This window comes from Carassius gibelio, chromosome A17, assembly GCF_023724105.1.
Source record: "Carassius gibelio isolate Cgi1373 ecotype wild population from Czech Republic chromosome A17, carGib1.2-hapl.c, whole genome shotgun sequence".
Classification (NCBI taxonomy): domain Eukaryota; kingdom Metazoa; phylum Chordata; class Actinopteri; order Cypriniformes; family Cyprinidae; genus Carassius; species Carassius gibelio.
Window position 1 is genome coordinate 26436344 of NC_068387.1, and position 128954 is coordinate 26565297.

Below are 128954 nucleotides of genomic sequence, written 5' to 3' on the forward strand. Positions count from 1 at the left end.
AGATGAGGAGAGGAGAGGAGAGGAAAGATGAGGAGAGGAGAGAGAGGAGAGGAAAGATGAGGAGAGGAGAGGAAAGATGAGGAGAGGAGAGGAGAGGAGAGAGAGGATAGGAGAGAGAGGAGAGGAAAGATGAGGAGAGGAGAGGAGAGGAGAGGAGAGGAGAGGAGAGGAGAGGAGAGGAGAGGAGAGGAGAGGAGAGGAGAGGAGAGAGAGGAGAGGAGAGGAGAGAGAGGAGAGGAAAGATGAGGAGAGGAGAGAGAGGAGAGGAAAGATGAGGAGAGGAGAGAGAGGAGGGAGAGGAGCGGAGAGAGAGGAGGGAGAGGACTGGAGAGAGAGGAGGGAGAGGACTGGAGAGAGAGGAGAGAGAGGAGGGAGAGGAGACGAGAGGAGAGGAGACGAGATGAGATGAGAGGAGACGAGAGGAGATGAGTAGAGGAGAGAGAGGAGAAGAGCGGAGAGAGAGGAGGGAGAGGAGGTGAGGAGAGGAGAGGAGAGGAGAGAGAGAGGAGAGAGAGGAGAGGAGGAGAGGAGAGGAGAGGAGAGAGAGGAGAGGCAGTAAAGACATTTATAATGTTACAAAAGATTTCTATTACAAATAAATGCTGTTACTTTGAACTTTCTGTTCATCAAAGAATCCTGAATGTATCAAGTCAAATGCATCAAATGTATCAAAATATTTTGCAGCACAACTGTTTTTAACATTGATAATAATCAGAAATATTTCTTGAGCACCAAATCAGCATTTTAGAATGATTTCTGAAGATCATGTGACTCTGATCAAAATGTAGCTTTGATCACAGAAATAAACACATTTTTAAAAGATATTCACATAGAAAACAACTGCTTTAAATTATAATAATATTTTACTATTTTTACTGTATTTTTGATCAAATAAATGCAGACTTGGTAAACAGAAGACACTTTTTTTATTAAAGGCATCGGTGGTGTAAACATAAATATACAGTTAGTGTGAAACTAAATGACTCATAATGTATTGTGATAATTTTAGTAATAGCCCTAGATGTGCTAATTGTAACATGTATAAACATCACTGAAATAAACCAGTGCACACTGATTATAGGAAACTGTGTAGAAGTCGGTCAATGAAACTGGCGCTTTCCATCTGTGATCCAACACGATCCATGACAGTGTCGCCTGAAGCTAAAATCAGCCAATTAGTGTTCAGCAGGTTCTTTTTTTTGCGATATGTGTAAATAATAATAACAAAAACAATACAAATCCCTTTCCATTATGGCAAATTAGATGTGCACTATTTTGACATTAAAAACTCAAGACTGCATTGAAAACTGAGCGGCACACCCACATACACAGACATACACATCTACTGCCACAGATACACCCAGACTAGACCACCAGTGACGCCCGGTGCTCTCTAATCATATGAGCAACCCGTCTTTACATGCGACTCCACACACCAAACTTCTTAAACATACAACTGTGCTTCTGAGTCATTGTATTAAAGCGGAGTGTATAAGTGCGGTGTTTGTGCCCCAGTCTTGAATGATTCCTCAAACCATGTGTGTTGTTGAGAAGAGTGTGATCAGATGCACCATTTCAACCTGCTGAAATCATCCCAAACAACATTTAAACAACATGGCAATTTGCTATAAATCAGATCAAAATACAAAAGCAAAAAAGCTTACTAGTGGCATATCAACTCCTGGCAACCACTCACAACCCTCTAGCATCATCCTAACAACCACAAAGCAACAGCCAAGGCAACCACTCTCAATACTCCATCATCATAGCAACTCCCTGGCAACCACTCACAACACTTTAGCATCATCCTATCAACCACAAAGCAACAGCCAAGGCAACCACTCTTAATATTCCATCATCATAGCAGCACCCTGGCAACCACTCACTCACAACACTTTGACATCATAGCAACACCCAGACAACCACTAACAACACTCTAGCATCATAGCAACACCTTGGCAACCACTCACAACACTCTAGAATCATAGCAACACCCAGACAACCACTTATAAAACTCTAGCATCCTAGCAACACCCAGACAACCACTCACAACAGTCTAGAATCATAGCAACACCTTGGCAACCACTCACAACGCTCTAGAATAATAGCAACACCTTGGCAGCCGCTTAAAACACTCTAGCATCAAAGCAACACCTTTGCAACTACTCACAACACTCTAGTAACATAGCAACACCCAGACAACCACTAACAACACTCTAGCATTATAGCAACACCCTGGCAACCACTTACAACACTCTAGCATACTAGCAACACCCTGGCAACCACTTACAACACTCTAGCATACTAGCAACACCCTGGCAACCACTTACAACACTCTAGCATCAAAGCAACAACCTGGCAACCACTCACAACACGCTACAATAGTAGCAACAACTTGGCAATCACTTACAACACTCCAGCGTCCTAGCAACACCCAGACAACCACTCAACACAGTCTATAATCATGGCAACACCCAGACAACCACTTATAAAACTCTAGCATCCTAGAAATGCCCAGACAACCACTCACAACACTCTAAAATCATAGCAACACCCAGACAACCACTCACAACACTCTAGAATCATAGCAACACCCAGACAACCACTCACAACAGTCTAGAATATAGCAACACCCAGACAACCACTTATAAAACTCTAGCATCCTAGCAACACCCAGACAACCACTCACAACACTCTAGAATCATAGCAACACCCAGACAACCACTCACAACACTCTAGAATCATAGCAACACCCAGACAACCACTCACAACACTCTAGAATCATAGCAACACCCAGACAACCACTTATAACACTCTAGTATCATAGCAACACCCAGACAACCACTCACAACACTCTAGAATCATAGCAACACCCAGACAACCACTCACAACACTCTAAAATCATAGCAACACCCAGACAACCACTCACAACACTCTAGAATCATAGCAACCCCCAGACAACCACTTATAACACTCTAGTATCATAGCAACACCCAGATAACCACTCACAACACTCTAGAATCATAGCAACACCCAGACAACCACTCACAACACTCTAGAATCATAGCAACACCCAGACAACCACTCACAACACTCTAGAATCATAGCAACACCCAGACAACCACTTATAACACTCTGGTATCATAGCAACACCCAGACAACCACTAACAACACTCTAGCATCATAGCAACACCCAGACAACCACTCACAACACTCTAGAATCATAGCAACACCCAGACAACCACTTATAACACTCTAGTATCATAGCAACACCCAGACAACCACTAACAACACTCTAGCATCATAGCAACACCCTGGCAACCACTTATAACATTCTATAATTATAGCATCACCCAGACAAACACTTATAACACTCTAGAATCATAGCAACACCCAGACAAACACTTACAACACTCTAGCATCATAGCAACACCCAGACAACCACTCACAACACTCTAGAATCATAGCAACACCCAGACAACCACTAACAACACTCTAGCATCATAGCAACACCCTGGCAACCACTTATAACACTCTAGCATCATAGCAACACCCAGACAAACACTTATAACACACTAGAATCATAGCAACACCCAGACAAACACTTATAACACTCTAGAATCATAGCAACACCCAGACAGACACTTACAACACTCTAGCATCATAGCAACACCCAGACAACCACTCACAACACTCTAGAATCATAGCAACACCCAGACAACCACTAACAACACTCTAGCATCATAGCAACACCCTGGCAACCACTTATAACACTCTAGCATCATAGCAACACCCAGACAAACACTTATAACACACTAGAATCATAGCAACACCCAGACAAACACTTATAACACTCTAGAATCATAGCAACACCCAGACAACCACTCACAACACTCTAAAATCATAGCAACACCCAGACAACCACTCACAACACTCTAGAATCATAGCAACCCCCAGACAACCACTTATAACACTCTAGTATCATAGCAACACCCAGATAACCACTCACAACACTCTAGAATCATAGCAACACCCAGACAACCACTCACAACACTCTAGAATCATAGCAACACCCAGACAACCACTCACAACACTCTAGAATCATAGCAACACCCAGACAACCACTTATAACACTCTAGTATCATAGCAACACCCAGACAACCACTAACAACACTCTAGCATCATAGCAACACCCAGACAACCACTCACAACACTCTAGAATCATAGCAACACCCAGACAACCACTTATAACACTCTAGTATCATAGCAACACCCAGACAACCACTAACAACACTCTAGCATCATAGCAACACCCTGGCAACCACTTATAACATTCTAGAATCATAGCATCACCCAGACAAACACTTATAACACTCTAGCATCATAGCAACACCCAGACAACCACTCACAACACTCTAGAATCATAGCAACACCCAGACAACCACTAACAACACTCTAGCATCATAGCAACACCCTGGCAACCACTTATAACACTCTAGCATCATAGCAACACCCAGACAAACACTTATAACACACTAGAATCATAGCAACACCCAGACAAACACTTATAACACTCTAGAATCATAGCAACACCCAGACAACCACTCACAACACTCTAGAATCATAGCAACACCCAGACAACCACTAACAACACTCTAGCATCATAGCAACACCCTGGCAACCACTTATAACACTCTAGCATCATAGCAACACCCAGACAAACACTTATAACACACTAGAATCATAGCAACACCCAGACAAACACTTATAACACTCTAGAATCATAGCAACACCCAGACAAACACTTACAACACTCTAGCATCATAGCAACACCCAGACAACCACTCACAACACTCTAGAATCATAGCAACACCCAGACAACCACTAACAACACTCTAGCATCATAGCAACACCCTGGCAACCACTTATAACACTCTAGCATCATAGCAACACCCAGACAAACACTTATAACACACTAGAATCATAGCAACACCCAGACAAACACTTATAACACTCTAGAATCATAGCAACACCCAGACAACCACTCACAACACTCTAGAATCATAGCAACACCCTGGCAACCACTTATAACACTCTAGCATCATAGCAACACCCAGACAAACACTTATAACACACTAGAATCATAGCAACACCCAGACAAACACTTATAACACTCTAGAATCATAGCAACACCCAGACAAACACTTACAACACTCTAGCATCATAGCAACACCCAGACAACCACTCACAACACTCTAGAATCATAGCAACACCCAGACAACCACTAACAACACTCTAGCATCATAGCAACACCCTGGCAACCACTTATAACACTCTAGCATCATAGCAACACCCAGACAAACACTTATAACACACTAGAATCATAGCAACACCCAGACAAACACTTACAACACTCTAGAATCATAGCAACACCCAGACAAACACTTATAACACTCTAGAATCATAGCAACACCCAGACAAACACTTACAACACTCTAGCATCATAGCAACACCCAGACAACCACTCACAACACTCTACAATCATAGCAACACCCAGACAACCACTAACAACACTCTAGCATCATAGCAACACCCTGGCAACCACTTATAACACTCTAGCATCATAGCAACACCCTGGCAACCACTTATAACACTCTAGCATCATAGCAACACCCAGACAACCACTCACAACACTCTAGAATCATAGCATCACCCAGACAAACACTTACAACACTCTAGCATCATAGCAACACCCTGGCAACCACTTACAACACTCTGTTGATACACAGAGAGCTCTGACAGACAAAACAGACCTACAGAATGTCTGAAAACACTAAAGAGATTTGTACTTACAAACCCTGTGGCTGTAGAACCCCATATTTGATTTTAAGCTGAACTTAAACAGAGATGTGGACCAAAAAAAGTGTCACAAAAGAAAAGTTTTCAGCAAACACACATGAACACATCAAAGCAGAATCAGGAGGCTGATGATGTTTTAATGAAGGAAACGAAAGCACCAGGTCACTCTCAGATCTAGAGTGTGACCTTCTTCTGGTACAGGGATTGTGAGGTCGATGCCGTTTATGGTGCGTTTCCGTAGCTGGAGAACTGAATGCAGACTATAACAAACTTTGAATCTTCTTTTAACCCGGATGAAATCCCTCGGCTGCTGCTGTTAAACTATATTTATAGACATGCACAACGACCTGGATTCATAGAGGAACCATCACTGAGATAAAAACTCAGAAATCTCTCATTATATTCAAACAATACACCCAAGATACTACTGGTGGAACAGAAATGCATCTTCTCTGTCCTAATGAGTCCTAAAGCCTCTCTAATAGCATTTACATCTATGCACTCGGTTCATGCATTCTCTGAGAATCAAACCTATGGACGCAATGCATTTTAGAAATAGTTAATCAAAAACTGAATATTCAGCTAATTATGGACTATTTGGGGTGTTTTTATGGTGCCTCTTTGTCCTATTTGGATTGTGACAGCTCCTGGACACGGTATTATTTTTAAGCGCATTAAAAAAGCAGCGAGAACATCTAAATATCTCCTTTTGTTTAAGGGGCGAGTAACTGATAAGAGTATAATTTCAGGAAAAATAGGGTGAACTTTAAATATTTACCAATCCAATCAAGCTTAATTAAACTGTGGAGTGTAGACATGAACCAGTGCTTTAACAAAAATGATCTTGATGGATTCAATGGGTTTGGAAGTGAAGTGAAGTGAAGTGACATTCAGCCAAGGATGGTGACCCATACTCAGAATTTGTGCTCTGCATTTAACCCATCCGAAATGCACACACACAGAGCAGTGAACACACACACACACACTGTGAGCACACACCCGCAGCAGTGTTCATCAGTTATGCTGCGGCGCCCGGGGAGCAGTTGGGGGTTCGATGCCTTGCTCAAGGGCACCTAAGTCGTGGTATTGAAGGTGGAGAGAGAGCTGTTCATGCACTCCCCCCACCCACAATTCCTGCCGGCCCGAGACTCGAACTCACAACCCTTCGATTGGGAGTCCAACCCTCTAACCATTAGGCCACGACTTCCCAATTGGTACAGCTATTGTAAAAATACTTCACGTTAAGAACAACGTTTTAATTTCTACGCAGCTGTCTTGACAACAACTTACAAAAAAGTTGCCATTCTGTCTCAAAATCCCTTGAAACGCCACAAAAGTGCTTCTTCCTCCATATTTTTAGTCCGGTTTCAGAGTACAAATATCTAAACAATCTTAAATCAAGCATCTAATAATGCAAAATGTTTGTATTTATTTTTTTATGCTTAAAGGAATAGTTCACAAAAAATGTGCTCACCCTCAGATAATCCAAGAAGTGAGTTTGAGTTTGTTTCTTCATCAGGTTTGTAGAAATGTAGCACAGCATCAGTGTCTCAGCAATGGATGCTCTGCAGTGAATGGGTGCCGTCAGAATGAGAGTCCAAACAGATGATAAAAACATCAGAATAATCCACAGCATGATATCCCAGCCATGATAAAAGCTAAAACAAAACTGTTTTGCACTTTTTAAACACTGCTGGATCTGTGCAGATTTCTCTCCTGATTCAGACCGGAACACTTTTTCACTGGAGGAAATGTTATTATGGATTATAGATTATGCATTTGGTTAAAAACTCTTAATATGCTGGATTTGTTTCATCTTTTGTCCTCTCCAGATGTTCACTGATGGACTGGAGTGCTGTGGATTATGGTGATGTTTTTTCAGATGTTTGGACCTGCCAGTTTGGTCAGAAAAATCAACTTAATTCAAAGAGAAAACAAACCGATTTGTCGTATAAACTTACTTCATGTTACTCAGAGAACAAGGTCTCTTAAGTATCTCACCTTAAGTCAATGCATCTTGATTTAAGAATGTTTAGATGTCTGCACTGTAAAACAAGACAGAAACACTGAAGAACCGCACTTTGGTATGTTCATGAGACTAGAAGAGCTCAAATCGCACATTCTTCCAGCATCTCGAGCTGGACGGAAGCTGTCAGATTCCACACCGTCATATTAAACTCAGAGTGTGTGTTGTCTCTGGACAGCGGGCATCGAGACGGGTCAGATGCATTAAACAAGCCGTCTGTGTGATGGCAGACGGAGGCAAAGGTGAGCTGACAGTGACGTGACATCTTCACCCGTCCACCAGAAGCCTTTTACTCGGGCCGAGAGGGACAGACGCCGTCCAATCAAAACACACAGACAGTCCCATTTGAGTGTGTGTGTGTGTACAAGGATTTCAGACTGAAACGATACCAAATAAATCTGGAAATACATTAAATATATATATATATTTACATTTTACACAACCATTCAAAATTCGGGGTCGGGGGGAGTCTTTAATGTTTTTTTAAAGAACACTCTTTTGCTCACTTAGGCTACATTTACGTGTTTAAAAACACAGGAAAAACTGTTAAATATTTTAAATATTATTATGATTTAAAAACAGCAATTTCTGTGTGAATCTGTGTTAAAGTGTATTTTATTTCTGTGATGCTCCGCTGTATTTTCAGCATCATTCCTCCAGTCTTCAGTGTCACATGATCTTCAGAAATCAGAATAATATGATAATTTTTGAGACACATTGTGGCTTCTCTTCTCATGCTTTCAAAAAAAAAAAAAAACCCTACAAAACTTCAACATGAAAGAAACACCTTTAAATACCAAAATAACAGAGCATTAAACAATAGCACACACCTCCCCTTTTAGCAATCCTGTGCAAAACCACACATTCATTCGCAACATTTATTCTCCTTACACAGTCTGACGCAAAGCATGCTGGGAATTAGAAATCTGTTGCAACTCAGTGACATTTTGAGTTCAGATAACTCATTTCATTTAATTAGTTTAAACAGTTCGGTTTTACAGTGAAAAGTCAAAGAGCCAAAACACACTTCCCGTCCCTGCAGACCCTCCATTCACATTTTTCAGTATCAGCCGCTGAGATCTAAATAACGGTCCTTCCCCTTCACCACCTCCTCTCTGTTTCCTGTTCTGGTTAACCAGACGGCCGTCTGACTTGACAGTGAGTGGATCTTCTGCTAAAACCATCACACATGCCACCGTTTGTGTCTCTGAACAGAAGATCTGGTTAGCAGGGTGGATGTGGTACCAGATCATTCAACATGCATGCACAGAAATGTTGCTAAAAGCACCTCATATACTAAAAATGGAGACGGATCTGATATTGATTGTAAGAAAGGCGGGGTTTATGCAAATTAAGTGACTGGAGAAATCTGGCATATGTCACTAGAGAGAAGTATGTCAATAATAAAAATAATTTTCAAAATGTTAAAATATCCATAAATTGTTCACAATATGCATCAGAAAAGTGTTTAACTAGAAGACTCATTTTATATATATATATATATATATATATATATATATATATATATATATATATATATATATATATATATATATATATATATATATTAATTATGAAAGATTTGGAATATTTCAATCTCAAAAAGTTTTAAATGTAAAAAATTTTATTTTAATTATAAAAAATAACAAATTGAAAATTAATTAAAAGTACTTGCAAAGTCTATTAACATGCATTAAAAAAATATATTATATTCATATAATTTCCAACAGTTCAATAAATGAAGCAGCAAATCAACTTTTTAGACATTTTTTAAAATAGTTATATATTTAGAATATTTAAATAAATAAAAAAACCTGTATTCATTTTTTACAATTATTAAAAATAAATTAAAAGTAAAAAGGTACAATTTTAAACATGTACGAGTCATTCACAATAAGACTAAAAACTAAATATATTGATTTTTCATTTAATACCGATTTTATGCATTTCTAAAGGTCAATGAACGAACAAGCTAAATCATCATCTACATAATAATCTCAGTGCGGACGTTTCTATGAGACAAAATCAAAGCGAACAGTGCAAGAGAGATTGAAACCGATCATGTAAATCACTCTCATGCATTTGTGGCAGTTTCCATCACAATACACCTCCCTGAATAACTTTATCTGTGACATGTAGCTGATCACCACAGAAAGTACATTCACACACACACACACAAACACACACACACACACACAAACCTCAGCACTGACAGAAAGAGTCACACTGTTTGATCACCTCCCAATCTAGAGCAGTCATTTAAAGGGGAAACGCTCTACAATACATTACTAAAATGCAATAAATTGAAATTAAATGCACTGTGAACCTGAACAATTATATGTATACTTACATAACAAATGCTTTTAAATTATATGTGACCCTGGAGCACAGTCTTAAATAGGGGTGATCCGATTTATCGGCTACCGATACCGATAATTGCTTTGGGATGATTGATCGACGGTCTCTAAAAAGGCAGATCTCAAGCTGATGACGCAGTGCCTGCAGTGAAAGGTTTGGCATGACGTGCAGCAGAACAGTGTTTCACAGTCAAGGGGTGATCCGATATATCGGCTACCGATTACAGTCGGCCGATAATTGTCTCTAAAAAGGCCGATCTCAAGCTGAGATGTTTGGCATGACCTGTAGTGTCACAGTCTTTTTGGCTAGGTTTAAAGGGAAAGAGTACTTTCAGATGCAATAAGATGGCACTCGTGGAGGAAGAAAAACAAAGTTCTTTATTAACGGCAGGATTACTTAGAAATATTTCAAAAAAAGGAAAGGCAGTAGAGCTGATAATATCGGTCAATGGTAAGTTTGTGATAATGTAAGAAAAGTAGTTTAAATGTTTTGCCACTTGCTTGAGAAAATTAATATATAAATCTAGAAGTAAATGCAAAAGTGAAAGTATTGAATAATGTGTTTAAACATGTCTATTAAAGATTGTACTGTACTGTGTAAAATTAACAGCAATGATGAAAAAGTTTTTTTTAGAGACAATGTTTGAATTTGAATTCAAAAAAATGCATAAATGTTATATGTTATATATATGTTATAAGTGTTTGTTTCTTTGTGGTAAACAGCCAAGGATCAGTAAGAGTCAGTAAGACGGGGAATTCCCCCATTTTCAAAAATGAAATTCAGGCCCTGAATACATTTCTAAAAATCCTGATTGGAGTATCAATGTATATAGCTATAAATGATAAAAAGAAGCCTTTAAAAAAAATCGGTATCGGTGATCGATATCGGCAGATACTTCTTTCTGTGATCAGCCTCAAAAATCCTTGTGTCAATTTTTTTGAAATTGAGATTTATACATCTTCTGAAAGCTGAATAAATCATCTCTCCATTGATGTGTGGTTTGTTCGGAGGACAATATTTGTCTGAGATACAACTATTTGAAAATCTGGAATCTAAAGGAGCAAAAAAATCTAAATATTGAGAAAATCATCTTTAAAGTTATTCAAATTAAGTTCTTAGCAATGCATATTAATAATAAAAAAATAAGTTTTGATATATTTACAGTAGATCGTTTACTAAATATCTTCATGGAACATGATCTTTACTTAAAATCCTAATGATTTTTTGCATAAAAGAAAAATCTATAATTTTGACTAATAGAATGTGTTTTTTGGATATTGCTACAAATATACCCCCATAGACTAAAAAAAAAATAAAATTTATTTTATAATAAAAAATAAAAATAAAATAAATAAACACACTGTATATATAAATAGCTTATTTTCACAGTCAACTATAATAACACTGCAATTTAATTTGGAATAATTTATATAATTACTACTATATTAATAATTTTAGTAGCATTTTATCCATATATTAATTATTATAAATGTATAGTTAATTAATGAATTTACTATTATAATTTTCACATTTAGTAATACATTATTAAAATGCAATAAAGCTAATGAATACACTGTTAACTAACATGCACAATTATACTTTTACTAACATTACTAAATGCTTTAATCTATTGCTCATCGTCAGTTCATGTTAGCGCATGCATTTACTGATCTTAACAACACATTTTGTCTTTTGGATAACATCACTTATGAATCATTTTCAGTAACACAGAGAGTAAACCGGGTGGATTTCTGATCATGTGGACTTTAAAGGATTGTGTAGGTGTTTAGAAACATAGACTCAAAATGTCCCAAAGCTTTGTGGGAAAGTCCAGATTCAGGCGATCAAACGACTGTTGATTCGTCATGAACTCTTGATGTGTTAGTGACTTGTTTACAAGGGCTTCTGCCGTCTGTGTGTGAAAACAGCCTGAAGGGAAAGTGTTTGAGCTACTGTGAGCCGCTCTGTTCTCGCTCTGCCTCCAGGCGATCAAAGCTAATGTTCGGCACGCTATCAGAGCCGATCGATACGTGCTTAAGAGTGAACGCACCTCGCTTGTGGAGCCATCCCTCCTTCACGATCACCACATCGCTCGTCATGTTCTCCAGCAGCAGACCGTCAGTCTCTCCAGATCCGCCGAATCCTTCGCTCCGGCCAGCGTAAAGCCTCTTCACCTGCGGGACGGTGTGTTTAAAAACAACTTAGACTCGTGCTGTTCATCACAACTAAACACTTAAAGGGACAGTTCACTCAAAATGACAACTTAAATCACCTCCATGTTGCTCCAAACCTGAAGGAGTTTCTGGTCCCCATTGACTTCCTTACTCTGGAAGTCAAAGAGGACTAAAAACTCTTTGGTCGGCAACATTCTTCAAAATATCTTCTTTCAAAGAAGCAGAAGAAACAAACTAATAAAGGTTTGGAACAACTATTTTTGGGTGGACTGTTCCTTTAAAGGCTTTGGGGAACTAATAAACACAGAAACACTTTCTAGACAATAATAATTCTACTTGATTATGTTTATAAAACTCCGGCTCTATTAGTTGATCATCTAAAAAATCTAATTTTTTAAAAAGTACATTGAAGGTATGATGAAATCAATGTGTAGAAACTCAAAAGACTGATATTTATAATAAGAATTTAAACTTTTTTTTTACTTTTCAATACTTTTAATCATCAAGGATGCATTAAATTGATGAAAAGTGACCGTAAAGACATTTCTAATGTTACAGAAGATTTCCATTCCACATAAACGCCGTTCTTTTCAACTTTCTTTTCATCTGTGAATCCCGAAAAACAATGTATCACAGTTTCCAAATCAGAATATTTTCATGATTTCTGAAGATCATGTGACACTGAAGACTTCAGGAACGATGCTGAAAATACAGCTTTGAGCACAGGAATAAATTAGACTTTAACAGATATTCACATAGAAAACTTGTTTTAAATTGTAATAAATATTACTGTATTTTTGATCTAATAAATGCAGCCTTGATGAGCAGAGGAGACGTCTTTCTTAAACATTAACAAATCAAACTTCTGAAAGACAGAGTATACGCATTTCGTTGTTAAGTGCTTTGTATCTGCAAATACTAATAAACTGTCTTATAAAAATAAAGCGTTAAGTGATTCAACTCTTGAAATCAGTGTGACAAAACTTCACAAAAGGTGCTATAACCTGACAAACAACTAAATGTGTAACAGTCTTCAGAATTCAGACTGCACTGATCCTTTTTATAAAACCTCACTGACACACTTTCGATTCGCTCCGAGTCAATCAGCAAATCAAATTATTACAATTCACTCTCCACAACAACTGCTTCTGCATGACAGACGTTCAGCGCAGAGATAATGTGACAAAGTATCACGCTCCGTGCAGAAGCCACCACTTCCTGTGCTAAAGGAAGACGACTTTAAAAGTTGGCACCATCGTAAATAAACACAAACGTGTTGACCACCGACTGCTTGCTTTACAGAAACTCTTTTATTTACAATAAGTGAAGTTCAGACGGAGTTAGTAAGTGACTGGGTGCCGCCTACATAGACAGCTTCCTACTAGCACCGTCATACATTTAGAAAGAAAAAATGAAAGAATAAATAGGTGCGCTATAATTGAAAAAGCTAGGAAATAATTGAGAAGAACATGAAAAAGTATTTTCTACTCCTAAAGTCTTCGAAAAGTGCAGTGTACACTAACAAAAACGATTTACTTTGAAACGCTTTTTGACTTAAGTTTCGGAAATTATAATTAAATATGAAATTATTTAATATTTATAACTTATTTCTATTTTTTTTTATTTATAACTGATAATATATGATATATCAAAATATTTAGGGCACACAATTAGTGGATAAAATACTTTTTACAATTTAAGCCGTCACATAATTGTAGAATTAAATCGTAATGTTTGGTTCGTGTGTTACTTGATATCGTGAAAAATAGGCAGCAAAATAAAAATAAGAAACTAAATTTGAATTTATTTATTTATTACAGTCAAAAACAAAATACAGATATATGGCAAACACACAATTATTGAAAAAAAGAATTTTTATATATATATGTGTGTGTAAATTGTATACAAAATGTACGTTTTTTATTATTTTACGTTTTTAACTATTAAAATATTCAATTATTGAAAAATAAATATAGTATGTCAAAAATGTAACACAAAATGTTTTTTTTAAGAATTACTTTTGGTAAACTATGTTTTATAGTTTAAATAGTTGTCATGTTTTTAATCGCATCATTTAAAATACTTTTACAATTTAAACAGTTGCATCATTTTATTATTACATTTTTTAAATAAAAATAAGCGATGCACGGGATACAAAATTAAAGACAGAAGCGAGTATGTTTTGGCTCTGAGCAGCAAACCCGGACCTGTTTTCTCAACATGAGCCGAGTGCTTTTACTGCGACAGCACACACACACACACACACACACACACACTGAGCGAGAGGATGGCATACAGCCAGATCCAGCAGTCTGAATGAACCCAATACCCCGCTCAGGGTCACATGATCTGTGGGGCCTGGAGCCCTTCGCTCGTCGTCCCTCCCTGATTAAAATCATTCACGATTCTGCTACCGTCTGTAAACTCCGGCTCCATTCAATGCAAACGAGAGACACGCGTTCAGGCGCACACATGAGGAAGATATGTGTGGATAAACAGACTCATATTAAACACCTCTGCTTCTGTTCTCCAAGCCCACGCTCAATCTACTACACTAGACTCTACACTGTGAAGTTTCCAGAAGTGTGATCTCTCCAATCAGACTCAAACAAGCAGGCAAGGCCAGACATATGACTGTGTCCAAGCCAGTTTCAGCATATTCTCCACATTCTGCATGTTCCTGGTGGCACATCTGCATCAGCGAGACCCCAAGGAACTCAAATAGTCTCGCAGAAGAATGTAAAACATTCCCTTAGCATCTTCCAGCAGTTCATCCCTCATCCGCCCACAGGTCACATGACGAGGAGTTTAACATGCTCTGTTATAAATGCTCACACTTTACTGATTCTAATAACCTTTGGATCTTGAGATGCATTTTTTTAATTTTTATATATCTATATGCCTATTGAATTATATATTGTCCTTGTTTTTATCCAAGTACACCAGAAATGTAGGCCTATATATACAAAAGTGTATAATAATATAAACTTGCATTTATTAAATATATATGTTTTTATTTTTTTTGACTATTTAAATATTTAAAAAAAAAATTTAATCTCTAATACATCTTTAAATATATCTTTCTGTTTGTTTTATCTTTACATCAACAAGTTATGATGAAAACTTGCATTATGTAAATATATGTTACAATTAATTTGCATGTACTATTTATATATTATAAACATTATACAATTCTATGTATAATGATTTAATATATGTATTTGTTATATTACATAAAAAAATCTACAAAAACGTTCTGCACATTATTATTATTATTATGTACTATTTGAAGCAGAAGGATGAACTTTATGAAGTTGTGTCACATGCTTTCCTAAAGATTACATGACTTCACTATTCCTCTAAAATGTGAGTAGGTGTGTGTGTGTGTGTGTGTGTGTGTGTGTGTGTGTGTGTGTAAACTCTGGTAGTGTACACCCAACCCAGTGCTCCACATAACCTACAATCAAAAACAATCAAGAATCAAAGACCAGACAAGCCTGAAGTAAACAAGATCCATCATGATTAGATGAAATCACAGCACTGAAGCACAGATCAGCTGAAGCAGCGCTTGTGTGAGTGTGTATCCTCTCATTATACTGTCAGCATCTTCAGCTCCAGTCATCTGACATCTCACAGATAGACTCTAACATTAGAATTCATCTATCCAGTATTCCATTTCCATATTCATCCAATGCTCTAAACAATATGGTAGTACTATGGTAATATGTGTTTAGACATAAACACAAGCACCTCAGATTACAGTGTGATAAAATATGAACAGAGAGATAGAGACAGTCTGTTAGGCACATGTCGTCTGTAAACACAGCAGGACTGTCACGTACACACACAGAACGGGCAGAGAATAGCGACAGAAACACTGACACATTCGAATATTGCAACATTTAAAAATTGTAACATTGTGGCTTTGGGCCTGCGCGTGCGCGCGCTTAAGATGACACAAAGTAACAACTGAAGATGAATAAAGAGCCGAATAAAGACACTCCAGCGCTTCCTAAACTAGAGATGACCGCTTTAAACGGCAGATAAACTAGTGCCTTCATTCACCCCGAGTGGAGCGCTTTCATTTGACAGTTAATGGCTTTTATTTTAGGCCTCTGAAAGAAATAACTGCATCCTTTTGAGCTTCAATAGCTGACATCAAACTGAATGGAGAGAGACTTTACCGAGATGGGTTTCACTGAGGGCTCCGGCGCATTGCTGTGGAGGAGCTCGCTGCTTCGGGTGCTACTTTAATCCCGCGGAAAACAGGTAAAAGTGTTTTGATGAGCACGAGCGTGTCCTCGCCTCTCCTCCACTGCACTCCCCACAGAGAGAGACTCCAGCCCGCGGAGAGAGTCCGGAGAGAGAGTCACGCTGGGTCCTAGAGCCCGCCAGCCAGAACTTTACTACACTACTATACTGACACTACACTATACTACACTACACTATACTGACACTACACTAAACTACACTGTACTACACTTTATTGACACTACACTACACTACACTTTACTGACACTACACTATACTACACTATACTATACTGACACTACACTACACTTTACTGACACTACACTACACTACACTATACTATACTGACACTACACTGTACTGACATTACACTACACTACAGTGACACTACACTACACTGACACTACACTACACTACACTACACTACACTACACTATACTGACATTACACTACACTACAGTGACACTACACTACACTATACTAACACTACACTACAGTGACACTACACTACACTATACTGACACTACACTACACTACACAACACTACACTGACACTATACTGACACTACACTATACTGATACTACACTACACTATACTGACACTACACTACACTACACTGACACTACACTACACTATACTGACACTACACTACACTACACTGACACTATACTGACACTACACTATACTATACTGACACTACTCTATACTGAAACTACACTACACTACAGTGACACTACACTACACTATACTGACACTACACTATACTATACTGACACTACACTATACTGACACTACACTGACACTAGACTACACTACAGTGACACTACACTACACTATACTGACACTACACTACACTACAGTGACACTACACTACACTACAGTGACATTACACTACACTATACTGACACTACACTACACTAAACTATACTGACAATACACTACACTACAGTGACACCACACTACACTATACTGACACTACACTACACTTCACTGACACTACACTATGCTACACTATACTATACTGACCCTACTCTATACTGACACTACACTACACTATACTGACACTACACTACACTACAGTGACACTACAGTACACTATACTGACACTACACTACAATACACTACAGTGACACTACACTACAGTGACACTACACTATACTGACACTACACTACACTACACTGACACTATACTACACTACACTACACTATAGTGACACTACACTACACTACACTATACTGACACTACACTACACTACAGTGACACTACGCTACACTAGGGCTGTCACTTTTGTGAAAAAATTTTTCCATGTCTAAAAAAAATGATGTTTCCTTTTTCAATGTCAAATAACGGACGAACGTAAAGAGAGCGCTGGAAACGGACAAGTCAGCAATATTTCTTATTTATGGGCATGAAGTTTCGTGCAGAATAGCAAACAGCAACAGGGAGTGCAACATTCCCAAAAAAATATATATGCAGAGGGGAAGGCTGCCATAACAAAAGAAAAACATCACTTCAGGCTTCAACCCGGCTGCATTTATGATTTAGGCATTTCAAAAACCTCAAAGATTATTTTAAATAATGATTCAATCCATTTCAAACAACTGTTCAAAAAATGTAACTTTAAATGGACTTGAGAACATGCCATGTGTGTGTGTTTTTTATTGAACGTAACCGACATTTAGGCTAAGCAGCACTAGGCAGGCAAAATGCGCAAAAAGGCTAGGGCCATTACAAATTTATTGGACAGGAAAACAAGTCGATCAACATTTTCGGGGTCCAGAGCAGATTGTTTTTTATTCGCTATATGTCCAGCTGTTGAGAAAACGCGCTCCGACCGCACTGATGTCCCAGGGACACTCGGGTACAGCTGCACAAGGTGGGGGTATTACTGCCAATGTTCCATCACAAAAGCCGGTCGCTGTCAGCTTGTTACGGTCCTTATCATAACTCAGAATCTCTTGTAACTAGATGCACGAATGACGCGAATTCGCGTCTGCGTAAACGCGTCTTTACATTGACTTAACATTGAAATAATTCGCGCCAGATGCTCTTTTTGCGTTTGGTGTGTACGCAGCACAAGAGGTCACTGGGTCTTATAAGCGTGTAAAATTGCTGGTATTTTCTGTCTAGCTTTCGCAACGCATACTGCACTTTCGGAATTCTTTTTTTCTGCTTGTTTGTGAGTTTTGTTACATCTATATTTTTTAATTGTTTAATTATTTAAAAATTAATACTGTACATATTTGGTTAAAATCGATTCCCTATTTTCATTTTCGAAACTTTTTTTGGATGGTCCGATCGATTGTGCAATCAATTTTCGAACTAAAACTGACAGCCCTACACTACACTACACCACACCACACCACACTACAATACACTATACTGAAACTACACTACACTACACTATACTGACACTACACTACACTATATTGACACTACACTACACTACACTATACTGACACTACACTACAGTGATACAACACTACACTATACTGACACTACACTACACTACAGTGACACTACACTACACTACACTACAGTGACACTACACTACACTATACTGACACTACACTACACTACAGTGACACTACACTACACTATACTGACACTACACTACAGTGACACTATACTACACTATACTGACACTACACTATACTGACACTACACTATATTATACTGACACTACACTACAGTGATACAACACTATACTGACACTACACTACACTATAGTGACACTACACTACACTATACTGACACTACACTATACTGACACTACACTACAGTGACACTATACTACACTATACTGACACTACACTATACTGACACTACACTATATTATACTGACACTACACTACACTACAGTGATACAACACTACACTATACTGACACTACACTACACTACCACTACACTACACTATACTGACACTACACTATACTACACTATACTATACTGACACTACACTACAGTGATACTATACTACACTATACTGACACTACACTATACTGACACTACACTATATTATACTGACACTACACTACACTACACTACAGTGATACAACACTACACTATACTGACACTACACTACACTGACACTACACTACACTATACTGACACTACACTACACTACAGTGACACTACACTACACTATACTGACACTACACTACACTACAGTGACACTACACTATACTGACACTATACTACACTATACTATACTGACACTATACTATACTGACACTACACTACAGTGACACTACACTACACTACACTATACTGACACTACACTACACTACAGTGACACTACACTACACTATACTGACACTACACTACAGTGACACTACATTTACATGCTTGTTTGTTCCATAATTTATTTATTATTTCACAAATATAAGATCTCTCTCTCTCTCTCTTTGTGTGTATTATATAAAATATACTTTTATAAAGACATTATAAAGAAAAAATCTGTAAAAAAATAATATAGACAGTTAGATTATACATTAAAAAATGCTTTCGTAATGCTATTTGTTGTTTTTATAGTTTATATTTTTGTTTTATAATATATATCTTTTTCTTACATTACTTGTTTTTTAATTATATATATATATATATATATATATATATATATATATATATACACACACACACACACACACACACGCATGTATGTACCAGTATATAGCAGTATTTAAAAATAAATGTATATTACTACAGTATTTTTCTTTTTTTATGTCTTGATAAATGTATTTTTTTAAATTTACAAATAGGTTATTTTTATTTATTTATATTCATCACTTAGCAGCTTATTTTAATACTATTTAGATTATTTATACATTATACATTTATACACACACACACACACACACACACACACACACACACACACACACACACACACACACACACACACACACACACACACATATATATATATATATATATATATATATATATATATATATATTTATATTTAAAGTATATTTTCTTTATTTATATATACTTTTAGTAGTCCCTACTAAAATAATTGTTTAAAAAAATAACAATTAACAAAAATAACAAAAAAACTGTATTAAGTGAAAAAAATAATTTCTCACAGAATTCAGTTTGCCTTGGTCTTCATTCATTGCCCATCACCTCACACAGCACCATTTACTATATTTATTCACAGACTGGTTAGTAATATATGCATTAAAATGTGAGATTATCATGATAATTCTGATTCCATCTTGCTCTACAAACTCAGCCGTGAAGAGCCAAGACACCAGCTCTTCCTCTAATTCCCCATTAAATGCTCTGCTTTAGACAAACAAAAGGCCATTCAATATATTATCTTCTGCCACTCTGTTTTTAAGGCTCCAGTGCCTTATATTTTTACGCCACCAAGACTGCATATTTTTTGTTGTGTTTATACAATCTCCATCTGTTAAATTATGAGAAGACATGTTTACTTTCACATGGATCACTGCTCTCATTAATATCGATCTGAAAATGTCACGTTTATTCACAAATTGATTTCTTATAGTCAGAGACAAACTGTAATTTTTTATAATTAATTTGTATTATATATATATATATATATATATATATATATATATATAAATCATTTATTCTTAATTATTTGAACATTTAATGTATACAAAATTGCTTACTGTATTATAAAGATAATATGTGCACATAGGTTATTGAATTTATTTTAAATATCAATAATATTATATTTTCCTATTTATTTTTTATATTTTTATTTTGTAAATTATTTATATATTTAATTTCTATGGAAGTTGTTACAAAGTGTTTCTGGAGTTAAACTATAATTGTTAAAAAAATTTGTTATTTTATTAATTGATTGTTTTATTTTTTATTTTTTTAAATATATTTTTATTAGATGTGATTTTATTTTTCACAGAGGAAAGAAAGTGATGACAGAAGTTTCATATTTAGATGATCAGTTCAGCTGATCTCAGTCTGGAGTTTGTTTTTGATGGGAATTTCTCAGTGAAAATCTGAAGCTGGTTGTGTGTGTGTGTGTGTGTGTGTGTGTGTGTGTGTGAATGACATGGACAGGCCGGCCAGAGGACAGCAGAGGAATGTGATGCTTTTGTCTGTCCGGGGAAAGAGAGGCTCAGGCTGGAATGCCATTGATGAGAACAGACAGATAAAAATGAGCCTCCAGGAAGTTTCCTCTCGCTCTCTCTCTCTGTGAGAAGCTCTTGCCGTCATTCTGAGCCGCTCTCAGATGCTCCGGTCCCATGAAGCACAACCACTGCATTGTGTATCCCGTAAACATGCACCGTCCACTAACTACAGCCTCCCTCCCTCTCCGGACGAGTGAATGAAACACATTCCTGCTTCCAGCAACAGAGCTGCATTTACATCCCACTCGGAGAAAAATCCTTGTGTCACTGCTGATGTCAGTCAAAACAACCTTTACTCCGTTTACTGTTGATTCAGAAAACACTTTCAATAACAAAATCATTTCAACAGTTTGGAGAAATTTAGCATTGCATCACCTGCTCACCAATAGATGCTCTGCAGTGAATGGGTGCCGTCAGAATGAGAGTCCAATAAGAGTTTGTCAGATGTTAACGGATGGACTGGAGTGCTGTGGATTAATTGTGATGTTTTTATCATCTGTTTGGACTCTTATTCTGACGGCACCCATTCACTGCAGACATGCAATTTCAGCTAAATCTGTTTATATGACCCATTTTTGGTTTCCTAAGTGAACCAGTTTATCTCTTAGTGTGAATAACCTTAAAGAACCTTTCATGCAATCCAAAAAAAAACAAAAACAGTTTATTATACATCAAATTGTTAGTTAAACGTCCTTCTCCAGTGTTAAAAGGCAGCCCATATTAACTAGTAGAAGAGAAATCCAAACCTCAGAGCACTGTAAGAACAGACCTGCTTAACCAGTCCTTCAGAGAAGCTTCAGATGTTCCTTTCAAAGCGTTGGACAGCTGGAGTTTGGGCAGAAGGTGACCTGAACAGTTGAGCAGCTGCAGCTTCTGCTCACGTCTGCACTGCGCCTAAAGGATCAACAACAGTAGAAGAGCCGTCCCAAAATAGCCCTCTGTGTTCTTCTGGTGCTTCTCCTCGCAAGATGTGTCATCTGCAGTTCTTTTGTGTGAAAATCACTGCATGATCTGGTTTGTTTCAGTCACATTCACATTTACCCATTCAGCAGGTGCTATGAATTTAGTTAACTGAAGGCTTAAAAGTTATAAAGCGGGATGGAGATAAACAAGGGGTGGGATTTTTTTTGCATTTGCATTTGCTCAAAAGTTTTCATTGCAAGCTATGATTAATCGAATGTGAATTTGGCAATGGATCAGTGTTTCGTGTCTCTTTTGACACAGGAACAAAACCTGATGTTCTCCAGTGAGATTTGAGACCATCCAAAGAGCTTCTTGAGCTTTTGTGGAAGAAAGAGAAATCTGACTGTCTATACAAAGAGGCACATGAAGAGAAATGTACAAATAAAAATAAAAATTATATTATTATTATTATGAATTATTATAATTATTTTAAATTATTTTTATTATTATCTTAAATGGTTTTATTTTTTTCCATGATCCTAAATATTTAAGTTTAAATATGTTTTAATATTTAATATTTATTTTAATTATTTTATTAATCATTATTTTAATATATTTTTTTTTATATATTCATTGATTACATTTGATTAGTCACATTGGAATTTGAACATTTTAAAAAAGAAAAGTCTTCATTAATTTAAAAAAATATATTATTTTATATTATATTTATATTATTTTTTTATTATTTAGATTTTTTTTATTTATTATTATTGTAAAATGAGTTTTAGTGACTTTGTTTATTGTTTATTTATTTCAGAATCCAATTTTTCTTTTGGTTCATTTCCAAGTGTCTTATTCTGATGTTTTTATTGATTTTCATTATTGTATTTCCAAGTGTAAATAAAAAAGTGACAATGATGACTTAAATTTAATTAGTCACATAAGAATTTAAAAGAATTGGAAGTATTTTTTATTTTTCAATTATCAAAAATGATAATTTTTTTTTTTTTTTTTACATTTTTTATACATTTTTACAAAAATGTAATGTTATATAAAATATATATATATTTTTTTAATTATTTAAAATCAGAAAACAAAACATTTTGCTTTATTTCCAAGTTTATTTTTCAAATATTTGGTTTTCAGTGTTGTGTTTCCAGATAAATAAATAACTTGGTCTTAGACGTTGTAAACCATGCATTTAATGTAGTTCAGATGAAAGCACGCCCACCCTCCACGAGGAACAGAGTAACTTTAGGGTGAAAATAGTAAGACTGTAGTGCGAGTCAGTGCCAAGACATTCCAGCTCAGAGCAGGATTAGCTTCGATTAGATCCCAGCAAACGCTCTGCTAGCACACAACACATCAGCGCTCTCAACAAAGACCACAGGAGGAGGGATAGCACCTCAAAGAGCCTCTAATTATACACTTACATGTACTGAAAGAGAGGAATGCATTTAGGCTGGACGGTTTGAGAGGATTGTCATAATTTGCAATCTTAAAAAATAACTTTAACATCTAGAGCCCTCTCCAAAAACTCTTCATTTTCTAGAGAAGAGTCTTATAGTGACACTCTTTAGTTTAAGTTCCTCTTCACCTCACTTTTTGTTTGCAAATGCATCTTGTTTTCAGCTTTTCGTCTAACCAATACACAAATTAAATGTCATATTTAAAACCGTATTCAAAAAAACATGACTAAATGATTTAAACACAACCTCACAATATAAAATGCATTTATAATTTTTAAATTAACCCATAAACATCAGTGAATATAAAACTTAATATATTGTATATTGAGACATTCAGATATTGTAACTTGTGAATAAACCCCAAAACACAAAAAGACAATAAATACAATAATATTAAATGATAGATTAGAGATATTTTTAACACACAGGAACAATATATAAAATGCATGCATAATTTAGAAACCAAGAAAAATATTGTAAGCTTGTAATTAAACCCACCCAAAATAAAAATACAATTTAATAGATTTGTAAACATGCCTCAAGATATAAAATGTATTAAAATAAAATTAAGGCAGATACTGCAAACCCCAAAACATTAAAAAAAGAAATAAGACATTAAATAGATTAAGTTTTATTTTGACATGTACGCATTTAACAGATGATTTTATTCAAAGCAACAAAGACAAAAAAAAAATCTCAATATAACAAAAATGATTGGTCTTTTATTAATGCAGAACAAGTAACACTGTCTTTTAAGTGAACACTGCTACTTACTGCCCCGGTGTGAGTTTGTCCTGAAGTACAGTACACTGGTGTTATCGCGAGACTGGACCATTAACAGCCTGCTTGACACACACACACACACACGCAGCGCAGATCTTCACGCGCACCGGACTCTGAGGAGCGGAAACACAGACTCAACATCTGGACACACACACACACACACACACACCATGAGAGCACGCGGGTCCATCTGAGGACACAGCGGTGAGTGCGCGCTTTGATGCGGACCTGAATGTGACACAATGTATCGCTGCGCGGCGCGGCGCCTTTGATCCGCGACGCTGTCTGAGTTCCGCCGCCGCTCCTCACGAGACCGGAGTTTCTAACACAGCTCCGTGCATCAGCTAACGAGACGCTCGGGAGCGAAATAAGACGTTAAAGACGGAGTTAAAGCGCGTAAAAGTTCCGCGTAACGCGCCGCTGTCTAGTTCTCGCGAGTTTGTTTTCAAACAAAAGTATCCTGTCACGAGCTCGCTCGCGCTTCCAACTCTTTAATATGAGCGAGGAGGATCGTGTTACGATTTAAACGCGTTAAAACGCAAGAACTCAGAAGTTTGAGGTTCCTCAGAGGAACATATGGCATAAAGACACAGCTGGAGATTTGAGGCTGATGTCAGAGCAGCTGACTCTAGAGATCACACACACACACACACACACACACACACATGGAGAGGTCGCGTTCAGTCGGCTGGTGCTCTGGAACTGTTCTTTTCCTCGTGTTTATATGACGATCGTCATGTTTGAGTTCGAGATGTGAGATGTTGTGTGCGCGTGACTGGATCGACGCTCGTTCACCGAAGACCCGCTTGTGCGCGCGCTGAAACTAGACGGGCTGCTGAGGTCTGCGATCTTTTATTTCTTATAGATTGCACGCTTAAATGTTTGAGCAAGTTGCTTTTTATCCACTTTCTTGAATTAATTAATTTTTTTTGGACACATAGACTGTAGCTGCGCGTCTCAAAGCTCTACGTGTTTTTAGTATGATGTTGCATTTGTTGGTCTTTGGTGGCCTTTGTGTTGAATTCGAAGCGAAACAAACCACTTTTATGTAGCTTGAGACTATAATTGTTGTGCATTAGACATATATACCGATATACTGCAGCTGTGCGTCACAAACGTCTCTTAAGTACAATTTGTTTTTAATGTAGTATGGCACTATGTTGAATTATTTTACAGTAGCTTTTTTTGTATCTCCAAACTACAATACTGAGGTCACAGTGTTTGAAACACACCAAAATGTCAATTTTTGTAGCTTTAGCTGCATTACAAACATCTCTGGAGAACAACTGGGAACTTTTTTCCCGTGTGTTTTCATGCATGCGTGTTGCATTACACGGATTTTTCTGTGAGATGAAACTTTTCTCTTTTTGTTGGGCATTCAGAATGCACTAAAGCAGCTTTGCAGGAAAATAACACGCAGACTTCTTTATATACGAGAAGTGCTAGGGGGCTGTGTTTGTAATGCAGCACACAGCTACTTTTGTTTGTCTCCGGCGGTCTGTAGATGCACCGTTGTGAATGGCTGCCCGGCGTTGACTTAACATCCAGTTTTTCCTGTTTTCCGGCAGATCACGCCATCAGCATGGAGTTCCCAGACCACAGCCGGCAGTTACTGCAGTGTCTGAGTCAGCAGAGACACCAGGGCTTCCTCTGCGACTGCACTGTGCTGGTGGGAGACACACGCTTCAGAGCCCACCGAGCCGTCCTGGCCTCGTGCAGCATGTACTTCCACCTCTTCTACCACGACCAGCCGGACAAGAGAGACGTGGTGCATCTGAACAGCGACATCGTGACGGCGCCGGCGTTCGGGCTGCTGCTGGAGTTCATGTACGAGGGAAAGCTGGAGTTCGGCGCTCTTCCGGTGGAGGACGTCCTGGCGGCAGCCAGCTACCTGCACATGTACGACATCGTGAAAGTCTGCAAAGGAAAGCTGAAGGATAAGGAGCAGAATGACACAGATTGCGGCGGGCAGAAGGCGAACGGTCACCCCGAAGGGTCCCCGGACCTTGTAGGTGTCAATTATGTGTCAGCTGAGGCCGAGGCCTGTGTCCGAACAGCTGGAAAAACAAAAGCTGATGTCAGTAGTTCATCCGTCCCTGTGTCCCAGAGGTCGGATGACACGGAGCGAGCGCTGGATTTATCTTTCAAGCCTCTGTCGAGTCGAGACGGCTTCCACCCCTCCTTCGTCTCGGGACAGCTGGCCCTCGACAGCCAGCAGCAGGGCACCGAGCCACTTGTTAAAGACGAACATGACTTGCTGTCAGAGCAGGAGGACGGTGATCCGGTGAGCCCGGAGAGCCAGCGCTTTGGGAGTTCAGTGGTGACAGGGTTCACTGCCCTCTTCGCTGAAAACAAGGCTCCGGACGACGAGCTGATGGAGGAGGAGAGAGCGATGCGTGTGCGTCCAGAGCACCACCTCCGGGACAGCGAGGGCGAGGATGAGGACGACCTGGCGTCCTCCGACATCTCCACATCCAGCGGCGTTCTCCTCCCGCAGGTCTGCGTGTGTCCGCTCTGCAGCAAGGTCTTCCCGAGCCCACACGTGCTCCAGCTCCACCTCAGCTCGCACTTCAAGGAGAAAGACGGCGTTCGCTCCAAGCTCTCGCCCGACGGCTCCGTCCCGACCTGCTCGCAGTGCGGCAAGACCTTCTCCTGCATGTACACGCTGAAGCGGCACGAGCGCACGCACTCCGGCGAGAAGCCGTACACCTGCGGACAGTGCGGGAAGAGCTTCCAGTACTCACACAATCTGAGCCGGCACGCCGTGGTGCACACGCGAGAGAAGCCACACGCGTGTAAGTGGTGCGAGCGGCGCTTCACTCAGTCTGGAGATTTGTACCGACACATACGCAAGTTCCACTGCGGCCTCGTCAAGACGCTCGCCATCGGATAACAGCCGCGCAACCACCTCCCTGTTTTTATCAATAACAATAATAGGCAGGATTTTGCAGATGGCAGAAAATTGGTTCATTAATGACACATGTAAAACACGTTTGAGCAAACTTGGGACTTTGACACACGCACACACAATACATTTATTTATCTTAATATATATTTAATATTGAACGTGTGTGTGATTAACTGTGATTATATTTGTAGCTACAGACAACAATGCATGGTCTACACTTTTCTTTTATGCCGAAAATCATTAGGATTTTAAGTAGAGATCATGTTCCATGAAGATATTTAGTAAATTTCCTACCACAGCTATATCAAAACTTCATTTTGGATCAGTAACATGCATTGCTAAGAACTACTTTTCTCAATATTTCGATTTTTGTGCACCCTCAGATTGCACATTTTCAAAAATATTAACAGTTAAAAAACGTGTCCGTGTCAAAGTCCCAAATGCATCAAATTGTTGATGAACCGTAAAACACACACACACACACACACACACACACTCATAAACCAGTTCCGCAGCTCCGTCTTAAAGTGACGTGATCTTTTAAAGCCACTGGCTCTGAGTCTAGCGTTTTGATTTAAGAGGACATGAAGGACTAGTTAAGCTCAAACTAGTCTCAGAAGAACATCTATTGGAACACAAGTCGTTTTTATTTTATTTCTACAAACAGAAATCGAGTCGAAGCACTGCTGACTGAATCCCAGAAACCTTTCACTGGGCTTTTCCTCATTATTTTCTCGACCGATTGTTTTTTGAAGTTACGGTAACTAGCACTAAAAACCTACGTTATGCTGTATGTCGCACCGGTCCTGATAAACTTGATTAGTTATTTATTAGCAGGTTTCGGTGCAAGGTTTACTACAGACGTGTGATATTTGCTGGATCGGTTGCTGTATATGAGAGCACTTCACTGATAGATTCAACACTCGTATACTGTAGGCTGCTATTTCTAACTGTATATTTGATGGATCGTATTGATCACATTTCGTTTCGGAGGACTGAAATCTCTGGGAAAAGCTGCAGTTTTCCACAGTCTTCCAGTTAAAATCTATCAGACTAATAATCGATGTGAAACACCCACAATTGTGAGGTTTCTGATGATGCATTTATTAAAGCAAGCATGCATCGTGATTCTTTTTATTGCACATTTTTGTTCATTTGTGTATGTTTTCAGTAACACTGGGAAGATTTCACATGCTGGCGATTTCCATGATTTTTGTGCATTTGAATGTTTTTTTTAATACGCCTTTTCATGTTTTGACGAACGTGTATCATTCGTGATTTCTGATGCTATCCAACATTCATAAACGCTGATATATGAATGCAATAATGAAGTCATCAGAACGGCGGATGATTCAGATCTTCAGTAATAATATCTCTTTGGATGTGTTTCTGAATAACGGCTGTATGTTTACAGTAATACCGCATTATTGTCTTCTCAAGGTTCAGACTGTGAAACTGTATAATCGTAAGTAATATTTATTGATTTGTTTTCTTGTGCAAATTTCGACTGTATCAGAACTTGTGAAATGAAAGATGATAAGTTGAGACTTTTTAATAGACTTTGTAGAAGTGCCATTAGATGTAATATAATTTTTTTGATAAACAAAACATATTTTATAGGAAACAAAAGTCCTCTAGTGAATGTAGATGACAATCTGAGTTGATTTCCTTTGAATTCTTTGGTAATTTATTTGGATTCTGTTTGTTTGTGCTTTCTTTCTTTCTTTCTTTCTTTCGTTGTTTCATTGTTTCTTTCTTTCTTTCTTCTGATTGTTTGTGCTGTGAAAATGTGACAATCTTTATCTAGATCTTTATTAGTAGATTAAACAACGTTTTCTGTGGAATTATCGTGTTTGTCTTTTTGAAAATGATGCTAACATTCAGAATATTACAAATATTTACTGAATACCTTTAAATGGGAAAGTTATGAAAATGACTAACAAATTACTAAATTGCCTAGTTCTGCTGAGCTTGATTATTACATTGCTCTTTTTCAAATTATATTTTAAAATCCTTCCAGGTGAAATGTCATGGAAATGCATTGGTCAAATAAATAAATCTGGTATTTTTTTTATGAGGTTTATTAGATAGAAAAAATAATGGAAGATTTAAATAATTTTGTTCGTAGATAAAAAATTGTGTGTAGTAAACAATATATTCAAGAGATTAATTTGTAGGGTTTTCATATTTAAAAAAAATAAAGGAGTAGTTTGCTTCGGTGTAGCTGAAAATAAATGGTTAAGTCAAATAATGAAAAAAAGAGAAAGTTTTCAATCAAACTACCATATTTTGGTGCTCCTTCATATTTCAACTATACAGATCTTTATAAAACATAAGAACTACACAAAATACAAGAAAACAAGATCTAAGAGATCTTAAACATTGCTAGTTAATATCATTTCCATATTTCTGCTCATTTTCATTATTACATTGCAGTTTTTGAGTGTAATCTCTATAAAAATAATATTTAAAAATGCATCCAGGTAAATAAACCAGGTATTTTAATGCATATAAACTTTTTCAAAATAAAAACTACTCAAAATGAAAAAAAATATGACCTTTAAAAAATAAAGGAAGTTTCTTTAGTTAATATAAAGGTCCTAGTTTTACTCATCTTGATTATTTCATAGCTGTTTTTAAATGTAATCCCTATAAAATAATGTTGTTTGTATCCAGCGGTTTGCTGGAAAACTCATGGAAAGTCATTGGTGTGACCCTGGAACGACTGATCATGGATGGAGACCTGTGTACAGAAATGAATCGGGATGATGTGGATGCAAGATTTAATGCAGGTGCCTTACATTCAGTTTTAACCCTTTAACTTCCTCTTTTCCTTAACAAAAAAAGCACACTTCGTTCGCCGGCCGCTCATCTGCATTCTGAGCAAACTAACACTGATGTCAGGAGGAGGAGAAATGCGTAGCTAATCCGGAATCTCAAAGCCAATTCACTGGTCATTTTCTTAGTGAGCGAGATGCTTATTATTCTCCGACTGCACACGTAAAGCAATCCAGCTGCTCGGCGGTGATTCCCATGACCCTGCCCCCATCCGCCCCCTGCAAACAGCCCGACTCTTTTGTGTGGAGTTGGTAGTTCGGTGTGTCTATTGTCCGCTCCACAGAACAGGTTCTGCCCTGAAGTTACGCTTTAGACCCGCTTGAAGGGAGCGAGCTGTAAATAAGGGTGTGTGGTGGTCTGGCTAGAAATACTAGAATTAAAATCACGCTTTACTGACATTTCACCTGCTGCCAGAAACGAATCTGCTTCAAATGGGAGGAGAAAACACTTTTTTTTAGGGATGCACGATATTGGATTTTGGCCGATATTCGATATGCCGATATTTTCAAAATAATTTTGGCCGATACAGATACCGATATATATAAACATTTTCGCCTGATATATTTAAACTTTAATTTTACTGAAGAGAAATCCATGTATCTCTTCTGTACTGATTCTACCATAAATGTATTATTTTACAAATGTAGACAGACATTCACATCTGAAAAACAGGTCAATTATTTCACTCGGAGAATATCGGTTTGGCTCATCGGCAGAAATATTCATATCGGCCGATACCGGTTTTGGTCATTTTAAGCTTTTATCGGCCGATACCGATGTTGTGCCGATATTATCGTGCATCCCTACTTTTTTTATTTTTTAAATGTTGATGTCAAAGGTCATGTGACGATGAACAGGGAATGGAGTTTATTTTTCTATATAGCTTTTTTCATAATACACACAGTTTCACAGCAGCTTCATATAATCATATAATCGCAGATTAGAGCTGGAGAATAATTTTATTTACATTTCGCAAAGATATAAACAATATAAGCTAGCAACACCCTAGCAGCAATTTGGAATAACCCAGAAACACCCTATTCAGAAACATTTGAAACCGTCAGAACGGATAGAAAAATAAGTTAAAAATGGTTGAGTAACGACCTAGCAACCATTTACAACACCCTAACAACTCCTTAGAAAACACAGTGTAAAATAAATATGACCCGGGCGATATTAAAAAGTGTTAACTTGGGGGGGGAAATATTTCGAATTAATTGTTTTAAATGCTTTTAGAAATACATTTAGAAAGCAAATACTACCTCTAAAAGCACAACGTTAAAACTAAAGCTACTCTTTTATGTAGCTTAATTGACTATTTTTGAAATAGTTTGACAATGCAGTTCGGTTGCTAATGAGTAGTAAGTTTGTTGATAGAAATATGTTATCTCATAATTTTGCATTTTCTTTTCATTTCTATTGATTTCACGACTGTTTGGTCTCCACTTGGCATCTGATATAAAATCTGACAAAACCAGTTGCGGGACTGGACTAGACATCTAGCAAATGAGAAACAAGCATGTTGCACTCTTTGACGAGCGCGCTGTCGTCTCTTCGACTTAATTAGATGTGTGTTTTGCCCTCGCTTATCAAAAAGCTTCATGTAATTTCCATTTGACCACAGCTAGCACATTTGCATGTATTCCCCAGACGACAGCAAGTCTTTGTCGGAGAAGTGAAGTTGAAACTTGGATGTCTTCACCTCGCAAGGCCAGCGGTGGGAGACCTTGACCTCTGAACGGACGGCCGGGGACATCTGCTGCTGGCCATGCTTATTTATTTATTTACCTCATAACAAAAGACAGGTGGTCACACTTGAAAAGGAGCGAAGCAGCCTCACACACACACACACACACACACTCATGCACATAAAACAGAAAAAGAGCAACGCTCTGTCAGAGACGAGACCTTTGTGTCTTATATAATTAACATCAAAACATTATATCCTCAATATCACCTTTATATTACCATGGACTAAACCTTTAACACTCTGAACAGCTAGAAAACATATTTCTATCAACAAACTTATAACTCATTAGCAACCGAACTGCAGTGTCAAACTATTTAAAAAATAGTCAATTAAGCTACAAACTCCATCATAATGCACAATGTTTTCATCTAGCATGTATTTTGAGCTGCAGCTCGTCATATTAATCGAGTGTTTCACTAGTTAGCAGTAAACGTGGATCCGATTTGTGTCGGATTTTTGGACTGGAAGTTGTTTGGAAGTGAAACACTGATTGAGACAATAAGTCGTACTGTATCTTTAAAACATCCCAGATGTTAATTATGTTTATTTTGTGCTATAACTAGTAGTAAAGGAACTCTGATGTCCAGCTGAGAGATCTGTCATGCCACACCAACGAGCGCCAAAATGATATTTATTGTTTGAATTTTGTGATAAAATTGAGAGAATTTGAAAGATGAGACTTTGTTTCTTATGGAAAGTACAAAAACACAAAGTTTACTGTGATTATTGGTGATTAAATGGGTGTTCGGTGTGTACACATGCGTACTGACCCGAAAGACACGTATGAAAAATTCTCGCTATGATATGTCACTCAGCAACCATCAAAAACAGCTTGAAAATGAATTCTGGTATAAACAAGCTAAAAATGCTCACAACAAATTAAAAACACCCTAGCAACCACTTACATCACCCTAGCAACCACTAGTACAAGCTTCTGTATGAAAAACAAACTGCCTTAGCAACCACAAGAACAACCTTGCAATCATAACAACAAGAAAACGCATACTTGTGTGCATGCTCTGTTAGCAGCCACCTAGCAACCACCCAGAAGACCCTAGCAACCACTTAAGAAAACACTTGTAATTCCACATCAACCATTCTGAACAGCTAGAAAATGTATACTTGTGTCAACAATCCATAAATACTCTCAACACATTAACATCCAATTGGCAACACACTGGCAACCACCCAGCAACACCCTGGCAACCACTCAGAAAACCTTAGCAACCACTCAGAACAGCTAGAAAATTTATACTCGTATAAACAATCCACAAATACTCTCAACACTTTAACATCCAACTGGCAACACCCTAACAACCACATAGCAACACCCTAACAACCACACAGCAACACCCTGGCAACCACTCAGAAAACCTTAGCAAACATTCTGAACAGCTAGAAAAATGCATATTTGTGTCAACAAGACACAAATACTCAAAACACACTGGCATCCATCTAAAAACACCCTAGCAACCACTCAGAATAGCTAGAAAATGCTTATTTGTATCAAATGATCACAATACTTTAGCGACCACCCAGAAAACCATAGCTACAACCTAGAAACCACACAGAACAACCTAGAAACACTCTAACAACCGCTCTGAACAGCTGGAAAATGCATACTCACAAGCCACAGATACTCACAATCATCCAACTAGCAACACCATGGCAACCACTCAGAAAACCTTAGCAACCACTCAGAACAGCTATAAAAATGTATACTTGTGTTAACATGCTACAAATACTCACAACACCCTAGCAACCACTCAGAACAGCAAGAAATTGCTCACTTGTATCAAATGCACAAAATACATTAGCAACCAAGCAGAAAACCCTAGCTACACCCTAGCAACCACCCAAAACCACTACAAAATGCATACTTGTATCAACAAGTTATAAATGCGCATAATACATCAGCAACACCCTAGCAACCCCTCAGAACACCCTAGCAACCACTCAGAACAGCAAGAAATTGCTCACTTGTATCAAATGCACAAAATACATTAGCAAGCATGCAGAAAACCCTAGCTACACCCTAGCAACCACCCAAAACCACTAGAAAATGCAACTTGTATCAACAAGTTATAAATGCGCACAATTCATCAGCAAAACCCTAGCAACCCCTCAGAACACCCTAGCAACCACTCAGAACAGCAAGAAATTGCTCACTTGTATCAAATGCACAAAATACATTAGCAACCAAGCAGAAAACCCTAGCTACACCCTAGCAACCACCCAAAACCACTAGAAAATGCAACTTGTATAAACAAGTTATAAATGCTCACAATACTTTAGCTAGCACTCAGAAGAGCTCAAAAACGCATTTTCTTGTCAACAACCGTCCAGAACCCCACTGAATCATGGTGGAGTATTATGCACGGCCAACTCTCTTGACGTTATAAACCGTTTTCAGGTCATAAGATGAGGTGATTTCAGTAGTGTGTGCTTCTGTCCTGTTTGAGCGTGAGCTGATGGAGGAGTCCAGCGCACAGCTGTCACTCCTTCACTACACACACATGTATTTATAGCAGCCACATCACCGCGGCCGGCCGTGTGTCTGTGCACAGCTGCTCTCTACAAATGGGGGGTGATCCAGAGCCACACGCCTGGACTTAAGAGCGTCCAGGAGTCAGCGGGGCCCAGCAGGCCTTCAGGGGTCCCTGGCATGTGGCTTTGGGAAAGAGGAGCCGCCTCGGAAGTCATGGCTGTGACCTTTTACAGTAAAACGCTGGTGATGAAAGTCTGGACAGCTGCAGAGGAGCAGACAAAAGAACAGGGGTGTCAGGAACATTTAATTGCTTTTCCATCTCCACAGCGTGCGTGAAGACTCATGCCCTCAGAATCATGATCTATATTAAAAGATCACGCCATCCTTTACTCACCGTCATACGTCTGTGGAGCACAGGAGGAGATGCTGAGGTCAGTGAAATGAAAGCAGCTCTCAAGCGTCACAAAGGATGTAAAAGTAGTCCATACTAGATCTTCTGAAGTCGTATGATGCTTTCCGTGAGGAACAGATCTCATCGTTGAGTGAGAAGCATAAGTGTTTGATTTGGTTTGCAGTCGAACTCTGAATATCCTTGATTTAAGAGCTGCATGTTTAACAGTGGTGGACAGTAACGGAGTAGCTTTACTTCGTTACTGTACTTAAGTACATTTTTCAAGTATCTGTACTTTACTGGAGAAATTTTATTTTGAGTAACTTTTACTTTTACTTCACTACATTCCAAAGCATAAGATCGTACTTTTAACTTCACTACATTTCATAAATCATATCGTTACTCCCTATAAAATATCACGTGCTCCGACACGCAGAAGCGGTGTCTGATTCATCATGAACGAACTGAGTCTTTTCAAAATAAGCCTTTAAATCGGATCGCGAATCGCACCAAACGATTCGTTTACGAATTAGAATGATCCGATTGCAGCTGTTCTGGAGTCGACCACTCACTGATTCAAATGAACCGTTTAGTGTGAGTCTACAGAAGTAAGAATCATGAGATCTTGTGAGCGGGTGCGTCTGATGTTGCTAAAAGTAAGTTATTAATGTCGGAATTTAGGATTAATTATTGTAACTGAAAATCATATTTTTTTATTATTTATTTTATATTTTTTATTTTGATAATTTAGAATTATTACTGAAATACAACCTTTTTTTGTTTCAAACAGTTCATTGAACAATAATAAATGAAGTACCTGAAGCTGACAATGAAGTAAATGTATAATAATTAGCAAAGATGATTAATTTAGCGCTGTAAACGCACGTCTGAGGGGCGGAGACGCGCCGTGGAGCGTCAGACGCGCTTGAGGACCAAACACAGCAGAGCGGTAGGAAACTTCACTCCTCTTATTATTTCTCTTTTACTATAGCGATTTATTTTTAGATACGTGATCTGAGTCTTTCATAGAGTTGTAGAGTTAGAGTTATTAGAGAAATAGAATTATTTTTTACATTCTTTGGTCGAAGTTTTCAGATCGGCAATTCGGAGCCTGTTCGCGACTCGGTTGATTCAGATCGGGACTTCTGGACTTCGGAGCATTTTCGCGACTCGGTTGATTCAGATCGGGACTTCTGGACTTCGGAGCATGTTCGCGACTCGGTTGATTCAGATCTGGACTTCGGAGCATGTTCGCGACTCGGTTGATACCGATCGGCACTTCGGAGCATGTTCGCGACTCGGTTGATTCAGATCGGCACTTCGGAGCATGTTCGCGACTCGGTTGATACCGATCGGCACTTCGGAGCCTGTTCGCGACTCGGTTGATACCGATCGGCACTTCGGAGCATGTTCGCGACTCGGTTGATTCAGATCGGCACTTCGGAGCATGTTCGCGACTCGGTTGATACCGATCGGCACTTCGGAGCATGTTCGCGACTCGGTTGATTCAGATCGGCACTTCGGAGCCTGTTCGCGACTCGGTTGATTCAGATCGGCACTTCGGAGCCTGTTCGCGACTCGGTTGATTCAGATCGGCACTTCGGAGCCTGTTCGCGACTCGGTTGATACCGATCGGCACTTCGGAGCATGTTCGCGACTCGGTTGATTCAGATCGGCACTTCGGAGCCTGTTCGCGACTCGGTTGATACCGATCGGCACTTCGGAGCATGTTCGCGACTCGGTTGATTCAGATCGGCACTTCGGAGCCTGTTCGCGACTCGGTTGATACCGATCGGCACTTCGGAGCATGTTCGCGACTCGGTTGATTCAGATCGGCACTTCGGAGCATGTTCGCGACTCGGTTGATTCAGATCGGCACTTCGGAGCATGTTCGCGACTCCGTTGATTCAGATTGGGACTTCGGAGCATGTTTGATATTTTTTTTTTTAAATTCAGATCTCGAAGCAGGAAGTGTTTGTCAAACAGTTAATTGGTGATAAATGAATATTTGAACTTGAGGCTTTTTTTTTAGACGAGTAAAGTTAGACAGACATGAATGTTTATTCAGAACGGTACTGAAAATAAGTAAATATTGTAGCTGATGCTAAATGTCTAGCAGGCTTGCTGGTGCTAACTTGAGGTAATTTTTATAAATAATGTCCAAATATTTTTATTCAACCACCTATATATATATATATAGATAGATATATATAGATAGATATATATATATATAGATAGATAGATAGATAGATAGATATATAGATTACACCTGGGGAGAAAAGAAAGGATGTGATGTTCAGAACATGGTAACTACAGTAATTATCAAAGAGGGGAAGAGATGCCCCCCGTTCGGCCAGGGGTGTTTTTACACCACAGACAAGGTTTGAGAAGGAAAAAAATCATTAAGAAAATATAATTATATTTTCCTTAAGATGTTCTTCCTAACTTCAGGCCTTATTATCATGTCATATATAACTGTGGTGTTCTGTAAAACCACAAACTTTAAAATGCTTTGTTGTTACAGGTGAAGATCAGATTATCATCTCTGTTTTCTCTCAGGTTCATCACAGTGTAAGCTTCACAGTGAACATTACTCTCATAAGCGTAGTCCATATCAAGAACAAAAATATATCTTGACTCCATATAGTGGTTATTTTGGAAAAAAATCCCAGGTATTTTGAGCAGTAGGATTATATAAAAAAAAAAGTGCCAATATAAAATTAAATTAGCCTATATAAAATTGCAAACATCTATCTTTCAGTACTTTTTTACTTAAGTACATACAAAATTGATTACTTTTGTACTTTCACTTGAGTAAAATTTAAAAAGGAGTACTTTTACTTTTACTGGAGTAATATTTTATTATTCGTATCTGTACTTTTACTCAAGTACTTGATTTGTGTACTACGTCCACCACTGATGTTTAACAGTGAGAGCATGTGAAGAATGCAATACTTAAATATTCATAACCTCATCATGTATTACACAAGAGTCATGTGCAGTAAAGAGTGCTCTTTATATTTGGGGTTGTTTTAAACTGCAATGGACACAGAAACCTTAAATAACATGTTGCCATTAAACAGCTTCAAATGTATGTGACAAAAAGCATACTTTTATTCAGGTAGGATGAATTAAATTGACTAAAAGTGGCGGTAAATACATTTATAATGCTACAAAAGATATGTAAAATAAGTGCGGTTCTTTTGAACTTTGTTCATTTGTGAATCCTAAAAAATAAAATGCATCAGTTTCCACATATTTTCATGATTTCTGAAGATCATGTGACACTGAAGACTGGAGGAATGATGCTGAAAATACAGCGGAGCATCACAGGAATTAATTAGTTTAACATTCACATAGAAAAGTCATTTAAAACTAATATTTTACTGGATTTATGATTGAGCTTAAAGCTTCCGGTTTACAATTTCCCCAAAGATAGGGAGCATCTAATCTCTGGCTGATATTGTTGCACAAACTACTTCTATAGACTCCCATTTCATTATAAAAGAAAAAGCATTAAAACTTCTCTATATACAATGTTTAAAACGAGGATGACCCCAGTCTGTTCACTGACAAAAACTAAAGCAGTATTATATTAAAACACTGCCCTCTAGTGACAAACACCTGAACTCACCACTGTTTACTGTGTGCTCCAATGCATTTCTCCAGGTGTGGGTGCATAAATAAAAAAACAAAATTACATTTCTATCAAAGATTTTATTTCTATACTTATAAGAGTACGTACATAAAAAGAGGGAAAGAGCAAGAAAGCATGCAAGCATATATAAAATCGTAATCTCATTTACATTTCATTGGTAATGCATTAAAACTCGTGTGTGGCTTTGTGACGGTCATCAGGACGAACATCCACAGCAGAGGACGCGCTCGTAACGCTCACTGTAACTGAGGACAGACAACCAACAGCGTTCAGAGCACATTAATACAGTAAACTCAAAGCATGGACATTAAAACTGAACATCTTAAATATGCATCTAATAAGAGCAGAGTATTAAAGAAATAGTTCAGGCCAGATGTGCTGAAATGCTCTCACCCTCGGATCATCAGAGATCAGGAGGAGTGTGTTTCTTCATCAGGTTTGTAGAAATGTAGCACTGCATCAGTGTCTCATCAATGGATGCTCTGCAGTGAATGGGTGCCGTCAGAATGAGAGTCTGATAAAAACATCACAATAATCCACAGCAACTTTAACAACACTTCCTCCAGTGAAAAAGTGCATCTCCTGTTGTCTCTATCATAAAAATCACCCACATATTAGTTTAGATCTGTTTAAACGCTGCTTGATCTGTGCAGATTTCTCTCCTGATTCAGACCAGAACACTTTTTCACTGGAGGAAGTGTTATTATGATTATAGACTCTATGTGTTTGAGTTAAAATCATCTTAATGCTGGATGTGTTTCAGGTTTTGTCTTCTCCAGATGTTCACTGATGGACTGGAGTGCTGTGGATTATTGGGATGTTTTTATCAGACTCTCATTCTGACGGCACCCATTCACTGTAGACACCGCAGCAATGCTACATTTCTAGAAATCTGATGAAGAAACAAACTCCTCCTGATCTCTGATGATCTGAGGGTGAGAGGATTTACAGATTGTCATTTTTGGCCAAACTACTCCTCTGAAGGAGATCAGAAGCGGTGTTTAAATGTTGTTGACTCACTCGGTGACGGTGCACACGGAGCAGCAGCGTTCAGAGCAGATGTTGCACTGTTGGAAACACGCTGCACACGCGTGACGCTCGCACCGAGAGCACGCCTTCCTCGAACCCGAGACCCTCTGACACACACAACACGCTGAAGGAGCCGCTGCACCACCTGAGCACACAGTTATTACAGCGGTTCAAACGACTTCTTGAGTGAAGTACTGCTTGAAACACACTCAACACGTCTTCTGTTATTAGAAAAGATTCCTGTGGCTGTTTGTGTGCAGAAAAAAAACACTTCTGTTGTCCTTGAGTCAGGAGCATGCATCAAATAATGTCATGCATGTGAAGGATTGATCAGATAGCGCAGGAATCAAGCGTTTGTGTGTTTTTCTGTTATTTAGGGAGAATGCATGACTTATTCACCACACAAATGATTCCCAAAAGATGCTACAAAACGCATCATATTCAGTGAGAGTGATGTGATGTGAGTGTGTGAGATGTGGACATGTGATGTATTAATGGCTGTAGAGTCACCTGGAGCAGCGTCTGCTCTCTGTAATCGTCCGTCTGGACCGATGCGTGTCTGTCCTCGGAGAAGTGTCTGACTGGACACCAGCACATCAGCCTCCTTCTCCTCCGCATCAGTCCTCCAGAGACGAGACATCACGGCTTTAGTCCCGCTGAAGAGCAGCTCTCTGGTCTTTTCTGTGCGTGTGACAGAGAGAGAGAGTGTGGGAGAGTGAGTAAGTGTGTGTGAGTGAGAGAGTGTGATAGAGTGTGTGTGAGTGTGTGAGAGAGTGTGTGTGTGAGTGTGTGAGAGAGTGTGTGTGTGTGTGTGAGTGTGTGAGAGAGTGTGAGAGTGAGTGTATGAGAGTGAGAGAGTGAATGTATGAGAGAGTGTGTGTGTGTGTGAGAGTATGAGAGAGTGTGTGTGTGTGTGTGTGAGAGTATGAGAGAGTGTGTGTGTGTGAGTGTATGAGAGAGTGTGTGTGTGAGTGTATGAGAGAGTGTGTGTGTGAGTGTATGAGAGAGTGTGTGTGTGAGTGTATGAGAGAGTGTGTGTGTGAGTGTGTGTGAGTGTATGAGAGAGTGTGTGTGTGAGTGAGTGAGTGAGTAAGTGAACGGGAGAGTGTGTGAGTGAGAGAGTGAGTAAGTGAACGGGAGAGTGTGTGTGTGTGTGTGTGAGAGAGTAAGTGAACATGAGTGTGTGTGTGAGTGAGTGTGTGTGTGTGTGTGTGTGAGTGTGAGAGAGAGTGTGAGAGAGAGTGTGAGTGAGTGTATGAGTGAGAGTAAGTGAACGTGAGAGTGTGTGCGTGAGAGTGTGTGCGTGAGAGTGTGTGCGTGAGAGTGTGTGCGTGAGAGTGTGTGCGTGAGAGTGTGTGCGTGAGTGAATGAGAGAATGTGAGTGAGTGAGTGTGAGTGTTAAATTACCCTGCTGCTTAAATGAATCAGTGGGTAAATACATAAAACTTAATTTATAAAACGTTACACTCCTCTATATAAAAACACAACCTCATTTTAAATCATGGAACTAATTATAATAAAAGAGCAGTAAAGGTTGTGATATGAACCTGATAAACACTAAATCATGAGCATTGATTCATATATTTAACAAGAAGCTGTTATTAATGGTTTAAAATAAAACATTACATTTAATTCATTTTAAAGCATCGGAACTAACTGATCTCAGCAGCAGGATTCAATTAACGAACTTAACTACTTAATTATCTTTAATTACACTGACCAATCGTGGTCTTGGATTAAACCGAGGACATTAAAACTTTATTATTATTAGCTGGATTCATTATTATGATCATTCATCAAGAACTATCTTTAATTATAAAGCAATGTTTTGATAATACTGTCCGATTCAATCAGGGGTTTTTATTGCTAACATAGTTTTTTTTTTACTTTAATGATGTTATAAATACAATAAATATGTCTCGATCTCACCATAAATCTCTTGTCTGTATTTGAGTCCTAAAACTCCGCGGTTGTTGATCTCCTTCTGACCAACGTGGACTTTACTCTGCGAGGAGAAGCTCTCGCTGAACGGACAGGAGCGCTTGGGCATCTTCAGCAGCACGAGGACAGAAAAACAAACAAACTGCGAACAAACTCACACACGTGCGCGAAAATTCTTCTTCTTCTTCTTTTCATTTTTTGGCAGATTGCAACCATGACTTTTAAAGGTGCATACCGCCACCTACTGTATCAGAGTATGTAACATGAGCTATATCCATTGGTACTAGTTTATATCAAAAAAAAAAATAAATAAAAAAAAAATAAAAAAAAAACACTAAATAAAAATTCTATATCCTATTGTATATCCCTATATTTTTTAGATATTGTATAACTGCTTTCTGTGTATCCTTTACCCCATCTCCTGTTGTGCCTAATAAACCTTCAAGGTTCCACTTCCTTCCTGTCTGACTGATCTTTTGTTTTAGCCTCATCCTCTCATCTCTATATTTCTTACAATATAGCAATACATGTTCTACATCTTCCTTGGACCTACATTCCAAACATTCATCTGATGGACTTTTGCCCATTAAAAACAGTGTTTTATTTAACCCTGTGTGATCAAACCTTAGCCTGGTTAAAACACTCTCCTCTCTTCTGTTACTTCTATTCACACCCTGAGCATTAATAGATTTTTGCAAGCTGTAATATTTCCTTCCACTTTTATCCACATCCCACCTATCCTGCCATTTCTTTAACATTTCTTTTTTAATTATCGCCTTAGCTTCTCCTTTTCCAAGAGGTATATTTATGACATTATTCATCTTAGTTGATTTTTTGGCTATATTGTCTGCTCCCTCATTCCCTTGTACACCTGTGTGGGCAGGTACCCAGCAGAATCTCACATCTATCCGTAGTCTCTGTAATCTAAATAAACTTTGTTGAATTTCTAGCATTAGATCTTCTCTATTAGATTTCATATTTTGAATACTATAAAGAGCTGCTACAGAGTCAACACAACACACCACTCTGTCTGGTTTTACTTCCTCAACCCACTGCAGTCCTACAATAATCGCCATCATCTCTGCCGTGTACACTGATGCCTGATCGGGTAATCTTTTCCCAATGCTTATATTCATTGTTGGTATATATATTCCTATTCCTACCTTGTCCTCTTCATCTTTAGATCCGTCTGTATACATATCTAAATAACTGTAATATTTGTTCCTTATGTACTGACTTGCCATATGTCCTTTCCTACTCTCTTCCCATTCATTTTTTAATTCCAATATATTTAAGTCTATCTCAGTTCTTGGAAATAACCAAATAGGTATATTACTGATAGGTGTAGGGGAGTTAAACCATATATTATTTACTCTATATTCCTCTGACTTAGTCTTTATTACCCATCCAAAACCATTACCTTTAAAAGAACTATACTCCCAACATTCCTGAATAATGCTCTTAGCATGGTTCTCAAACCCACATCCACTTAAGCGACTCCAGTATGTAAGCATGATTTTATCTCTTCTCAGGTCTGAGGGCACTTCTCCTAACTCAACCTGTATTGCTTTAATTGGTGTTGATCTCATTACACCTGCACAGATCCTCAATGCTTTATTACTAACTCTATCTAACTTCAATAAATGGGTTTTAGCTGTTGCTCCATAAACATAACATCCATAATCAATTGTTGCCCTCATTAGAGCCCTATAAATATACATTAATGATTGTTTATTTGCTCCCCAATCTTTCCCCACTACCGCTCTCATTAAATTTATGACTTTCTTGCATTTTGATTCCACCTTTTCAATGTGTGTTTTCCATGTTCCCTTTTGATCTAACCAAATACCAAGATATTTAAAATGATCTACTGTTTCCATATTGTGGCCATATAACTGTAGCTTCTGTTTATCTATCCCTTTCTTCCTGGTAAATATCATATGACAAGACTTACTTGTAGAAAGCTTAAATCCCCAATTATACGACCATTGTTCTACCTCTCCTATTGCTTCCTTGATTTTACTTCTCACCCTTATGGCATCTCGTCCTCTTACCCATATGGCCCCATCATCTGCATACAGAGCTGACCCAATCCTTCTATCTAGATTCATAAAAATATCATTGATCATAACATTAAATAAAACTGGACTAATAACACTGCCTTGTGGAATTCCATTAACAATTTCAAATTCCTCAGATACGTCTGCTCCCACTTTGACTCTAAATCTTCTTTCTGACAGAAATTCTAATACCCAGTTATATAACTTACCTCTAATTCCCATTTTATTCATTTTAATTAGTAACCCCTCCCTCCACATGGAATCATAAGCTTTTTCAATATCAAAGAATACAATACTCATTATTTCTTTCATTTTAAATGTTTTCTCTATCTCGTTGCTTACTTTCACAACCGCATCCATTGTGGAACGCCCTTTTCTGAACCCACTTTGATATGGTGCAAATAATCCTCTGTGTTCAAGGGTGTAGTTAAGTCTTCTAACTAGTATCTTCTCCATCCACTTGCATAGATGTGATGTTAGGGCGATAGGTCTATAGTTACCAGCATTATTAGAATTTTTCCCAGGTTTATTAAATGGCAATATTAACGCACTCTTCCAGCTTTTGGGTATTTTACCTTCTTCCCATATCTTGTTAAATAATTGTAATATTATCTGTAATACTTTTTCAGGTAGTTTCTGGAACATAACATAACTCAGTTGATCTTCTCCTGTAGCAGTATTCCTAATACCATTTAATACTATCACTAGTTCATTCATATTCATTTCTGCATCCATAGTACTTTCCTCATTATCTTTTTTAATATACACATCCCTATTTTCCTTAAGAACCTTCTCTTTATGTAGTCTATGGATATCATCTAAATGGTCACCACTATGCACACTGGCAAACTTCTTTCCCAACATAGTTGCCTTTTCTTTATCTGTTATTGCCAGTATTCCATCATCCTCTAATACTGGTATTTTAGCATACACTTTTTTCCCACTCATTTTCTTTAGCATTGACCACACCTCTCCTATTTTTACTTCACTCCCTATAGTAGAACAATAGCTCCTCCATGCATTTTGTTTACTCTTCTTAATTATTCTTCTTGCCTGAGCCTTTTTCTTCTGATAATTAATTAAATTATCTTGATTCAGGTTATTCCTTAACATTCTCATTGCCCTATTTCGTTCTTTAATAGCTTTTGTACATGTATCATTCCACCATGGGACCATTTTTCTTTTCCCCCCAACTACCTTATATGGTATGCTTTTTAATGCTGCATTCAATATTAAATGTGTAACTTCAGATGCACATTCCTCTATATCACCCTGCATTGAAATTGTCTCTGCTGAAGTACAACAAATTTCTTTAAATTTTACCCAATCAGCTTTAGCAAAGTCCCACTTCTTATGATTAGGCCTTTCTTGGAGATCTATTTCAATATTTATAGAGCAAAGAATTGGAAAATGATCACTTCCAATACTTGTACTTTCCTTTACCTTCCATTCACAAGAGTTTGCCATATTATTAGAAACAAGCGTGAGGTCAATACATGACATTGTGTTAGTACGTATGTCAATTCTTGTGCCATTTCCATTATTTAAACATACTAATTGCCTAACATCCATCAGTTCTTCCACTGCTTCTCCATTTCTATCAGTATGATTACTTCCCCAAAGACTATTATGTGCATTGAAGTCTCCACACCATATTTCTTTCCCATTTCCTTGTCTCATTATTTCTTCTAAGGTTTCTTGGCTTAGTGATTTACAAGGGTTATATAAGTTGATTACTACTAAGTGTCCATCTGTTTTATAAATTTCAATAATTACACATTCTATTTCTGTTGTAGTTTCTATTCTTCTAAATGGTATCCCATCCCTTACAAATGTTGCACATCCTCCACCCTGATTTCCATCTCTATCAAACCTAACAGACTCATAACCAGGTAAAATAAAATCAAGGTGAGGTCGTAGCCAAGTTTCTTGAATACAAACAATATCAAATTTGACTTCAGACTCTACTACAAATTTTTTAAATTCTTGTCCGTTTGCAATCAGACTCCTAGCATTCCATTGCAAAAGGTGGAATACCATTATAAACTTATATAATACTCTGAGACCCTCCATCATTATTAGTACTTAGCATGCCATGTATTTCTTCAGCTTTTAAATCTTTAATACCTAAAAACTCCTCTGCAGCTTCTACCACTGTCTTGATCCTGTCACTTTTCCTTTCTTGTCGTGTTGCAACATTCACCACTTTACATATAAAAGCTATAAAGCTCTTTTTTTCCACCATCAATGTGTTCTCCTCCACTATACACTTATGCTTACATGGTTGCTGTGTGGTTGCTGGTATAGTGTCTACTGGTCCTGGCTGAAATCTCCTTTTGCCTAACCTCTGGGGTAGGCCTGCTCCATGCATTGCACTTTCATTCAGATTTTCATGACATTTTGTTGGTTTATTTTCCTTGGTTTCATATTTGCCCATATTTTTAATAGCCTCTGCATATGACACCTTATTCACAACCTTGTACCTCTGTACTTCTTTAGCTTGTTTCTGGACCACACATCCAGCATATGCAGCACTATGCTCACCTCCACAGTTGCAACATTGTAGCTTGGTATCCTTATTACATTTACCATATTCATGTTCTCCTCCACACTTCGCACATCTTTGTCTCCATTTACATTGTTGTACTGTATGTCCCATTCTCTGGCACTTAAAGCACCTTAACGGTTGGGGAATATACTCCCTAACTTTGTAATTGATCCACCCTATTTGAACTTCACAAGGCAAAGATTTTTCAAAAATAATCATTACAGATAGACTATCTGATTTAACACCATTTTTATTATTTTGAAGTCTTTTCACCTCTAGTACATTCCCATTTTTTATCTCACTCTTCACATCCTCCACGGACATTTCCAAAGGAACATTTGTAATCACTCCTCTTAGCTTTGCTGTCGTTCCGGGTACATGCACTTTAATATTTCCACCACCAAGGTTGCTCATTTTCAAAATCATTTCCTGCTGCTTCTTATTTACTGCTGAAATTAGAATTCTTCTGTTATTCAGTAGTTTAGCATATTTAATTTTCCCCATATCCTTCTCAATTGCTTTAGTCACATGAACTGGGTGAAAGTGACCTTTATCATTACTAAGCGTAATAATAACTTTCCACTCTTCCTGCTTGTCATCATCAGGCCTACTACTTCCCTTAGGTTTGGCTTTAATCTTTTTGTTAACTTGTCTTGGAGTATTCTCTCCTCCACTACTCGCTTCAGACCAAGATTTTTTCCTTGCCTTTTTTGTTTGGCTAACCTCCATATCTGAAGGAAATCCATCATCGCTACCATCTGAACTATATCCCATTGCTACACTCACGATACAGTTCGATTGCAATCTGCCTTTGCTCCGTCCAAACAATCCACCGTCGCCTGAATGTGACGTCTCCGCGTTGTCGACGCTCCACGAAGGTCTGTACACTACTTCCGCAGGCCCGTGCGCGAAAATAAACACGTGCCCGCGCTTTAAACACTCCGCTTCTTCTTCACCCGCGCGGACGGACGCGAGGACGCGCACATCGCCACCTGCAGGCAAGCACAAGCTACAGCGTGTCTTTACTAAACCGTACATAACACTTTATTTTGAACTTTTTATATATATATATATATATATTTTGGATCGAATGCAATGACATTTGAGCATTTCTTCAAAAAAAAAAAAAATTACAATAATGAACAGTATATAAGGAACATAATAACTAAATAGTATAAATGAAATATTAATACATATTTTAATGTTAATGAAATAATAAAAACAATAAATAAAATAAGTAGTTTATTAAAAAAAAAAAGGTTTAAAAATGTTCTCTGATTATTTGAATTGACCTTTACCTTATTCCTGTAGTGTATTTTTTATATCCTTTATGTGATATTTGGGACCATTAGAACAAAATAATAATAATAATAATAATAATAACAAATAAATAAAAATAGTAAATAAATAGTATAAAATAGTGCAAATAAATAATAATAATAATAATTTAATTTAATAATGATTATTGGTATAAATAAAATAATGAATATAATAGAATAATAATCATAATTGTTAAATTCTATAAATACAATTAGTGTAAATAAAATAAAACATTTAATAAAAAAAATTATAATTAAATAGCACAAAGTAAATAGTTAAAATAAAATAAATATTAAAAAACAATAATAATCATAATTGTTACATTTTATAAATACAATAAGTGTAAATAAAAAATATTTAAATACCAATATCTGAAATTTTCAATAGTATAAAGTAAATAGTGTAAATAATAAATATTAATTAAAAAACAATAATGATCGCAATACAATAAATGTAGATAAAATAAAATATTTAAATAAAATATATTAATAATTTTTAAATAGCATAAACAGTAAATAGTGTAAATAAAATAATAAATAGGAATTAAAAACAATTATCAGAAATGTTAAATTGTATAAATACAATGTGTAAATAAAATAAATTCTTTAAATAATTTTTAAATAGCATAAATACAGTAAATAGTGTAAAAATAATGAAACAACAAATAATGAGTTTATAGTTTATAGTCACAGCCACTGTCTGATTATTTGACCTGGTCTTTCTCGTGTTCCTGTTTCAGTCACGACTGGCTCATGGCTCTGAGGTTTTCCTCCGAGATCAGATCAGATCTTGGCATAGATGAAGAGAACACGGTGTTCTCTGTCTGGATCTATTTCTGACGCAGCTAACCTAATTAAATCAGAAAGAAGCCCGCTAAAGCACAAAGGATAAACCTGTTTCACGGTCTTACTCTAAAAGCAGAAAATGAAATGCATGCAACCAAAAAAAGAAATGAACACCGTTTCAGGGGATTCAGTTTATGTGTCTCACACTGAAAACAACAAACATAATCAAACCGAATCCCAGCGTGATGCCTGGACACAGCCATTCAGAGCTGATCTTCCAGCAAACACATCATTGTTAAGAGAGTTTCGTGAATGCACGCCAGTAAAACCACGAGTCCCGCTGAGCTCAGGGTCTCCAGGAGGATTGTGGGTAGGAATCTTCACGATCCTAGAACATCTGGATCATGCATTCCCTGGATTTCCCCACGCCGACCCATTTAACTGTGGAGGAGAGATGCAGAGGTGAGTTTGATTGACAGGAGGACGCTCTGTGTGTGTCGCTGTCTGGGACTCACTAGGAACGCCGATGTGATTCTCCACGAAGCGGATGTAGTTCTGAGCTTTGGGAGGAAGATCGCTCCACTTCCTGGTCGCTGATGTGTCCGTCTTCCAGCCGGAAAACGTCTCGTATTCGACCTCCACCTTCTGCAGCACATCCATGTTTGCTAGAAGCACAGAGAGACGCATGGAGAGAACGAGACGGAGATAAAGTATGCATGCATGAAAAAAAAAAAAAAAAAAAAAAATGTAATTTCGGCAAAACTGTATAACTATTAAAAAAAGAAAAACTAATAAATGTTGCAAAACACACAACAATATAGGTCTAAAACCTAAACTTAATTTTTTATTGCACCTTTAAAAGTTGCATCTCAAAGCACTTGACAAAGATAAAATAGAAATGCATTGAAATACAACATCAAAACATTTACAAATGAAAAAAGTGAGTTCTAAGAGAAAACGCTTACGTTAAAATAATTAAAAAATAATAATAAATACAAATTCTAAAATCTGTAATAATATCTCAATGATGCTAAAATTATATATACAAATACATACAGGATATATACAAATATTTCAGTATCATTGAGACACTATTATACCTTTTACTTCATTATGTAAGTAATTTTGTTGTGTGGTTTTGGCCTCTTTTTATTTTTTTAAATGTCTGTAGATTTGTATCATTTTTTTTTTTAGATTTTTTTTATCATTTTTATTATTTTTATCATTTATTTGATCAAAAATACAGTAAAAGTATTAATTTTTACTATTTAAAATAAATAAATAAATATCTGTTAAACAGTAATTGATTCAATATTAGAATGATTTCTGAAGATCATGTGATGTATCAGTTTACCTGGGAAATACGGGATTCTCTTGCCGTTGATCTTATAGGCCACTCCCACTTTAATTTCATCCAGAACATCGAGGATGTCCAGTTTAGTCAAAGCAATGCTGAAGAACGACACAGAACCATCATCAGAAAATCCTATAATTTTTTATATTCATTGTTAACCTGTTGCTTTCAACTTTTATGCAAAATATGAATTAAAAAAGCCAAATCCCTGTCTCTATTTCCATACCTCTTCCTGGTGTACACATGTAATAAAATAAAGTCATGTGACAATAATATGTTTTTTTGTACATTTCTTGTAGCATGCATACTATATCATATATTGAAACATAATAATATTGAGTATAGTTCACATGATACTCATAAGCGCTCACGCAGTGAAGCCGTTGATCATATGAGCGTATTTGAGAATAACCAGATCCAGCCAACCACAGCGTCTCTTTCTGCCTGTGGTCACGCCCACTTCATGACCTCGTGTCTGCAGCAGCTCGCCCACCGCCTGAGAGAGAGAGAGAGAGAGAGAGACAGATCACTATTAATATATAGATAAAATTGTATCTTTAAATATTTTGGTATTCATATTAAAATATATTAACTATAATCATAAATATATATATATTTTAAATAAATAAATAAATAAATAAATAAAAGAGAAAATGGTAATATTTATATTAATATTTTTATATTAATTTATATATATTTTTCTTATTATTTAATTATCTATTTAAATATGTGTATATATATATATATATATATATATATATATATATATATATATATATATATATATATATATATATATAATTTATTTGTAATTTTTATGGCATTTATTTTAAAAAATATTAACCGGCAAAGTACAGATGAAATCAACAGATGTAACTCTATATTTATATCCATATTTATTAGAATCACAAGAATGTTTGTTGTCTGGTGTCCAAATCAGCCGGAAAGCCGGTGGTAAATTTAAGTTTATATATATATATATATATATATATATATATTTTTTTTTTTCAGTTAATGTTATTTTATTTTTAGGCAAAAAATATTTATGATTTTAATTTTAGTTATTTTAGTACATCAACTTACACTAAATGTTTTTATTTTATTTCTAATGGTTTAACTTATTCCCAAGTTAAACTAGATTCAGAAATGTTTTGCTTGGCAACAAGATAAAAAAACTTTTTTTATTCTATTTCTACTAAATTGTAAAAAAATCAATTTAATTTAATTTAATTTAATTTAATTAAATTTAATTTAATTTAATTTAATTTAATTTTTCCAGCTTTTAGTTAACTATGAGAACTATAACTCACATTGAGTTGTTCTGTGGGAAAGGCTCCGATCCCGACTCTCGTGGTGTAGGCCTTTGACACTCCGTACACGTCTCCGATGTTCGAGGGAGGGATCCCGAGACCGGTGCACACCCCCCCCACCGTACAGTTAGAGGACGTCACAAACGGGTACGTACCTACACACACACACACACACACACACACACACACATGTTTGTTTTTGTGTAAAGTGTGTTCATCCCATAGGTGTAATGGTTTTTATACTGTAGAAACTGTATATTCTCTCTCCCTTCACCAACCCTACACCTAACCCTAACCCTCACAGGAAACTTTGTGCATTTTTACTTTCTCAAAAAAACTCATTCTGTATGATTTATAAGTGTTTTGAAAAATGGGGACATGGGTTATGTCCTCATAAGTCACCCTCTCCTTGTAATACCTGTGTCATACCCATGTCATTATACACACACACACACACACACACACTCTCACCGAAGTCGATGTCCAGCAGTGCTGCGTTCGCTCCCTCCACCAGGATTCTCTTCGGTGACCCGTGAATCGCTTCATACATGAAATAGACTCCGTCTCTGACCAGCGGTCTGATCCTCTCGGCGTAGTCCTGTGAAGCAGCACGGGTCAGAGACACACACACACACACACACACACACACACACCTCACCTTCAGCTTCTTCAGCTCGCCCTCCACCTCCACCTTCAGAGCGGGGAACATGGACTGATACTGCTGCACCAGGTTCTTCACCCTTCAGCAGTGAGTTATCAACACTTCAGCTCGATACGATACGATACGATACGATACGAGCAGACTCACACAGACTTTACCTGCTAGAAAACTCGCTGAAGTCAGCCATCAGGTCACAGATGCGGAGCCCGGTGCGAGACGCTTTACAGGCGTACGTGGGGCCGATGCCTTTCTTAGTGGTTCCTATACTGTGACCCAACATTAATACATTACATTACAATCCAAAAACTATAAAACCATTAAACTACTCAAATACAGAAACGCAACAGAAAGTCATGAAACTCGGGAGGAGGTCAAACTTTTTTTTTTTGCATATATATTTTTTTGTTTTAGGTTTATTTCTTGCAGTTTTTACTTTTTATTCTAAATTAATTTGTTGCAATTATGACTTATTTTATCTGAATTTTGAATTTATTACATGCAATTATGAATTTTTCTTGAAATTTTTAATTTATTTCTTGCTTTTTTCTTTTTTTTTCTTAGATTAGAAGAAAAGTGCATTATTTAAAAAAATAAAAATAAAATCATTATTATTTTTATATGAAATAAATGTGCAACCTGTTCCCAAACTGCTGAACTGAATACAGCGCAAAACCTTCATTTGTGTGATTTTTATTGTCTTCTATTTTATTGTGTGATTAAAAACCTATTATTAATACTACTAATAATTTAATTAATAATGCACATTTCTTATACTCAGTTAACTTCACACATATCAAACATAAAGCATAAACATTAAAATAAATAGATAAGAAAACTACAGTTTAATCATAAAAATGTTTAACTACTTTAAAATAATGCAACAGAAATCATTGAGTATTATATGGTTTTTTATTTTTATTTCACTCTTTTTGCATGATTTTATAGTACTATATTTGAAGTTATTTGACTATAAGAAAGGTGCATGTATAATAATTATTATTGTTAATTATCAATAATAAAAATAACACTAATAATTGATTAAAAATAAAAAAGTGCATACTTTTGTCCTTCCTGAGCTTGTCTCTGAACCTCCTGAAGTCCGTCCACAGCCTGATGAAAGTCAAATACTGACACAAACAGATGCAATTGTATTATTATTTCATTATATGTATTTTCCACCACCACTGTATTCAATATATTTAATAAAAAACACTATTATTCATAGATATATCACCAATGTGCGCCCGATCGGAGATGATCAGTCTTTTTTCCCATCCTTTCAGCCCTTCTCATGAAAGAAAAAGACAAATTATTCTTGTGCACAGAATCGAGTCATGAATGTGATGATTGCATGTTTGTGGAAATTATGACAAACAATACCCTTTTTCTCATTTTTGTCGATCTCCTCGAATAATCCTGGAAGATGAATGACTACGCCGTTACCTGCAGATGAACACACGCTACTGAAACCACAGTCAATCTGGATTCAACGTTACAGTCTCTGAAAACATCAGATTTCATCACACTTTTAATCAGTGAGTGATAAACTGTCTTTAGTATATGGAAGCTTGTTTCCACCATAGAATAAACTATTAAAAAAGGTCATTGCGACTTTTTTCCCCTCACGATTCTGACTTTTTTCTCTTATGTGTCAGTTTAACATTATTCTCTCAGAATTCTGAATTCAGTTCTTGCAATTTTGACTTTTTTTTGTAATTCTGAATTTATTTTCCTGGAATTTTGACTTTTTTGTCTGAATTCTGAATTTAATAATTTTTTATTTAATTATTGCAATTCTGAATTAATTTCTTGCAATTATTACTTTTTTATCTGAATTCTGAATATATTTAATGTAATTCTGAATTTATTTCTTGCAGTTTTTGCTTTTTATTCTAAATTAATTTCTTGCAATTATGACTTTTTTATCTGAATTCTGAATTTATTTCTGGCAATTCTGAATTTTTCTTGTAATTCTGACTTTTTTGTCTAAATTTTGAATATAATTCTTGCAATTCTGACTTTTTTCTTGTAATTCTGAATTTTTCTTGTAATTTTGAATTTAATTCTTGCGATTCTGACTTTTTTGTCTGAATTTTGAATTAAATTTTTGCAATTCTGACTTTTTTCTTGTAATTCTGCATTTAATTCTTGCAATTCTTACTTTTTTGTCAGAATTTTTAATTTAATTTTTGCAATTCTGACTTTTTTCTTGTAATTCTGAATTTTTCTTGTAATTTTGACTTTAATTCTTGAAATTCTGACTTTTTTCTTGTAATTCTGAATTTTTCTTGTAATTTTGAATTTAATTCTTGAAATTCTGACTTTTTTCTTGTAATTCTGAATTTTTCTTGTCATTTTGAATTGAATTCTTGCGATTCTGACTTTTTTGTCTGAATTTGTAATTTAATTTTTGCAATTCTGACTTTTTTCTTGTAATTCTGCATTTAATTCTTGCAATTCTGACTTTTTTGTCTGAATTTTTAATTTAATTCTTGCAATTCTGAATTTTTTCTTGTAATTTTGAAATTTTCTTGTAATTTTGACTTCAATTCTGGCAGTTTTTACTTTTTATTCTAAATTAATGTCTTGCAATTATGACTTTTTTATCTGAATTCTGAATTTATTTCTTGAATTTCAGATTTTTTTCTCTTGTTACTCCGAATTTATTTCTCACAATTCTGACTTACTCTTGGAAATGTGAGTGTATAATTGCTTAATATGAACCCATAACTACAAATTTACATCTCAATATTTCACTTTCTACTCAAAATTCTGACTTTCCTTATAATTGCAAGTTTATGTCTTATTGTTTGGGAGGAAACAAGTTTCCATATCCAGTAAAAATGCCAGATGCAACACTACATCTATCCACTGCAAGCGTCTCCTCCTCACCGATGAATGATGTGCATGTGGTGCTGATGATTCCACTGGGGAGGAGATGGAAATCATACTCTTTCTCATCCACCACCACCGTGTGCCCAGCGTTATTTCCTCCCTGTGACAGAAGAGCCACATGAGACTCATGCAGGACGGTTACAACTTCAAAGTGCACGCTCTTATTTTCTCCAAAAGGGAGGGCTGGAAATGTGCCTCAGAAAGCATCCAGACGTCCGGCTTGCCCTTTCCTCAGACACACTGTGTCACACCTGATCCACCAACCAGAGAGGCTTATTTTCCACAGACTATATGGGCTGTGGCCTTCTCACATGTCAAGTAACGCTGGGAATGTGACCCGAGCTCAGCGAAGGGCAAGGAGGAATTCTGGGACTGACATTCACTCAGATTCAGACTCGCACAGCAACACAGCTGAACATGCACGAATTATCAAGAGTATTTCATACTTCATGCATATAACAGTCATTTAAAAACACTGCATGTGACTAATAATGATAATGAGTCCAAACCGGGCCGTAAACACTCAACAGACACTGATCAGACTAGTTTTAGATTAATAAAGAGTGATGACACGGATCATGTAGAGATATCATGTTATCATGTTTATTACATAGCAAACTGTTAATAATAATAATAATAATAAACAATTATTTATTTGTTTATTTAAGTTAAATCACTTCTTATTAATTATGAATAAAATGTATATATAAATCAATCAATAAATATGTATTTCTTAATTATTAATACAAATGTATAAATAAACATTTGTTTATTGTTAATTATGAATTCGTTTTTAATTATTAATTAAACATTATAAATAAATAAATATATATTTGTTTATTTATTCATTTTACTTGTTAATAAAATTCTATAAATAAATATGTTTATTAGTTTTTTATTATTAATAAAAATTATATAAATAAATTAATATTTATGACAAATGCATACTTTGCTATAATTATAGATATGCATAATAAATAAGCATATTTTATAAGTAATTTATTAGTATTGTTGGCAGTACAGGGTGTTTTAATTAATGCAATTACAGCAAACAATGATTTAGGATATTATTAAAATCCATTTATAATATAAAATTAGATATAATAACCAATTATTAAGATAAATGTAAAATATTTATGCATTTAGTGCAATTATGCAATTGATATCATACAAAAAGTTGCCGGTTATGATTTATCATGCAGGTATTATCGTTTGACATTATATTACCTGACACCTGCACACGAGATCAGACTCAGTCGCCAATAAATCAACAACTTTTCCTTTGCCTTCATCTCCCCATTGCGCTCCGAGAACCACCGTCACTTTGTTCCCTGAGTCGTTTCTCGCCCGTTTCACCGCAGCTGACGGCGGGTTTGAGTAGCTCTTGTGGTCGTTCGCTGACCAGCCCGAAGACATCCTGCAGCGTCCGGAGCGGAATGAATCTGATGACGGTTGGAACGGGCTGAACGGGCAAAGAGCGCTCCGGCGACGGGCGGCACGGAACTTGTTAGACGGGATACGGTTAAATAATATTTATTCCGTTTCAACTATCTACTGCTCAGTAATAACTTTCCAATAATTCAGATGTTTTTTAAAGTTTATCCACTCGGGTGTAAATTATAAAGACAGCTGCGGAAGAGCGCGCGGTGTCACGTGATACTTGTTACTTTTCTCAGCGCTGGTTTAGAGGAGACCAATCGCGGTTGATGATGATTACTGGACGATAGATATTTAAAGCGTGTTTCGTGTTGATAGCTGTGGCAGATCTCTGCATGTATGTCACTAACCAATCCTTGTGGTTCTTCGATTTAAATGATATCGCTTGTAAGCGTTCAGATGTTTCCTTTAAGACAAAAAGCGCCTTGATGTCTGAATGCGATTCAAAGAGGATTCGCCTTTCTGAGCCGCGCGCATGCGCAGACTAGAGTGCGCTGTTATTGAGTTACCAAGCCACTAATACAATGCACTATTGATCAGTTTGGCGTGTGTATGTGATAAAACGTCAGCTGATACAATCAATATCCAGATAGCACACGTACATCTGCAAGATTAATGATCTGGAAAGCATCTGCTGTGTACAAACATCTTGACATTGACATACATTCTAAATCATAAACATATTAAAGACATCTTCTAAACTGACTGTAAACAGAAACGGAAGATTCGGGAGAGCGCCATGAGTCTGTCAATCATTTTATTTGTTCAGAATTGCGAGCTTGGGATTGGCTGGCGTGCATTTGGAGGCGGAGCTTACAGCTGAGGGAGGGCGTGTTCTTGATGACGAAATAACAAGAATTAAAATTCTAATGCATTTCAAATTCCAGTGAATGTGAACTAGAGCTGACTGCACATTTTTATTTTTATTTAAAGACTTTCTCAATGAAAATACATAATGACATCAATATGACAGTCTCGCTTAACCACTGCAAGCGCAAATGTAATCCAATAATTTTTATTACACTAATATTTTAGAACCGGTATCATAATAAAGTAATACTTTTCCCGGTTAATGCCAAGCATATTCATAACATATAAAGTTAACATTCAGAGCAATATTAAACAGTTAACAGCAATGCATCTTAAAGGTTTCAGACTGTTCAAAGGTTTTGAGAAACAGCAAAAATTCATGATTGACCATTTTTCCTCTCCTCTATTGACCCTCTCTCATGTAAACAGAGATTTGGTGTGTCATAAATGTATCTTCCAAGTGTGCAAAAATTTAAAATAGTTTGGTCAAATCTAAAGATTTAGCATTTAAAAACACATTTCTTTAAGCCAAACTCGAATACACCGTGTGTATTTGTTTAAAGAACGCCGTCAGTGGCTCCTCTGCAGACGAAAGAGCGCTTCAGATCTCCTCCGGTCCTCTGAGATCCAGACGAATAACAGGAACACAGCAGGAACAGACTCAACTTTTCCTTCTCCCCTTTGTTCTTCTTTTCCTTGAGCTTCCTGCAACATGAAGGGGAAAAAAATCAGAGTTTAAGATTCATCGATTTAAGATGAACACTGTTAAAGTAACAGTATGCAGTGAATGGGTGCCGTCAGAATGAGAGTCTGATAAAAACATCACAATAATCCACAGCAACTTTAACAACACTTCCTCCAGTGAAAAAGTGCATCTCCTGTTGTCTAGTCTCTCACAGATTAGTTTAGATTTGTTTAAACACTGCTTGATCAGTGCAGATTTCTCTCCTGATTCAGACCAGAACACTTTTTCACTGGAGGAAGTGTTATTCTGGATTATAGACTCTATGTGTTTGAGTTAAAATCATCTTAATGCTGGATGTGTTTCAGGTTTTGTCTTCTCCAGATGTTCACTGATGGACTGGAGTGCTGTGGATTATTGAGATGTTTTTATCAGACTCTCATTCTGACGGCACCCATTCACTGCAGAGACACTGATGCAATGTTACATTTATATAAACCTGATGAAGAAACACTCAAACTGACATCTTGGATGATCCAAGGATTAATACATTTTTATTTAATCATTTTTTTTTTGGTGAACTGTTCCTTTAAATTATAAAGTAGTAGCATAAGAAATCATATCTTTAGAAACACTTGAAGTCTAATTGCTGAAGAATTCAGAAACAAATAAATCAGCTTATACTCTCAGAGTTCAAAAAAGAATCCATATACACTTCTTTTTTTAATATCATGACTGATATTTAGCAAATGCAAGTTTTACCTCTTAAACTCTCCTGTCCAGAATAAACTGTTCTCTATTAAACACAAACTATTTGATAATCTTGGAAGTCTTTATTCTGACAGATGCACATCTGGACTCTTTCCTGAACTATTTGCTTTGTTTATCTTTCATTCTTCACTGACCGACAGATTAAAGCCTTGATTAATCATGACAACAGCCCTGAAACACGTCGGGTCAAAGGTCACACGTCAGGATTCTCAAAACCTCTGCTCAATGTGATTCACACTGGTATATTTATCTGTTTACACTAATATACTCTTCTGTCTGGGGTCAGTACGATTATTTTACTCATCAAGGATGCATTGAACTGATCAAAAGTGTGAGTAAAGACACTTATAATGATACAAAAGACTTCCATTTCACATTAATGCTGTTCTTTTGAACTTTCTTAAAATCCTGAAAAATAAAATGCATCGCTTTCAACAAAAATATTAACGTTTTCAACATTGATAACCTGATTATTCTGATTTCTGAAGATCATGTGACACTGAAGACTGGAGGAATGATGCTGAAAACACAGCGGAGCATCACAGAAATAAATTACACTTTAACACAGATTCACACAGAAAACCTTTATATTAAGTTATAATAATATTTCACTATTTTTACAGTATTTTTGATCAGTAAATGCATTAAAAAAAATCGTACAGAGGCCAAACTCAACGGTTCTCATAATTGAGATGCTGGTTAAAACAGCAGACAGGCGGAGATCTTTTTGTTAACACAAAGAAATGGAATCAGCGAGACATAAATCTGATTTAAACAAGACAAAATCACATGTTAAGACATGATTCAACAGTCTCTCTCGAGGAAAGAGAGGAGGTTTAGGCGAGAACAAACCACGGCAGATCCCCAGGAGTTCAGATGTTAATAAACAGAGCTGGACGACTGTGAGTAGAGAGGACTGGTTAGAGATCGATTCGGCGGCTTGCTCGGTCCGGTTAGTTCTCATTTAAACCTACCTCACTGCAACACACATCCCTTTTTAGAGCGTCCGTTCCCTCTGTTACCCTCCTCTTCAGAGGGTCAAAGAAAAAGAGACACGCTGAGGACATGACTGACATTCATGTGATGTCTCTGTAGACACGACCTCGGCTCAGAGACCGAGCTAATGCACTGATGTCAGGAGTTTAATACAATACACACAACACACATCAACGGTGTTACTAAACACATGTTTCTGGAAGAAAACCACAACTAATTTATGTGTAATAACTCGATGAGACGTCCAGGTCATATTCTACCCAGAAATCTAAAAATCAAAAATGAGGATTTTTTTTTTTTTTCAACGTTTCACTGTATAAATAAATTTTGAATGGATTAAAAATAAAATACAAAATAAAATAAAAATAAAAATATATACTTGGGTGGGTTGGGAAAAAAAAAGTAATAATAATAATAATAATAATAATAATAATAATAAAAATAATAATAATTTGTAATATGTAAGAATTAATAAATACATTTGGGTGTGTATAACTTGTGTAATAATACTTTTATAATAATAATAATTCAACATTACAGTAAAAGGAATGTGGCTGGGGGGGTATATAATAATTAAACACTTGAAAAAATAATAGTATTTTACACACACACATATACACATATATATATATATATATATATATATATATATATATATATATATATATATATATATATATATATATATATATATATATATATATATATATATATATATATATATATATATTTTTTTTTTTTTTTACAGATTTAAAATGTAGTACTTTTAATGCTTCGGACTGACTGAAGAAATAAACGCCAATTACGGTGACAGAAAATTATATAAATGTGATTAAAAATGTAAACTCCTTTTTTCGTTTTATTTTTGGGATGAAATGTGACTCGGACAGGTCTTATAATGCGTTTCTCCAGATATATTGTTAAACATTATAATGTTAAACATTAAAATATTAATAAGTAATATTTTAATAATAAGTATTAGCTTTATAAATAAAACATTTACTGTGGTTTGCAAACCCAAATGTGTTAAAGACACACATGCGATGCTGAAAAACGTGACTTTTATTAGATATGTAAATAGATTACCTTCATTACTGCCTTTTTTGTTTCTTTGTAAGAAATGTTTTTTGCTCTCGGGTTTCAAGGGGGCGGGGCTGTCAGTGGGAGTGGGCGTGGCTTGTGACATCACTCCGTCGATGACATCACACGGCTGCGGTTTTCCTGCCGACTCGTTGTCGTCTGTGTGTGTGTTGCTCGAGCGAAGCGTCTCGTCCGTGTTCTTCAGGCGACCGTCTGCAGGCCTGATGTTATTCCCGTTGTGATTCTGCTCTGTGTTGGTCGCAGTAAGGCAGCTGGGTGACGGGTCGGCTGGTTCCTGATGGTTTTGTGCTGGACTGATGGCTGGAGGGTGGATGTCATGGTTCCGGTCTGAAGGAAGGCTCTCTGGTTCCCCGTTCCCCGCCGAGGTCTCTTCAGCACAGGGACTGGTGCCGCAGTCTTTGTCCAGATCTCCTGGAGTAGAAACCGCGGCCGCTGGAGATGTGTGGACCGCAGACGATCCAGCTTCTTCTCCGACAGACCTTGCACTTCCTGCTTCAGGACGAGAAGAGATGGGTTTGTTCAGGAGCAGAAGCGTGGGTCAGATGGAGAAGAAGCATGAAGCAAAGCCAGCGCTCTTTTGAGGGTTGATCAATGTTTAAGTTTAAGTTCAGTGTTAAACTCTGCTTGTGTTGCTTTAGATCTCATGTCTGGGTAGTTGACATCAATGTCCTGCGTGTGACATGCTCTCATTTTTAACAATATTTTCCACATTTTTCTTTCTTAATTGTGCATGTAGTTACTTTAAATAGGGCAGTATTTAAAAAACATTTAACGAAGGCAAGTAGGTTGAGCTGCACAACTGAAGGGAAAAAATGCTTTTGTTTCGGATAAAAAAAAAACAAAACAAAACTATGTTTTATATATATATATATATATATAATTATCAAATTATAAATTAATAATAATAAATATTATACATACAAATTATATTTGTTTTACATTGCAATACAAAATTATATATATATATATATGATAATATTGTTCAATAATGATAATAATCATATTTTATAATAATAATAATAATAATGTCTCATTATTGAACGTTTTCTTTTTTTTAAATTCTCAAAAACATGTCATTTTTTCTTTATAACAACAATTTTCTATAATAAATTATTAGTATTATTGTTATGTCAAGTTATTATTAAACAAAGATGAAAAATATAAACGAATTAATTTATAAATACTTTTTAATGGCTTTTAAAAAAAAAAAAAAACAGGTGCTGGTCATATAATTAGAATGGAATTAGTGAAATAAATCAACTTTTTGATGATATTCTAATTATATGACCAGCACCTCTATGTATTATAAAGTAAGAATAACGTACAGTTTATTGTAATTTATCTATAAAAATGACATTTTTGGCTTCATTTCTCAAATGCTAAACTGAAAATGGCAGGGTTTTAAAGCACTAATGTGATTAATTGTGCAGCCCTACATAAAGCTGAATAAATCATCGAATTACATAAAAAAAAATAGTCAACATTTACAGGAGAAATCAAAAAATAAAATAATGTCAACTACCCATTTACAGCTTGTATGTACCGTTCACACTTGCTAACAACAGAGTGTATTATATCACTGGCAGGTGATTGACAGCTCAGACCGGTGTGAACAACCAATCAGAAGCTGCGAAGCTGATTGGTCGAGCAGCAGCAGCAGCATGTGAGGAATCAGGCTCCAATCCCAAAAGAGACTGGACACGAACACTGCTTCGGCTTTAAAGGAGTCAGAAACTCGCCGATCTTTAATAAAAGCTCTTTCTACAGAGAGCAGCGTGAGCCAGAGACTTTAGCATTGGAGCCGCTTTAGAGCCGGACGGGCTGATATTCTTACCGGACGCTCCCATATCTCTATGCATTTCACTAGGAGGGGTTTCCCTTTCGCACCTGGGACGAGTCTTTCTCAGATGGAAACCCTTGCGAATGTCGGCCAGGAGATGATCGATGATGCAGCCGTCGTCCTGCGGAGGCGCGCCTCGACGAACTGAAAACAGATTTATATCAAAAACCAGCCGCATTCTGTGCTTGCTAACACTGGGAGTGAATATACAACATCATATTAACAATTTTTAATATTTAACAATTACTTAAAATTTAAATAATTGTATAATATTAAAAACAACTTTATGTTAACATAATATTAGCTCAACATTACTTTCAAATGACTTTAATATTAAATAGTTTTTAATATTACATGAAATTTATATATTACGTTTAATATAAGTCAAAATAATAGTTATTAAATCAATTTAAATACTTTTATAAAAAACTGTTATAAAAAACAAAATAGTTAAGTTTATAGAAATGTTTTATTAATCAAAACATTTTAATATAAATAAAATTTAGTTTTTAGTTAGTAAAACATTTATAAACTTAACTATGTTAAAATATTGTAATCTTAAGTTTTATATTTTATCAATTAAAAAACATTTTAATATTAAATCATAATATTAAAAAACAACTTTATATAATATTAGTTTAATTAAAATGACTAATATTAAGTTATTGTTGTAATATTAAATAAAACATATGACTTTAAACGTTAAACTAAAAACATTTTTTAAATGATTAATCAATATTAAAATTTTAAGTTTAATGAACTAAAAACAACTTAACTGCTACTTAACGGTTAAATATTGTAATATTAAAACATTGGTCTCTAATTCATTAAAAACTTTAAATTGTTTAATATTAAAACTTACTTTAAAATCACCATTCCTTTATTTAAAACAACTTAATACTAGCTTTAACAACTTTATATTAAAAACATTAGTTTTTAATTAAATATGACATCATATTAAATATGAAAAACTGTAATATTAAATCAAAACATTAGTTTTTGGATAAATTCAACATAACTATTAACTACTATTTTAATGAATTAAAAAACTATTTAATATTGAACTTAATGATTGTGAAAATAATTGTAATATTAAAATTAGTTGAATTGAAAAAATTCATATTAACTATATTTAATATTTTGTTATTACAAAAGTTTTAAAATGATTAAAATGACTTAAATATAAACTATTAAATAAATGAATGGGTCACCGATGCAGATGTTTTTCTGAATGAGAGCAGGTTTCTAATACTGGAAGTGAATATAACATCTGTTTTCTTCAGTAACTGAACACAAACCCAAGTTCTGGACAGGAATAGTTTGTTTGAACTCACTTATCTTTCCATCTTCTCCCTTCTGTCTCTTGGACTCTTCTTCCTCCAGCTGCTGCTTTCTTTTCTCCGCTTTAGCCGCTTGTTCTTTACGGATCTTGTTTTCCTACAGAAAACCAGACCTCTGTCACATGAACACCACTCATCAGTGTCATTTCATTATTAATAACATGCTATTATCGTTTTTATTTAATTTTAGAATTTTTTATTTTAATTTTTTTTTATTAAAATTTTATATTTTATTTTATTATGCCCATTTACATTTTTTTTTCAGTTTTAATATAAATGTCACTTTTCTAATACGATTTTATTATAAAAATGCATGGAATAATGATGTGATTTTCTATTTCCGGAAGAAATAAAAATACTGCCGAAGTGTTAAAATGACTTTAATATCAACTTTTAATTAGGATAAAATATTTTTAAATTAACTTAGAAAAAATATTTTGTTAAAATTAAACTTTAAATAGTTAAAATATTTTTCGTTTTAAAAACGATTAAAATTTAAACATTAACCAAAAAATGTTTTAATATTAAAAACAACTTTAATAAGTATAATTTTAATATTAATTATATAATCTTATTTTAATATTGGTTTATTTAAAAAGAGTTAATTACATTTTTAACAGTATAAACAACTTCATATTAACTATAGTTATTTTAATATTACTTTTATTTAATACTACTTTTATTTTAATATGATTTATTTAATACTATTTTAATATAAATTAAATTATTAATTATCAGTTTTTGTTAAAGTGACTAAAACTAACTATTAATCAATATAAATATTAAAATAACGAACTAATTTCAAATGTGTTAAGAACAACTTTAGTATCAATTATAAGTCATTTTAATATTTACATTTTTTTAAGACTATTAATTTAAAAGCATTTAAACACTAAAGAGTCATTAAAAATTAATTTGATATTAAAAGCAACTAAACTATTAATATGAAAATATTTTTACATTCTTTTTTTAATATTAAAAAACCACTTTACTTAATATTAAATGATTTTAAAATGAATAAAAAGTGGTTAATATAATGCTATTTTATACTATTAATGCGTCTCACTTCTCAGGTCAGGTCGAGGGTTTAAAAAACCTCGATGAACCCAATATAAGGAGTTTATTCTGCGTATAGTGACGGCTCACGCACCTTCAGCGCTTTGAGGAAGAGCTGGCGGAAGGTTTTGATGTTGTTGAAGAGCTCGTCGAGCGAGAGCTGAGACACGTCTTCACACAGATACTGAGCCAGATCACCTTTCCTGTTGTCCAGGTTAGTGAAACGCTCGTCTAGAGCTGCACACGTCGTCAGGTTCTTCTGCACAAACACCACAGGGACATTCAAGAACAACACCGCAGCTGGAAAGAGAAACGCTCGTCAGATTAAACACGCGTTTGTACCTCGATGAGCCCGGAGAACTGCTGTTTGACGTCCTCGAGCGACGAAGACACCTTCTTCTCCGCGTCTCTCAGTCTCTTCAGAAGATGACTGGCTTCGGCTTGAATCGAGTCCAGGTTTACACTGAAACAAGATGATAATATAAGTTAGCAAAATATCGTGACAGTATCGTATCGTATCGTATCATGTGTTAAATCTCAGATACTGAAGGTACTTTTTAGTTAAAGATCCACATAGCTGCTTGACTGAAAAACTGGTAAAGCATTAAAAAGCAAGTAAAAATTGCAATAATATTCTGAAATTCTTTTAACTGCATAATATTTGAACATATTTTAAACTGTAATTTATTTCTTTGATGCGCAGCTGTATTTTCAGCATCATTACTCTTTGTAATGATTTTTGATCCATTTAAAGCATCCTTTCTAAATTAGTATAAATTTCTATAATCCCAGCCACCCACAGACTCCAAGCTTTTGAACAGTAGATGCTAACAATGCTAAAAAAGCGTTTTATTTCAGATAAATTATGATTTTTGGATCTTTCTATTCAAAGAATCCTGAAAAGAAAATGTGGGTTTGTTTTATTTTTTTGTTTTACCCGGCTGCTTTCTCACAGGCCTCGATGTCGTCTGGAAGCTTCAGCAGCTCTGGATGGTTTAATTCAGCTTCCTGGAAACCAGAGAGATCCACAGACTTTCACCACCAATCACAGTTTAACTGGAATAATTCACCCCAAAATAAAGCGCACTCTGTCACTCTGACCTCACTTAAAATAGATGACACAAAAACGATCAAAAAACATGGAATGAAAGCGCTTGAGTCATAGGAACTACATCTATGGTGCTTTTTTCTTTTTCGAGCTTGACAGTATAAGTCACCATCCAACAGATGCTCTGAGATTATAAAAAACAACAAGGAAAAAAAAAGGTTACAGTAAAAAAAAAAAAAAAAAAAAAGAATATTGCAGAATATTTTAATATAAAAATATATTTCAAATTTTCATATTAAAACAATTACACTAAATGTGATTTTAAAAAATTATATTAACAAAACCATTTTAAATAAAAATGACTACTGCGCATTAAAATATTTGTAATTTATAATATAATTATTTTTTTAAATATATATAATTATTAAAAATTGTATATTAATATTTTAAATATTAAACATTTTTAATATTAAGAGCAACTTAATCTTAACTGATATTAACTTTTTTACTTAAAACAAAATTGACTATTGCCTATTAAAAGTTGCATAATTTTTTTTGTTAAAACAACTATTTTTATATAACTATAATTTTAAATATTAATATTAAATAAAAACATTTTCATTAAATGACTTTGAAAATGACTTGATATAAAAATGTACTATTAATAATAAAATATTTTAATATCAATATATATTTTATTTTATTATTCTGAGGTTCGGTTTCATCTTTATTTCCTGATAGGAAGTCATACAGGGCTGGAACAATATGGTAAAATAAAGTAAATGCTGACAAAACAAGAATTTACACTGAAATTACTAATATAAAACCAACACCAACTAATATAGTTCTAATTATTCTAATTCTTCAACAAACTAAACAATTGAGAAATGTTCCCTTGTTTATTTTACATAAAATAATAAAAAAAAGTTTATGGTTTTAGTTTTCGTTATTGTAGTACTTCAGCTTAGTCTCAGATGTCACTGCATTGGCTAAACCTCTGATGCTTAAGGGACACAAAATTGGAAACGCTTCAGGAGTGTCGAAGTCATCATCGTAGTCGACGTGCGTGTCGCGTTCCTTAATGTTCACACACAAAGATACCGTGGCACCAAACCACGTTACGAAAGATGAAAGATGCCATGTTTACAACTGTGATGACGAGCGCTTCTCAGGATCAACTAAACGCTGTATTTTCAAAATTATGTGAAATATTTAAAGTTCACGGCATAATCTTTAAAATACGTCAGCGTTGTGACATTGTGATAACATTTCCACACCTTGAAACATTACTGTGAACGAATGAACTGTGATTGGTTGTTTGACATGTCAGTCAAACGGACTCATGGGCGGGCCTTGGCCAATGAAAGCGGTCAAGTGGCTACGCGAGACTACTTCAACTGAAACTAATTAAAAATGAGAAATTTTTACTAGCCAACTACGTTTTAAAATATTTTATTGAGCTAACGTTTATTTTATTCTGATTAATAATACTTTATTACATAGATTTTAGTTAATGATAATATACAAAGTGACATTTCTAATTCTAAGAAGTAAAAAAAAAAGTCCTTATAATATTCATATTTATTAATTATTGAAATTTCTGACGTTTATTGTAATGCTGTAGAATGGCCCAATACCTCCAGGATGTGATGTAAGAGCGTGATGCGGCTCTTGTTTGCTTTGGTTTCAGTGAGTTTCAGCAGGGAACTGATCTTGAATCCCTCAGCGTTTCCGGTGTGGCTTCCCTGGCAAAAAGGAAAAGTTCTCAAAATGAGGAACTAAGACACAGCAAACATAGAAAACAGAGCAAGTATTCAGGGTGATCTGGTGACCAACAAACTTAATCAGATGCAGGGTCTCACTAATGCATAGCCACACAAATCTAAAATCAGCATTAGTATGAATAAATTCAAAGTAACAGGAAAAACAGAGCAATATTAGTTGATGGATATTGGTAAGGATATGTTATAGCGTCTCTACAAAACTCTACACCCTTGATGAAGATCAAACTCATTAATTGAGATTCTTACATAGTTGAGAAAGTTTCCAACATCGAGGATTAATTTGCAGAAACTTGGCAGTAGTGAACTTTTCCTGAGATCTGCAGGCGACACACATAGTTATTAAAACGTTTTTTTTTTGTGCATTTATTCATTAATTCTGAAAAAAAAAAGTACAAAGAAATACTGTGCATTAAACAATGTGTGAAAAACTGAAATGAATACATAATAAACTAAAATATATAAAATAAAACAGAACAAAATAAAACCGAAAAACACAGACTAATGAACTAAAAAACATGGATAAATAAAACAAAAAACAAACAAATTAAAAAATTGTTTGATAAACAAGCTATAAACAAAAGTAAAACACAACAAAATATTTCAAAACTATAAATACAAAGACAATTAAACAAAAATAAAACAAAAAATGTATCAAATTAATTTTAACCTTGTTTTATAATGTGGGAATTATAAAAGTTGTTCTGAAGCAAATTCTCACATGTAAACAATATGTACAAGAATCTAACTGGATGTTTCAAATCTAAGGCGTTTATTTAAACACTTTTACACTTTGTACTGCTGAAAATGTTTAAGAGCAAAATGGTTTTAAACCGTAGCAGTCAGTTTGTACTCACTCTCACAGGCCGTCTCCACCAGCTCCACCTTGGGCTTCAGGATTTCGAGCACAGACATTGCTTCCTCACACAGCAACATGCATTCAATCCTCAGCTGGTAACTGATGACAGACAAAAACTATTAACTGACTCATGCACCTACAGTATTAGAAGAACAACACATGAATATGGGATTTAATGTCACTTTACCAGGGTACAGCCAGCAGTAAGAGGTAAAAGTGATCCACGCTGGCCAGTTTGTCTGAATCTCCTTGAAAGGTCTTTAAGTTGTCAATCTGGAGAAGTTAAACGCAAACACTCAACTGATCAAAAGCAAGATTTACGACTCCGAGTCTCCTGATCCTATTGGAGCAGAGCGTGGAAGATTTTGATTAGTTGATTGGCTAAAATTGGGGGCTCGTACGGGATATGAAATTTTATTTGACGACCCGCTCATTTAAAGGTTACAATATTAAAGAGGGATCAGACAACAAGGTCTAATCAAAGCAAACTGCACTTTAATACCCATAGATTTCTGTTTATAGTCACTATTAATTGTTGGAATAGTTTAATAAAACACTTTGCTTTGATTAGACTTGGTTGTCTGATCCCTCTTTTATGTTGCAATCTTGTATGAGTGGATTGTAAAATGGGGGGCTCGTCCGGGATACAAAATTTTATATTATGAATTAAGTTTGCAACATTAAAGCGGGATCGACAACAAAGTCTCAAAGAAAATTGTTTTATCAAATTAAAAATTACTACACAATAAGAGAAAATGCCAAAAGAAAGAACTAGAAAAGAGCCACTCTCGAGAGAACTAGCCCAAAGTGAGTGCCTACCCCAAATAACACATTACACTCTTAAATATTCAAAATAATGATCAATTAACAGGGTGACAAACAATCAAAATCATCCACGCTCTGCTCCAATAGGATCAGGAGACTCAGGGTCATCACAAGGATAGACTGCAGATTTACTCTCATGCATGTCAAAAAGACAGAAAACATTGATTCTGAACCTCGTTTTCGTTTGCATCAAGGTCTATGAATAGGATATACTTGTAAATGCCCATATTTTATTGGGAAGTACCTCATGTTTTTCCGGAAGGAGTTTCAGAAGCTGTTTCAGGGACTCAACGTCAAATTTGGAACAATCTCCTTTCTGCACCATCGACACAAACTCTTCATTTGAGCTGTTTGGGAATAAAGCAAACAAATAATCAAATATCTCTTCACGATATCGTCAGGATCCTGACCTGACGGCCTGTCTTTTCTCTGTTCAATGTTTCTTTGTTCGTTTTGTGTCTGAGCACATGGCTTTGTCTCTGTTTGCCACCTGATCCTCATGTGCTTTGCATCTTTATATTGTGTTCTTTTCCCTTGTGTCTGGGCTGGTCCGTTTTGTGGTATTTTCCTGTTCTTTGTTTGGAAGTTGTCCTTTGATCTTGCTCTAGTGAATTTTCTCTTTTATCCAGCAATATTGTATCCTTGTTTCCATTTTGTTTTCTCTAGACCGGTCTTGCTTTAGTTTTTGATTTTGTGCATTCTAGACTTGTTTAGATTCTCCTTCCATTTAGTATTTTATCTTTTTGTAGTTCCAGTTTCTTTTATGACATTTCTGATTTAGTCTTATATTGAGAAAAATGCTTAGTCACATTTTAAGTCACTTGAGTCTTTCATAGTTTTAGCTGACAAAAAGTGATTACTTTTAGTCAAACTGCAGTTATCAACATTTTGGTAGTTATTTTATATGTAGTCTTCAAACAAAAATAGTCATTCGTTCTTTTCCGTTTAGACCAAATCAATTAAGCTTATTAAAAATCTGAACCAAGGATTGAATTTGGAAAAACTTGAATAAATTGACAATTTTAATTTTTGACTGAACTATCCCTTCAACAGTAGCAAAAAGCATCTTATAAAAAAAATTTGTCAGTTTTTATCGTCAGAAATTAGTTTTAGATCGACGTCTCGTTTTAGTCAAATAATTGTTTTTATTTTCTTTGTCTTCGTTGACGAAATTAACACTGCTCTTTGGCCAATACTCTAATCAGTTTTGTCTGTCTTGTGTTGTCTCAAGTCTCGTCTTGTTTGCTATCATGTCTGGTCCTGTCCAGTCTCCACTGTCCCCCGGCTAGTGACCCCTACAGATTTGCAGCAGCTCTTGTACACTCAAGTATCTAGACTTTGGTTCTGAGAGCCAAAACCTGGCAGCCAGACTGGTGCAACATCTGAGATCAACATCAAGCTACTGGCTTCCGGTGTTCCTACCTAGTTTAGTTTAGTTTATTTGGACAGGGACAACGCACAACAACAGTGTTGTGCCAGAGTTAGCTATAAAGCTAATTAGCATCTGCAGTTCCTGGGCAGGATATTGTTACAAAATTATAATATTAAGTGACAAACAATACATGTAACACATACAAAATCGCATCAAACTACATTAGATTACAAATCCAAGTCAGTGATCACTGATTTTCCTTTAGCCATACTTTAAGAGTGGTTTTAAAAATACTAACAAAAAGCTGATTGTCCAAAAACAGTTTTCTTAAATTTAGTTAAACAGTCACCTCTAACTGATGACCTAGTCTGCCTGATAATGTCCTTACAGAAATTCACACATTGCTTAAGAGGTGGTGGTGCAAGATCACAAAATAGTTTATACGTTAAATACATTAGCAAAAAAAAAACAAAAAAAAAAACAACAGAAAAACCCGCATCTTTTTCCATCTGGGTTTTCATTTCTTGCAGAACCCTGACAGATATCACATAAACACACATTAAGCAATCAAAACGTTAAGCAATCTTACCACTTGAACTGCTTCAGAAAGATATTCAGGTTCAGATTCTTCTTGGGGTCAATGAAGGAAATCTGAGAAATAGGAAAAAAAAATCATGTTTAATCGAAACTTCAATTGACCCCATTTTCTTTGTACATGTACCAGCTCGTATTGTGTAGGATATAAGAATAAATTAAGTATTTACTTTTAAAGTTAATAATTTCAATAATTTACCAACACATCCATGGTCTCTGGTGTTGGTTAGTGGTCACATAACATGCAGGTAAAAATTATTTATTACAAAAATATTTAAAGTATTTTAAAATATCTAATTAAAATAATTTTTTTTAATTTTACATCTTTTAATTAGAAGCTTTTAATGAAAAATTTTTAATATTTCGGTAAGTTTGTTTTATTTGAATAAAAAAAATGTTTTGAATTACTTTCAAAAAACTTTTTAAATTCGAAGCTTTTAATTAACATTTTAAACTAAATATGTAAGCTAAAAGTTAGAATTTTACATTTTAATTAGAAGCTTTTAATCATCTCTTAAATGTGTTTTTAGATTTTTAATTTTAAAATAATTTTCATTTTAAATTTGCATTTAATTATTAGCTTTTAATCAACTTGTGTATTATTTCAACAAATGCCCAAAGAACTGTATTTTACTTACACTTTTATATTTAAACAAATATTTTAATTTTACATTTAATTATTACCTTTCAAGCAACTAAAACATTTCAGTAAGCAAATATTCTTGCTTTATTCAAGTTTTAAAAAAAAATCATTAATTATTTTTCCTTTATTTTAATTTGTATCGTTTTACATTATTAGCTCTCAATCAACTTTTTTAAATCAAACCTTGCTATAAAAGCATACATTTGTTTTTATAATCTTAAATTGAAATAATGAATAACTTGTTCCAACTCTCAGCATTAGTCATCATTCCTTCTTATTTTTCACAATCTAATCCGTTTCTAATTATAAAATTCACTCCTGCTCGATGCTTTTTCTTCTCTTTGAAAATCAGTTCATGCATTCTAGGGAATCAAACCCATGACCTTGCCGTTGCGAGCGCCATGATTCTGAGTTACATGAATGCTCTTAAATTCAATGTTGAAATGTAATCTGTTATTTTATATGTATATCTCATACCTCCTTGGGCTCTTTCTTGAGTGAAGTGGCTGGGCTCTTGTCTTTAACTTCAGTCACTGGCAGACAGAAGAGCTGCTCGATGCTGCTGTAATTGGGCTCCACCGGTGAATCGGTCGAGACTGATGCCCACATTGAAGGACCATCTATGAAAAAACCCACATACACACTGTATTTACACACAAAAATGCATGCACTGATAGAAAGTATAACTTCCAGTCTGATTAAACAAACACTGAGAATCATAGTTCTGTTATAAATCATATCATAAAATCATAAATGTTACAAAAAAACTGTTGATAATTTTTCTTGCCAGTCTTCTCTAAATAATAAACGTCCAAAATAAGCAGCTAACTTGATCAAGCTTTATACTGATTAAAAATCTGGCCATTAGCAGTGTTACTTTAGTATCACTGATACACTTCTACAGTTCTTATATTTTATAAATTCATATTAATTTCAGTAAAAAGTTTTAGTAATTTTGTCGTTTTATGTTTTTGCAAACAAATGTTTACATATTTTAATATCCATGTCGATAATGAAAAAGATGCATTGGGATCAGCATTTATAGACATTCTGAACTCTATTGGTGTTAGACAACACGTTTCAGGACCTACTCATTGTCGAAATCATACTCTAGATTTAATACTGTCACATGGAATTGATGTTGATAGTGTTGAAATTATTCAGCCAAGTGATGATATCTCAGAGCATTATTTAGATTTGTAAAAACTTCATATAGCTAAAACTGTAAATTCTTCTTCTTGTTCCAAGTATGGAAGAACCATCACTTCCACCACAAAAGACTGCTTTTTAAGCTATCTTCCTGATGTATCCAAATTCCTTAGCATATCCAAAACCTCACAACAACTTGTAACATAAACTATGGACTCTCTCTTTTCTAGCATGTTAAATACAGTTGCTCCTTTACGCTTAAGGAAGGTTAAGGAAAACAGTTTGACACCATGGTATAATGAGCATACTCGCACCCTAAAGAGACCAGCCCGAGCGCAGCTGGAGGAAAACAAAACTAGAGGTATTTCGTATTGCTTGGCGGGAAAGTAACCTATCCTACAGAAAAGCTTTAAAAAACCCTCTTTTAGAAAAAAAACACAACCCCAGGTATTTATTCAATATAGTGGCAAAATTAATGAAAAACAAAGCCTCAACAAGTGTTGACATTTCCCAACACCACAACAGTAATGACTTCATGAACTACTTTACTTCTACAATCGATACTATTAGAGATAAAATTGCAACCATTCAGCCGTCAGCTACAGTATCACATCAGACAGTGCACTATAGACCCCCTGAGGAACAGTTCCACTCATTCTCTACTATAGGAGAGGAAGAATTGTATAAACTTGTTAAATCATCTAAACCAACAACATGTATGTTAGACCCTATACCATATAAGTTCCTAAAAGAGGTGCTTCCAGAAGTCATAGATCATCTTCTGACCATTATTAATTCCTCATTGTCATTAGGATATGTCCCCAAAACCTTCAAACTGGCTGTTATTAAGCCTCTCATCAAAAAACCACAACTTGACCCCAAAGAACTAGTTAATTATAGACCAGTCTCGAATCTCCCTTTTCTGTCCAAGATACTAGAAAAGGTGGTATTCTCACAATTATATTCCTTCTTAGAGAAAACAGTACTTGAATGAGCTCTTGTAACATTATAATCCTCTACGTCCTCTACGTTCTCAAAACTCAGGCAATTTTCCTATTTGGCGCCTAAACTCTGGAATAACCTACCTAACATTGTTCAGGAGGCAGACACACTCTTGCAGTTTAAATCTAGATTAAAGACCCATCTCTTTAACCTGGCTTACACATAACATACTAATATGCTTTTAATATCCAAATCCATTAAAGGATTTTTAGGCTGCATTAATTAGGTAAACCGGAACCGGGAACACCCGATGTACTTGCTACATCATTAGAAGAATGGCATCTACGCTAATATTTGTCTGTTTCTCTCTTATACTGAGGTCACCGTAGCCACCAGATCCAGTCTGTGTCCAGATAGGAGGGTCACTGCACTGGAATTTAACTGCTGGTTTCGTCTTGCCAGAGGAGAACTGGCCCCCAGACTGAGCCTGGTTTCTCCATGGTTTTTTTCTCCATTTGTTTAAAGCGCTATAGAAATAAAGGTGACTTGACATTTAATTATAGTGTTAAGTTCTTTTAGTACATTAACTTAAGCTAAACAAAAATAAGAAACATTGCCTTTTCAATGAGCTGAAATTAAAGGTTTACATGCTTGATATTTCATTTTGTTTATATTCAAATTAGATTTTATTTTTATAATTTTGTTTTCGGTTTAATTTAAGCTAAATGTTTAGTAATTTTGTCATGCAAGTCACTTTTATTAATTTGTATATTTTTTAAATATCTATATTTTGAATCAGATTTTATTTTTAAATTCGGTTTTCATTTTTATTTTAATAAAAGTTTTTTTTTAATGTCTATATACTTGCAACTATCTGAAATAAAATTTCTGCATTTTTGTATTTTTTATATTTTGAATTATATTTTATTTTTATATATTAATGTTGTAATTTTTTTTTATCTCTAAATGCGTTTTAATTTTATTTTTTTTTAAAAATTTTATTTCTATTAAAGTTATTTTTTATCATTTTTGCATTTTATTTTTGTCAATATTTTGAATCAGATTTTAGTTTTATATATTAATATTTTAATTTTTTAAATGTCTAAATAATGCGTTTTTAATTTTTTTTTATTTCTATTAATGTTATTTTCTTTCAAATAATGATTTTAGCTTTGGTTATCGAAATTAAGCCTGGCGATTACACTTCATATTTACATTCTTCTGCATTTGGCACAGAGAGAGCTCTGCATGTTCTCAGCTCATGCGTTCTCTGGGAATCAAAGCGTGGAGTCGCTAGCGTTCCTCACGGATCTCACCGGTGACGGCTCTGGAGTTCAGCTTCTGCCAGTTGAGTTTCTTCATCCTGAGAGTGGGATACGGACCGCTCCTCGCCGGCGCGGAGTAACACTGACCAACCGGATGAAACGTCCGGGCCACGATCACATCACCTGCTCCTGGAGGAGGTGGTGGAGGAGGAGGTGCACCCATGCCAGGTAAAGGTGGAGGAGGAGGTGCACCCATGCCAGGTAAAGGTGGAGGTGGAGGAGGTGCACCCATGCCAGGTAAAGGTGGAGGTGGAGGAGGTGCACCCATGCCAGGTAAAGGTGGAGGTGGAGGAGGTGCACCCATGCCAGGTAAAGGTGGAGGTGGAGGTGGAGGTGCAGAACACATTCCTGGAAGAGGAGGCGGAGGAGGAGGCATTGGTGCTCCTGGTAAAGGAGGAGGTGGTGGAGGTGCAGGAGGAGGTCCAGCTCCTGTTTTGAAAGGCACTGCTGAGAAAGGAGGTGGAGGAGGAGGTGGAGGTCCGGTCTTTGTGGAGTTGATCGGAGGTTCCTGGGTTTTGGATGATCTGCAGGAACACTCCAGTTTCTCGTCTTTGGTCTCCGTCTGAACGGCTTGATTCTTTTTTCTGGACTCATAACCGTTGACCTCAAAGGAGCCTTTGGACGATTCCTTCGAGAAGACGAGACGCTGCATGATCTTCTCAGATGAGTCCATCTCAGCTGAAAGCCCAAAGAAATAGAAAGAGAAACATTTCATCAATGCATTACAGGAAAAAGAAAACATACATAGACACAATAAAAGATATAAAAGTAAATAATCAAATAAGTAATTATACAAGTACATAAGCGACTAAATACAATTAAACAAGTAGATCAATTAAAAGTAAATATTTGCTTGTTTATTTATTTGCTTTTTTACTTAAGGAAGCAGATTTAAAAGTCAATTTATTTTAGTAAGCAAACAAGTACATGAGCAATGAGACGTACACTGCAAGTAAACAAATGAGCAAATAAATATATATTATGTATATGCATTTACCTACCAAGTAAATAGTTAAATAACCAATTAAGAAGCAAGTGAATAAATAAGCAGGTAAATGTAAAACTATATAAATGAAAAATATTAAAGAAAATTAATACGTGTAAATAAGCGAATACGTAAAGTAAAAAAACACATAAGCAATTAAATGCATAATTAAATAAAGCAAGTAAATTAAGTTAATAAATAAGCAGGTGAATAAATACGTAAATGAGTGAAAGAGCAAAATCATATTATTCTGATTTCTGAAGATCATGTGACACTGTAGACTGGAGTAATGATGCTGAAAATACAGCGGAGCATCACAGAAATAAATTACAGTTTAATAGATATTCACATAGAAAGCAGTTATTTTAAATCGTAAAACCATTTCAGAATATTACTGCTTCTGCTGTATTTCTGATCAAAATAAATGCAGGCTTGGTGAGCAGAAGAGACCAATCAATCCAGATGACATGCATTCAGTAATTTCCAAACGGAGACATTTCCATGAGAATAATGCACATGGCACATGACGAGAGAAACTCACAGCTCTGAGCAATCAGTACGGCTCTGTTAGCGAGCGCCTCCAGCGCCTGCCAGATATCGGCTCGCTCGGGACCCAGCAGCAGCAGCGCTTGCAAGACGGACAACAGCTGAAGAGACGACGGGAAGCTGCTCACCTGCAAACACACGACGCAGCTCAAGCTACCAGACACCATACCAGTCAAAGAAACAGCGCAGATCTGTAAGAGGAGCACCGCTTGCCTTGTTAAACAGAGATGTGAAGACTTCCTGATGGTTGCTCATGTCAATTCCTCCATAGAGCCTCAGGAGCTCGTCCTCATCTTCAGCCATGGCCTCTTCAAACGCCTCACACTGGATGATCAAGTCTTCATCATCCTCTTCTCTAAAACACACATGCACTGTGATGCACACTGAGATTTATTCAGCGTGCACTTCTGCTTCACAAAACTCACCTCAACTTCGGCAGCAGGTGAAGCAGCTGTAATCCTGGAGGACACAAATCAGCGTAAAGTCCATGAATACACACAAAAAAAACCATCTAGAGCTCTGTGTTGGAAAGATCCGTTGTGTTAAAGCACAAAACCGGAGGCATGTGCTGGTGTGATGAACAGGTGAACACAATTAAGACTTGATCACTTCTGTTTGCAGTTGCATGCTACACATACTACTCATACTAGATCTGAAGTATGCAATGTGTATATCGTGCACAACTCAGCATTTATTTTAGTATCATTAAGATTTTTGTTAATTTTGAATCAGTTTTCATTTAAATATTTTTATAGTTTATTTTTTTCATACTGCATGATGTGTACTTACATGCTATTTTTAATAAATATCAGCTAGCATTCATTGTACACTGTGCACTATACACAGTACTAGGACTGTATTTGAAATAAAGGGCTGTGTTCTAAATAGCATACTTGCATACTACTCATACTGTTTTTGCAGTATGCAATATGTATATTGTACAAAATAGGTTGCATTCCCAGAAGATTTATAAAATTTATCAAAATGTGCAATGTACAGGATTTACCATTTTTTCTGTACTTTTTATTACTGCAACTTACAATCTACAAGAGCTGTATTTGAAATAGGGGCTGTGTGTTAAATGGCATACTCAACTTTTACGCTAGTATTCTGTATTCTGTATGTAGCATCACATACCGATGAACTCCTTGCGCATCTTGTCTCTCTGGCGCAGGTCGTCGGCGCTGAAGATCAAGGCGTTTATGACGCTCAGAAGAGTCACCATGTAAGGCACGTTATCAGTCGACTGGAGTTCGTTCATAATCACACTGAATCGATACTGCTGCGTCTTCACAGACTGTTAGACAAACACAGTACTGTGTCGCATCACATCATGTCATGCTAACTTCACATTAGCCATATTATTTTCCATTTTAACAAGGTTATCCTCAAACTTTCCTTAAAGCTAACATCATTGCTCCAGAAGAAAACTATCACTTCCTAGTATTGAGACTTGCATGTGGCTTAAAAAGGAAATTACTGTCCGATTGAAAATATGCATGCATACAATGTTTTGTGCATGCATTACATTACCTTGATTAACATATAAACAAATAATCCACACGCATTGGAAATATGATTTTCTTAGGATTTTTATCTTAGTGCAAATACAAACAATCTTAAATCAAGATGCATTTACTTAAGCGGCAAAAAGACTGAAGATATAAAGTCTTGTTTAATTGTTTAAGCTTAAAACAAGAAAAAGATCTGCCGATGGGGTCAGAAACATGAACGTAAACGTAAAGATTCTTTTTCTTAAAATCTCATGAGTACATTACAGCCAAAATGAAATCTCCATAGAACAAAAAAAATGTGCAATAACAAAATAAATAAATAAAGCAAGCACGCAAGTACATGCATGAAGAAATATGTAAATAAACAAGCAAGTAAATAAGTAAAGAAATATGCAAATAAATAAGCAAGTAAATAAGTAAATAAATATTTTAATAAAAACAAGTAAATATATAAATAATCAAAGTAAGCAAGCAAATAAATAAAAAATATTTAAATAAATAAATAAGCAGTTGTTTTACGCAAAAACTCTTTATTTTGATATTTTTTTTTATAAAACAAGGCTTCTTAATTTCTGTAATGTTGCTTCTCCAGTAAATGTATCTTGATTTAAAACTGTTTAGATATTTGTATAAAAAAAGACAAGCGTACTGAGAAAGAGCAGTCTATTTAGAAGCAACAGTGTGATGTTTTTGTGTTTTTATCTACATGCCGTAAACAATGAAATATTGAGAGATGCAATGGTCGTAGGAGACGCATGTTATCTGTCTCAGCTGACCACTTCAGATCACTCGACACTCACTGATATCAATCCCTTAACTGATCCAGACGGAGGCGCAAGAATCAGATCATCACTTGCCTTGTAATGGTCCAGAGCGTCTAAAGCGAGTCGGTGTCCCTCGGAGGAGAACATGCAAAGGGCCGCCAGCAGCTCGAACACCTGCTTCTTCACCATGGTATTAGACGTGTCCAGAGCTGGAGGCAAAGGGAAAGGAAATACAGCGCTGTTAGCTTCCTCCTCCATCGTTTCGTCCCTCTCCACTTTTAGGATGAGTTAGCAGCTACATTTTGGGAGACGTAATGTGAACTTTGTACTTCTGATGGTTAAAAAAAAACAGCCAGAGCATGTGATAGGTGTGAAGATTGAGCAATGCAGATACCGTGAGCAAGGCTTTGGAGGAATGTGTGTTTTTCTGGATTTATCTCGTCTGCTGGATAGTTAGTGCACAGATTTAAAGGAACAGTTCGGCCAAATCCTTCTTTCAGACGTATAGAATCAGCGATTGAGTGATTTCGACAGACAGGTGAACACATGCATCCTCAAAAGAGAAGCATGAAAGAAAATCCATGCTTTTAGGGTGAACTTTTCCTTTACCCCTGTAAAGCCTGACACATAAAACTGTAGCAGAAAAAAATAATCAGATTTTCTGAAATGGAGTGGTTTATTGAACCTTTAGAAAATATATTTGGGGACAAAAAACAGTTGCATGTTGATGAGTATCAAAATTGGCACGTCAGACTTTTATTGCTCATAATTTTGAAATAAAAGAAAAGAAACATCTATATTATGACTAAATCAAAATTATGAGATATTATGGCATTATGATATACTAAATCGTAATTATAATATAAAACGTCATAATTATGAGAAGTAATTTATGACATGCTAAGTCATAATTTAGTGGTAAAAAAATTTTAATTTGATAACTATGAGACAAAGTGAAAATTATGAAGAGAATTATGAGATAAAAATGTAATAGTCAAAATTATGACAGATCTATTATGAGATAAAATTCATAATTATAACATAAAAGTCAAAATCAAAGATAGAAAGTCAAAATTATGACAAATTAATTTTGAGATAAAAAAAATCTTAATTATGACAAAAAAAATCATCAATTTGAGATTGAAAGTCATTATTATGAGACAAAATGAAAAATATGAAAAGTGAACTATTAGATTAAATGTCAATTATGAGATAAAAAGACGAAATTAGAAAGAAAGATAGAAAGTAAAAATTATGACAAGTGAACTATGAGAAAAAAAGTCATAATTATGACTATAAAAGTAACAAAATCTTTTTTTTTTTTTAAATAAAAAATTAAATAAGATTATTTTTTTTAAACGGTTTACTGAAACTTTAGACAAAACATTGTAAAAAATATTGTACAAAATACACAAATGTGTGTTTTTTCATAATTATGAATATTTGTCACATAATTCTAGTCATGATTTGCATTTTATCTCATAATTTATCTCAAAGGTTGTTCTTTTTGTTTGTTTTTGGGCACAAAAAGTATACTCATAGCTTCATGAGATTACGGTCGAAGTCACATGGACTATTTTAACCCTGTCCTTGCTGACATTCAGTTCCCATGCAGGGCTCTCAAACAGGATTGATGGAGAATCAAGTAAAGTTGATCTGCTTCAGTCCAGGAAGAGTTCATCTGGAGATATTACTGACCTTTACTTCATCAGAATCGGTCAAGATTTGACACCAGAAAGAATTGTGAAGTACACTAATAGAGCTAGAGTAAGATTGCTCTACCTTGCGACAGCTTGCGCACGTATCCCTCATTATCCACGATGAAGTGAATCCCAGCGGAGGAGTTCATCACGGCTCTCACACAGTTCACACACGTCAGCTGGAGCAGAGCGTCTGCGATTCGAGAGCAGCCGCGTCCCGACAGACGGTCCAGGGCCTCCAGCAGCAGGTCGAGGCCCGAGAGCTCCAGGAACTGCACCATCCAGGTCTGGTCGCTCTTCTCCAGCCGCTTCTTCAGGCCCGAGTAGTTGACCACGGTGGGCACCTGCAGCAGACGGATGCACAGCTCGGCGTCTGAGTTCTCCAGGTTGGCCTCCTGCGGGCCGTCCAATTCTTGAGACGAGCCCAGTCGACCTCGCACGGCCGCCCACTTCTTCAACGCGCCGTCTGACTTCCCAGACATGATGATGATGATGAAGATGAAGATTAAGGGAGATTCTGAGGAGCTAAAAGCAGAGCATTTATTTACACACACAATAATAATAAGTTTAATTCAGATTTATACAGAAACTCAAATATCCTCACTACAACCCGCCTAAATAAAAGTCTGGTTTAACTTGAAGAAATTGTGACAGAAATGTATAGCTACTGCACAGCAAAACCTACTTCTTAAAGCAACAATAATACACAATTATTATTAATAATATTTACATTTAGTCATTTAGCAGATGCTTTTATCCAAAGAGACTTATAAATGGGAAGAATAAAAGCAGTCAAATCTAACAAAAGAGCAACAATACATAAGTGTAAATGACAAGTCTTGGTTAGCCTTACGCAGTACACTTAGCAAGGTACACACACACACACACACACATATATACATATATATACACATATATACACACACACACACACACACATATATACATATATATAAATATATATACACATATATACACACACATATATATATATATAGTGCAAGTGAACGCGGCGCGCTGGTGCTTCCATGTCACGGTTATCATTGTCTGCTATACTTGCTTTTTATTTATTAAAATACATGCAATTGGTTGATGAAACATTTATTAAAATTAAGATAAAATTTGTACAAAACGAAATTCGTTTTTAAGAAAGGTTTTCTACAAAGCAAAATTTAATAAAGTGGTAAATATCATGTCTGACGATTTCATTAAGTGGTAAAAACCATGTCTTCCGATATATGGAGCATCTTATGATCCTATCTAAAAAATGAAATTAATTTTTGATAAAAAATATTTGTAAAAAATATTTTAATGACACGGTTTTGGCGGTTATAGAGTTCTAATGACGATGTTCAACTATAACCGCCGGTCTCACGGTTATATACTAAACGTCACACCCCTAATATATATATATATATATATATATATATATATATATATATATATAGGGCTGCACGATATCGGGAAAAAGTGACATTGCGATTTGTTTATTTTTCTGCGATATATATTGTGATATGAAATCTAATCAAATTTTTTCTTATAAAAAAAATGGGGTAAGCACACTTACATTCTCATTTTAAATGATTTAAACATCAACACCATCTTGTCAATTGATTAATATGCGCGAGGGAGAGAGAGCAAGACAGAGCTTGTGTTGTTTGAAGACAGTGAGCGTGCGGCTTGGGCTCACTCGCTTGCTCTCTATCTCGTGCGCTCTCGCTCGCTCTCTCTCTCTCTCTCAGACGGTAGCTCGCTCTCTCTTTCTCTCTCTCTCGAGCGCGCTCTCTCTCTCTCTCTCTCTCTCTCTCTCTCTCTCTCTCTCTGCCCTGTTAAACAGACATGACTTAAAAACACATGCAAATGATAAACTTTCGTAAATTGCAATATCGATATTTAAACGACACATCGTGCAGCCCTTAATATATATATACACACGCACACACGCTAGGAGTTAAAGGGTCAAAAGATGTGTTTTAGCCGATTCTTGAAGATGGCTAAGGACTCAGATGCTGGGATTGAGTTGGGCAGGTCATTCCTCCAGGTAAAAGTCTGTGAAAGTGATTTTTTGCCTCTTTGAGATGCACAATAATACGCTGTTCACTTACAGAACACAAGCTTCTAGAGGCACATCATTCTGAAGTAATGAATTTAGGTAAAGGGGTGCAGAGCCAGTGGTGATTTTGTATGCAAACATTAATGCACTGAAGTTTTGCGAGCAGCTACTTGTATGAAAAGAGGTGTGAGGTGTATTCTTTCCGGCTCATTAAAGATTAATCTTGTGGCTGCATTTTGTGATTAATTGTAAAGGTTTGATAGAAGTGCCAAGAGGGCATTGCAATAATCCAGTCTGGACAGAACAAGAGCTTGAACAAGGAGTTGTGAAGCATATTCCCAAAGAAAGAGCCTGATCTTCTTAATGTTATATAAAGAAGAATTAATGTCTTTCAACACCATTTGATGAAAAATTCATCTTAAAACATAAAACACCGAATCTAAGATAAATAAAATGGAAAACAGAATTTAGAAAAAAAAGGTTTCATTAAAAGGTATCTGACTCCGTGAAGTTTACATTCATTTTCAAGGTCTAACAAACATGCAGAATGCATTTCTCCCCATTAATAATGTGAAACGAATATCCTAATAAACAGAGATTGTGAATAATATGGGAATAAAAATATCCCAACCCTACTTTCATAAAAGAGAGTCGTATTCATAAAGACACGTGATCTTAAAACACTCATAGGCTTGAAGATGCAGGACAGTCAGAGTATCTCTATCAGAAATCCCCACATTTCCAGGAAACGAGAGCCGAGTGTCAGAGAAAGGAAGGATGAAACCACAGCATCAACACTTCATCAGTCCAGAGGAATGGACGATCAGTTCAGACTTGCAAAATACAACCCGTCATGAGCTCTTCTCATCTTTCTCCATGTGGGTTCAGACTTTCCTGGCATGTTTCGTTGCTATCCATCATTTCAACAGACCCAAAAAAGAGGCATCTATGGCAAGCGCGGGCATGAAACTCATTTCACCTCACTGACTGGGGAATTTACATAACTGTGGAGAATAAAGTCTCTATAATTAATTCTGAAAATGATTAAATCCATTATAAAGCAGGTTTAGATCTGTTGAACATCACTGTAAGTAAACATGAGCTCAAAGCTTTGTCTGAACACACCCTTAAACTCAACAAACACAGGAATCTCTCCGACGTTCGGACAGAGACGCCATATTTCATTGATCTCACACACAGACGCCAACGCAGAAGGTCAGAAAGCCGTATGAGGTTCACGCACGCACCAAAATACACTTAACATAGCTTTTAGGATCAACTGCAAACAGCAGACTTGAAAAAACAAAAAAAAGAGTCATTTAAATTAAAGCGGCTGTGTATTTTCATGATTTCTGAAGATCATGTGACACTGAAGACTGGAGGAATGATGCTGGAAATACAGCGGAGCATCACAGAAATAAATTATAGTTTAACACATATACACATAGGAAACAGCTGTTTTACATTAGAATAATATATCACTATTTTACAGTACTTTTGATCAAATAAATGCAGCCTCGGTGAGCAGAAGAGACCTTTTCTTTTATAAATCAAGTGTTTAAAACAGATTAAAAGTGTATTGTAGGCTGCTCGCTGACTTTTTAACATAAACACTTGCGTGTTATGCAACACATGCATTGTGTACATCAATCTAAACTGCTGATTCGACACGATCTGGGCTTTATATCTGATTGTTTTACACAAAACACACCACTCTAGCGTTGGAATCTGTCCCATCAGCCCCAGCGGGACGTCCCGCAGGGATTTACTGCAGACAAAGAGCTTTTATGCCACGGCGAAAGCTCAACAAAAGTGCCAGAGCATCTTTGGCACTGGATTCAGTTTTCCCTTTTCAACCCCAGTTTGTTTCGACTGAGGAAAGTCAGAGAGATGCTTTATTTAGCTTGGCAGAAAAAGCTATTTTAGATGTTAGTTTGGGGAAAGTTGGGCATATTTGGGCTTGTTTCGTCTCTGGATGCCAGTTACTCAATACAAAGATCATCCCGGAACAAGAAATCACAAGAAAAGTACACTTTTTGTCACCTGAAGCTGATACAAATCTACTGAAACACACAATCTGGTGAAATACCGGTCATGCCATCACTCACAGCTACTCAGATAAGGCAAAAACTCTCCCTTCCTGCAGTTGTGTAAAAGTTCATGCAAGAACCAACCTCGACATGAATGCCAGGAATGTCCTTAACACAGATCCTCCAATGTGTAAGACTTCAGCAGACGGTCACATGCATCAGGGGGAAGGAAAGGGAAACTCACAGAACAATATGACTCAATGCTTCTGCTTTCTCACTAATGTACTGTATTCTGTGGTCACTTTTCCTGAAGAGTGAATTGAACAAAATCAAAATCATATTTGAAAATAAATATGAAAGAGGGAATTATATCTTGCTGAAGCATATTTATGGGATGATTATTTTCATGACAACACATTTCTTTACCTTAATAATCATTTTGTACATTTTAAAAATCTCACTGCATTGCTATTTTTTTTCGGGGATGAAACTCATGGAAATAATGTAACAAAAAACACACTTATTTTTTAAATTATAATTTTAAATGTTTTACTTTAAAATTCTAATGCTTTGCTATTTTCATGATGGAATGTTAAGAAATGAATACTCATTTTACTTGAATAATCCTTTTAATATTTTAACTTTAAAAATCCCATTGATTTGCTATTTTTTCTTATGTAAAATAATCAAGAAAATAATGTCACATTTTGGTTTTATAATCATTTGAAACTTTTTAAAAAATCATATTGCAGTGGAACTGTCAGGAAAAAAATGTCAAAAAGTCATGTTAACATTTAACCTTTAAAATCCCATTGCATTACTATTTTTCATGATTTAATTGTCAAGAAAAATGTCACAAAAACAAATTTTACTGTAAAAATCATTTGAACATTTTAACTTTAATAAAATCCCATTGCATTTTTTAAAAGTAGAAGTATCAAGAAAATAATGTGACAAAACACGTTCCTTTAATAGTGATTTTAACATTTTGACTTTAAAAATCCCAATAAATCCCAATGAGATTTCTGTGAAAAAAAAAAAAAGTCAAAATATGATTTTTTACTTTAATTATTATTTTAATGTTTGAATATCAAAAAAAAAAAATCAAAAAAAAATAACTTTAAAAATAAATTTGCATTGCTATTTGTTTGTGATGAAATTATAAAGTAAAAAAGAAAAAAAAAAGAAATTATGTTATAGCATTATATACTTTTTGATGACTGTAAACTAATTTTTTTTTTTTTTAAACATTGGGGTGAAATACGACCTAGACAAGTTTTCTCTGGATTCACCTCCATGCTTCAAAGCAGCAGCTAGAAAGTCCAAACTGTCTAAATGTTATTTGACTGTAACACACAGATACAGTGAAGCATCTTCTCTGTGCCGACCTTGATAAAGCTTCTCAGTGAGGTCAGACTCTCAAGGGTGACAATAACCTACATATGAACAATACAATCACGTGTGTTTGTCACAAACCTGCAAACATCAAAGTCTCTAATACAGTGCTCCTCTTCAGATGATATTTGGGTGAAACTAGCTACTCAATAGTTGATTGGAAAAGCACAGGTCCATATAAGCACAGAGATTTCAAATAAACACTAATGCAAATTACAGCATGTTCATTTCACTGGAATGTGCGACTTGTTAAGAGCATCACTAGAAATAGTGTGAATTTATCACATTTCCTCCTTTTCTGGGTGTCACGCTTACATGACACAATCTATCAGGACAAACAGCAGCTGTTTCCTGTGAAATGCAAATAGGTCATTTAATAACCACTTACATAAAATGACATGGATCGAGCCAGAATGATAACAGCGCTGCATAGAGAGCAATGCAGTTTTCTTCCTGATGTCTGAGTGCATTATTCAGTATTATATACAGTACACCCATAAGCCCATACTTAACTTTTACTGACTAAGCAGACACACCCGACTACACTATAAATCACTAATTATAAAACATGACCACTGTTACTAGCAAGATACCACAATACTACAGTAAATCTGCAATAATGTGGTGTTATTCACCACCAGCACCACCAAAATAAATAAATGAATAAATAAATAAATAAATAAATAAATTCATAATTACAGTTTGTGATTTTTTTTTTTTACATATAATTGTCAATTGTGTAAAAACTATGACTTTAAGAATATTTTTTTTGGGGGGGGGGGGGGGGGGGGGGTGAATCATCAAGAAAATAGTTGCAACAAACATTTTCTTTTAATAATCATTTTAACATTTTAACTTAAAAAATAATATTGCATTGCTATTTTTGGGAAGGAATTCTGGGGCCAACCGATAATCGGCGCAGAAATTTAAGCTTTTTATGGTTATCGGTATCGGTCATTTGCCGATAAAATTATTTAAAAGCATTTAAAGACAGTTTTTGTCAGAGCCCTTGTTATTCTAAAGTTTTACATTTATTTTAATTTTTACACTTGACATATATCGGCTCAAAACATCGGTTATCGGTCTACTTGATCTGTAATAATCGGTATCGGCCATAAAAACAAAAACACATATCAGTCGACATCTAGATGAAATTGTCATGAAAATAATTCTATGAACAGCACAATTTCCTTAAATAATCATTTTAAGATTTTAATAAAAAAATTAAATTGTACTGCTATTTTTGGGTAAGAAACTATAAATAAAAAAAGTCAATAATTTTCACATTTTTCTTTAATAATCATTTTAAAAGCATAAGCTTAAAAGTCCTGTTGCATCGCTGTTTTGGGGGATTTAATTACTATTACTACAGTAAAACTTCAATAATGTGGTGTTATTCGCCTCTGTCAAAAAAAAAAAAAAAAAGCCCAAATTACAGACTATGAAAGAAAACTATCTATTAAAAAACTACTAATAAACAAACACTTTTGTCATTATTTGTGAATTTACAAGCATTTTTTGCATGAAAATGGATTCAATGTATGGTATTTTGTCTAAAAATGTGTGAAAATAAATATAAATGCACGCTTTTATCCACCCAGGGTTATTATACAGAGCAAATCCTTCTGATTTAGTGTTTTCACAGACTGCAGCTGCATCTCAGCACAACATCTGCTTCATATTAAGACTCTTCCTCAACTAACAGCACAAACAGAGAGCAGGCTCTTCAGAAAGCTTCTCCTCCTCCTCATCTGATTGCTGCTGTCCATCTGATCTCCTGAATATCTCGCCCACACTAATGCATTTACACCCACAACCACTATCTGTGACAAACAACCCAAGCCTGAAGAGGACAGAATGTCTTCAAACGACGAGACAGCATCAGTAAAGCATCTTTTCATGCAGTAACTTTGACTCTGTTTACACACAAACGGCACGCGATGATACAAACACACACTGCTCTCAGCTGATGTTTGGCTTGATATGACAAAAGCAACACTGTTTCCATATTCGGATCAATAAACAATACACAAATAATGATACAATCTCCGCTGTTTAACCGACAGTCAAGCTTCATCTCAGAATCATGGCGATTTTTCCTCCCCATATTCATAATGCATAATGACACTAGTAAGAAAATACTTCAGATTTTTTTTTTCTGAAACCAGGGTTTATTTGTGTATTGTGTATTTATGGCATTGAGGGAATCTTTGAGATATTATATATTAATTTGTCCTACCTGTGATTCAGCGAGTGTCCTTTATGATGTGATGAAGAGGAGAACTGATGAGAGAAGACACATTCCGGGCGTCTCTCCTGAGAGTTGGAAGTATTCCGGGCAGATGAGGGCGAGACTGTTGGACTGACTCAAGCTGCACACGTGCAGACCACGCCCACTGAGCGCGACGGGGCGTGGCTTAACACGCTCCTCTGCCAATCCAATGGAATACTGGAGTACTGCATACTGCGACTGTGCAGGAGAATGCAACACTCGACCTTTTAAAGCAACAGTTCACCGTCAAATTAACATTTGCTGAGCTGGCAGTGTCCTCACTCTCAGATCATCAGAGTTTGTTTCTTCATCAGGTTTGTAGAAATGTAGCATTGCATCAGTGTCTCATCAATGGATGCTCTGCAGTGAATGGGTGCCGTCAGAATGAGAGTCCAAACAGCTGATAAAAACATCAGTCCATCAGTTAACATCTTGAAAAGACAGCATTTTCCTTGCACGATGCTTCATTTAAATCACCAGTGTGGTGAAGGACCACACCCAAACCTCCCACAGTCTCTTCCAGCTCCTGGAAGATACCCGAGCATCAGAACCCGCTCTGCAAGATCACTCAACAGGTTTTTATCCTCAGACTTTGAAAGCCCTCGACTCCAATCCACCCCAGCCCTCGGAACCCACATCCGCTACCCTGCCCCCTGAAATTAGGAAAACCCCCCCCCCCCCACCCTCATCAACACCTCCACACAGGTGAGTGGGCTGTACAAACACACTCTTTTATCTCTATATGCACTTTCATAAGCACTTCCTGCTACAGAGACTCAACAATATAACATGTTTACTTGCACATGCACAACAATAACCTTATACATCATTTGCACAGTATCATGCACAGTGTTTATGTAAAAGGACTTGTATAGTTTGTCTTAGATTATGTATGTACAGTCAAATATTTAGGGTTTATTTAGAGGGATTCAAGCACGTTGTACTGAAACCCTATTGTTGTACTGAAACACTACACTGAACAAAAACGTGAAATCGCTCATATCTCCCAGACAGTTTGTCGTAGACTCGTAGTGTGGAATCCTTGGCTCAAAACTAAGAAAGTGTAGAAGTCAGATTAGATCTTTCAGATTCACTTGAAGTTTATTCGATACATACTTTTGCAAACTAGTTCTAGGTTTTCAACCTGATTGTAACCAAAACACTGAAGAAATTATTTCCGGACAGTGAATATCAATAATTATAAAAAAATAAAAAAATAAATAAACATTTTTGCAAAACATTTGTAAGGGGCCGGGCCAATTTGAATAAAATGGCTATATCTCTTGAATGAAATGAGATATCTTAACCAAACTCCACATACTGTATATGTAAGAGCTCAGTCTTTGGTGAAAAAAATAAATAAAATTGCAGCTATAAGGTGGGAAAAACATAAAAACAGCTATAACTAAGCAACTGTTAGTCCAGTTGACCTAAAAATTGGTATACACTGTCTTTGTCAAATGTACTATAAGGGTCTATGAGGAAATTGGTGTATCTGTAAACACATGGCTGCCAGCGGCAAATGAAATTTTAGCACCTGTTTGACAAGGTTAACAGAGTCCAATCGGAATGAAATGGTGGGATGTTCAACCCAGAGCCCCAAAAGTCTGTAAGAATTTTGAAAAAATCAGCCACTGGGGGACGAAATTGCATTTTTCAAGTACATTAATGATTTTATATTGCACAATTTTTCACACCTACACTTCATATAATTTGATAGAACTTTGCTTCAAGAACCACTGCTGTCAATCAAATTGTTCATTAATTATTCTTAATTGTGTTAAAAACTGTTGTAAACTAGTCCTAGGTTTTTCGCTCAATCTCTATTAAACAACTGCAGCAGAATACTCTGGACTCTCTAGATCAATAATTATCAAAAAAAAAAAAAAAGAGTTGATTTTTGTCCTTTGGTTAGCTACAACGGGGTCATGTAGAAAAGAGGCGTGGCCAAATATATCCAACCTTTACAAAACTTGGTAAAAACTTGTGTCAGATGAATCTTAACGATCATGCAAAGTTTCATGAAGATTGTACCATAGATGTGGCTATAACAACTCAAAAGGCTTTAGACACACAATATTCCTCTAGTAAAAGTCCTCAAAATGCAAAAAAGGGTTTATAAATTCACTCAAACACTAGATCTTCTTATCTTATGAAATATCTTCTCATTCTGAACAACTTTGCCTTTAGGACCACTCCTGTCAATCCAACTCTGCTTTAAATATTTTTTTTAATTTTTTTTGAACTAGTCCTAGGTTTTTAACTTCAGTACAATTTTCTGGACTCTCTAGATCAAGGTTAAAAACAGAACATGTCTGTGCTGTATTCCCTGAAACTGCAGATAAAACCACTAGATGACAGCAAAGGATCACTCTTTGACTCATTCTATCACTCAAATAGTTATTTTCTCAGGTTTTATTAGGTACTGACATTCAGATAGTTTAAGCTAATTATTGTGATATTTAAAATCGCATTAAGTCAAAGTTTACCACTTTATTTAAACAGACACAGCAGTTTCGACAATTATGCTACATTATGATTCAATTTAAACATTAAAATAGTATAAACAGGACACTTCAAAGCAAGTTGTTTCAAATATCTACAACATAATGTGTCAGTTAGCATGATTAGTCCGGATTAAGTAATAGAGTGTGTGTTAAGTAATATAGTTCAAACTTTTTGTGACTTTGCGAGTGTGTTATGATATTCTCCATAATGGATGGATGTCATACATTTCACATATGATACATGCTGTGTGTTTATATTTATAATGTGTGTTTATTATAATGCCTCTGTACTATATGTCCGTCCATGTAGCAGAATGAGAATAAAGCTCAGCTTGACTTAACTTCACTTGTTATAGTTTATAGTCAGCATTCATTTGCATTAAGGAATGATGTTGTAAAAGTATGTATTGATTAAAGTAGTTCACTGGTTAGACTGAGAGACACACCCCAGTAACACAACATCATGATGCAACTCCTGTTACCAAACTGTCAGATTTAGAAAAACATCATTAGGATTGCAACATATTTGCCTCCAGATTTAATTAAGTTTACCCTCTTTTTTTTGTTGTTGTTATTTTAAAACCAACATGACTGTATCTCAAGCCTCAGATCGACAGTGAACTTGTACATTGTTTTGTTTGATTGAATCAAGTCTTATCTGATGAAAAGATATTATTACAAAATCTACCGGCATGTTGATAAACGTGTGAGAGAGATTCTGCACGTCACACATGTTTGAGAGTTTCGGTCCGATGTGAGAGCATCTGCGTTCTTCTCTCGATGGACAACAATTTGATAAACTGACAAAAAGGGTCTGAATGAGCTCAGGAAGTATAATGTCACACACAGCTGACACACGCATGACAGAAAAAGAGAAGGAAATGATTTCCCCTCCTGGTTTTAATGAATACACTAAGATAATCTTATGATTATGAATCAGGTTTGGTTTTATATGCGTGATTGCAAGATCATAGTGGTATGTTTTAGCAAACTTTAGCTAGTCTTCACAATATTACGTTTGCTATTTATGCCTAAAAAGTGTGGTATGTAATAGTTTTTCCCTGTTTTTCCCTCATCATTGAGACAGGTTCGTATATCTCCACTAATAAGACAAACAGATGTTTCTTGAGTGTTTGTAGTTCAGGATCCGGTCTGCTGTCAAGTGTTTCTGTGACACTGAACAGATGCTAAGCAAGAAAAGTCATGTTTAAAACCCTCCAGCTCAATCACGACAAAGACGTTATTATGAACGATGTCCAGCACACGCATCAAATGTCTGGACGTCAAGCATCTTTAACCCTAATATCTCGAGTAGATTCAACTTTTGAGCCATCTTCAGTTATTTTATTAACACTCGAGACGACATGAAAACTGATAGATCTGAGTCTAGATAAAGCTTTCCATTTGAGCTGCATTCACTGGGATTATATTAACCCTTCGAAGACTGATATATGAAATAACCAGCAGAGAAATCACAGTGGAACAAATTATTGACCCTTTAGTCAAAATATTAATATGAAAAAAAGTTTGCATGTGTGTCTTTGTACAGTATCATATTTGATGCATCAGGCCTTTATGGTAATAACAGTAGGCCTAATTTTGAGATAGAAAGAAAATTATGAGATAAAAAGTGGTAATTATTACACTGTCATAATTAAAAAAATAAAAATAAAATAAAATTATAACATCTAGAAAATAAACTGTAAAATGTAGTTATACATGAATTTAAAATATCATTTAAATAATATATATATATATATTAAATGTTACAGTTTATTGAAAATTTAGTGAGATTTTAGATCTTTAAAAAAGTTTGCATACGTTTAGTTTTTTAGTTTTTTTTTTGTATCTTTTTTAACAGGCTTTTACAGCTCATAGATGTAAATTTCAAATAAAAAGTCATACAGATTATGATATAAACAGATTATGATATAAAAAGTCACACATTAAGTCATCAACTTGATCGCTATTAAATCTAATTTCCTTGAGGTCACACTTTACTGTAAACCAAACCGCATTGTGTAACAATAAATGATTATATTATTGAGTCAGATTGTTTAGGAAGTGTTTCTACGAACCTGTCGCCACATGTAGAACCTAGACACAGCTTTTTATTAGTTTGCTTCATAATGTGTCTAGATTTCATAAGACGTGTTGATGAATGGTTTGGAGAGTGGCTCGACAGGTCAGTACAGATACAGATACAGAATAACACGTGCATGTATTTGTGCTGCAGTCGTGGACTCGAGCTCGTTTGATTCACAAAGTGTAGTTTATTTCTGTATTTTCAGCATCATTCCTCCGGGCTTCAGTGTCACATGATCTTCAGAAATCATGAAAATATGATGATTTATTATCAGATCTGAACATGTTCTGCTGTTTCAGATTCTTTTGCAAACCTGTGATACTTTTTTCAGGATTCTTTGATGATTAAAGTGTTAAAAAGAAGAGCATTTATTTAAAATAGAAATCAGACCAGAACACTTGTTCACTGGAGGAAGTGTTATTCTGGATTATAGACTCCATGTGTTTGAGTTAAAATCATCTTAATGCTGGATGTGTTTCAGGTTTTGTCTTCTCCAGATGTTCACTGATGGACTGGAGTGCTGTGGATTATTGTGATGTTTTTATCAGACTCTCATTCTGACGGCACCCATTCACTACAGAGCATCCATTGATGACACACTGATGCAGTGACACATTTCTACAAACCTGATGAAGACACACACTCATCTACAAACAAACTTTTCATTATTGTTTGATCTGTTCCTTCAAGATCCACACATGTCTCTTTATCTAAAGTAATATTCAGCCTGTAACTCTTCTGAAACTGTCTGTAAGTGTCTGATTAGTGAACATCCAGAAGGTGTCAGTGTTTGTCGTGTGGAGTTACAGATTATACACAGTGTGCACTGGAAGAGATGAAAGCAGGTGCATTAAAGTATGAAAATGTAAGTGCAACACTTTACTAAACGCCTTTATATATTATGCATTGTAAAAGTAGTTTATTGCATGCTTGTAAAACACTGTATAATGCACGGTCTGATCTTAATTGTAACAACAGTTATAACACATTGTAACACTTCACCATTCACTGTTACACTTACAGAAAGTGTAATGCTTTAAAACACATGACTAACAAACTTTCAAATATTGTTATTAACTGTAACTTTGGCTTCAATTATTTGTGAACAGATATGATGCATTATAAAAAAATTATGAATATCTTTTAATGCATTGTTATACATAAAGGCTTACCAATGTAAAAAATAATATACTGTTCATTCAATATTTAAATCTAAATCTAAATGAGGACATACCGTGGTGTTTTATTAGTTTTTTAATTTTACAGTTGCACTTTAAAGTATATCATATTATTATAAATTATATTATCAAATAGTTTTTTCTTAAATACTTCTTAAATTCTTAAAAAAAAAAGTAAATTATTATTTTGTTTTAAGTATTTATTCGTATAAAGCTTTATTTTTATCACATTTTAAATCACAATTGCAATTTTTAATAAAAAAAAAAAAAAAAAAAAAATATATATATATATATATATATATATATATATATATATATATATATATATATATATATATATATATATATATATATATAACATTTTCACAAAAGAAGATATTTTGTACAGTTTTAGGAGCAAAACAACACTGGACAAATAAAATTAAAAAAATAATAAATTAAAGACATTTTTCAAAACATCTTCTTTTATTTTTTTCAGGATTAGAATGCCATTAATAATGACAGATGATAATGACAATGATTAAAAACATAACAAGCGTGTTTTTAATATATATATATATATGTGTGTGTGTGTGTGTGTAAATATAGTGGCTAAAATGAGCTATTCATAAGATTAATTTAATTCTTGACTTTTTTTTCATTTGATTAAATTATGAATTAATTAATAAACATATATGTCAAATATTCTTATAATAATGTATTTTTTTTTATTTAACTGAAAATGGATTTTAAATGTATTTTTAAATGTTTAATTTAATTGTAATCATTTAGTGATTTATTAAAAGTTGTTACGGTATAATTGTATTAATTTTAATTACTAATTACTAATTTAATAACTTTTATGATTGGATTAATTGTTTCATCATCTCGCAGTTCACTCACGGACCACCGGGGGGTGTACTTCCTGTTTGCGAAGCGAGTACATCCTGTCTCTCAGAAACTGAATGAAAGCTTCTGAAGCTGGAATCAGATGCAGTAAGACTCCTCTAAAAGATTGAATATGCTTTCTAATGGACATCAATCCTCTCTGGACCGGATCCACGCCGAGCTATAACTCTCATTACTGATGTGTTCCTGTGCTTCAGAGTTTTCTTCACTAGCGGATGTGTTTATGTGTTTAATCTCATTATTGTGTCATGTTTGTTTGTGAGCTCCTTCTCTGATAATAAACACCAGAGCTGAATTAGACAGAGATGAGATTTGGCATGAACTCTGTCCTAAAAATAAATATATAATGTAAATATAGGCCTAATGTAATATATGCAATACTAAATTAGATACATTATTTATTATTTACACTGATAATCATATTACCTTAATCAGAAATAAGAACAAACAACGTAATAAAAAATAAATAATATATATATATATATATATATATATATATATATATATATATATATATATATATATATATATATATATATACACATTATTGGAAAATAAATGATATAAATGAATACTTTTATTTAGCAAGGATTCTTTAAATTGAACAAAAGTGATGATAAAGGCATCATTTTACAAAATATTTATATTTCAGATAAATGCTGTTTCTATTCATCAAAGAAACCTGAAAAAATTCTACTCAGCTGTTTTCAACATTATCATAATACGTTTTTGAGCAGCAAATCAGAATATCCGAATTTGTGTGAGTAATGATGTAAAAATCAGCTTTCAAATCTCAATAAATATATTAAAAGAGAAAAAATATAATAAATAGGCTAGTAATAATATTTACCATTTGTACTGTTTTGCTGTACGTGTGTGAAGTTTAACAGAGGTCTAAAGTTCCTGTGGATCTGGTGTTCAATCTAAACCGCGCATGTGAGAGATGCCTAACCTGATTTTACCAAGTGAGACATGTTCCTGGGACAACATCGTTGTTGACCCTGGAACAACATTGTGATTAACCAATCAGATTTGAAGAACCAGTTTATAGATTTTGTGAAGTTTATGCTTAAAATCAGTGTTTGGTGCTTGTACATCAGTGTCATTCATCTATCATTTCCTCTGATTTTAGGGATTACTCATGGTTAAGGTTAGGTTTAGGTGTAGGGATATGGTTAAGAATATATTTTTGGAGTAAAATGTTGTTCCAGGGTCAACAAAATATGTTGACCTAGGAACACATCGGACTTGGCAAAATCAGGACGTGCGTGAGAGATCAGTCAGAGGAGGTTCGGCTCCTGAACAATGACTCCGGAGGGTTTGTTTGACCCCCAGACGAGTCTCATTAGGACAGAGAGTGTGTGTGATGTGTGACACGCACGAGATCCGGCACAAACACAGCCTCCGGACTCCAGGTCTGACGTTTTCTGCTGAGCACGGACGCGTGAGGAGAGCAGATCATGATTTAGGTGCAATAACATTACTAAAGCATGAACTAAAATTCAAACGATAACTCAATATAGCTAACATATTAGTAAATATAAAAAAATATTCAGTGCTGTTTTACTGTCATTGTTTTTATAAATATTTTTAATTAGTTTATATACATATATTTTTACTGTAATTTGTTAAAGCTTACTATAATTTTTTGTTAAATATATGCAGTTCTTTATAACTTTCTATTCATCTTTCTATTCATTCTATTCACACAGAAAACAACTGTTTTAAATTAATAAATAAAATAATATTTTTTTCCTGTATTTTTAAACAAAATATTGCAGCCTTGGAGAGAAGAAAGGAACCGACCTCAAAGTTCTCAGCGTCTCCATTTAGATGTTAATGAACTGGTTTTAATGGTTCCTCGTTTAGATCATGGATCCAAGTTCTGGGATTTTCCAGAATTACATGATGTTTTTAAGAGATCTGACACTGAATTGCTTCATCGGGCCCCAGGTTTCTAAAGGCAAGTGAAGAAACACAGGGTCAGTTTCACATTTACTGCATCTCAGTCGGTCGGTTCGACCCACGCTGACCGTCTCTGAGGTGTAATGCAGGAGAATATCTCCACGTTTAAGTTGTAGAAAGAGATGTAGAAAGCGTTATGGTATGATCTCTGTGTTATTGGTTCTGCTCAGTCATCATTGCACTCAGAAGAGGAGTGACAACTGTATTTAACTGCAGTGTGAACGTGGATCGATGGTAGTAAGATTAAACGGAGTGAAAACCTAAATAGGGGTTGCACAATTGGGCCCCCAAATTTTTTTTTTTTAATTTATTTTGATTTTCACTTTAAATGCACTTTTATAAATTTTTTAAATGTAATAATATTATTAATAATAATAATAATTATTATTATTATTACTTTAAACAAATTGAATAATAATAATAATTATTATTTTTATTGACACTCAATAATTATAATAAATTATGATTATTATTTTAAAATAATTAAGATGGAAGAATATTTAGTTTTGTACTGTAAAGTAAAATAGAAATATTGATGAATAATTATAATAATTCCATTTTTATTTCACAAAATCATTTGGTTTTTATAAAAGTCTGTAATTTATTAATAAAACCACCGTTGATTTATATGACTTAAAATAATAAAAATATATATTTTTTGGTAGACATTTAATAAAAAATAAATATAATAAATTATATTCAATAGTAATACTATTAATAAATATTATATAAAAAAAATTAAAAATAAAATTGTGTGTGTGTGTGTGTGTGTGTGTCATATGTCATCCATATTTATATATATATTTTGATGATGTTAATATTATATATATTAGTTATATATGCAGTATAAAAATTATCCCACTTTATTTGCATACATGTAGTAAACATAATCCCTTGATTGTTAATTTCATGAAACATTGCAAACTATATTATAATCCAGCTCTAATTTGTTAAATGCACCTATAAGGCATGAAGATATCAAGATATCATAAGATTAACATCATGATTTTCTGTAAAACTGCTCTGAATCCGTTCATTGTGAAGAGAGCTGTGTATTTGATCATTCAGTCCTAACAAGGTCATTTTGGTATTTCAGCTCTGAATCCTGTATATCATCGCAGTCTGCTTTTCTATCTTCAATCACACTTGAGCCTGAAGTAGAGTTATGTTTCTTCTGTTGAGTTATGTGTACCGTTTAATTGTTCCCTCTGCACGACTCGGACTATAAATCTAGATTATTTGGATTGGGCTTGGTTTCACGGCTCCGAGCTGTGATCAGTTCTCAGGGCCTGCATGATATATGAAGGTTGTGCAACGTCTTGGAGCATGAAATAAATGACTAATAAGAGTTTTTGGATGGTGCACTTATTCAGAACTGAACAGAAATCATCTTGTTCAGCAGAAATGTAATTTGAACAGTTTACTTTCCCCGACTTCAGGGTTTTCACACACTCGATGTTAGCTTCTCTCCGTAGCATCTGCTCGCATCCGTTTGGGATTAAACGTATCAGGATGCGATATCTGACTCGTAACTGCTTTTCATGAGTATACTATATATATATATATATATATATATATATATATATATCGATCGATATAGAAACATCATATATCTATCTAATATAAATGGCATTTTGTGAATTTTTTTATTTATTAAAAAGTAATCAAATTTTGTTCTAATTAATTATATTTTGATTAATAATTTTAATCATATTTATTATTTACTTTATTTTATCTTGGATTAAAATGTCTACCTTTTATCAAGTTGTATAAATCAACATTAGTTTTTTTTAATTAAATTTAAAGTTGTTTATTACGACAGTAAAACCTTTCAAATCCATTCGTAAAGACTATTTAAAAATATGAAATTAAGACAAAAATAGTAGTGTCGAAATATAGCTAAATAATAATAATACTACTAATAATAATAATCATTATTATTATTAAGCATAGTCTTTAAATTAATATTAATTATTATTATTATCTGATTAATTAATGAATTATTATTATTATTTTACATATTCTTTAAATTAGTTTTACATATTCTTTTAAAAAATAATTTACACAAACAATATTATATATATATATATATATATATATATATATATATATATATATATATATATATATATATATATATATATATATATATATATATAATTTAATGATAATAATAATAATTATTATTTTAAATATTCTTTAATTTAATAATAATAATAATAATAATAATAACATATATTATTATTGAATACTAATAAAAAGTATAAACAATAACAACAATAATAAATATTATAATTTAATCATTTTAATAATAACAACAATAATAATAATAATAATAATATTTATTTTTATTAGTAGTAGTAGTAGTACGAGATGCTAATAATGTAAATATATAATATAAATAAATATTTATAATACCACCATCCCAATTTCATTTAAATCAAATCCATCGCATTTGCAGTTGTGGGGGCAAATCATTTGCTCATAAATCATGGCATTTGTTGATCTACAGGCGTAGATTCAGATAGCAGTGGGAGTCTGACAGACGTCTGTGGTTCTTTGCTGCCAAACGCGTCGCGGTTCCTGTCAGACAAAACATGAAACAGATGGATGGGATATTTTGGGGAGTTTGCCTTTTTCAGCCATATCTGTAGAGCTTGACTGAAACCTACATCCTTCCCCAGAATAAACTGGCATGCAGCTCGGGTTTTGCTCTTGGCATCCCAAGGTTTGTTGGCTTTCCCCAGACAGAGGGGTTTCTGGGAAGGCTGGCGGGAGCTTGTGTGATTTTAGATGATTTGCTGCTCTGAGGGAGGAATATTTTCATCTGAGATTCATATCTGTGCATTGGGGATGAGTTTCTGTTTTCTGTAAGGCTTTCCCTGAGCTGCTCAGTATTTCTGTGTGGTTTTCCAGTACAAATATCTAAACACTCTTAAATCAAGATGCATTACTTACGATATAAAAAAAACAATGACTCGATGATTGAAAAAATGATCAAGTAAAACATTTTCTTAAAACAAAATATCAGCCAAAGTTTATTTTTCTGACCCCATTTGTGGATATTTGTTCTTGTTTCAAGCATAAACTCACTCATTTTAAATCGTTTCAATAGTTAATTGTTAAGACTTTTCTCTTCACTTTGCACTGATTCTCTCTCTGCAAAAGATTTACTTACTTAGTATTTTGTCTTTTGCAGTGCAAATATATCAACATTCATAAATCAAGGTGCATTTACCAAAGAAGCTAAATGACAGAAGATGGGACAATAAATTAAGTTTATGCGTAAATCAAGAAAACACATCTGCCAGAATAATGATCTTAATAATCTAAAGTTATGAAAGCAAAAAATATCCTGCATTGGTTTGTGTTTTTTATATTTATAAGATATGATAATTAAGTAATATAACCTATGCCAGAGTGCCGTTTTCCTACATATCTTTCCTTGAGCGCCATCATGAGAGTTGCATTTATTGTATTTATGCAACAGTTCAACAAACAAGAAGTTAATATTGTGTGTTACATTTTAGACATTTTAATATTGTCTGTTTTTTCTGTTTCACCAACAAAAAGAGCTCCAAACAGAGCCGGAGCAGAGCATTTGTTCATCTCAGAACGACACGGCTGCATTTAGTTCCTGAATGAATCTGTTTTTGAATGAATCATTTGAGTCAATGAATCACTGAGCCATTCATAAAGACAGTCACTTGATTCGTTTCTAAATGAATCAGTCGTTTTGAACAAAGTGTTTGAATAAATGATTCAGTGAACCATTTAAAGACAGTCACTTGATTCGTTTCTGAACAAATCAACAGTTTTGAATTAAAATTGAATTATTGATTCAATGAATCACTCATTTAGTGTCATTTATTTATCCAGGACAGGCCTAAATCGGCACAAAAACACATTGAGATAACATTTGTAAAAAAAAAAAAAAAAATTATCAGTATTGCATTTTTAAGCATAAATTCACTTTTTTTGATCAGTTTTTCAGAAAACAAGACTTGTCATATTATTCTGAAGTAAATGAAAAACGAGAGAAAATACACAGAATCTCTCTCTGCACATGAACGAAGAAATATTCCTGTTTCCCGACTTTCTCCATGCTTTTCATATGCTTCCATCTTTTATTTTTCTTCTCATTCTCTCATTGCATTGATTGATTTTTATGGTCTAGATGCATTATTCTCTAACTTAAGACAAAGTGTAAGTCATATTTTGAAAGTACAGCCGGTTCCCATGTAATTCTTGAACTTTCTGTCTGAACTTTAAGTGTTGTTTCTAAGATCTTTAGGCAGGGAAGTGAAACTGAAATAAATAAATAAATAAACATTTATTTTTTACATATATTATTATTTTATTTGCTGCTTGAATTAAAATAAATGTTAACTGAAATAAAAATATTTTATTAATATATAATAAAGCAACTTTTGTCATAATTGTTTAGTTTTACTTTAAGTATTAAAATAGATTAAAATAACTTTTTCCTAAATGTGATAATATAAGTATAAAATTACAGATAAAATATATATTTTTTAATATTTTAAAATAGTAATATGTAATATATAATAAATCTTATTTGAATTTTAGTTAAATGTTTAGTAATTCTGTTCTGTGTTCTTGTCATTTATAAATACCTACATATTTTACTTTAATGTATTTTTATGTTTTATATTTTCATTTGAAATTGAACTAAAGTTTTAGTAATTTTGATCTTTGTTTCTGTAATTTTTTGATAAACTACATCTGTGTGGTATTAAAATGAAAATGGAAACTTTAAAAAATAACCTGTATTATCACCTACATTTAGGATCAAATAAAATTTTTATATATATATACGCTTATAACAAAATATTTTTAATTTTATTTAGATTTTTTTATGTTACAATTTTTTAATATTTATATATTTATATATATATATATATATATATATATATATATATATATATATATATATATATATATATATATATATAAATTGGAATGTACATTTTTCTTAATTTCTTATATATGCTAATAATAGTTTAATTATGTTTTTATTATATTACTAGTTCATCATTAGCAGTATCATTAGTATATAGTAATAATATTATAGTTATTAGCAGTAGTAGTTACATTTTATTATTATTATAATAATAATCTTTAAATAATAAAATATGTAATAAATACAAAATGCACTTTATTTATGAAATCCACTGTGTTTATATGATCACGGCATATAAAAAATAAAATATATATCTACATAAAGGTAATATGCATAATATGTACATATATAAAAACATAACATGATTTTATTAAGGAATTACTCTTGTTTCCTTCCACTTGCAGATCTAGTGGTGAGGTGTCAAATAAAATCAATAGTTAATATTGTCACTGAATTGACCTTACATAGAAATATAAAGCCTGATATAATAGATCATACAGTGCAAACATGTCTGTAAACGCTCAGAAAGCAGATGAGGGAATCACAGTTTGAGATAAAAGCTGATCCATGATTAACTCGACTTCTGCAAGCATTGACGAACGCTGCTTGAGATATTTCTGAGATATCTGTTCCTCAGCGTTATATAACAGACTTCATTCGAAGGGGGGATTTCTTAAAAAAGGGTGTAGGATTTGGACACCACAACACTGGTCTGAAACGCTCTGCTTTTCCTGGAAGAAATGTCTGGTTGAGCAATGTTTTGAGTTTTGTTCTAATTGTCCAGAGTTCAGATGTTTGATCAGAAACACAGCCAGCTTCCTGCAGCGAGTTACAGTCCGTTTCCAGTCAGGGCTTGGCGCTATATCCATATATTTTCATAAATGATATGGAATGAGGCAGTTTACAGTGTGTCAACATGCAGCAGTTTGATACGAGCGCATCTGAAAAATAGCTGAAGCTGCTGCGGTTTCTATCACAACATCTGTTTTTATTGCCTATGATATGTACATTGTTTCATTAGACAATATCAAGCAGGATGAAAAACTAAAAACACAAATCCAAATAGAAAACACCAAGATGCACAAGCTTTCAAAAGTTATTGTGTTTCAAAGAAGACCATCCTGTATTTATTTGATCAGAAATACAGCAAAAGCAGTAATATTCTGAACTATTTTTACTATTTAATATATCTGTTTTCTGTGTGAATCTGTGTTAAAGTGTAATTTATTTCTGTGATGCTCCGCTGTATTTTCAGCATCATTCCTCCAGTCTTCAGTGTCACATGATCTTCAGAAATCATGAAAATATGATGATTCAAAAACAGTCATTTTAAATATTAAACATATGTCAGAATATTACTTCTTTTGCTGTATTTCTGACAGAATATCACATGCGCAAGAGTGCCGTTTTCCTAAATATCGGTGCTTGAGCGCCATCATGAGAGTTGCATTTATTGTATTTATGCAACAGTTCAACAAACAGGAAGTTAATATTGTGTGTTACATTTTAACATTGTCTGTTTTTTCTGTTTCACCAACAAAACAAGCTCCAAACAGAACCGGAGCAGAGCATTTGTGCTTCTCGGAGGAACACGGCTGCATTTAGTTCCTGAATGAATCTGTTTTTGAATGAATCATTTGAGTCAATGAATCACTGAGCCATTCATAAAGACAGTCACTTGATTCGTTTCTAAATGAATCAGGCGTTTGGAATGAAGAGACTTCTTAAAAACACATTAAATAATTTTTTGGGTATATTGTCCAGCCCTATTTCCGGGTCACAACTCTTGTCTATTGATGGACTTTATCCATCACCTGCAGCACGGCGTCCAGTATAGAGGGTCCCAGATCCAGACTGAACGTGAACGCTGTGTCCGTTTGGTCCGGATGTGTTTCCTCTGGGATGATTTGGGTCGAATCTCGTCCAGAGCTCCCGCTGATGTGTGAACACTCGTCCTCGTCTTCCTCCGTGTCCAGGAGGGGAAGTGAGCTGCACCTCTGTCTCTGATGCTCCCAGATCGGGCTGCAGTGGTCTGCTTCGAGGTTGATTCGGGGCGGTTTGGGCGGCGGTGGGAGGAACAGGTTCTGCTCGCTCTTGGAGCTCTGCAGCAGGAGACTGTGGCCTTTCTTCAGGAACGACAGGTCTCCGAAACTGTCCGTGTGTCCATCCCTGCCGATGTGAGAGAGATGCCGGAAATCGCCCTGAGGAAGGCTGACCATGTTGACCGACAAAACCTGTTTTCGGTTCGATAGCTTCCTCTGCCAGCGTCCAGACATGGGTTTGCGGAGTAACGATGTCCACAAGGGCATCTTGTGACAGCTAGTGACGAAGCTTGGTCCTGGAACAGATTATTAGAGGAAGAAGTCATCAAACCTGACAATAATCAGTGCAATAATTACCTGAAATAGATTCCTTTCAGAAAGTATTTTTATTTAGCAGTGATGCATTAAATTGATCAAAAGTGGCAGTCCTAAAATAATAATAATAATTGGCACTTGTTCTTAATTGCTGTTTAATTGCTGGTGTTAAAAAAAAATTAATACTTTATATTTAGCAAGGGCACATTAAGTGTATCAAAAGTGCCAGTAAAAAATGGTCTTAATATATATATATATATATATATATATATATATATATATATATATATATATATATATATATATATATACACTGTAAAAAATTTCTTGTTGTTTTTACAAAAACTTTTTGGCAGCTGTGGTTGCCAGAATAATTTTGTAAAAATACAGAAAACTGTAAACACATTTACGTCAAAAACTGTTAATTTTACAATATAAAGCTGTAATTTACAAACAAGAAAATGTGAATATAAACCAGTAAATTCAACAACACACAAAATTAAATCTGTTTTGTACCTTGAAAATACTGACAACCACCATAATAATAAAGATGGTACTGTATAAGAAAAAGCCACATGAAGTATCAAAGCTCATCACAAGTAGCTTCACCACAAGCAGAAGTATATATTAACATATAGAAGGTGCACATTTATGTAAACACAAAACACCATCATGGTAACACACGTGATACTTAAATAATGCAAAAAACTTTCATTAAGCAACAGAAGATGTAACATAAAGCTCAAATGTACATAACTGATAACAAGAACTATTTAAAAACAAGATTATTTAAACAAAATACTTTCAAACGTGGAGTGTCACGCAGGGAATTCTGGGAATATCAGTTTACAGTTTTAGACTGTAAATTATACATCGATTTGTTCTTTTTTTTACTTCTAAAAGCTGTATAATTAACAGAATTTTACTGTAAATTTACATTAAATGCTTTGTTAGATCTTTTACAGTTTTTCCCTGTATATAGTACGGGAACTTACTGTTAACCTATTATCAGTTTTTTTCCGTAGCGTTTTTACAAAATTTTACAGTTAAAATTACACTTATTTTTTACAGTGTATAGTTGATTTATTATATATAGACTAACAGTTTTTACAATTTTGTTTTATTATATGCATTAAATATTTGTAACATTTTAGCAATTATTGAAAAAAGAATAAAAAGACTTATTGATTTTTTTAGCCCCTTTATATCATATATTTGGAATTACGAGTTAAAGTGAAATAAAAAAAAGGATGCATTAAACTGATCAAAAGTGACAGTACAGACATTTATAATGCAAAAAAAAATATTTCTATTTCAAATAATTGTTGTTCTTTTGAACTTTCTATTTAGGTATCTGTGAATCCTGAAAAATAAAATGTATCACAAGTGCAGCACAAATGTGTTCATCATTGATAATAATCAGAAATGTTTCTTGAGCAGCAAATCAGCATATTAGAATGATATATTTGTATTGTATTTTTGATCAAATAAACACAGCTTTGTTGAGCAGAAGACTCTTTATCTGATCCAGCACATGTCCGTTAGCAATCTCGGATATAGCTGTTGATTGTAACCAGTATTTGATTAAGATTTAGTTTTCTTCCAGCTGGTAACAGATTAATAGTTGAGACTGCAACATCTTCACAATCACTGACATGTTTCTTCTTACAGCACATGAGTTTTAATTCTTCTTTGAGCATGCAAATGAAATCACATTTACACATATTTTAATTGCACAATTACATTCTGGATTCCATTGTAACTAGTGACATGCATTCTCCAAACATGTTCTCATAAAGTGCTCTCATGAAAGCATGACTATGACTAAATTAGTTTGGTATACAGAGTAATTCATTGTGATACTGTACATAGGAAGCTCTTTACCCCAGTTGGCATTGGCGTAGACGGTTGTGGCCCTGTTTCGCGGTTTACAGTTCATTAGATCAGCTTTCGTGACTCGCAACACTCACTCTTTAAATTTGCACGGCTCTACAGAAAACACGTTTTGTTGGCCAATAAAGGTTTTATCGGCACTTTAGTAGCAGCGGGAGACGGCGAGCACATAAAAGCATTCATCTACAAACTAGCAACGAGAGCGAGGGCGGATAGAAGTGGATGTTTTTTATGGAAATGCATGATTTAAACTAATAAATCAATTTTTAAAGCAATAAAAAATATACTTTTTTGTTGTGGAAAAAACAAGCTTCCCTGACAAATCCCTCAATTAAGAATCAGTCAGAATCAAAACAATTAAGTCGTAAATAAAAGAATGTTTACTGGAGAACGATTTCAGTCTTTCTACTTCAAAATTCTTCAATTATTTGTGAAATCTTCTAGCACTTTATGAGAGGAAGTTGTTTCTACACCAGTTTTTTTCCCAGTGTAAAGCTTTCAAATGATGTTTGATTGTCCGTGTCTTACCTGGGAAGGTGTTCAGGTGTTTCACACCCACATCTGAACGGCTGCGGTCGAAAGCCAACAAACGATTGAGGCGTTTCTGCAAACATGACAAGACTCGTTAGGCTGAAAGACAGTTTGATCGAGTTATCCTGTTACTAGCATTGGATATCTAGCCACAAAATCCCTAAATAATCATCATGTTTTATTTATATTGATGCAAATCTTATATGTTTGAGAATAGTGTAAACTTCCGCTACTTTGCTTCTACGATCATTATATTGCATTGCTTTTATATAAAGCCATAAAACTTGCTACATTTTAAAGAATAAAGGTGGGTTTGTTGAAGCGAATGCCATAGAAAAACACATTTGGTTCCCCTAAGAACCTTTCATTGATCAGTTCTTAAAAGAACCATTTTGTATTAGTGTGAAGAACATTTTAATAATTTGAAAAAACCTTCTTAAAAATAAAGTTTTTAAGGTTCTTCATGGAAGCAAGACATCAATGAAGAACCTTTATTTTTAAGCGTCTAGAATAACTATTTTTGGTTCCTCCAAAGAAGCTTTCAATAAAGAGTTATTAAAGAAACATATCTTTTTTTTTCTTACAGTTTAATATTCTTTTACATTTTTTTCCACTGTAAAGATTCTTTATTGGTTCCATAGATGTTAAAGTTTCTTCATGGAACCATCAATGCCAATAAAGAACCATTATTTTTGAAAGTGTAGAAGAACCATTTTTAGTTCCACAAAGAACGTTCCAGTGAACGGTTATTCAAATAACCATTCTTTTCATTTTAAGAATTTGAAGAACCTTTTTTTCATTCCATGGATGTTAAAGGTTCTTCATGGAACCATCAATGCCAATAATGAAGAACCATCTTGGTCTCCCAAAGTGATCATTTCTGTAAAGAAACATTATTTTCTTGGTTTGAAGAACATTTTAATAATCTAAAGAAACGTTTTCCACTATAAAGAACCTTTTGCACAATTGAAAGATTCTATAGATGTCAAAGGTTCTTCATGGAACCATCAATGCCAATAATGAACCTTTATTTTTGAAAGTGTAAAACAACCATTTTTGGTTCCACAAAGAACGTTTCAGTGAACGGTTATTTAAATAATAATTTCTTGCATTTTAATAATCTGAAGAACCCTTTTCCACTTCATAGAACCTTTTTTTATTCCATGGATGTAAAAGGTTTTTCAGGGAACCATTTATGCCAATAAAGAACATTTATTTTGAAGAGTGCAGACAGTTTTATGGGTTTATATAAATGCAACATCATATAATTCTGTTAGAAGTGATCTGAAATGTCGCTCAGAGCGAAACGAAGAGTTTCTCTTACCGTAACCCAAGAGTTCTTTGCAGTTATGTCCCGTTTTTAGCTGTCCTTCTACAGTACAGAGTCTTTCTCAGATCCCGAGTGTTAAAGTCCAGAGATTGTCAAACAGGTGTCGATGGATTGTGACCTGCGTCTCCTCCCTAAAGCTCGGCATTTGTTTGGTCTGTGCTGATGTCACACCTGGTAACGTAATTTCTGTGAAGTGTGATCCGAGATACTGAGGAAGTTCACCTGAGGTGCTCGGCTCTGACTTTCATCATGTTCCTGTGAAAGCTGGAAAGGGCACGGCTGGTTTCCGTCATATCAACGTCATGTTTAGGGGCTTCACTTGTGAGTAATCTGATGTCATTGTGTCTGCTGCTGGTTTCCTGTTCCCCGTAGGCTTTGCTAAGTCCTTCCAGCTTTGCAATGATAGCGGTCCCTGGGACGTTCTGGGACGTGTATGTACAGGCGGACCAGCGTTGCACAAGTGCTGTTGACATGTAGTAATTCCTGCTTTGAGCCTATGACCTCACAGACATTGAGACCTGATTCTACTGTCTTCTGATTTGGAGTCAAGTCTAGGCATGAATTATTGTTGTTGTTTTTCTGGGAGAATCAAAGTTTATTCAGTGACTTCAATGAAAATCAGGATACAAAGTGATGAATAAAATCCACATTACATTTAGACATTCAACAGACTCTTTTATCCGATGGAAACAAAAGAGCAATGATATGCAAGTGCTATAACAAGACTCAGAACACTTAGCAAGGGTTTATAATAAAAGAAAACAGGTAGAATAGAAAAAGAATAGAGCAAGCTAGTGTTAGAGGCCTTTTTTGCTTAAAAGAAACGGACAGAATACAAAAAGATTAGAGAAGCACTTTTTTTAAAGAAAATAAGTAAATATATAGAGTGCAAGTCTTAAAGGGGCAAGATGTTTTTTTCTTCTATAAAGAATAGAATTAGAAAAGAGAGTGCTAGAATTAGAGGGTCAGATAAAGATGGAAGAGATGTGTTTTTAGCCGATTCTTGAAGATGGATACTGACTCAGCTGCTCGGATTGAGTTGAGCAGGTCAGTACACAAGGAGGGAACATTTAATTTAAAAGCTTCAGTTTAATAATAAAAAATTAAATTAAATTAAAAAAATTCTGTGATAGTGATTTTGTTCCTATTTGAGACAGCACAATCAAGCGATGTTAACTTGCAGAACTGCAAGCTTTTAAAGGGCACATAAGTCGGAAGTAATTAATTTAGGTAAAGGGACGCAGAGCCAGTGGTGGTTTTGTAGGCAAACATTCATTTATTTTGTTGGATTATCATGATGTAATGAGAGGTAGAGTTGAGTTTCATCAGCATAGCAGTGGTATGAAAAGCCATGTTTCTGAATGAGAGCCTAGTGATACCATGTTGAAAGAGAAGAGAAGTGGTCCAAGAACTGAGCCCTGAGGCACCCCAGCAGTTAGATGCTGTGACTTGGACACCTCACCTCTCCAAGATAACTTGAAAGACCTATCTGAGAGATAAGATTCAGACCACTGGAGTGCGGTTCCTGAGATTCCCTTTGCCAACAGTGTTGACTGGAGGATCTAAACATGTCAAAAGCATGGGACAGATCCAGCAAGGTAAGTATCGAAGGTTTGGAATCCTTTTGGAAGACTTTTGCCAGTCTTAGGGCTTCAACAACTGAGAGCAAGGCAGTCTCGGTTGAATTTCCACTTCTGAAAGCAGACTGGTTGCTGTCGAGGAGGTTGTTCTGTGTGAGAAAGGCAGAGACTTGGTTGAACATAGCTCATTCAAGTGTTTGTGCAATGAAAGGAAGAAGGGAACAGGTCTGTAGTTCTCTAAAAGAGATGGGTTAAGGGTTACATTACCGCAGCTTGTTTTGTTTACCTGACATGTATTGAATTAGCTGATTTCTAGCAAAATATGCACGTGTGCCTTAGGATATTTTGATAACTTGTCAATACTCTTCTCAAAACTCTGTATTATTTTTATTCTCTGCTTTTAAAAACCTCTTCATAAATTTCATAAATATTTAGAAAATATGACTTTTGCCATATTTAAGCACTGTACCAGTAGAGCTGCACTAATGCATTTTGTGATGACATTTTTATTTTTTAATGTGATTATTTATAAGAAAAGGTCGTTTTTGGACCATTTTTCATCTTGGTGACAAACATTCCTTTATATATTTATTTATTAATTTATCCATCCATCCATCATTCTATCTGTTTTTCTATCCATTCATCCATCATTCTGTTGCTCCATTCAGTATCCATCACTCATTCTATGTTTCTTTGCCTATCCATCCATCTACCCATTCATTCATTTATCCATCCATCTATTGTTCTGTTTATCTATTCATCCATCATCATACTATCCATCCATCTATCCATTGTTCTATCACTTCATCTCTCCATCCAGCCCTCATTCTATTGCGCTATTCAACATCCATCTGTCATTCTTTTGCTCCATCCATCCATTGTTCTATTGTTCCATCTATCCATCCATCATTCTGTTTCTCCATTCAAAATCCATCATTCTATTCATCCATCCATTGTTCTATAGCTCCATCCATCCACCTGTCATTCTATATTTATCTTTCCATCCATCCATCATTATTTTGTTCCTTCATCCATCCATCATTCTATCTGTTTTTCTATTAATGCATCCATCATCCATTGTTCTATTGCTCCATCCATCCATCATTCTGTTGCCACATTCAATATCTATCCATCATTCTGTTTTTCTGTTCATCCATCCATCATTCTGTTGCTCCATCCATCCATCATTCTGTTTTTCTATTCATCCATCCATTGTTTTATCACTCCATCCATTATTCTATTGCAATATTCATCTTCCATCTGTCATTCTGTTTTTCTGTCCATCCATCCATCCATCCATCCATCCATCCATCCACCAATCTATCATTCCTTTGCTCCATCCATTAATAATTCAATGGTTTTCTATTCATTCATTCAACCATCCATCGTTCCATCACTCCATCCATCCCTATATGTTTGTTTTTAGAGCTATTTTATGTCAAACATCAAACAGAGATTTCCCCCCCACTATTACAGGGATGATACTGTAGCTTTAAAATACTTGACTCTATGATCCTCACAAACTTTGGCGAATCCAGTGACAAGTTTCACCCTGACATCTTGTTCATTTCCAAAACACTACAACATCCAGTCACAGATTTTGACAAACAGACATCCGTACGTTAGAGTTACTGGTAAAGAGCAGCTTGGGGTTCAGTACAGTAGAACAACTCTAAACATTTGCTCTGCGTGTCCTTGTGTTTGTCAAGTTTTATTCCAGGACAGACTTGGTAAATTCATTCATTAAATATTCTGTCTAGTCATTTGAAAATGCCCTGAACAGTTAAGAGAAGCACTGTTTTTTTTTCTTTCTCCCAAGCAAGATGAAAGAATCATCCAGTGTTCCTGCTGGGATCCCGGATGGACGCCAGATTCCGAGTGGAAGCTCGAGAACTGGGTTTTCTCCACGCTTGCTTTCCATCAGAGTCCTTTCAAACTCGTCCAATAAACAAAGGGCCGCCCTTCCTTCATCGGCTTCAAAGAAGCAGGTCTTCCTCCAGACATGCAACCATTCACATAAACCAAACATCAGCTCTTCATCATGAAGTTTATCCAGCGCTGGAACTGTGAATTTGAGAAACACTTTCATGCAAACAGATTACTAAGACGTTACGATGGCTTTTGCTCGTCCGAGGCCCAACAGCCACACCAAACTGAGTCTTGCATTATTCCGTCAATGCATCTCTGTGACTTTGGCCTTATTTTCGAGAGCCTGAGATTATTGAGTCGCATCCAGACTCTGGTTTCTGTGGTTGTGTTTTGTACAGATTTCTTCTTGTACTCTGTTTTTCTTGTTTCTGGGAAACGCTTCCAAGTGCTCTTGCGGCTGCTTTTGTCTAATTTTTGGTCTTGGTCTTTTCTTTTCTCTCTTAATCGCTCAGCTAAACAATCCTATGAGTGATTATGATGAAACATCGCCTGCTCCACACTCACATGTTGTTTCTGCTGTATTCATAGGCGCCACAAGTGACTGGTTTGCACATTAAAATGTGCATAAAATAGCATTTTGAATTAACCTATGGCATTTCGGGATTTAGTGCAATATATTTATAATTAACATTTCTCTTGACTTGTCTGCAGTGCATTGTGGGATTGCCTTCTCCATGAAGAATATCTGTGATCTCTTAAAATGCTGTCTAGGTAGGGAGGGGACTAGGTTATCTAGGTTAGCGCACATTAAAGTTGTTTTGGAACATATTATATTAGAGAAACTAGTCAAAATCAATTTTTGAAATATGTATCTTGTGCTCACTGAGGCTGCATTTATTTAATCAAAACTACAGTAGAAATTGTGAAATATTATTATAATTTAAAATAGCTGTTTTCTATGTGAATATCTGTTAAAGTGTAATTTATTTCTGTGATGCACATCTGTATTTTCAGCATCATTCCTCCAGTCTTCAGTGTCACATGATCTTCAGAAATCATGAAAATATAATGATTTACTGCTCAAGAAACATTTCTGATTATTATCAATGTTGAAAACAGTTGTGCTGTGCAATATTTTTGTGGAAACTGTGATACATTTTATTTTTCAGAAGATCAAAAGAACAGAAATTATTTGAAATATATATTTTTTTTAAGCATTATAATCTCAGGAGCAGTGATGTACAGTGTTTTGAGAACCGTGACCCATTTTCGTGTCACGACCCGACACACTTCCGCAGGAAAACTGGGTCACTGCTTCTCCTTCAGGCTCGGGGTCCAGCGGAGAGCTCTGGAAAGTTTGTAAGTGTAAAGTGATGCCGCTTGTGTTTAGTTTATTGAAGACGCAGCAGTTGTTTATTTACTTAATTGAGCTTGCGTGATATTTGCTGGTTAGGTGGGAGATGGAGCCTGAGCTCATGGAGCTGGAATGATAATCGCGGCCGTCCTTCCGGAATGCTTGCTTCCCTCCCTCCCTCTCCTTCTCTCTCTCTCTCTCTCTCCTTCTCTCTCTCTCTCGCTCTCTCTCTCTCTCTCTTGATGCAAGACCCCAGTCATCTCTTCCAGATGCAGAATCACTTTCTCTGCTTGTCTCAGTTTGTAGACACGCATTCGCTTCATCTGTGACCTTAAATCCCTCACAACCATTGATCCTGTTTCTCTTCACTTAATATATATGACATCATTCAGCTAGCTTTTATATATATATATATATATATATATATATATATATATATATATATATATATATATATATATATATATTTATTTATCAAATTTAAATATAAGAATTATAACAATTTAAATTTAATATAATAATTATAAATAAATATAAATAATTTAATATTTTATAAAAATGTTAATCATATATATATATATATATATATATATATATATATATATATATATATATATTCAACATTAAATTTAATATTTATTTTTACATTTATCTTTACTTTTATTTATTTAAGTTTTTTTTGGTATTATTTAACAAGACAACACATAATGGTACAGTTAGAAATTACAGATTGTCTAAAACCATCCCATTACAATTTATAAATATATTATATTATATGATATGATATATGATGTGACAACCTATTATCCACTCTCTATATTCAAGTGGAAGGAAATAATAATAAGAATAATAATCTAATAATTGACTGACCGACTTTCCAGTGTGTTGATTAATGATCTGTAATTGCTGTGAAGTCATTGCAGTTTTGTTGAGCGCATTAAAGTTGATTATCATTAGTTTCTGAACTAGAAATGAGATTAGAGATGAAAGCTGTGGCGTTCTCAGGTTTAGGAGTTTGTGGCACTGAAACAGATTCCTGAGATGTTTGTGAGTGTGATCTAATGCTGAAGAAAGGCTGAATCAGACAGCAGTGATCCAGAACACAACAGGAACTACAAACCAGTGACTCAAACTAAACAAACTAGAAGATCTGAGTCAAATTTCTGATCTAAACCAGGCCGAATACTCACAGCACTTCCTAGTCCTGCCTCTGATGGGGTTTACACTGGTTACAATGATACTGATGGATATTATTCCAGATTTTCTGACTGTATTCGTGTGCCTCAACGTTTCTTAAAGGCGCAATATGTAATTTTTCTGCTTTAAAAATAGCAGAAATCACTATATCTATGTTATATATATTTTTTAGTTGTGTACTTACATCATCCTGACAGTTTCCACGAACTTTCAAATCCGGAGAAAATTATAGTTTAATTCGAAGACCCGGCACGTTTCTTTATTTCCGTTTTGTCGCCCGTCTATGATGTCATATAAACTTTGACCCCTCTAGTTTATCTAACTTCCTGCGGAATCGGCAAATACAAAGGTGAACAGAAACAAAGATTAGACGCAGAAGAAAAAGTAGTAGCCTTTATCGAGACTATTATATTTTATATTTATATTGTTTATATTCGTATTTAAACCTCAATCAATAACTTAGTTATGGATCATGATTATGCTTTGCCTGCACGTTCTGTGAAGCGCAAACGCACAGGGGAAATAAATGACCCGAGAAGGTTTTGGGACAAGAGAAGCAACAAGACACGGGTAAATATTGGAGTTGCATTTCCAAGATAGAGAGAGCTTCGTGACAAGCTGAAACTACACAGAAATGCCGAACTCGCTTGCATTCTGATAAACAGGGATGCATCCATTCAGCTAACTGTATCTATCCGTATATTTTGTGAAACGATGATGTCTTGTGTAAAACGCAGACGCACTAGCTCTCATGTAAATCTACATTTGTTCTATATTTAACTGAATAAAGTAGCTTCAAATGCAGTTCTCTAACTTGTTCGATATCATAGTATAACGTAATTATAATTATTAACGCAAGGTGGCCGTGTTTTTTAACATATATTACTACTAGCTAGATGGAATATTGATTTGATAGGGGTCTCATAATTCATATAGACGGTTTCATCGGGCGCACGGTCGTGTATATCGGTCTGGCTGCGGTGCCTTCTACAAACGCAGTTAAAGGCAAGGTGATGAGTAGACTGAAGTTGGGCTCAGGTGGATGTGCTGCAGGATGTGTTTCCCATACATTTATTTATATTTTTGAGACTCGCCACAATTTTAAAACTGATCTTTTTTCAAAAAGACTTCATTGAGTAACGTTGCGTACCGCACGTTTAATAATAATAATAATTCCTTACATTTATGTTTAAATATCAAAACGAGGCACAGGTGTTTTTATATCGCTGTATTTCTGAAGGAAGACTTGCATGTTATATGCGCGATAAAGCAGCGTGTGAGCGTAGCTCTGCTTCGTTTACAGCTGTTACTGGGGAAACCTCTATTTCTCGCGCTTTATGTCTGTGCTTTAAAACATCTCCTGTTGGCAAATAATGAATTAGCATTTTCATTATTTGCCTGATCCACGCATTGCCGCCTGATCCACGCAGCAAACATTTTGTTTGTTATCAAAAAATATCTACTCTAGAGGGACTTTGCTGTTGTTATTGATTCTATTTGGAAGTCTACCAGAAGTTAAGTTATGTCCACAAAAGCGCTCATGCGCAGTAACATTTGTTTATGTTGTTGCCGTTGAAACCGTCTATATCTCTCCGTTCGAAAAGACGTGATTGTCAAAATACTAAGTTAGAATGAGTGAGGAATGATAGGGAGCGACATGGCGCGTGTTCCAATGAACAACAACTCCCATGAGCCTTACGCTCTTTCCCGACGTCATCAAAGTACGTCTTATGTTATTATTTTGTTTGAGTGACCCCTGGTGGCCAAAAATTACATACTACACGTTTAAATAGTCTTAAAGCAAATTAAGGAGCAGAAAGTCTTAAATTTAATAAACTCATTGCATTAAATGTTGCATGCATTCTAAAAATCTTCCTATCTTCCTAATTTTTTTAGTTTTGTATTCTTATGTAAATGTATAAATATCTTTAAATCACGATACTTCAGATGCAAACTGAAGAAGTGAAGTCTTGTTCTCTGAGAAACATACAGTAACAAAATTAGGAGTCTTTGCTTAAAACGAGAACAAATGTTTGTCAGTGGGATAATAAAACTTGCTTTCCCTTTGAATTAAACTGATTTTTCTGAAACCACTGGTAGATATCTGCTCTTTTATTAACCATAAACAATACATTTGTCATAAAACAAGACCTATTTTCTGTTATTTTGCTTCTCACACACATTGAGTTTTTTAATTGTAACGTTCATGTTCATATTACGGTGTTTCATTGCTTATTTCTTTGATTTATTCTCAACCTTTGTGCTTGGACGTTCATTTCCTTTAGGCAGAATTGCTGATTTCCTTCTAAAAGCAGTTGTAATCATTTTAATATGAGGTTGTAGTCTCTCAGAGCGCTGAGGAAATGAAGCCGTCCCATTTGAACAACAGCAAGAGCTCGATAACATCAGTAATAACCGCAGTTAAACACACCGATCGCACAAGCTTCATCTGTGCTGGATTTACATGAGCTCTGATCAGTGTGATACTATAACACACACTAATCCTGAACAGTGTTCACACCTGCAGACATGTCCACATTACACAGTGCAAAGTCAATTAGGGCACAGTGGATTCTACTGGACACTACATGATTCACTGAAAAAACAAAACCATCCTGGTTTGTGAAACAAAAAAGTTAATTGTGATTAATTGTAATTTGTAGTTTATAACTTGCAATTATAACTTTTTTTTCTGTGAATTTTAGCCTATTTCATGCAATTCTGACTTTTTTTTCTCTAAATGTTTTACTTTTTTTCACTTTTTACTTTTTGAATTTTATTTAATGTCTTGCAATTCAGACTTCTGTCTTGTAATTCTGAGTTTATATCTCATAATTTTGTTTTGATTTTTTTCAGAATTTGGAGTTTATATCTCAATTTAAACTTTGTCCCGTAATTATGAGTTTATCTCACAGTTCTGACTTTTTCTTAGTAAATCTGTTTACATCATAAAATTCTGCCTTTTTTCTTGTAATTCTGAGTTTATTTCTCACATTTCTGACTTTTTTCTTGTAATTCTGAGTTTCTAAAATTTCTGACTTTTTTTCTTGTAATTCTGAGTTTTTTTCTCGCAATTCTGATGTTTTCTATGAATTTTAGTTCATTTTTCACAATTTGAACTTCTGTCTTGCAAATCTGATTTTATATCTCACAATTCAGACTTTTTTCTTGTAATTCTGAGTTTAGTTATCACAATTCAGATTTCTTTCTTTTAATTTTGAGTTTAATTCCACATTCAGACTTTTTCTCTGAATTTTAAGTTTATTTCTCACATTTCTGACTTTTTCTTGTAATTTTGATTTTATTTCTCATATTTCTTACTTGTAATTTTGAGTTTTGTTATCACAGCTTTGACTTTGTCTCAGAATTCTGAGTTTATTTCTCACATTTCAGAATTTTTCTTTAAATTTTTTATTTATTTCTCACATTTATGACTTTTTTTCTTGTAATTTTGAGTTTATTTCTTGCAATTCTGACTTTTTTCTTGTAATTTTGAGATTATTTCTTGTAATTTTGACTCCGAATTTTGAGTTAACATTTCTTCTCTTTAAATTCTGACTTTATAACTATATAATAACTTATTTCTATAAATTATAATTTATTTATCCTGTGGTAGAAACAAGCATCCATAGTCATATGACCTCATTATGATGCATGTGTTTAATGCTCATTTCTCAACTTTTAAATATAAAAACTTGATATATGTAATATATTGCACATTTTATTGCACATCTATATACCTGGACAAATTTAGTAAGTCTGTTGTATGTGTGCATACAGAAGCTTTGTGTTTGCTGTTTTCGATGATGTAGAGACCAGTGGGTGTGCCTTGTGGGGGCGTGGCCTCTGAGTAATGAGGGAACCAATCACTGAGCCTCTTTGATCAATTACAGAGATGTTCTCATTATTATTTCCCATGACTGGCAACTGCATCAGTGTGAAGTGCTGTAAAAACACACATGAAGGGTTCGAGGTGATTACATGCTGCACGGACGCTGGAGGATTGAGTAGCTTGTGCTTTAATTCTGCATTTCCCCTCATCTTTTATTTTGCATTGCATGTTTTTCTTTTTCCTTCATGTTTGTTTCTTTTTTCAGTTTTGGTTCTTTATTAGTTTCATCTAACGTGTACAAAATGGAAACAGTGATAAATCCATCATATTCAAGTTCAAACTTCAAACTCAGGGAACACAATGCTTGAAAAGCAAAACTATATTGATTTACTGTACACAGGTTTTATTTTCTTCCAAGCAAAGAATATAGGAAAACACAGAGCTTGTGCTTGAGAGTCCAAAGCACTTTGTCATGCCAAAACATGTTCCTGGAGTTCCCCCAACTTCTTGTGTGTCCCGCAGTGACTTCCTGCCCACGTCTCTTTTATTAAGTAAGGGTCAGTATCGCCGTAGTTCAGGTGATTTGGGATCAGTTCCTCTGGACGGCTCGCAGGAAGCGCTTTAGAGCCGGAGCGGGGGTCGTTTCCTGACTTTCACACCACTGATTTTTTTCAAGCATTTACTTTATAATCTATTTATAATGATTACTTTTTATTTTTTTGTTTCAAGAGATGAACACTAAATTAACATGAGAACTGAGTAACATGCTGAAATTAAAAGTTCTATAATTATTTAACACAAGTTAGCATTTTTGCCCCTGATATAATCTACTGAAAATACATACCAACCCTGATTTTTACTGGCTCAGAATCAGGAATTCCATCTTTTCTGTTTTAATGAATCTCTCCTGAATGAAAAGGAAAACCTGTTTTACACATTATGAGGAAGGAAAAGAGCTGCATTTAACCATGTCGATGGATTTATATACTGCATTTACAGTTATAACACACACACCCTTAACAATGTCTTTTGAGACTCATTTTTGCTCTTTTGAAAGGTTTTGCAGGGTAATTGCTTTCTACTTTAGGAGGACTCTGTATATTATCGAACAAAACATCACTTTTGGTTGTCTTTAGCTGCTTTGCTGTGTATTTTATTACAATTAATGTTTGCAGTGAGACTGAAGCAGCAGAGCGAGTCGAATCTCATGCATCTGAAACTGTGACCAATGCCGTGACAACTTCATTACTTTATGTTCCTCAAGAGAGAACAAAGATAGAGTGGCGATCGATGCCAAATAACACGTCAGACAGGACATGTGTATTATAAAAGGTCTCAAAAGTGTAAATATGTGTGCTGTATCCCAGCTAACAAAAATGAGTTGTCAGAACGTTTGACTAACATTTCCCTTAAGTTATGAAAATGTTATTTCGGAATGATTTGTACACGTTTAGAACGGCAAGTTTTTTAAATGTATTGAGAACATTTTTTGTGGGGTTTCTGCAAACGTTACAGAAACATTCCATCCTACCATTTTAAAAACGTTACGAAAACGTCATTACTGAATGTTCTTTAAATGTTTAAAATTAGAAATTTTTTAATGTTTTAGGAACATCAGTCAAGTAAAAATAACATCATAAAGACGTAACAAGAACGTTATTATGGGAACATTTTCGCTCAACATTATGAGAACATCAGTCAATTAAAAATAACATCATAAAGACGTTACAAGAACGTTGTTATGGGAACGTTTTCGCTCAACATTATGAGAAAATCAGTCAAGTAAAAATAACATCATAAATACGTAACAAGAACGTTATTATGGGAACGTTTTCGCTCAACATTATGAGAACATCAGTCAAGTAAAAATAACATCATAAAGACGTTACAAGAACATTGTTATGAAAACGTTTTCCCTCAACGTGACGGCAATATATTTTAACTATGAAGACAAGACTGTTCCAGAAACAATTTGGCATGAACGTTTTTTTCTAACATTTACGTAACTTTTACATAATGTTAGTGAAAGTTATGGGAACGTTCCCTGTTAGCTGGGATCACGCATCTCATGAAATTATGGTTCTAGAAAACACACATATTTCAAAGGATCGTTTACAGAAATGAGGAAAGAAACACACAACTGACAGGTTGAATTGATTCAGCAGGTTAATGGTTAAAAACAGTTTCTGTTGGACAGTAAATGGACATTTGTAACACAATATTGATGATCCTGGTTGACTTGGTCTCACAAAACCCCAACACTTAACTTCATTTAGTCATACAGATGCTTAAAGCAAAGTAAAATGATTCTATGCATTGTAGATGTAATTGGTAATTTTACTTTAGTTCAGCAGGTTTTATAGGTTGTTTCAGCATCCTATCTGGAAAAGAAGAACCCTAATAAGTGAAGTACATGGGACACCTTACTATTTAGATAGTTTTGACATTGGCTTTTCACTAAAGTAACAACTAGGGGTGTGAACCTTTGGGTAGATAGCGAATTGATTCAATTTACGATTTATACGGTTTACGATTCAATTGGGGAACAGTTTTTGGAAATTCAGAATTGTTCAATTCCATTTTAATTATTCCATTCCATTTTTTTATGCATTCATAGGATTTCGTAAATTATTTTCCTAATGTGTTTTCCCATTTCAGGAAAAGAAAATGTCAAACTAGTTAAGATTATACCAAGCCACTGGAAAAAAAATTAACTCAATTTTGAAGCAGATTTTCTTTTTTTATTGCCTATTTAATTTAATTAATTTATTTATTTATATATTTTTGCAGTGCAACTTGAATGTAAAAAAATGTAATCCATGGACATACAGGACAGATTATAACCAAAATTAAATGTGCTGATTGAATATTTTAGAGCCGAACATAACTAGGAAAATATTTAGTTTTATTTATTTACATGAATTTTCTTGGTCTGTAATTAATCGTTTTGAAATTCTCTATTATTTCTAGGTTTTTCATGACCATTGTCAGTAAACTAATGCAATCTTATTCATTCAGTTTCCTCAAAGTCTTACATGCAAAAAAATAAAATAAAATAAAATAAAAATTTCCAAAGCACTGACATTAAAATGGTAATAGTTGTGATGTTTTTATGAATTTTCATGTTTTATTTCAATGAGTTCATCAATGGTCTGTGTGTTCTTGATTAATCTGTCAAAACATCTTAATCTCTTCTATGTTGAAATGCACTTTAAAGTTGGGTAATTCATCTTATTTTTAACAAACGGTTTCTACCGTGCGTGAAGTTATGGTGAGATAAAGCAGACAGATAAGACGGCGGTCCTTAACTGAGGTGATGTAACTGTACTACTGCTTTTGAGAATAAGCATATGTCTGTGAGGTCCTGTGAATTTCTTGCTCTCTCGTGCTGGTAAATCAAAAGCAGAAGGGGTTCGGCCCGATGCGGATCTTTACAGGTTTAGCAGCTGTGAGAGGTCAGGGTCGACGAGAGAGCAGATGTGGATCTGCTGATTCAGGTCTTACTGACACTTGATGCCAAAGGCTTTAACAAACGTTGCTCACTTTACATGCTGTTTGGCACGTGCAAACCTGCTAGCAAAAATAAGCTTTTAAAAAACATTCCGACGAATGCATTTATGAACAAAACATTCTATTTTAACATGTTTTGAATGTTCTCAAACATTCTGAAACAAGAAGTAAAGGCACTTTCACACTCAACATGAAAATTTGTGATCGTATCTCCTGCCCTTCTGTATGAAAACACTTGAGAAACATTTTTTCTACACGTGAAATATGAAGACATATAACTATGAAAATATATCTTTTTTATTTTTTATATGCAGCTCATGGTATTTTTAATTTGTCAATAAAGGATGCTTATGTCAAATGAATGATAAGCAGATGTGGCGTTCAATCCATGATAAATCATTCATTTCTGCATATTATAGAATCAAAAACCACTTTAGATCTCAAACAGATGTTATTACAAGCACTAGATGATGGTTTAAAGTGGGTTTTAAGCAAAAGCATACATTTCCAACTGTAGCTTGATGCTAATTGTACCTCAACTTATATTTTGAAGTTGTATCCTTGTACGCATTACAGATGGTTTGTGTTTCTGATGAGGAACCAAATGATATTTGTCTTAACTTAATGCTGTATATTGAGCAGTGGATGATGTAAAAGCTATATATGAGATACAAAGGCTACATGAGGAAAAATGAGTTGTTGCTCATCTCACTCACAACAGATTCGGTTTTCCTCCAAATGAAGAAGAACAGTGAGATGCAAACTTAGAATATGACATGCAATAATTAAATATGCTAAATAACATATAAAGTGTCTTTGCGGCTGATCTCTTGATGATCTAATTCAAACATAATAAGAAGCCAAAGTGACTTTAGATTAAAAAAAAAAAAAAATTGTTGAAGAGTTTTATTCAAGCTTTTTGAATTTATATTTCCTTCAGTCTGAGGTTAAGTGACTTTAATTTTCATGTGAAAGGGATTTTACACCCCCCCCCCCCCCAAAATCATAGAAACAAACAAGAAACAAACAAGCAACCCCAATGTCAGATGAGAAAAAATTACACAAAAGTAACATAACACACATCTTTCCATAAAAAGTAACTACAGTAAGTAACTCAATTAGTTACTTTTTTAAAGGAAGTAATGCAATGTTGAAATGCATAAATTTTAAAATAACTTTCTCTAACACTGTGTTATAAATAAAAATGTTTCATGTGTTTTCTTAGTAACGGCACATAAAGTGAGTGTTTCAGGAGATATCTTTGAAACATCCATTGTTTTTGCAGTTCTGGTTATCATTTGACACAAAAATGCAGTATTTTCATTACAAAATGCAGTTTCACTTTAATGCATTGCATACACAAAAACAAAAGACACATGCATTTTCTAAACAAATGTAAAGTCAACACTTCACATAATGCTGGATGAACTGCAACTCATTTTGCATTAGACCTGAAGCGTTGGTAGATTGAATAGCAAAAATAATGTTGGTTTTCAAACAGGTTTCCTGAATAGTTATTCAAGACAAGAAGTACTGATTTAAAAACGATTTTTGTAATATGAAATAGAATGCCAAGTAAAAACAAAAATTAAAACTCATTGAAAAACTAACTGAAATAAAACAGGACTTATTAAATTATTAAATCTATTAATGATTAATGAATGGCAAAATGTGATTACATTTTAATGCATGTCATACACACAAAGACAAAACCCATGCAGCTGTGGTTTGTAAAAAGAAATGTAAAGTCATGCACATAATTCTAAACCCAAATCCAAGAAGTTCAAAGTCATTTCCAATGGAGGATGTTTTGCGTATATTCTGTTTTATGAAAAAGAAAATTAATTTTGTGAATGCAGACTCTGTGCATTTCATTTACAAGAGACCTTTTGTGCATCACAAAATGCATAATGCATAGAAATGTTAAAAAAATATGTGTTTGCAATGCATTTCATGACTGCTTCATTACCAATGAAATCCTTGTGTACTCAAAATAGTGACAAAAAAAAAAAATCAAACTATAAATGCTAACTGGTTTCATTTTTACTTTGCATTATTTTATCATTTCGTAATACTAAATCAACAGTTCTTGATTTACACTATCAGATCATCTAAGGCCTTCTTCATCACAGGTTTGGGAAAACATTCCCATTTATCCATCTGGATAACAGCTCTTCTCTGCGGTTAAACAGAGATATGAAAAGTATTTTTTAACATGCAAGACATCTCAAACCTTTAACCAGTGCTTTAGTCCAAAATATGTCCATCTGAATTGCATCTGTATTTGTACTGGAACTGAATATCTCCAGGAAGGTGGTTCTTCCCATCTCGGTTTCAGACCACACACCACCAAAAGATACAGATTCAAGCCCCTTCATGTGTTATGTTCTGATATGTGTTGATCATAAAATACAAATCTTAACATGCAATCCGATGCAGTTTAATCTGATTTCAGACTCTGACAGTTCTGTTTATATGAATGTAAAAATATTCTCATTAATTTACATGTACATTACATGTTTTCCTTAGATATCCATCTAACATGGAATATTCTCAGAACATTCTGTTAACTGGTCTTTAAGTTATCAAAACCTTATTTATACATCATTCATGAAACTTTTTTTGTCTAGCATTTTTAAACATTACCGCTTGTTTAGAATGTTCAGAGAACATTCAAAAGTAACATTCCCATAATAATTTCAAAATGATACAATGGAATGTTCTCAGTGTTTGCATAACCAAGAAAAAAACGCTTAAAAAAAAAGGATGATTTGAACATTTAGAAAACATTCAGAAACAACATTTCACAACTTAATGGCAAAGTGAGAAAAATTTTTTAGAACTTTTTTTTAATTATTATTAGCTGGATACTGTAAGTACTGTATAATCACCATTTTTGCCTTATTATAAGGTATTTTTGAAATCATTGGAATTTAAAGCGTTTATTGCTTGGATTTTTCTAATTGATTGGATTGTTTCGGATCTCAGTCAGATCGATTGAGGTGTTTAAATGAAAGCTTTTCAGTCCGATCGCACCATTAATATGATTTATTATTTATGTGTGCATGTAAAGGTTGCTAGCGAGGTGCATTCTCAGTTATAGATGATATAACAGGCATCCCAGCGAACAATAATTTTTTTTTTAAATTAAGAACGTTTCTTCTTGGTTGTAGGAACATTCAGTTGTAACATTTTGAAACGTTTTGAGAATGTTTAAAAGGAAACGTTACATTTGAGTGTTTTTTAATCATTTAAAACACCAGTTTGTTTCTTGGTTATGTGAATGTAAGAGAAACATTCCATTTTGCAATTTTTAAACTGGTATGAAAACGTTGTTTCTGAATGTTTTTTTTTTTAAAACGTTTAAATGTCCATTGAATTCCATATAGAAAATGTTATGAGAATGTTTCAGTTCAGTTTCACTGAAAAACTCTATTCAACATAGTTCTGAGAACATTTCACAAGAATGTTATTTGAAGAACATTTCCTCTCAACATTATGAGACCATATCAAATATTATTAATGTTATAAGAGTGTTCCATAAATATAATTTTAAGAATGATTTGTGCTAACTTTTAAAAAAACATTACAAATGTTAAGTGGCACTGTGAGCGATCTTCTAAATTGGACTGATAGCAGGCAGAAACACTCTTCAGATTACATAAACGCTCTCAGAGTTACAGCAGATAAATCATGTTAATCTGTGCTAGATGAGTGTGTCTTTGTAGAAATGTAGACTAGGAAAGTTTCGTGCATCGCTCATATTTATTAGCATGTTCTCTCTGCTGTCTTTAAAACTGATGGAGTGCACTAGAACGAGGAACGTTTAAATCTCACAGAACACACATACACACACACACACACACACACACACATTGTGGGTTAATGCATCACAGATCCAGTGCACCTCAGATCACTATTTCTTACGTCTGTGTTCATATATCACATCTACTACAGATATTCCTGCAGCACTTTTCCAGTTCTTCAGTTTGAGTTAAGGTCACACACAAGATTGATTCATTTTATAAAGTGAGATCCAAAAAAAGTACTTCTGCAGTAACGTTAATGAAATGTTTGTTCAATGTTATTTGGTCTTTAATAATGTTCTTAATGTTAGCACAAAAATTTTATTTATAATCAAAAGAAAAAACTTGTGAAACATTTTTATGAATCGATTTTTAAATATTACTGACTACTCGTTTCAAAAAGCTCAGAGAAAAACATCCAATAGTGATATTCCTATTATCTGTCTATAAATACGTTTTCAAAACGTTAGAACAAAACCTTGTTTATACATTTATACAAGATTCTTCCTTGAAATGCATTTAGTTAAACATTCACTTCATGTTTCTTTTTTTAACTGTTACTTTTTCAAAACATTCTAAGAACATTTAAAAGTAACGGTCGCATAATGTTGCAAACTTATCAAATGTTCTTTCAACATTTCTATAACAAAAAGTTTCTCGAACATTTATAAAACTGGAAGTTTTGGATGTTTAGAGAACATTCAGAAACATATAACTTAACGTTCGAAACATTCTTAGAACATATTTTTATTGGCTGGGAAAGTATTTACATCTGTTTCCATGTGCATGCAGTGTATTTGCATAAAATGTTATAATCGATATATATAGTTGCAAAATGTTGCTTATTGCTATATTTATTGCTTTAGTAACTATATTATCGCTCAGCTCTTTAAAAATAAAGTTTGATATATATCTCTTACTTTATCCACATACATAGTACCTGCATAGTAAATATGTAGTAAATTGCTTATTTTTTTATTTTGTTGCAAAATGTAACTATATCATTGGCCAGATTTTTATTGAGTGGATTACATGAGTACATCAAACATTATCATTGGATTCAACCTAAAAATGTATTTTTAGTTGTAAGTTTCTTCAATTTAGCTTTTTTTCATGAAACTTCCAACATTTGAGTGTAGATATCAAAAGATGGAATTAAGCAACAATAAAATGGGCTGTTTTGTTTAAAAGCAGAGGCTCTTGTTTTGGCATACAAATATTTTATTGTGAAAATGATCAAAATGCTGGCGGTGGTTAGCAACTTTTAAAAAAAGATGCTGGTGGGAAAAGAGTTAACAATATTCTCAATATATATCAGCACAAAAAAACCTTTCATTGGATGTTTTTCACTGAAACGTTTTGAATGCAATGCTACTTTTAAAGAGCGTTCAGAGAACATCTGAAAGTAACACTTGAACGTTTAAATACAATCAAGCAATTTTATTTTTATAATGGTTCTTAAATTATATAATTAATTTTACATCCAATTTACTACTTTTTAAAATTTGGGGTTCAGTCAGATTTCTGAAAGATATTAATACTTTTATTCAGCAAAGAGGCATAAATTGATAGTAAAGATTCGATTTCCTAAATTTTCTATTCATCTGTGAATCATGAAAAAATTAAGTGTATCACTGTTTCCACAAAAATATTAATGTGTTCAACATTGCTAATAATCCGAAATGTTTCTTGAGCAGTAAATCATCATATTATTCTGATTTCTGAAGATCATGTGACACTGAAGACTGGAGGAATGATGCTGAGAATACAGCGGAGCATCACAGAAATAAATTACACTTTAACAGAGATTCACACAGAAAACAGATATTTTGAATTATAATAATATTTCACTATTTTTACAGTATTTTTGATCAAATAAATGCAGCCTCGGTGAGCAGAAGAGACTCCTTTTTAAAACTTAAAATCTTACCGACATCAAACTTTTGCACAGTCATGTTGTATTCACCTACAGTCTAGTTTTGGTGTGGTCCGGTGAGAAAATTGTCCTGAAAATTGTCTTGTTAGATGATTGTTGTTCTATTCACTTGTGTAAATAACCAGCAAGGAACGCTTAACTCTTTACATGCTGACTTAAATGCATCGTGCACATGTGAGACACATGCAGTGACATCAGCACTCGACCCTTTTTATAAAATGTGGGTCACCTAAAGTAATGTTTATGAAATGTTCTTATAACTTTATTAATATTTGATCTACAGTATGTTCTAATAACGCTGAGAGAAATGAAGTTGTTATTGAGTAATGGGTTTGTAATGCAACGTTTCTCCTGCGCTTTGACTTTAAGACTCGGTCTAGGATTGTTTTAACAGCTGTGGGATGAGAGCGAGTCTGTGATCCGGAGAGGTTCTGTGTAAGTAGGGCTGATCTAAACAAACACACAGATGCCGAGCAGGTACAGACACACGTCAGCCACAGCATCATTCACCGCATCATTTATTTTGCATTGCTTGTGAAACAACTACAAGAAGAACTACGAGAATCTCCCTGTAACTTCATCTCAGTGTACTTCAAACTTCACGTATGCATATGCATCATACAACTCTATGAATTTCTAAATGCACAAAATCTGTCTCTCTTCTATCGTTTTTCGCCCGTGTAATGCAGTTTGTCCAGTAATCACTTTCTATGCTTGCAACATTGTTACGCTTTCTAATCAAGTTAGTTGTTTAAATCTAATCTGTTTGAGTGATATATAGCAATTTTTGCTCTCACAATTAATTATTAAATTTTTAACCACAATAATAATAAAATTATAATATAATAAAATTCTTCAAATCTTCACTGAAAATAATTTGGTGTAGAAATAATCTTCACTAACACCTATCTTTGTTTCTTGCAAAAGGTGCTCCAATAATCCAATAAATAATACTTTTATTTACAAAAATATGAAAATATAAATAATTTATTTACAATGTACAATGCTGAAAAACTTTTTTTTGCCATAATTTAATTTTTTTTTTTTTTTTTTTTTTTTTTTTTTTTGGACAATCCCAGCTAACAACTAGAACATTCTGGAAAGGTTTTTACAAAAAAATTTTTTACAAATAATTTTATTTAAATTGGACATTGGTCCAAATGTCAAATCTCATCTTTTAAATGTTACTGCTTGTTTCGGAATGTTCAGAGAAAATTCAAAAGTAACATTTCCATTTTTATTTTACTATTTTCCTAAATAATAACATGAAAAGTTCTCTTCAGATTCATAAAACCACAATTTTTTTTTTTTTTAATCTTTAGAAAATCTGGAAATTGTACAGAACATAACGTTTTCATAACTTACTATGAATATTCCCAGAACACATTTTTGTTAACTGCATTTAAGAGCAATTTCACTCCAAACAAATGCATTCAATTGAGCGGCTGTGTGATGTGGCCTGCACTCTGTCAGCCGTGAACGTTTCCTAAATA

General features: G+C 34.8%; 6 protein-coding genes across 13 annotated transcripts in view; 1 reads left to right on the forward strand and 5 right to left on the reverse strand.

Moving 5' to 3' along the window:
- LOC127933301 (RAC-alpha serine/threonine-protein kinase) overlaps positions 1-16788 on the reverse strand; it is a 48273-nt gene extending 31485 nt beyond the window's left edge. The window contains exons 1-2 of the mRNA XM_052530182.1: positions 16602-16788; positions 12294-12417 (exon numbers count right to left, since the gene is read on the reverse strand). Of these exons, the coding sequence (XP_052386142.1) occupies positions 12294-12342 (49 nt within the window). The 5' untranslated portion in view covers positions 12343-12417; positions 16602-16788. The remainder of the gene's footprint in view (positions 1-12293; positions 12418-16601) is intronic.
- An 8230-nt stretch (positions 16789-25018) lies between these two features.
- LOC128031417 (zinc finger and BTB domain-containing protein 18.2-like) lies at positions 25019-29704 on the forward strand. 2 transcript variants are annotated; one of them, XM_052619670.1, is made up of 2 exons: positions 25019-25156; positions 26521-29704. In XM_052619670.1, exon 2 carries the CDS (start codon positions 26535-26537, stop codon positions 27843-27845), a length of 1311 nt encoding a protein of 436 aa, XP_052475630.1. In that variant the 5' UTR covers positions 25019-25156; positions 26521-26534; the 3' UTR covers positions 27846-29704. The 2 variants fall into 2 exon arrangements, with proteins under 2 accessions (XP_052475630.1, XP_052475631.1); XM_052619671.1 differs by lacking the exon at positions 25019-25156 and adding an exon at positions 25183-25792.
- A 9320-nt stretch (positions 29705-39024) lies between these two features.
- Positions 39025-42137, reverse strand: LOC128031374 (apoptosis regulatory protein Siva-like). The gene is made up of 4 exons (XM_052619590.1): positions 41944-42137; positions 40525-40695; positions 40006-40159; positions 39025-39230 (listed from the first exon to the last, which is right to left on the reverse strand). Exons 1-4 carry the CDS (start codon positions 42062-42064, stop codon positions 39182-39184), a joined length of 495 nt encoding a protein of 164 aa, XP_052475550.1. The 5' UTR covers positions 42065-42137; the 3' UTR covers positions 39025-39181.
- Positions 42138-48844: 6707 nt separating this feature from the next.
- LOC127933143 (adenylosuccinate synthetase isozyme 1) lies at positions 48845-56422 on the reverse strand. Its single transcript, XM_052529893.1, has 13 exons — positions 56116-56422; positions 54886-54988; positions 53374-53436; positions 53228-53278; positions 53054-53120; positions 52152-52259; positions 51991-52072; positions 51804-51930; positions 51333-51487; positions 50394-50518; positions 50023-50120; positions 49184-49333; positions 48845-49109 (listed from the first exon to the last, which is right to left on the reverse strand). The coding sequence occupies exons 1-13, from the start codon at positions 56302-56304 to the stop codon at positions 49057-49059; spliced, it is 1371 nt and encodes a 456-aa protein (XP_052385853.1). The 5' UTR covers positions 56305-56422; the 3' UTR covers positions 48845-49056.
- An 807-nt stretch (positions 56423-57229) lies between these two features.
- Positions 57230-88839, reverse strand: LOC127933140 (inverted formin-2). Of its 7 annotated transcripts, none has more exons than XM_052529885.1 (23): positions 88686-88839; positions 81051-81493; positions 79362-79477; positions 78128-78287; positions 77416-77449; positions 77204-77345; positions 76986-77118; positions 75451-76137; positions 72521-72663; positions 71396-71457; positions 69679-69781; positions 68797-68882; positions 68608-68708; positions 68000-68070; positions 67607-67714; positions 65859-65929; positions 65264-65384; positions 65016-65180; positions 63860-63962; positions 62520-62669; positions 60671-61177; positions 59563-59616; positions 57230-57840 (listed from the first exon to the last, which is right to left on the reverse strand). In XM_052529885.1, exons 2-22 carry the CDS (start codon positions 81448-81450, stop codon positions 59564-59566), a joined length of 3516 nt encoding a protein of 1171 aa, XP_052385845.1. In that variant the 5' UTR covers positions 81451-81493; positions 88686-88839; the 3' UTR covers positions 57230-57840; position 59563. The 7 variants fall into 7 exon arrangements, with proteins under 7 accessions (XP_052385845.1, XP_052385846.1, XP_052385844.1 ...); XM_052529886.1 differs by having other exon boundaries at positions 60671-61174; positions 81051-81485; positions 88686-88836; XM_052529884.1 differs by having other exon boundaries at positions 81051-81485; positions 88686-88836.
- Positions 88840-102615: 13776 nt separating this feature from the next.
- On the reverse strand, positions 102616-108823 carry LOC127933145 (cdc42 effector protein 2-like). The gene is made up of 3 exons (XM_052529895.1): positions 108372-108823; positions 107045-107120; positions 102616-104604 (listed from the first exon to the last, which is right to left on the reverse strand). Exon 3 carries the CDS (start codon positions 104573-104575, stop codon positions 104057-104059), a length of 519 nt encoding a protein of 172 aa, XP_052385855.1. The 5' UTR covers positions 104576-104604; positions 107045-107120; positions 108372-108823; the 3' UTR covers positions 102616-104056.
- Positions 108824-128954: the final 20131 nt, after the last annotated feature.

Coding starts and splice junctions, on each gene's coding strand:
- LOC128031417 (XM_052619670.1), top strand. CDS start 26,535: ATGGAGTTCCCAGACCACAGCCGGCAGTTACTGCAGTGTCTGAGTCAG.
- LOC127933140 (XM_052529885.1), bottom strand. CDS start 81,450: ATGTCTGGGAAGTCAGACGGCGCGTTGAAGAAGTGGGCGGCCGTGCGA. Junction 77,119..77,203: donor TCACATCTCTGTTTAACAAG/GCAAGCGGTGCT, acceptor GTGTGTTTGCAG/GTGAGCAGCTTCCCGTCGTC. Junction 65,930..67,606: donor TCTTACATCACATCCTGGAG/GTATTGGGCCAT, acceptor TCTGGTTTCCAG/GAAGCTGAATTAAACCATCC.
- LOC127933143 (XM_052529893.1), bottom strand. CDS start 56,304: ATGTCTTCGGGCTGGTCAGCGAACGACCACAAGAGCTACTCAAACCCG. Junction 53,437..54,885: donor CACATGCACATCATTCATCG/GTGAGGAGGAGA, acceptor GTTCATCTGCAG/GTAACGGCGTAGTCATTCAT. Junction 53,121..53,227: donor CTCCGATCGGGCGCACATTG/GTGATATATCTA, acceptor TGTTTGTGTCAG/TATTTGACTTTCATCAGGCT.
- LOC127933145 (XM_052529895.1), bottom strand. CDS start 104,575: ATGCCCTTGTGGACATCGTTACTCCGCAAACCCATGTCTGGACGCTGG.
- LOC128031374 (XM_052619590.1), bottom strand. CDS start 42,064: ATGCCCAAGCGCTCCTGTCCGTTCAGCGAGAGCTTCTCCTCGCAGAGT. Junction 40,160..40,524: donor GAGAGCAGACGCTGCTCCAG/GTGACTCTACAG, acceptor CTGTGTGCTCAG/GTGGTGCAGCGGCTCCTTCA. Junction 39,231..40,005: donor TCCGTGTGCACCGTCACCGA/GTGAGTCAACAA, acceptor GTCTGTCCTCAG/TTACAGTGAGCGTTACGAGC.